We start from the raw sequence: 144,179 nt of genomic DNA, 5'->3' as shown, positions 1-144,179 counted from the left end.
GGGAGGTGAAAGGTGAGCAGGTAATTTTTCAGGGAGTGTGCTTTACCCCCTACGCCAACATTGCGCATCGAAGTTGCATATGTATTTCTCTAATTGTGCTCGATAAGCACAGAGTGAGCATCTTTGTACAATATACCACACAACATGGAATCAGTCTCCTTATAAATCCACTCATTTTATGGTTCTGGCAATAAGCTGCATGTGCTAACATTAATAACGTCACTACTAGCGCTAATGTACCGGTAGCCAGCTGGTAGATAACTGTACAGTATGTAAGCCTCACTCCCCTGGCCTCAGGAGGCACACTAGTGACTGACGCTAGAGGCTGTAAGAATTAGCCTCCTTGTTAGCACGCTCGCCTCCCGCACCGGAGACGCCAGTTTGAATCCTGTTCGGAGTGGGTTTAGCCGGACCGGTTACACTAACCTCTTGACCAGCTCGCAGCATATCTTCTTGCTGCTATTCAGCATTCTTGTCATTGTTAAAGTTAAAAAACATTTTAATTGTAGGCACACTCCGTAATAGCAATGCTTCCCTCTCCTCTCTTTTTCTCTTTATTTTGCTGCAGCCACTTCTGTTTTCCTCCATTTTCAACTAACCGTTCTTCTTATTCAATTATAACAAAACCCATTGGATGAGCCTGTCATAAAATCAATACATACTCTGTAAAATATAGATTAAATAAATCAAACAAAGGAAGTCACATGGGTTTGGAACGACATGATGATGATGGTGAGTAAATAATGACAGAATTTAAATTTTCTGATGAACAATTCCTTTAAAGGAATGAGTCAAAATGAATGTTTGTGGTAATCAACGTTATGCCACGTATGCTGCCGATTGAGCTTAACTGGTATTGAACCCGGAACGTTCCTTTAATGTTATGTGTATCTTTAAAATTAGAAAACGTGTCAGGAATTGGGAAAAGGACTCAGTCGCAGGGCATGGGATGAATAAGGGAACTTAATTATTAAACACAAAAAATAAAAACACAAATGAGCAAAAAAGCAAAACAAACAAACAGGAAACCAGCCGGCTGGAGTGCTGAACACGAGCAAAAACAACAAGACGAACCAGAAATAAACAGAGAAACAAGGCAGAAATATACTTTATACACACAAAAGGAAATAGAGAACAGGTGAAACACGAGGACGGCCAGAGAGAAAACGAGTGTGAAGAGCATATAGCACAGGGATGGGCAACTATTTTAAGTAGTGCATGGGGGGCCACATTGTGTTCCTTTTGAGATACAGTGTTCTGCATTGATTTGGTTTTTCGCAAAGCGGCGTGTTTACTTATTTTTTCTAAAACATTACAGGTTTACATGCTAAAAGGGTCATGATGCGGGTCTCCTCGATGGTATCAGCACACAACTGAATAACACAGGCGGCATGAATATGATAAATGATTACTGCATGAGTTACATTAACATACAGGTGCGAAGAGACTTCAACATTTCTAAATTGCGCAAATAATAAATACATATACATATTTGTCTCTGGCTTGCTTTTGCTCGCATGTCAATGATGCCGAGATCTACTGTTATATTTAATCACTGAGAAGGTTTTCCTGCAATGTAGCACCAAACATCACAAGCAGCCTCAAGAATGGACACAGAGTAGACGTACAACACTTTTCCTTGAGCAGAATATTGCACTATAGATCATTAAGTTTGTTCAACGGTGAAAGCGGGAGACAGAAATAGCGCACTGGCGTGCATGTTTGCCAGATTGAACAAAACAAGTATAACATTAGGCAGAATATTTCCAATTTGCGCAGGTATAAATCTCAAACTGGGGGTGTTTCATCTCTTATCTGGCAACCCTGAGTATGTTAAACGCTTGTGGAGGCACGTTAGGTCCCAGTGCAAGTTAGCTGAAATATCCAATGAAAAAAAACAAAATGCTTTTACGATAAATGAGCCGCGGGCCACATTAAACCATGTGGAGGGCCTGATCAGGCTCGCGGGCCGTATAATGTTATAGAACAACAAACCATGTGCTCAGACAAACACAGATCCAAACAAATACAACAATAAAACAAACTAAAACACAAAAACAACAAGTTTGTCAGGGGCAGAATTCTGACTATTTCTGTTAAAGAGACAGACTACACAAACACTTCTTGATCTCATCAAGGGACGGCTGGGAAAATCAGTTTGAGGGTTTTTCAAGCGCTTTTAAATAACGTGGCTCTTCTCTCGCTCGTTCTCTAGAGAGGGAAGGTCTTTCCGTTTCTATGTTGCAGAAGTGCTTGATATGTGACAGAGGATAAATTTAGACAACAGACCCAGTTATCATCTCAGACGAAACACATCATTCCCACAAGACAGGAAAAAGCCTGACAGCGAGCTTATATCAGGTGAACAGTGTTTATTTGGGGATATTTTGTTGGTAAGCAGTGATAGCTGATACTGTGAATCCCACTAAAACTGTGAAGAACATAACCAGGTCGTATTTTCCCCCAAAATACAAATAAAATTAGACATTATATTTTGCATATAGAAAATGAGCCTATTATAGCACCAATGGGATTTAAAGAGTTGTGAGTTGTCGTTCAAATAAAGGGCATTTGAACTCTTTTTAACCCTCCTATTATGTTCGGGTCACGTTTGACCCAGGAGAGGTAAATCAGGATTTTTAAATACCGCATATTATTCATATGGGAACCAAACTTTGTGACTATGTCAAGACTACCAAAATGAAAATAAGACTTTTGTTTCCTTCATTTTCTAATAAGGAATAATTTAAGAGATATAGCCATAATTAAAATAAAATCTTTTGCATTCCCGGGTTAATTTTGACGTGTTTAAATTCTCAAAAAATTGTCCCCATTGACTTCCATTGTAAGTGTCTCACTGTAGCCTCAATTTTTGCTTTTTATTTATTTTTTTAAAGAAAAGGAGGGACGAGTCGAAATGTATTTCTGTGGTAATCGACATTATGTCACAAATGCTGTCGATTGAGCTAAACTTGTATTGAACCTGAACATCCTTTAATAGGAGGATTACTAGAAACTGTCACTTTAAATATAAATGTTATTATATTTATATAAATTTAATGCAATGATATGCAAATGAAATTTCATTTAAACCATGATTCATTTAAATCATGTATATTTTAAATGTTAAAGAATTTCAAATATGTTTAACCTCGTGCGACCCAGCGTCCATATGCGTGGACGTTGTATTTTGGGTTTGCTATAAGCGCTGCATTATTTATAGGAATAAATAAATGACTGAATACTGTTCACAACACTTTAGACTGTCATTTAAGGGTTCAATTCTGCCGCACTGAGTCACAAAAACATGCCATCAATTTCCTTGAAGTGCTCCAACAGACTCAAAACAGCAAAAGTGCCTCTGGTAAGAAATCTCTTGAATGTTTTGGTTGTAAAGAGGAGCGTCTCTAGTTTCGTTTGGTATGCCGCATTAAAAAATCTGGTCATTTTTCGCACATCAGCGCCCTGACAAACATGATGTCCACATATGTGGAAACTCATACTGCATTTTTTCAAAAGTAAAAATTTATAAAAATGTATTTCTGGGTTATATAGCTTGTTTGCTGTACACCTTGTCACACAACAGCTTTTAGACATTGTTTTGTTTTTTGTTATAAGTCATAAATGACAAGGAGGCAGCCTCTCGCAATGCAAAGTCAATGGAGACGGTTGGAAGGCCACGCCCCCGGTGTGGGCGTGGCCTTAATACGCTCTGTCTCTATTACATATAAAAATAAAAAAATAATTTGTCTCGCCATACTGTAAATACTAATAGCTATCTCAAATTGTAAAAACAATTTTTTACTCCAATTAATCTTACATTTGTACTATTCTTACTAGTTTTAATGAAGTTACTGTTACTCTCTGAAACCTAAAATTGTCATTAATAAAAACATTGAAGTGGTCCTAATTAAACAGCCCTTGAAATGCATTTGGTAATCATAACTCAAATATATACATTCTTCAAACTTTAGCTTCGAGTAATACTAACTCAAAATGATCATGTTCAAAATGGCAGTTGTGTGGAATACCCATAAGCCCTTGCTCTTAAATAACTGATTTATGTTTGGTCAAAACAACGGAGCTTATGTAGAAAAATTATTGTTATTTAAAAAGATATATAGTTATATTTCTATCACTATTATTGTAGCTGGTTGATGTCATCATGAGGGTGATTATTGTTACCTCTGGTGAACTTGGAGCCTGTTCAATTTTAGCCATTCTTCTTTACTCAATTGTACTTTATAAAAGTGCAGATTTATGTGCACTCAGAAGTACCGATATGGCTAACCAAGATTTCAGTCCTAAATTCCCCTTTACTGTATAAGACGTGCTGATTGATACCCAGCTTTTAAATGCTTGTTGTTTTATCATATCACACCTAGTTTGGAAGACGGTGTCACAGAAGAAAAGACTAGATGTGGCAGGACGGAGGGCGGGGCCGGGTCGTGATTATACACACCCGGACCCATATCAGGCTAATTAAGCCTCCAAGAGGGATAAAGGGATAAAGATTGTGGACAGAGGTGTGACGAGAGAGAGATCGTTTACGGACATGTCCGTCATGTGTGTGTTTGTATTTTGTTTAAGTTAATCATTAAAACATTGTTTATATCACCAGGCCGGTTCTCGCCTCCTCTTTTCCATTGAACAGCTTTACACTGGTGCCGAAATCCGTGAAGGAGGAGGGATACGCCGTAGTAGAGTTCTCGCCACTACCGTCCACCCCAACGAAGCAGCCGCGGCCATCTGCAGATGGCCTTTATCCCTCTCAGAGGCTTAATTAGCCTGATAAGGGACCGTGTGTGTATAATCATGACCCGGCCCCACCCTCCGCCCTCCGTCCTGCCACACTAGACTTTGAGCATGTAAATAGATTTCGGAGACCGTAATGGACAATATATGATTTCATGCTTGGGACAACAATAAAAACACGCAGCTTTGATATATGTATTCTTAGTATTGAGTCAAGAGGTCAGAGTATGACGTTTCGGTCTTCTCGTCATATGAATTTCCAGGTTATAGTTCTCCAAACTTAAACTTTCGTCTGCAGAGTAATGCAGAGTTTCTCAATATTCTTATGCGAGATATAATTAAATGTGTTTTCTTTCTTTAGCTTTTGGCCTGAAATGTGACCTGGACATGTTTTCGTGAGATTCGGCCATACACTGTGGAAGAAGCACACATTGTTGTCTTGTTGCCACCCTGGTGTAATTTACAGGCAGAATGAGAGGCACTTTTGAAATGGTCTCGTGATACATTGACAAAATGGCTCAACATAATGGCTGCTGATTGCTGTGTGCCTGTCACCACCGCAGGGAACAAACACATTTCTCTTCCCATTGCAAGCGGTTTCAGGGGTTGAGGTATGAGGGGATTCAGGTGGAACTGTGATGTTATAAATACTGCTTTTATTAGAGAAAATCGAGAATAGCCTGAAGGCTTCAACATCGAGCTGTACGGAGAGGAGATGTTAGTTTCTTCAGATAACCTGATGGCAGAAAGTCAAATATGTAATTTTGAGCTGTTTTAATACGGTAGCATTCTAAGAAAAATTTGTCCTACTAGACTCAAATGAGAAACAATATTTGAAGGGGTTATATTAGGGCACATTTTGACCCTCAGAATGTGACAGGGCAGAGGGCGAGGCTGGTTCGTGATGCTACACACTCAGCCCCTAATCAGGCTAATCAAGCCTCCGAGAGGGATTAAGGCCGACTGGAAGCTGCAGTGCGAGAGAGAGAGATTTAAGGGCAGCTGTCCTACACATTTGTGTGTTTGTCTTTTCGTTTAAGTTCTTCATTAAAATATTATTTATATTTTCAAGCCAGTTCTCGCCTCCTCCTTTCCAACCGACCAACTGGAGCGGTTACAGCTGCCAGAGGCGGGGGAGACCCCTACCGTCCACCAAAAATACAGTGGTGCGTTCCATCTGCCAGGTGCCGGAGGACTGCCTCCATCCGCTAGAGGGTGGAGGAGTGGCCGAGGACCAAGCTATGGCATATCAGAGAACTGACTTGACAATATAAATAATATTTTAATTAAGAACTTAAACGAAACGGCGGGCCTCCAATTGGGCTAATCAGCCGGGAAGAGGGATAAGTGCAGCGGAATGCGACACTTTGGGAGAGAGAGAGAGCCACATTGAGCTACCATATGTGCGTTTATGTTTTTGTTCCTATTAAATAAATTCCTATTAAGCCTCCTCTCCCATTTTCACTTTGTAACATTGGTTTCGAAACCCGGGAAGGATGAGGGATGCGCTGTCGAGGAGTCCTCGCCACTACCAGCCAACCCAAAGGAGCAGCCATAGCCATCCGCCGGGGACGGAGGAGTTGCTGCCGATTGCCTGGACATGGAGGAATGGCTGCTGTCTGCAAGGTGATGAGGGGCTGGGCCTGGGCCTGGAAAGGGGGGGGGGTGTACATCATACCGGGGGTTCCTCGGCCTGAGGCAAAGGAGGGATGAGTGTGACTAGGAGGAGGGCGGGGCCGGGCCGTGACTATGCACGCCTGACCCCAATCGGGCTAATAAGCCAAGAAGAGAGATAAGTGCAGAGGAATGTGGCATTTCAGGAGAGAGAGAGCCACATGCAGCTGCTGTGAGTGGGTTTATGTTTTTGTGTCCTTTTGTTTAAGATCCTATTAAAATATTATTTTGATTGGTCAGCTGGTTTCCGCCTCCTCCTTTACACTTTTAACCTTGTTACAGTGGCATAATGTTGATTAACACAAAATTGTTTTGTGCAATATACTTGAAAATCTTCTCAGCAACTATATTCCAGATCTTTAATGTAGAGTTTTGTGCAAAATTCACTCAAGCTGTGGATATTTCCAACATTAAAATGTCCTGGAGATTAATCAACCACTTGTGAATATCTAGGGTGTGTGGTGGGAGCCAGTATTGCGCTAACAGTTTTTTTTTGCATATGTCAGACCAGCATGCCAAACCATTTTTTGCAGCTTCAGGAAAGCCATCAAGAATCATCATTCAGTAGTAATACAGAAGGGTTCATTGGTATAGAATAGTCAATCATTTTGATATTCCAAAATGTTTGAACCTTTTCACATTCCCCCATCATATTAAGAAAATATCCAAGCTGTTGGTCACACCATTTATCACAGAAGGTGCTAAATGAGGAGTCAATACGATGTCTTTTAAGCGTGGTCTAATATGTTCTGTGACAGAAGTTGTAATGAATCAGTTGGTGATTATAATTCCTGGATGAGGTAAAAATACTTCCCCAATCCATGATTCCCTCCTCTAGTTCAAGGTCTCTTTCCCATGTACGCAGTATGGCTAAGCATTTTGCTGTAGCCTCTAAGGCCTTCCTGTACATCCATGAGATTAGGTGTCTGGAAGGGGACAAGTCAAGCCAAGCAATAATCGGATGTGTAGGGAGCAGTTCCCCCAAGGCAGCCCGTAGGCCTTCATAGCCGACCTGAGGCGCAGATATAAAAAGACGGAAGAGGGTTCTGTTCCATACCGCTCACACATTTCTTGAAAGGTTAACATGCACTTAGGAACTTTCACTTTCACTTTCGTGTATAAATGCCCTTCTGCTTCCAGTCTCTGGGGAAAAAAGGTGCACTTCCCGAACAAATATTATTATTATACCAGATAGGTGTAAGGGTGTGCCAATTATGAGAGTGAGGAATGCATTTTTCCATCAGTTTAAAGTTAACTATCGTGTTGTAATGATTGGACCACAGGCTTGCATACATTGTTTGCTGTTCAACCCAGAGAACAATCTTGTAACCTGTATTTGCCTGCTAAGCTCTCTAAGAACTAAGAACATTGATTTGGGGAATTGATGTCTGAAGGTCAGAAATAAAAAGTAATATATCATCCGCATAGAGAGATATATGTTGTTTATGGGAGTTAACTGAAATCGAGCAAAGGTTTTCCTGTCTTATCAGTTAGTCTAAAGGCTCACGGACAGCACAAATAGCATTGGGGATAAAGGGCACCCTTGTCTTGTGCCTCTTTGAATATTAAAGTGTAGAGAATGCATACCATTAGTTACAACAGAAGCGGTGAAGTTTTTATATAGAACCTTTATCATGTTCACGAAGTCATTACCAAGGCCATATACATCCAAAACAGACCAGAGGTAACCCCACTCCAACAGGTTGAACACTTTCACCGCATCCAGGGAAAGAACAGTAGCTAGAGTGGGACCGGCCCAGAATTCTTGTATGACGTGCTGTAGTCTACGGATGTTATCTGACACTAATCTACCTGGCATAAAGCCGGTCTAGTCTGGAGGGACTAATTTATTTATATATCGCTGTAATCGCAAGGACAAAATTCTAGCATACATTTTAATATCTATATTTAACAAACTAATGGGTCTGTAATTCGTGAATTCCGGATGATCTTTCCCTTTTTGGTTATCAACGAGATCAGCGCTGTGTTCATCTGTGGATGAATGGCACCATCCTCTACTACTGAGTGAATGGCCATCAGGAAGACAGGACCAAGTTAATCAAAATATTTGAGAAATAACTTCTGGGATCCCGTCTAATCCTGATGCTTTGCCTTTCTTAGCACCTAGTAATGCCTCTTTAAGTTCCTCCAATGTAACTGGCTGCCCTAAACATTCGGCATCCCCACGACTAAGACTTGTACAACTGGCTTTTGTCGGATTAAGTTCAGATGAATAGAGTTAATTTCTTTGCTATCCCTAACCAGCCCTTTAGATGGGTGATTAATAATGTCAATGCAGGGTTTCGCATGACTTTGCTTCAATCTTAGGGCTAAAAGTTTGCTGGGTCTAGCACCACTGAAGTAATAGGTCTGTCTGGTTCTGTGTATCACAAATTCTGCTTTCCTTCTCATAAGATCATTCAGTTCTGCCTTATGAGTCTGATGCGTCTTAAATATTAGTGGCAAAGGCTATGGAGAAATCTTTAATAAATCCTTTCGTAGCTTCCCAGACAAATATAGGGTCTTCAACTGAACCAATATTAATCTAAACAAGTTCAGAAAAATTGGCTTTGAAGTCTTTGTGGAACTGGTCATTCTGTAGAAGGGAAATGTTAAAACACCACCGCAGAGATCTTTCAGCAAACAGGTTACATTCAAAACCTACCATCATTAGATTATGATCTGCAAGAATGGCTGGGAGTATCATTGGCTGATCAAAAGAATTCAGAAGATCCTTAGAGCACAATAGATAGTCTATTCTTGAATACGACAGATGCTGTGTTGAGAAAAAGGTGTAATCTCTACTTGAGGGGTACCCAGATCTCCAAACATCCAAATTCAATGCTTTTACAAAATCATTAAGAGCAGGGAAGGACTTAAGCTGAGAGTGTTTATTGGGTTTATCACAGCATTCATACCCCCAATAATGGGATAATCTATCAATGAGAGCAAGTGATTTGTTACAAAGTTAGCCACAAATATTGTCGGAGCATAGATTGATACGAATGCTATGTTCTTCCCCTTAATGTTTTTACAAAAATAGGCAAGCCTGCCTGATTGATCTTGACTTTCTCTGTCGATCTTGAGGATACAGCTACGAGAGATCAAAACAATGGTACCTTTTATGTTAGTATTATTAGTTGAAAAAGCCTCAATTTTATTCAATTTATTCTGTAACCTCTGAACATCCACTCTCTTTAAGTGGGTTTCCTGAATTAGAGCAATATCTATTGCTTTCCTACGCAAGTAGATCAAGAATTTGGCTCTCTTGTTTGGACTGTTAAGTCCTCTAATGTTAAGCGATATAATTTAGTATTTATCCATAGTGCTGCGACTTTTAATATACATTGCAAACCCAAAATAAATTTGCATGACCTGTAACAAAACCAAAACAACTTGAGAAATCGATGGAGATAACAAAGACAAATACCCCCTATCAGAGACCACAAAATCCCCCAACATTATAAGGGCCACAATCGTTCACAGGGATACCAACACCATCCACCCTGGATTCAAGTCCTCTGAAACCGATCACTATATACTTGCACATAATGAACAGAGTACTCACGCCTGACCCATTCATAGACTCGATTTACCCCTCCGTGGATTCTCAAAGAGATGGTGATGTAAAAAAGGACAATTTACGTCTGGCACCCGATGGATGGTTATTATGGTCTTCCTCCAGGAATTCTTCCACTTTTTTAACTGAATCAAAGGAGTGCTGAATGCCATCTGAAGCGACGCGAAGAATGGTGGGGTAAATGAGGAAATTTGGAATTCCCAACGTGTGTAACTCCTTTTAAATGCTACTGATGGCCTGGTGTCTGCAGCTGGTGAACCCACTGTAGTCAGCAAAAAACGCAGCAGGTGCTCCAGGTCACGAATAGGTTCTGTTTTCATCACTTCCCTGGCACCTTGAAGAATAGCCTGCCAGTCCTGGTAACGTAACACCCGAAAGATCAATGTGAGGATTCTGTGGGCTCGCTTGATCTCGATCGGTCCATTCTTCCTCCGCGGGTATCCAGATAGGGAGCATCCTTTGAAGGAAGCCTATTGGGTCATCCCTTCTCGGCCCTGCGGCAGTCCCGCCAAACGCACGTTATTGCGGCGAGACCTGTCCTCTAACTCCGCAATTTTCAAGGTGAGATTTTGCTGCTCTTTTGTGCACAAGTTTAGATCTTTCTTCATCTGCCGTGTCTCGCCCTGGATCTCGTCTACCTTTGATATCAAGTCTCGTACTGTGTTTGTTTGAGACTGCACTTCATGGCGGAGCTCGGTCAAAGAGGATTTAACACCCTCCATTGCCGTCCATATTGCATTCTGAACCGTAGGTTCAAGCGAGATCTGTTGCGTTGAAAGTGCCTCCATAATGGCATTGGTCAGATTAGCCTCAGTGCTTGCTAGCTTCATCTTTTCCTCTACCGAGGGGGTTGTGGATGGCGAAAAGTCCTGTTTTTTGTTTCTGTACATTATACTGACAATATACTAATTAAAAAAGAAAGGCTGTCTGTACTAATAAACCTATTATATAACAAAAGGAAGAGGATTTAGATGAAGCACTAGAATCCCTCGACCATCGCGTGCATGGGTCAAAAAAACAGTGAGGCACTTACAATGGAAGTCAATAGGGCCAATTTTTGAGGGCTTAATGGCAGAAATGTGAAGCATATAATTTTATAAAAGCACTTACATAAATTCTTCTATTAAAACTTGTGTATTACTTAAGCGGTAAAGTAGTTTAAATCATTGTTTTTATGTTCAATTTTGGGGTTTTAGGGTTTACGCTGTAACTGTACGTCATAATGGCAATGACGTTGTAAAATTGGATATAACTTTACACAGATAAGGTTAGTAAGTGATTTTATCACACTAAAATAAAGTTAACACACATATTGATTACATATTGTGGCTATACTTTTAATGTTAAAAAAATTGGCCGATTTCACTTTCATTGTAAGTGCCTCACTGTAACCCAGATTTTTGCCTTTTTTTTAAAGAAAAGGAGAGACGAGACTAAACAAATTTTTTGACAATCAACATTATGCCACAAATGCTGTCCATTGAACTTGTATTGAAGCTGGAATATTCCTTTAAAGCACCTGCTTCACAAACACTGAATTGGCTTTGCTGACGTGTACATATGGGTTGCAGCCCATTCTAACCACCTGACGTCTGCATGACAGGAAGTCCAGGATCCAGCTGCACAGCGAGCTGTTTAAGCCCAGAGCCCGGAGTTCACATCAAGCTTGGAGGGCACTATGATGTTGAATGCTGAGCTGTAGTCTACAAACAGCATTCTCACATACTGTATGTGTTCCTTTCTTCCAGATGGGAGAGAGCAGTGTGTATTCTAGATGCAATGGCATCATCAGTGGAGCGGTTGTTGCGGTACGCAAACTGCAATGGGTCCAGAGTGGTGGGCAGCACAGAGCAGATGTGATCTCTGATTAGCCTCAAAGCATTTGCTGATGATGTGGGTCAGAGCAACAGGACGCCAGTCATTTAAGCAAGTGATTTTGGATTGTTTTGGTACAGGTGAAAACCAACTCATTGTTTTGAGTGTTGTGCATCTGAACCGGATGTATCTGCTGTTTGTTCCCTCTATAGTGTGAGTTGAAGGTTACTACCGGTCAAAGCACAATGTACATCAATGTATCCACTCTGACAGCACTAGACATCCTGCAGTGATTAACTGCCACTGTAAGCCAGGCAGGTTGCAGTTAATGTCACCTAGATTATCACTCCCGTCCTACTGAACGTGGCTCACATAGGCTGTAAATCTCCTGCCAGGATGTCCCGTTCCATTAGCTGTATTTCATCACTCACTTAAGGTGAGAACTTTCACTTTTTTATCCTCATGCAGCAGTTGTAAATCTTGAGAAAGGAAGAGTGGGAAATGGAGAGAGAGTCTAGGGCTCACTGGTTCTTCTAATGGTCCATTATCATGGCTCATGTAATGTCTTTGTAGTCATATATGAACTTTAATTACTGGATATGATGACATAATGGGTACATTTAGAGGTAGGCTAAAGCAAAGGCACCATGATAATGTTTCTGTGGCCTCACCTAACTTTCTTAACAAAAGTCGTACTATAGCTACACTGTTTTTTTCTTCTTTAACTTTATGGCCCTATTTCCACCTGACTTTAAAATCACTTTGATCCAATTGCAATTGGACAGCACTATATAAAGGTGTTAACTGAGTCCCAAACATTTAGTGCGATTGTGAAAAACACAATCGGAGGTAGTCAGAAACGCATGTGGCCAAATCGCATTTATAGTAAACGCTGAAATATCCTGTAAAGGCAAAACAAGGGTTTACAAACAACCATGCGATTGAGAAATTCTGAAAATCTCAGCTTGAAAACATGAACACGTTCACAGTGAGATTACAATCATAGATTTGGAGACCATCAGTACATTTTCTGTGGCAACATTTATGCAAAATGACATTACATGGCTCATTACATGTATTGTGGCAGTTTAGAGGTGAAATGTCCACCGGGTGGCGCTAAAAGCGAGTTAAATGTTCTCCCAAACAGATGAGGATTTTAAGGTTAATGCTCTATCGAATTTAAAAGCAACAAAACCAACCTCCCTACCCTAAACCTAACCGATAATGCCATGAAAGCAAATGTGGGTTGAATAGAGCAATTGCTAAAGCAACCACGTTATTGTACGGTGCTTCTATAACACTTTCGGCTCACGTGTTGACTCGTGTGCTCTTCACATTTGTATTTAGTCATTTAGAAGACACTTTTATCCAAAGGGACTTTGAAATGAGGAACGTAATCAGCAATTTGTCACATAAAAGTCAACAAAATCTGCAGTATCACACTGCCAAGTCACATGCACACGTGAATAACTGTGAGTGTACCGCGGTACAAAGACGTTAATGTTCATGAGATGTTTGTGCCTCGTGTAACCTGTAACATTTTTTTCTTTTGACGACATTTAAATTTTGTCCATTTTATTATGTTGTATTCTTTCATTTATGTAAATATGACTCTAAAATTGCATATAAATTTAGTTGACAAAAATAGCATTTTAGTAGACAATAATATGCAAAATGACAAAAACATGTCATACTTATGGGTCATTGACAAACAAGGTTGTACAAGGTGTTCAAATGAGAAATCTTTTAACAATCTAGTTTAAAACACGTGTGTCATGTTCTCATACATTTCTGAAAAACCATTAGAGCATGCATCCATCCATCCATCCATCCATCCATCCATCCATCATCAACCACTTATCCTGTGTACAGGGTCGTGGGGGGCTGGAGCCTATCCCAGCTAACATTGAGCGAAAGGCGGGGGACACCCTGGACAGGTCGCCAGTCCATCGCAGGGCAACACATAGACAGACATACACTCACACTCACCTCCACATCCACATCCACGGCAATTTTTTTGGAGACACCAATTAACCTAGCCTGCATGTCTTTTGGATGGTGGGAGGAAGCCGGAGTACCCAGAGAGAACCCACACAGACACGGGGAGAACATGCAAACTCCACACAGAAAGGCCGGGGCAACCAGGGTTTGAACCCACGACCTTCTTGCTGTGAGGTGACAGTGCTAACCGCTGCACCACCATGCTGCCCTTCCATTAGAGCATTTTCTACCATAATATTTAAAACTTTAAAATTGTCATGTGGTGTAACCATCAAGTAAAATGTATAATAACAGCCGAGAAATTCACAACAAACTATGACTGGACTCAGGGGCGTGTCCAGGATTTTTTGCCAGGGGTGTCAAAGGGGTGGCGAGAGTCGAGTAAGGGTGGCATCCAGTAAGTTCGTCTTAACGTTGTTATGGACCGACATGAACGGGTTAAACTGTTGCGCACCGTCTCCGGGACACGAGCGGATCCAAGTTGGGGTGGCAAGTGAGGTGGCAAAGCTCATTTTTAGGGTGGGAGTTGCCACTCCGTGCCAACCATCTGGCCCCACCCCTGACTGGACAATTTCTATCAATTCTTTTAAAATTTGTTTTCTTTAAAATGAAATAAAAATGTCATTGTAGTATTATTTTATCTTGTCATGTTATTGTCAAACAGCTTTTTATTAAATCCGTTTATCATCATGATAAATCAAAAAAGCATTCATCAATGAACATTCTCGTCAGTAGTTTCGTTGACAAGATTAACATTGTTTCCAGGCTGATAAACAAGACTCTCTCTCTCTCTAGCTGTCTCTCTCTCTCTCTCTCTTTCTCTAGCTCTCTCTAGCTCTCTCTCTATCGCTCTCTCTCTCTCTCTCTCTCTAGCTCTCTCTCTCTCTCTCTCTAGCTCAGCTTCACGGGTAATCCTGCAGAGAGTTCAGCCTCTGTGTACATTGTCGGCTCCTCATTAATACTGCATTTTTCCATTTTTCAAAAGTCTCTGATTGTTCTTCACCCAAACCCTGACCCTATCCAGAGTGCTAAAACTGTGTTTAATTTAATATTTCTGTAACTTTTGTCTAGTTTTGAACAGCATGACTCTATCCTCTATCTCTGATGTTCTGCTGAGAGATTCTACTGTGCAGCTTTCACACCCTGAGATTCATCGATTTCCACCCTGCCCTTTAAAAGAGAATTTCACTTCAAAATCCTCTGGGTCCAGTTGTGGTCCTAGTGAGATTGGAGAACTGGAGTATTCGGTCATTTGAGAGGTTTTAGGGGCTGTTCACATCGAATGAGTACTTGAGCTAGAAAAAAGATGACACAGATTTTGTAGCAATTTAAACACTGAAGTTATTTTACAGTAAATTGACACTGCGTCTAAAAACAATTAAAAATAAATGCATATAATAAAATAAATAAATAGACTTCAGTCTAGTGCATGTTTACATTGGAAAACAATTGAAAATACAGCTGACGGACACACAAATTTGTTCGGTGTGAACTGAACTGTACTGAGCTTTACTCTTGTGCAATTCATTAATATACCACAATTTTGTATTTATTAATTTATTTCTTAATTTTTAAATATTTTTTTTATATTCAATGTCTGTTTATTTATATGCTAGTGTACTGAGAAAAGTTGGTAAAATTAACTTTAACTACATATATGCCTTTACATTTACAGTCTTTCTCTTCAGGACAAAAGGATCAAAAATATTGATGAAGTCATCTTGCACTCAGGGGCGTGGCCAATGAAAGGTTCTACTACTTGAATAGCAAGTAGTAAATCATGTTTCATAGCTGTGATGTAAACTAAAGGCTATTGGCTATTTCTTTTTTAAAGATAAAAACATCGGAAATAACAAACTCAACTCGTCTAGGCATTTCATGGGGTCTTTAAAACATGCCAGTTAATCAAGAACCACCTCTGGGATTTGTAGTTTTGTTCTGCTGAAAGCAACCTGGTCTCATATACTGTAAATATTTTTTCCAAAGTGATGTTTACATGTCTCATTGTACATATCGCAGCAGGTGAAATGTAGGTGGAGTTGTGGTGGTGGCGTAGTGGGCTAAAGCACATAACTGATAATCTGCCGTTTTACTCGTGATTTGTGTGAAGGTGAATAAAAGTAATGGTTGTCATAGTGCCTCTGGTGTTCATTTCACCAGGTAACTGTTGTACATTGAGCCACGAACAAATCATCGAAACTGTTGGAATTCTGTCATCATTTACTCACCCTCGAGCTTTTCCAAACCTGACTGACATTATGAAGACATTATGTCTTCTGGGAACACAAAAGGAAAAGTTAAGCAGAATATCTGAGCTGCTCTTTTCGACAGTATGATTGAACGGGTATGGATGCGTTTCGAGCCCCACAAGTGACCAAAAAGTAGCATAAAAGTACCCCGTATGACTTGTTTGCCCTTATGATAACTCTTGCTTGAGGAACAGACGATTTAAGTCCTAAATCGCATTCATTTAATGGTTCATTTAAACTCCTCGCGATGCTATCAGTTACGACCAGGGACTAAAAACGAAATGTTTTTCATTTCGGTTCATTCTGAGCAAAAACTGTATTTTTTTGTTCCGGTTCAGAAGATCCGCAGCCTCCTTTCCAAATGGTAACCGGTTAGAATGAAACAAAAGAACGGTTAATAATGTTCTTTTTAAAGTGACAGTACTCTGCGCTAAGAGGTGAGTGAAAAAACATTTGCAGTGTTGCCAGATCTTACAAGAAAAGAAACAAGCCCAAAATAAGCCTCTTGCCTCAAAATAAAATAGCAATTAGCAATTTATCTCAAGAGAAATTGAAACAAGCATACAGATTATTACCAGGTAAGTACAATTTTAATTAAAGATCTGCTTCTGAATCCCAGCAGCATCAAATCTAAATTAATGCATCACATCTTGTTAAAAAGGTCTTCATTCGGGGGCCTGGGTAGCTGAGCGAGTACAGACGCTGACTATCACACCTGGAGTCGCGAGTTAGAATCCAGGGCGTGCTGAGTGACTCCAGAAAGGTCTCCTTAGCAACCAAATTGGCCCGGTTGCTAGGGAGGGTAGAGTCACATGGGGTAACCTCCTAGAGGTCACGATATGTGGTTCTCGCTCTCGGTGGAGCGTGTGGTGAGATGTGCGCGGATGCCGCGGGGAATAGCGTGAAGCCTCCACACACGCTACATGTCCGTGGCTCAATGCGCTCAACAAGTCACGTGATAAGATGCGCAGATTGACGGTCTCAGATGCGGAGGCAACTGCCCCACGGATTGAGGAGAGTCACTACGCCATCACGAGGACTTCAAGCACATTGGGAATTGGGCGTTACAAATTGGGGAGATGGTTACGACACACGCGGCAACCAATGCTGTTTGGAATCACAGACGTCAAACTTGTTCAAATACAATATTCATACTCAGAGTTAAAGAAACTCTAAACAAGCACAGAAAAAACACAATAATGCAAGACTGATGCATGAGTCAAGATTAAACCTCAGGCTATAATTGTTGTCATAATTTAGCCTCGGGGGGAAACATATGGGACCATTGCTGGGACTGTCGCAATTCTGTAAACGAGTGGTGAAGCAGGTTTTCGTGGCTGCAGTACTCTTTGTTTTTGCTCTCGGCATGATTTAAGCCGACAGCAGTGAGCGTAGATTACCTGAGAGAGGTGTGAGGGACTCTTATAAAACACACCTAAAGTGTTTGAAAGATTCAAACTGACAAAAACATCCCAGTGTGTCATTTCAAAGCTCCAGCTGGAGGTGAGTGAGACCTGAGGGTGTTTGGACAAAGTTGTTGGTGTTGTGAGATGAGTTGCGTTCAAGAAAAAGATGCGCCAGACTCACAAGGCTTTTGTTTTTCACCAACTCCAACGCAGCATATCGGGGATAGTTTAAGCTATAACAAAAAAATATATTTTTCATATTTCAACCCTAGAAATCATTTTACAACACATCTAACACACCAACAGACTTTGAACCTGGACAAGCTACATAAAGTTACAAAAACAAATAAAAAAATAATAAAGAGAGAGAGAGATTTACATTTATGCATTTGGCAGACGCTTTTATCCAAAGTGACTTACAGTGCACTTATTACAGGGACAATCCCCCCGGAGCAACCTGGAGTTAAGTGTCTTACTCAAGGACACAATGGTGGTGGCTGTGGGGATTGAACCAGCAACCTTCTGATTACCAGTTATGTGCTTAGTCCACTACACCACCACCACTCCATGATAGATAGAGAGAGAGAGAGAGAGAGAGAGATTGATAGAGAGAGAGATTGATATATATATATATATAGAGAGAGACTGATGAGAGAGAGAGAGAGAGAGATGGAATAGAAGAGACATCTGATGATGTCACATTTTATTACTTTATACATATGTCACGTATACTGTATAATGATGCACTAAATGTGCGATACTGTAAATGTGCAGTTTCTCCAAGTTTAGCTAAATAAACAAAAACAAAAGAGCTTCATTTATGGATGAATCTCTCAAAGAACATATCCGGTCACAGATCTACGGAAGACCTGTACCGCAATGTAAAAAAAAAAACAAATTGTAAAAAAAAAAAAAAATGCTATTATTTCGAGATTAAAGTCGAAATGTTTCGAGAATAAAGTCGAAGCTTTTCGAGATTAAAGTCGAAATGTTTCGAGAATAAAGTCGAAGCTTTTCGAGATTAAAGTCGAAATGTTTCGAGAATAAAGTCGTAACATATATTCTTAGTGAAGTCAAACTGCTTCTGACATGGATCTAAACATAATAGTAGCTTTTTACTTTATGTGGCACGTTGACTCGTATGACAAGCTTAAACCGTCACGGCCTCTGCATTAATGGATGTGTTGATGGATTCTCACGTAATGTGATGTGGTTGAAAGTGTATTTCACCAATAATGACCCGAAAGTCATTGCAACATATTTCATTGAGACAGTAAAGAATAGAGATGGTTGTCCTAGAAGAATCTGTGCCGATCGTGGGACTGAAAACATTGCTATGGAGCAGATGCAAATCTTTCTTCGAAGAAATGCTACTGATGAATTTGCTTTTAACCGGAGTTTCTTATACGGTTCAAGCAATCATAATCAAAGAATCGAAAGCTTTTGGAGCATACTTCGGAAAGAGAATATTCAGAATATATGTTACGACTTTATTCTCGAAACATTTCGACTTTAATCTCGAAAAGCTTCGACTTTAATCTCGAAACATTTCGACTTTAATCTCGAAAAGCTTCGACTTTATTCTCGAAACATTTCGACTTTAATCTCGAAACATTTCGACTTTAATCTCGAAATAATAGCATTTATTTTTTTTTTTACAATTTTTTTTTTTTTTTACATTGCGGTACAGGTCTTCCGTACAGATCACCCCCAAAACCGAATAGATAAAAAATTATAATTATATTTTGCATAAAGAAAGTTTTTTTTTTTTTTTTTTGGCAATGTGACATTTTTTTCATGACAATTAAGCACATATCATTACTGTAATGCACCCAGATGTTTTAGATAATGCATAAATGTTTTAGTTGTGCAATTAGCATTATAATTAATGGTGAATCTAATTAAGTATAAGTATAATACAGAATAAAGTAAGTATTAAGTGTAATACAGTAATAAAAATCATCCTGTTTAAATCAGAATATATATACACACACACACACACACATATGGATTTTTTTTTAACTTTTACTCACCAAAGTGGCATTCATCTGATCAGTGTATGTGTGCCCATATGTGCAGCACACTTATAAATGTAAGGAACTTAATAGCAAGAGACGGTTTCACTTGGAGAAGGAAACAAGCCAATCATAATGTCTTATGTTGAGATGGAATTCAGTATATCAAAATATAAGGTTTGAACTCGATGCTTTCTGTGCTGATACAAGTTAATACAAGTCAATGAAGCGTGCTAATGAATGGCGTGGGTGTTTGTGCGGGCATGCTGCCAGCCTGTGTGCATATGGCTGATAATAAGTTTAATTGGTGTCATTATTGTACTATAGAGGTGCTCAGCATGAGACAGAGTTTTAGGAACATTGCACCGAGTTGCTATTCATTTCAGTACAATCTGACACAAGTCACCAAGTTACACAATCTATCAAGTGGCAACTCCAAGCAATAACATTTTGCAGACTGTGCACAGTATGTGTATTTTCCAATTAGGTTGCACCTACTCAGCAGAGGTGGCAGAAATATGTTTTTCTTACCTTGTCAGCATTTGCTCGTAGAAAACTGAACAGGTAGGTTGTGGAAATTAAGTGTCTTACATTTAACTTATGACAGGCAAAGACTGCCTGGAGTTACCTTGTGTTAAGTGTTTTGAAGGGTTCAATGGTAATATTTCATTTGTCAGCCCTTGTGGGGTCTGCACCGGCAAACATCCAGTGACTGTTTTTGATTCACGAGAAAGAACCGACTCAGAAGAGTGATTTGTTCCAGAATCAGACTGCACTGGTAGTATTTTCCTGCAGTAGATTCAAAAGAACTGGCTCTGTACTACGCTGGTCACAATGTATGTTTTGCTCTGTTGATTCAAAAGAATCGGCTCATTAGAATACTTCAATAGCGAACTGAATCTCACTGGTAGTGCTGTTTGTTTCACGCTGTAGATTCAGAAGAACCGACTCATTAGAATCATTCGTTCAGGAATCGGACTACACTGGTCGTGCTGTTTGTTTCACGCTGTAGATTCAAATGAATTGGCTCATATGAGTCATTAGTTCGGAATCGGACTACACTGGTCAAGCTGTATGTTTCGCACTGTAGATTCAAAAGAATCGACTCATATGAGTCATTCGTTCGGGAATCGGACAACACTGGTCAAGCTCTATGTTTCGCGCTGTAGATTCAAAAGAATCGACTCATATGAGTCATTCGTTCGGGAATCGGACAACACTGGTCAAGCTCTATGTTTCGCACTGTAGATTCAAAAGAATCGACTCATATGAGTAATTTTTTCGGTAATCGGACTACACTGGTCACACTGTAGATTCAAAAGAATCGACTCATATGAGTCATTCATTTGGGAATCTGACTACACTTGTCACTCTGTATGTTTCGCACTGTAATTTTAAAAGAATTGACTCATATGAGTCATTTGTTTGGGAATCTGACTACACTTGTCATTCTATGTTTCGCACTGTAGATTCAAATGAATCGACAAATATGAGTCATTCGTTTGGGAATCTGACTACACTGGTCGCGCTGTATGTTTCATGCTATAGATTCAAAAGAACTGACTCATTAGAGTCATTAGTTTGGGAATCGGATTACACCGGTCACACTGTATGTTTTGCACTGTAGATTCAAAAGAACCGACTCATATGAGTCATTGGTTTGGGAATCGGATTACACAGGTCACACTGTGTGTTTCATGCTATAGATTCAAAAGAACCGACTCATATGAGTAATTTGTTTGGGAATGTGACTACACTGGTCGTGTTGTATGTTTCACGCTGTAGATTCAAATGAATCGGCTCATTAGAGTCATTAGTTCGGAATCGGACTACACTGGTCGCGCTGTACGTTTCGCACTGTAGATTCAAAAGAATCGACTCATATGATTCATTCGTTCGGGAATTGGACTACACTGGCCACACTGTGTGTTTCAAGCAGTAGATTCATAGGTACCGGCTAATTAGAGTTTTTCGTTCGGGAATCGGAAAAACAGGTGTTGCTGAATTAAAAGTGAAACATTTTACTTTTTTTCTCACTTTAACCAACCATGCATAGGAAATTGTCTGATGCCTTAGTATGAAATATGCAGTGTTACTATGTTATTATATTTGGCTGATTTAATTTTAAGAAACAAAAAATTTAGAAAAAAATTGTGATAGTTTTGGCGGTAAAGATCTTAGCCCCCAGTCTCTTGAACAGGCAGAACCAGATGTCTAATGAATATTTTACTTATAACTATATGACATCAAACCATGTCTGGTATTTTTAGGTGAGTTGTTGTATGAGCAGCCCTCTGTGCTTTCCATATAGGTCGTGAGTTACACGGCTGAGGTGTAAACGTGTTAGCAAACAAGTGGGTGGTGGGTGAGATGAAATCAATGTGTTTATTTCTGCACTGTTGCACCAGGAAACATTGGCACATGGAGACGGTCTTCTGTGAAAACAGAGTAAGCTCTACCTTAAGAGGACAGCAGTAACTGTATTTGAACTCAGGGGCAGCACTGGTTCACTGAGGTTGTTGGGGCTCATGGCCATAAGCCTAAAGGGTTGACGTTTGAAACACTAACAAGCTAATAACATCCCTGCAACTGGAGAGTTTACAGTGAAAATGCCCCTACCGTTTTTTAAGAAGTCTTAAGGAGAAACATCCATGGTTCATCACGGCTAAGGGGGTTTTAGACGTTCCGCTTTGCTTGTGTTTAGAAAAATAAAACCTGATTTTTAACTTGTGACCACCTTGCAATACATGCAATAACTCTTGCAAAAACAGTGTTTACTCAATTAATAAATTACGTGTATTACACATTATAATATTGGCATTATAGAGAGCTTCTGGCTCCCCCAGATGAGACTGGTTCCTTCCATTCCTTCATTATTAATGAGCAATATGTAACATTAAGCATTTAAAATGGGCACTGCAGTCCAAATTCAAAAGATTGGAGAGAGTCGTCTCCCCAGCCCCCTCCTCCCCAGACTCGAAGCTCACGCGGGTTACCAGGTCGAGGACACGCAACAGGAACGAGCAAACTGACAATGGCAAGCGACGAGCCTTACACTGCAAGTTGATCAGCTAATTTATACGTTTGCAATGTTTTATTGTTTGCAAATTATAAACCAGCTCATGTGGATTTTTTATAACTCTGTCAATGTTAGCTAGATGTGGCCTATTTCTGGCTTCCATGGCTGCAGTGCGCTGTGTTTACTCGCTAACCCGGGGTGGCAAAATACTATTGGGAAACGGGCAGTGGGCGGGATCACACAGGCCAAAACACAAAAAGAAATTCTGGCCTGGAACAGACATTTCAAAGTAGAATATACTGGCTGTAGCATTGTTTTCGGAGAAGCCACTATTTCAACTTAGCATGTTTCCTAAATCTCTGATAACGTATTATGATCATTTTATGCTCTACAGTAAATATATTACATAGTGCGCCTTTAACTAACATCTTATGAAGTTTTGGGTTCCTTGCCACAGTCACCTTTGGCTTGTTCACTGTGGGCCTCAACACAAATGATTTTAAAAGCATGACTTTCAACACGTGTTTTGAAAAGCAATATACAAATACAAAATGACTTGACATGCATGACCCACCACAGGCCACAGTCCAAACTGGATTATAGACACTAATCTGATGGAAACGCTGGATTACACACCTCGAGAGCTCCACTGGAGGCTGATCAATCAATAAATCACAAATGAGACGTGTTTGCTCTCTGTATTCTCGCGCCGAGCTAATTGGATAATGTTTACATCAGTTAGTGAAGTGTGCCAGTACCAGCCCACACGTGTCCAGTGAGAGCATAGGCGTTCAGTTTTTAACCCTCTTGTGGTTGCTCGAGTATTCCCACCTTAAACGAAGGAACAGTGAAAGCTACAAATTCGAGTTAATGACACTGATATCCGATTACATTATTTTATTCTTTATTTTTATGAGGCTTTTAGGGGATTCAAAAGGTTTTAGGGGACTTTTACAAATAAACCTCACCTCCTGTACATGCAGAGCCGGCCCATAGGTGTGTGGGGCCCTTGGTTGCATCAAAAAATGGGGCCCCACCAGTGTAAATCTTGACATGCCATAAAAAGATCCAAATAATCAATTACTTTTCCAAGAGTTTAGGTTAAAAAAAAAACGTAATAATAATAATAATAAAACTAATAATTTTTGAAGAGTTTAAAGGCAGAATTGTGAAGCTTGTAATTTTATAAAAGCACTTACATTCATTCTTCTGTTAAAACTTGTGCTGTAAAGTTGTTTGAATCATTGTCTTTATGTTTGTTTTGTCGTCATGGCAATAAAGTTGTAAAACACACATTGGGCTCTATTTTCATGAGTGAGCAAAGCGCCACGCAATGCACTACGACCGCGCACAACGTCTTATCCAATTTTCATGAGAGAGCTAATTCTAAGTGCAATTTCTGTGCCAGCGCAAAGTGCAAGTGGGCATGGGTGAGAGTGTTTGAGCTATCTGTGGGTGTTTTGCACAGTTGTGGCCAAAGATATTGGCACCCTTGGTAATTATGAGCAAAGAAGTCTGCATTGTTTATTCTTTTGATCTTTAGTTAAAAAAAAATCCCAAAAATCTAACCTTTGATTGAAGTTAAACAATTAAAATTCAGGAAATATCTAATTATTAAATACATATTTTTCTCCAAAAAGCATTGGCCATAATTATTGGCACCCTTTTATTCAATATTTTTTGCAACCTCCCTTTGCCAAGATTTCAGCTCTTTAGTCTTCTCCTATAATGCCTAATGAGGTTGGAGAACACCTGGCAAGGATCTGAGATCATTCCTCCATACGGAATCTCTCCAGATCCTTCAAATGGACCATGTTGGTGGACTCTCCTCTTTAGTTCACCCCACAGGTTTTCTATGCCGTTCAGTTCAGGGAACTGGGATGGCCATGGCAGAACCTTGATTTTGTGGTCAGTGAACCATTTTTGTGTTTGTTTTGGATCATTGTCCTGCTGGAAGATCCAACCACGGCCCATTGTAAGCTTTCTGGCAGAGGCAGCCAGGTTTAGATTTTCTATCTGTTGGTATATGATAGAGTCCATGATGCCATGTATCTGAACAAGATGACCAGGACCTCTGGCAGAAAAACAGCCCCACAACATTAAAGATCCAGCACCATATTTAACCGTGGGCATTGGGTACTTCATCATTGAAGTTCCAGTAGTGTCTGGCAAACTGAAGACACTTGAGTTATTTGTTGGATGAGAGCAGTGGCTTTTTATCTTGAAACCCTCCCAAACAACTTGTGTTGATGTAGGTGATGTCTGATATTTTTTATGGGACTTTCTGACCCCAAGACCCAACAGATTTCTGCAATTCTCCAGCTATGATCCTTGGAGAATTTTCGGCCACTTGAACCATCCTCCTCACTGTGCGTGGAGACAATATAGACACACATCCTTTTCCAGGTCAATTCTTAACATCTCCAGTTGATTGGAACATGTTAATTATTGCTCTGATGGTGGAAATGGGTATTTTCAATGTTTTGGCAATTTTCTTTTAGCCACTTCCCATTTTGTGAAGCTCACAAATATACAAAAAGTATATATTACTCATAATAATTTTTAGGGGTGCCAGTAACTGTGGCCAACATGTTTTGGAGAAAATTAGTTATTTAATAATGAGATATTTCCCCTCTTTCAATAGTTTTACGTCAATTAAAGGTTCGATTTTTGTGAATTTTTTGAATGAAAGATCAAAAGGATAAACAATGCAGATTTTTTGCTCATATTTACCAAAGGTGCCAATATTTTTGGCCACAACTGTATGTAAATGAATTGGCTGGAATTGCAATTTGCTATTTTCCTAAGGAATTTGGTCGTTGCGCTAAGACGTTTTAATACCATGTCTTAACTCATTTACATTTGCAGTTTGGAGAGTTCACCAGCAGGTGGCAATAGAGTTCATGTCCAATCTCTTAAAATAAAGTGGAACAACAAATGATGTCCCTCTGTTGAAGCCGTTTGTTGAAACAAAGAATGAAGAGATTTGTGTTAAACTTTCTAGAGGTCATGGTTTAATTTTTCAATTATTATTATAATTTTTTAGTTATAATTATGTTTCTAGGTGTTATTATTATTATTGAATATTTACAATTGTATTTATGATCTAATTTGTACTGGTAATTTTCCACCTGTTGTTTTAGAGTGATTTTTAAGTCACTGTAAAAGGGGCCGGTGGAAGAAATATTTTTGATTACTTTTTCGTGTTTCAATAAATTAATAAAATTTTTCAAAATTGACCGTTAGAAATTAAATGCGTTCTGATACAATCACTGTTTATACAAGCCATGATTTGCACTTAATTTAATGGAGCATATGTCCAAATTCAGATGAGAATTCATTGCATACAGTCCATTTACATGACCAACTTCTTATGAATGTGCTCTCTTTGTTTAAATTGTTGGTGCTTGAGGGAATGGACTATGTAACAGGATGCAAACATTGTGTCAGGATACACACTAGGACAACAAGGTTAGAAGGATTCAGAATAACTTTTAATGAAGCTTTCGTAGGACAGTAGGGAAGCTCAGATGCATCAACGGGCGCTGTGAGTATAATACTGATGAATGACCGTCTTTTCTCTTGCAGATAACGGCAGGCTTGAGTGTGGTAAGTATCACAATCCAAAGGACGCGGAGTATGAACACCAGGGAGATGGAGGAGTCTCTAGACGAGGGAAAACAGGTAAGTAACACAAGGGTGTACTGAGGAAACAGACTGGAATAGTCTCAGGAACAATCGTCTGAAAAGCACAGAGAGCAGGTTAGTGGATATTTCCTCGTTCAAGGTTTGACAGAGACTGGAGGTGAGTTGTGCTCTTAAATAGTGCTGGTGATTGCTGGATTGCTGGATTGATGACAGGTGCAGGTGATTAGTATTCGGGTGAGTGTGATCTTTGTGTTGTGGATGTGAGTGAGCCTGATTGCCTCCTGACATTACCCCCCCTCCAGGGTCTGCGCCAGCGGACCGAGGACCCCAACGTCGTGGTGGTCTGCCTCGAGGTCGTGGGGCTGGTCGATGTGGATGTTTTTGGTGGAATTCAGTGAGAAGAGTCGGGTCCAGGATATCGTCTCGAGAAACCCAAGATCTTTCTTCTGGCCCGTAACCTTCCCAGTCGACAAGGTATTCTATACGACCACCCCGACGTCGGGAGTCCAGGATTTCGTGGACTGAGTAGATGGGGTCCTCTTCAATGGTAGGTAAGGGAGGGGTCTGGTCAGAATCAGGCTCTGTAGTGGGAGGAAAAACAGAAGGATAATGAGGTTTCAGGAGAGATACATGGAAAACTGGGTGAATCTTGAATCGAGGAGGTAGGTGAAGCTTATATGTGACTGGATTGACTTGATGGAGAATTTTAAAAGGTCCGATATATCGTGGGCTCAATTTACGACATGTTTGGCGTGAGACGGATGTCTCGAGTCGAGAGCCAGACAAGTTGACCAGGTTCAAACACAGGGGTGTCATTTCGACGTACATCTGCAAATCTTTTGTGTCTGTGTATGGCCCGTTGGAGATGATGATGGGCATCATTCCACACTCTTTCACTTTCTCGAAACCAGAAATCAACTGAAGGGACCTCGGAAGGCTCACCGGACCATGGAAACAGTGGTGGCTGGAAACCTAGGAAACATTGGAAAGGTGTTAGCCCTGTGGTGGTCTGATGCAAGGAGTTTTGGGCGTATTCTGCCCAGGCAAGGAATTGATTCCACGTGTCTTGATGATCTTGACAGAACGTGCGGAGGAAATGATTAATTTCTTGAACCTTCCTCTCAGTCTGCCCATTAGCCTGGGGATGATATCCCGATGTCAAGCTTATCGTCACTCCGAGAAGAGAAAAGAAAGCTTTCCAAACCCGAGAGATGAATTGAGGTCCTCGATCGGACACAATGTCCTCAGGGAGGCCAAAATGACGAAAAACCTGGTTGAAGAGGCTCTCGGCTGTCTCAAGAGCTGTAGGAAGGCCTGGTAAGGGGATCAGTTTACAGGCTTTGGAGAATCTGTCAACTATAATGAGAATGCAGGTGTTGCCTCCTGATGGAGGTAAATCAGTAATGAAATCAATACCCAGATGCGACCACGGCCGTTGAGGAATAGGTAGAGGTAATAGTTTCCCAGAAGGTAAGTGACGTGGAGTTTTAGATATAGCGCAAATTTGACACCCCTGGACGAAGCGTTGTACTTCCTTTCTCATGCCTGGCCACCAATATCGATGCTGTAGGAGAGTGTAAGTCTGTGTCGCTCCAGGATGACCCGTACCAACTGACGAATGAGCAGATTCGATGAGAGGTAGGCGATAACGGCAGGCTTGAGTGTGGTAAGTATCACAATCCAAAGGACGCGGAGTATGAACACCAGGGAGATGGAGGAGTCTCTAGACGAGGGAAAACAGGTAAGTAACACAAGGGTGTACTGAGGAAACAGACTGGAATAGTCTCAGGAACAATCGTCTGAAAAGCACAGAGAGCAGGTTAGTGGATATTTCCTCGTTGAAGGTTTGACAGAGACTGGAGGTGAGTTGTGCTCTTAAATAGTGCTGGTGATTGCTGGATTGCTGGATTGATGACAGGTGCAGTTGATTAGTATTCGGGTGAGTGTGATCTTTGTGTTGTGGATGTGAGTGAGCCTGATTGCCTCCTGACACATTGAATAATCGAAGTAGAACCTCAGAATGAAATGGTACTTGGTCCAGCTTTTTGAGCGCTGCACGGGTGATTTCGCCAAACCCACTTGCGCCTAGAAAATACCAAAACTTCACGTGCATGCTCATTGACTTTGTGCTCATGATTTAAGGCATTGCTTCGCACATAACGCTTGAGCTCTTAAAATATGGCACATATTGTTTACGTCTTGTGGCAGTACTTTTGTATAGTCGGTGAGTATTTTAACCTTTACAGATTGGCCCCATTGACTTCCATTGTAAGTGCCACACTGTAACCCAGAGTTTGTGCTTCTTTGAAAGATAACGAGGGAGAAAGAGTTGTGGTAATCAATATTATGTCACAAATGCTGTCGATTGAGCTTAACTTGTATTGAACCCGGAATATTCTCTTAATGAATCTTTCTAGGATTCTGAGGGGCGATTTTACTAAACAGTTGCGCAACTGATATTGAAGTGCAAAAATCTACTTCTTATTTACTTACCACCAACAATCCAGTTTAAGCAGGTGCAATCAGCTCTGAAATTGTAATTGTCATTAATTTCCAGCCAAACACACCTCCTTTCTATGTCAATTCATCTCATTTGGGAAAATGGCCCGACGCAATTTACATCGTGCTATTACCACCAGATGAAAGCGGGTGGTAAAATAATTGTTGTTTAAAAGAGATGTTTGTGTACAAGATGTGCGGTGTAGTCAAGCACATTCTGAAGAGATGATTTATGTGTCTGTACAGTCCCAGCAGAGTGTGTCAGATCACAGTGGTCTGATGCGCCCTACGCTATCGCTAAGAATCAGCCCACATGATCGGATCTGCACATGCAAATTGCTTTCAGCCAAGTGAGTAGATTTGGTTTGAACAATGGGGGGGTTGGGGGATAGGGGAGAGTTAACCCCCAAAAATCAAGACTACCAAGTACAAACCATCCACTCACTTCACACAATATGAAGGGGCAACTATATTAAGGAGACAGATTTTTTTTACTGAACATTTTAAATGTTTTCTTAGAACAAAGGTACTAGTTTTCATGAAAGTCAGGTTGGGGTATGTTGTCACATATGTTCTAATGTAAATGTCATAAAGTTCTACAATTGATCCATTACAGTATATGTTAGCCTGATTTTTTTGTGCATAATCTTTTCCATATTTGCCGTTTCACAAATAATTTTGTCACTCACAACTGTTTTAATTTGTACATTTTGCTGTAAAGCCTTTTATTAAACTTTTAAATAAAGAGTATATTTTAAAGAGAGGCGTAGATATTGTTTTAGTGGTTTTGATGTGTGTGTGTGTGTGTGTGTGTGTGTGTGGGGGTGTATTGGGCTGACGGGGGAATGTTCATGGTTCCATTGTGACAACTTGCCCCATGTTGTCACAAATGCAGAAACTGACTTTCAAAAATGAATGTTACTGGAGTGTGACAACTAGCCCCATATTGTGTTTAGCTATTCTTGGCTTTTGGTGTGATTGTTTAGCTTGTTACTCTTGCCAGTGATATTAGGTGTGCAAACTGTTTTGTGTTATTGATGAGCATACTGCAGAATTGTGCTTCCTGCTGGAGTGATAGAGAGCAATGTTATGACTATACAGAGAGAGAGAGAGAGAGAGAGAGAGAGAGAGTGAGAGAGAGTATTGATCATAAGCAGCTGGTTTACAGCTCAGCGGCTCAAAATAAAAAATGTGTTGTATTTTCAATCAATCCATCCTTTTCTTTAAAAAAAAAAGAAAAAGAAAAAGAAGAATAAGCAAAAATTAGTGAGGCACTTACAATGGAAGTCAATGGGGCCAATTTTTGAAGGGTTTAAAGGGCACCTATTATGGAATTTTGAAAATGACCTTTCATGCAGTGTGTAACATAGATTTAAGTGAACAAAAACATCCTGCAAAGTTTTATATATGAAAGTTCACCGTAAAAAAGTTATTGTCTCTCAAAAGTAGGAGTTGACTCTGAGTCAATGTAATGAATCGTTTATCCAATGAGTCATTTTCCTTTTCGTTGTGACGTCAAGACGAAACATTATCAAATTGGCCACGCCCACTCATTGCGTGCACAGACACCAGGGAAAACTTGAAAACATCATGTCGACAACAAGACGCTGTGTTCTGAAGTGCGTATCAAAAGCGACCTTTTTTTCACTGCCCAGGGACGAGCATGTGAAGAATCAGTGGCTAGAGTTTATATTTACAACTATACCACACAAGTATAGCCCGAACCTTGTGCTGTGTTCGCGTCATTTTAATGACGATTGCTTTACGAACATGAATGCTTTCAAGTGTGGATTCGCGAGCCGGTTGATACTGAAGGAAGGTTCAGTACCAAGTTTATTTGGATCAGCTCCCTCCTCCGAATCACAACCTGTAAGTATTATTAATAATTGTTGCTTTTATGTGTTTTTTAGCATGCTTAATAAGTATTTGTGTGTGTTGTGTACGTTACGCTCAGCGCAGCTTCTAGGTCTCCAATGTCAATTTTTTTAAAATATGTGAAATGTTTGTCGATGTTACTGGAGTTGTCATAAAGAATAGAGCAATAACTTGTAGTAATGCAGTGCTTTAACAATATGTTTATGCGTTGGGCTAACGCAAACAATAACTGATTGGGTGTTTACCACCGAACTTTGGGCTATGATCGCTAACATAAATCAACTCAAATTCCTTCTCTGATTTTGATTTTTTTACTACAAAGCGGTGATGGGCGTTCCGTTTCCGACAATCTCTGCACAGAGTATACCAATCACAACTGACTGGGTCATCTGACCAATCACCGCAGATTAGCGTCACGCAAAGGAGGGGTTTGGAAAAATGAGTCGTTGAACGAATCATTTGGGAGTCGGTGAGCAAATCAGGTAAACATAAATGCATATTATAAGACAACAAAAGTGTTTTTTGTCATTGCATGCATGTAAAACTGTTGTTGGGGACTCCCAAAACAATATTAGGAACATTTTAAATGCCATAATAGGAAATGTGAAGCTTATCATTTTATAAAAGCACACATTAATTCTTCATGTATTTTTTGAGCTGTAAAGTTGTTTAAATCGTAAGTTTTGCAGGATTACAGGGTTAACAGTGCTACGTCGTCACGGCAACGAAATTGTAAATGTGTTTATTAGGCGATTTTATCACACTAAAATCATGTGAGTGTCTGACTATAACATATTTTATCTTTTTTTTTTATTTTTTATAAAAGTCGAAATACTTTTTTTGTGGTAATCAACATTATGCCACGAATGTTGTGGATTGAGCTTAACTTGTGTTGAAACCAGAATATTGCATTCATTATATAGCAACAGGACATGCTTTTAGCCCTGATCTAAGTGGATCTTAATGTTGTTTGAAGTTCTGCATCTGGGTTTCCTCGAATCAAACACTTTTTGTACTTTATTCAGCTACTTAATATCAAGTGTCTTTGTGAGATTTAGCTATTTTTCTTCCTGCTAACATTGCACTACAAATCTTTGGTCTTGACTTCTAGCACAAAATCCTTTTATATTCATTTCTTGGGAACTGAATACAGCAGACAGCGGTAATTACCGCGAGGGCAGAAATAACCCCTGCCGTTTTCTTTCTGATACAGGTTATCAAATGCTAGTTAATGAGCACTCAGCTGTGGCTGTTTTTCAGCGTTCAGATTCAAAGGTGAAACTAAACAATGATTTCTGAACTTCCCTAGCATTTCATTGTATGTTTCTTGAAACAAGGTAATTACTCTGTTGGAGAATTAAACTGTGTTACTTTAGGGACGCGACCGCTACTGATCCTTTGAGTTTGGATTTTAAGTGCAGCTAACTCGCCCAGATTTTTTTGAAGCAGTGGAAAGAGAGCGAGCGGAAGTTGATTGGAATCCTTTGATGGTAATGACTCTGTGTTGTGACTCTTGGCATGAAAACATGGCATCTCCGTGATGGAGCAGATGTGATCAAAGATCTTGTGTGCTGGTTCGAGTCATCACAGACTGGGCTCTTTCTGTGCTGTTTGATATTTGAAACATGTCCCAAATTATATAAGGATTAACAAGTCAAGCTTGAAGCTAAATCAACCAACCTGCATATTCATGATGTCCACTTTAGGAGATGGTCACCAGCATATGTCGTGTTTTGGAGTTCTAACAAGGCTTTTTTTGAGCTTGTGTTATTATGTTAAGTGTAATACTTGGGTGTGGTGGTTTATACAAATCCTCAAAGTATCAGCAATAGTAATAATGATGCTTGCCTTAGCAAACACCTACTAAAAGGTAAAAAGGTCTGGATTTAATCGCAGCTTAAACTGGCCAAGAACCGCCCACTAAGACAGGAAGTGCCCACTCTGATTGACGTGTAAAGTGATCAAGAGTGGAGGTCCTGACTGGCATGGTGTCCTGGGCAAGATTTAACTTTAGCCTCCCCACACCACACAAATAAAGTGAATAGATCAAATAAAATGACATACTGTATGTATCATATACTGATGATTATCTATATATTTATTTTGTGATTTGACTAACTTGGCTTGTTCTGGCTTCCAGCAGACCTACTACGACTACATTGAAGCTATAAAAGGAAGAAAATATTTGTAATAATACGACTGTAAATGTAAGATGGTGTAGTTATGGTGAAATGAACCCCCTGAGACCAGAGCGTGACTGCTGTGTGCATTTTCCATTTACCTTTTGATTTGTAACTAGTAGCACCTGATAATTCAGAGAAAATGAACATAAAACGAGAGCAAATAATTTTCCTAAAAATTTATGTCCACTTATGTGGACAGTGGGACTAAGTTGTGAAATCTGTAATAATTCCAAGCTATAGAAAGTCAGATTTTTTCAATAAAATTGTTTATGTTTGCACAAGTGTTGGTTGGTTTTTGTGACGTTACAGACATGCTTAGAAAGCTGAAGGATGTACCCTTGCTCCCTATCTAGTGAATGACTTAACCTCAAGTGTGCTGTCTGTCTGCACTGGTCTCAGCACTCCATGTAAAGCCTCTGAAAGCAACATTTTTCATCTTTTGGATAAACCACATTGATTCTCAATGTGATAATGCACAGTAAATATCGGAATGCATTACTCATAGCAGAGTATGCAGTTCTGGTCGAAGACATCCACTTTAATATCTACTACATTTCTCAAATGAAACTCTGAAAGATTTGCTGTATGAACTCCATATTGCTGTCAATAACCTGGCAAACTTTGGCAAATCCAGTGATTATTTAATTCTCAAATCGCTCGTTTTATCAACACAGAACCTTGTGAACACGACTTCCTGTTTACTGACAGAAGTTCCATTAAAGATTGGCAATTACCAGATCGAGAAAGCGTTTTTTAAGTTTTGTGTGCTGTATGCATCAGACGGTTAGTGTACGGACTGTGGGCAGTCACCTAATAATTAAGAAATTATATTTTCTTTAAGAAAAGCAAAAATGTGGGTTACAGTGAGGCACTTACAATGGAAGTGAATGGGGCCAATCCGTAAACGTTCAAATACTCAAAACTATAGCCACATGAAGTAAACAATATGGGCCGTATTTTTAGAGAGCAGCACTATGCAATAAGTCATAGACGATAAGTCAGTGGGCATGGCCATGAAGGTTTGGTATTTTTTGGTGGTGTGGTGGTGGCGTAGTGGGCTAAAGCACATAACTGGTAATCAGAAGGTTGCTGGTTCGAACCCCACAGCCACCACCATTGTGTCCTGGGTTGCTACGGGGGGATTGTCCCTGTAGTAAGTGCACTGTAAGTCGCTTTGGATAAAAGCGTCTGCCAAATGCATAAATGTAAATGTATTTTCGTGCAAGCATGCGCAAAGTCTAGGCGCAAGTGGGTTTGGTGAAATTGCGTGCAAATCGCTAATGGGCTGGGTCAAGTGCGATTTAATTCTGAGGTTTTCCTCCGACACCGTCTGCATCCTATTATATAGTCCATTCCCTCAAGCACCAGCAGGGGCGGACTGGAAAGAGAAATCGGCCCGGGACTTTACATAGAGTCTGGCCCAAAAGTGCCCCCTTCAACATTTTTTTTTGTGGCCAGCCCTTCAGGAACAGTCCCGGTTCTCCCGATGGCCTGTCCTCCCCTGAGCACCAGCAATATAAACAAAGACAGCACATTCATAAATAGTCTGTAGTGTAAACGGACTGTATGCAGTGAATTACAAGAATAGAAATATGGACTTACGTTCTATTGTGCATGAACATGCATCCCTGGAATATTCCTTAAATCTTACCTCATTGACAAACAGTTTTTGTTGTTGTTGTTGTGGTTTTAATTATAAACCTCATTAAATTTCCTTAGGAACAATACTTAATATCATAAGTCATGTTGCTTGTTTTAAGGATGTTTGAGTGAGAAAAGTGCTCTCAGACTCTTTTGCCAAACAAGAACCTGTAAGGATTTTCAGTTGCATGTTGTTATCAAATATCAAGATAACCTTCTAGAAACTCTCTAGATAGAATCTGTGGTGGATCTAGCTCTAGTGTAATAGTAAAAAAACTAAACAAAACATTGGTAACTAACCCTTACCTTATCAGCCACACTGGATTAGCTAAAAAGGTTCAGACCAGGTGAAATATGAAGAGTTAAGTGAGATGTCTGGAGGTGCAAAAACACAGGATTAAATTACACAGATAATATGGACTTCCTGTTGCTCAACTTTAGTGTGACATATTTTGGAGGCACTACAATTTTCAAAAAGGAATTGATTAATAGTCATGGATGATTTATGGCCTCCTGTCCTGTCAAATGTGTGGTTGTGTGACACTGCTTGCTGTCATGATTAATTCATTTCATATAATACTTTCCAGGCCATGTTTCAATGTCATACTATTTTACACTAGACTTCTTCAGTCTGATTCTGGCTGAATATGACATTAGTGTGCACACTTGTGTGCTAATTCTTCACTACCGTGAACACACTTTTGGTTTTTACACTGTTGTAGATTCTCTTTGGACAAACTGATGGGGCACACGGCATACTTACATACATTACTGTAACCTTTGACACCACAACATCTTTGTTCTAAAACCTGGTGAGATTGCTAACTGGGAAGCTAACGTGCAGCCAATTGCTGGTATTTTATCTATTTATTTATTTAGTTTTATATAAGTTTCTTGTTACGCTGAGGAGTTTGACTATATTTAACAATTACACAAATGTGTGTTTTCAAACACCTAGTTTCAAACTGTTTTAAAGCTGAATTAGGTCGTTTCTGCTCCACCAACTCGAATGGCTAAAGTAAACATTGGTCTGCCGTAGGTCAAATTAAGTAATAGCCCCGCCCCCCGACTCACACCATTGGTTGAGTATTGTTTTTGGGGCGGGTCTAAGTGGGGAGTAATTATCATAGCGCTACGGAAAACACAATGTTTGCCATTTTCAAGAAAATTAACCTATGAATGGCTTACTTACGGTATATCTTTGCATATTAAACTGGGTTTAGAGAAAGTATTTTAACACTAAAAAAAGTTGCATACTTCAGATATAAACGATTTGTGTAAAATCTGCCCTTCAAAATGATACTCCAACGTCATCATATTTTTGTTTTTAGCTCTTAAGCAAGTGAACACAGTAAAACCACACTGGAATACATGAGAGTCACCTACAGTATATTATAATTGTAAATGTATTGTCTATTATTATGTAATGGATTTTAATTAAAGGCTAAATGACAATTTGGGTCATTTTCTTTTATGTGTTTTATGTAATTATATTTTGAAATGGGTTTTATATGTTTTATAATTGTATAATGTAAAATGGTATTTAATGTTTTAAATTAATTAATTAATTAATTAATTAATTTTATACAATTAATTGCTGTTTTCAGTTGTTTGGTATTTTGTTACCTTGTCCAATTTTGCTGTTGCGCTCGTTGTTTTGCCATTAGTAAGTGCTTAATTTATTTGAAATACAGAGATGTTGTGGAAGATTTCTCTATTTCTTTTTTTCTTCTTCTTTTTCAACTTTAGATATATTTGAAACGCTTTTCTCTGAAATATGAAACGGATTTCATTGTGACAACTTACCCCAAATTATATCACATTTTTCAACATGAGTTTAACTTACTTTTTTTTTCCTGGGCATTAATGGTGGAAATTTTCAATAGCTTCTTTTTTTTTTTTTTTTTTCAAAACTTTAAGGTTTGTGAGGTTAGAAATGGACTATCAGAGGAAAAACTGTGTGTTTGGTATTGAAGTGATTTGCATCTGCTGTCTTTATAACATACAGATGATTCACACAACACTGGCGCATTCTGCAGGAGGAAAGGAGAAGTGCAGTTTTCTCATCACCATGGCAACCTGGAAGAAGCCATTTGTCTGCAATCAATGACCTGTGATCACAGTCCTATATTTAGAATAACTCTTCATGAAGAACTGCAGCATTAGTTTGATTTCACCATGGCACTGACATTGTAGTTCACTGTTCTCTGCTCCATATTCTCTTTTAATTTTGAAAAATCTACTTTGTAAATCAGTCCCAGTTTTGTATATGTAGACTGATTTTATATGCATTCGCAGGTCAATTTTGACCTAGTAAAATTCATGCCTATAAATCACCTGATGCTTTTCATCTAAAACTGTATTGTAAGTCATTAATAGGTTCTTAACTGTTCATACATGTGAAAAGATTAATATTTTTGGCATGTTAATTGACAAATATAAAATACATTAATTAACATGTGTTTTTATTTAAATAATAAAATGCAGAAATTCTTTGATATTTCAAAATACACTGCGTGCCCAATTATTAGGCAAATTATATTAGTCAGGATTCATTTTATTGTTGAACAAGCACAATGCTCTCAGTCAATACAAAATGTTATTGAACCTCAAACCTGAATATTTAACCAAGAAAAAGTGAGTTTTGTCTTTCAGGGGGATATATAAGTGTGCACAATTATTAGGCAACTAAATTACAAAAATAATTTCTCCCAACTTAATTGTTTATACTCAATTTTTAGAGTAGGTGCAACAAATAAGTAACACAAAATGACAATTAAATAAAAATTTTGGCCTTTCAAAAATATTCAGTGACCAATATAGCCACCCTTCTTTTCAATAACTGCCATGAGCCATCCATCCATGGAGTCTGTCAGTTTCTTAATCAACTCATGATCAACGTTCCCTGAAGCAGCAACCACAGCTTCCCAAACGTTGTTCAAAGAGGTGTATTGTCTTCCTTCACGTTTGAGAAGGGCCCACAAGTTCTCAATAGGATTTAAGTCAGGTGAAGAAGGGGCCAAGTCATTATTTGGGCATCTTTGAGGCCCTTGCTGGCTAGCCAAACAGTGGAACACTTGGATGCATGTGATGGAGCATTGTCCCGCATAAAGATCATGGTCTTCTTGAATGCAGAGGACTTCATCCTGTACCACTGCTTGAAGAAAGTACTTTCCAGAAACTGCCAGTACGTTTGAGAGTTGAGTTCCAGTCCATCTTCCACTCGAATAGGTCCAACTACCTCGTCCTTAATGATAGCAACCCATACAGTATCCTTCCTCCACCTTGCTGGTACCTGACTCGAAGTGGTGTCCATTAGTGATCCAGACACGGTCCCGTCCATCTGGTCCATCAAGAGGCACTCTCATTTCATCTGTCCATAAAACCTTTGAAAAATCTGACTTAGGGTATTTCTTTGCCCAATCTTGACGCTTCAACTTGTCGTGTTTCAGCCCTCTTGACCTTGCCCATGTCTCTGGGTGGAGTCAATGACACCTGGGACAGAGAGGTGCGGCGACCTTTGTGTGCGACCTTTGTGTGTGCACATGTTAAGTTTGTACATTTGTACAGAGATTATTTCACCATTAAAGAACTGAATTATACCTAAAAATGACCAAAAAAATTACTTAAACAGCAACTGCGAGTGGGGTGGCCAATGGGGTGACCAGGCTTCGGTCCATGGTGGCCACAGCTACCCCTGGCCACCCCTAGCTCTGCCACTGAATGAAGCTCCCTAATAATCATGCACATCTTGATATAAGGTGTTAGTCACTTTCGCCACACCTTCCCTCATTACACAAATACATACCACCTGAAAATGATTGAATCCAATAAGCATTCAAGTTTATATGGTTGAAACTGTGCATGGAAACATTGAGTGGGCCATCCCACTCAATGCCACACCTCTCCGTCCCAGGCGGCGTCCTGTGTCCACTCCTATCTATTTTGTATCCACGTGCCTCTGACAATTATGTCCGAAGCCCCCACCCCCATCAGAAGATACGACAATGACGACCAACCCCCGTCGGATGACATGACAACGACGACGGTATGTCACTTTTTTTAATTATTTGTTATATCTCTGTAACGGGGTTCTGGAAAGGAGGCGGAGACATCCGGATCAACACTCAACAAGACTTAAATTATAAAATAACATCAAACTGGAACATAATAACAGCCGTTGACCATGAACACACACACACACACAGCTCGGTGTGTGTGTCTCTCTCTCTCGCTGTCATCCCCGGCTCCTCCTCTTTGCTCTCTCCCGCTGATTGGGCTACTTAGCGCCAGGCCTGCATCCTCACGGCCCCTGTGCCCCCACCACCCTATTCAGGCTGGAGAAAGCTCCAGACTGACTTACTCCCCAGCTGGGAGGAGTGGTCCTGCCAGCTGGTTTCCCCCACCTCCTGGGTTCCTAGGTAGGATGAGGGGAGGGAAAGGGATTGAGGAAAAGAGGGCAGGAGAGACAGAGAGAGGGGAGAGAGAGAGAGAGAGAACATATAAAACTCAGGTTTCCGACCAAGCCGTCATTCAGTCCTCGGGCAGCTGGGCAGCGGTCCTCTGCGACCTGCACTGGACCTCGCCTCCTGGCGGACGGCAGCAAGCTCCCCCGCCCCTGTTGGACGGTAGCAGCTCCTCCACCCTCTAGCGACCGGCAACGGCCTCTCCACTTCATGGCGGACAACAGCGAGCTCCCCCGCCCCCTGGCGGACAGCAGCGGCTCCTTCGTCTCCTGGTGGACGGCAGCAGGATCCTTCGGGTGAACCGCTCCAGTACCACCATATCATACCTCCTCAGAGTCACGATCCTCCGTCAGCATCGAGGGCTCTCTGACGCGTGTCTTCCTACATTCCCGGGTTTCGGCACCTGTGTAACAGAGTTCGTGAAAGGAGGCAGCGGGAACCAGATCAACACTCAACAAGACTTTAATTATAACATAACATCAAACTGGAACATAATAACAGATGTCGACCACGAACACACACACAGCTCCATGTGTCTCTCTCTCTCTCTCTCTCTCTCTGGCATCCCCGGCTCCTCCTCTCATCTCTCTCCCGCTGATTGGGCTACTCAGTGCTAGGCGTGCACCCTCACAGCCCAGCCACGCCCCCCTCCACGTCACAATCTCTTTAAGGTTTTATTTTAAAATACTATACCCTCCTATTACCCCAATGCAATCGGATTTTGCAATTTTGGAGAGTGTTTTGGTTTATTATATTTTGCCATATTGACCTCTGAAGCAGTAAATGTGATATAGTATTTCACAACGTGTTACTGACAACTCCAGGTTAATTTCAAAGATAATAAATGTTAGTTTGGCTAATATTTCAATTTCAGCAGAAACGAGTGCAGCATGTTTTCTATTGAATTATCACTGTTTCATGCTGCACAATATTTGCATTTGTGCTGATTTGCATTATTTATGAGGATCTGAACCCCTAGAGAGAATATGAGGGTGTTCAATTATAACAACGGAAAGCTCTGACAGTGTGTTACCATTGAATTAGAAAGAATAACTGCTCAAATGAACGAGAATTCAGTCTATTATTCATTCTTCAGTTTTGCTGCATGAAAACTTTTCATTTGCACAGTAGAAAACAAAATATTACAAAAGTATTTTATTTAGGCATTCATGCTGACTGAACACAATATGCAAGACACTGAACTAAATAACAAATAAAATAATAAAATTAAATGCATAATGTAAATCTGGGTTTGTCACACTAAGCATGTAGGTCAATGGTAATAATATCATTTATTTTAAGGGTTGTCAATAATATGTTACATGTTGTAAATTGTGTAAATTCCCTGTTAAAAAAAAGCTTCAATTTAAAGCTGCGATTTAACAGCAGGTGGCAGTATCTTAATGCAGCTGCCCTCACAAGTCAATACTGTGCTATACTGATATTAGCACTGACTGAATCAAATCAGAAAATGCAAAACACTTGATATACGTACATCATTTATATTGATACGCATCACAACATCAAAGCATTTATTCCAGTTTGAGCATTAAAAAAAAAAATAAAAAGTTTTTGTTTTTGTAAACATGTGTATTAAAGTTTCAGGGTAGCGGCTTGATTTTGTTGACAGTGTGCTCGAGCTATTTGTCAGAAGGTTTTTGCGTCACCAATTCAGGAAGCGTGCAATAACAGACCGGAACTGACTCCTGTTCTCTGGAATAGTGTTGTAAAGTTGAGCTCGGATGAAAGTGTCCACAGTGCATCAAAAGAAATCAACGTTTTATTATAAAATATAAAGCAAACACATAATTAAGTTTCATAATTAAACAGCAGTTTTTCCACATTAGAGTGTAAAATAAAAATAAAAATAAATAAGTAGGCTTATGAGTACTTACATTTCATTAAAAAAAGAGACTTTAGCCAATAATATATTTGAATATTGTATAATTTGCATTCAGAATGAATACTGTGAATATAATATATTATTCATAGTAATATTTAGCAATATAAAAATGTGAAAATAATTTTTATGTTGGTATAATACATGTGTATAATGTACAATTATTACAAATTTATATTATAAAAAAAGTTTATATAATTTATATATAATTATTATTATATTCATATTTTATTTAAACTATTATACTACATTTTATAATACAATAAATTCATTATGAAAATAATATGAAAACGTTACTAAAATTGTCAATAATATTAAATAATAGTAAAATTATTTTAAAAATGTATTTAAATTATTTCAAGAAATTTACGTAATAAACAATCACTATACTAATTTATATAATGTAAAAAATAAAACTGTTAACCACGCAAAAACACGCAGTCACGAACACTGCTAATATTACAATAATTAAATAAAATTGTATTTGTTATACTATTTTTATTTTTAAATATTAATGTTTTTTTGTAATATAGTTTTAGATTATGAAAATGTTTGCTATAAAAGGTCATTAAAATAGTCATAATAATATTGAATAATATTTTTGATTTAAAATATGACAATTTTATAACATATTTTGCAGATTAAGCAATTATTAAAAAAAAATTTATTACATTTAAATTATGATCACATTTTATTCCAACTATTATATTACATGATGTAATATATATATAAAAAAAAATATTTTTACGAATGTATAACTATAAAATACTATAATTATAAAATATCAATTCTTATAATACATTTGCATAATATAAAATGGTTATATACTATTACAGTATTTTTATATATATTTAACAATAATTGCCAAATAAAGCAGTGTGGGGATCAGAGTCCGTGTGAACGGGTCCCGGTGAGTGATGATGAGCAGGTGGATCGGCTTCGGTTGGTGCGGCACTGTCATGCGCACTGAGTGACTGCCGCTCATGGTGATGTCGCTGCTGCCTGAGTGTGTTCGATGATTTCATCTCACGCGCACACAAACGAACTCGCCTCTCCTGCACCGTTCCTCATTTTCATATTCCGCGCATCTATCTCCGGAGCACCGCGGCTGTGTTTTAAGGTATGTGCATTTCTCTCTAAACATCAATGAACGGATGACTCAAATCTGCTGAGCTGCCTGTGTAGACGGCGTGATGGGACACCCTGCGCGCGTGCAGCATGTCTGGGCATCAAAAGACGCGTTACGAGTCATCAGCATTTCGGGGCATCATCATAGACGGTTTCTAGTAAGCAGCATGTTTGGACATCAACATAGGCGCTTTCCAAGTCAGCAGCATTTTGGGGCATCTACATGGGCAGAGCTTAGTTAGCAAAAATGTTTGGCATCATCATAGACAGTCCTAGTCAGCATCTTAGGCATATGCATCTTTTGTGGGCATATAATATACTTTTTAAGTAAGCAACATTTCTAGGTGTCTTAAGATGCAAGTTTTGGCATCATAGGTATGTGCAACATTTTTAAGCATTAACATAGGCACATTCCAAATCAGCATCATTTGTGGACATCAACATTGGCAGTAGTGGGTTAGCAGCGCTTTTGGGCATCATAGTTGGCAGTTCCTTGTCAGCAGCATTTTTGGGCACCATAAGCATGTGCACCATCAGCATAGGTAATTCTGCATCTATAATCCCCCCCAGAAATGCTGCATGAATCTATTATACCCAAAAATGCTTGGTATGGGTATACAGTAGCAGCTTGTTGCATTGAGTCTCATGTAAGTAACATGCTGGAAACACAGCTGATGTGGGGCTTTATTTTAGGACACTACGATGTGTGTGTGGCTTTTGTTTACTGCTTGACTGACTGCATACACTCACAGCTGATGTTGATATAGTGAATGACAGTATTGGATTGAGGTGCTACTCTTAAATCGTTAATTAGTTATTTTTGCAAGTGCGATCTAAAGATGCAGAATGGAACGGACCAAAATAATGTTCATGCACAAAAGGGTTTTCAAGCGGGGGGGGGTCACCAGACTAGATCGTGCAGACTTAAATCCCAGGGCACCCCCGGGCAGTCAAGGGCCCCTGGGCACTTGCTCCATTGGCCCAGTCGGTAATCCGTCCCTGCATTTGCCCATTGCTCTGCATCCGCAGGGCGACGCAACACTAGCCTGATCTTTTTATTTATTTATTTTTATTTAGTTTGTGTTCATATAAATTGTAATATTGCACTACAATATTAATTATTAAACAACAGTAATGATACAGTAACAAAAACTTTAATTGCTAATCCAGAACACTCTCAGGAGGCTATTTCCAGTCATGCCAGTGCAGCTCCTCACCTACTTGAATGGTGGAACACCGAAATCTCAAACACAGTTGGTCAAGCTTACGATCAAAGAACATAAACAACAATAACATTTTATAATATTGGATTCTTGAATATTGTGCTTCTTTACCTCTTATTACGTTAAAACATGCAATTTTCCCGGCTTGTATAGCTAATGCGCATGCGCGGTCTCGATGATTGACAGGTGACGTCTGTATCTTAAAGGTGATTCGCTCTTTTACCTGTAAGGAGGGACTTTCTTTATACATCCGTTGACCGTTGGGTGCTAGAGCTTCCTGGTTGGATGTTCCAATTTCTCCCATTCATTTAAATAGAAGTGGACCATCTCTGCTAAATGGTCTCCGCTTTAGTCCGGCAGAGCCCTGCCCACATGCATAACAAATCTCTCCGTAATGACATAAATGACAGCTATACTGAAAGTGAAAATTGTATTATATACTGCATAAATGCAGTGAAATATATGAAACCTTGTTGATACTATTTTGCAGTCTAGGGGGTTCTTCAGCACCCTCAGCACCCCCCCGCGCCTGTGCTCTCAGTTCATGTGGAAGTTAAGATGTTGTCAGTTCATGTGGAAATTAACCACAGAATATGAGCTGTTTGCTCTTAATAATCTTGTTTGGAATCATAACAGTCTTCATTATGTGCCTTAATATTTCCCATAGGTTGAGTAGAATAAGTACCGACTTATGCAATAAGATGTGTTGATAACTCTTTGTTTTGAGTAATAGCTTTAGGGTTTTCAGGAAAAAACAATCAAAAGTAAAGGTATTTGAAACGGTCTGGGCAACATAGCTGAAACTGTGTCTTTTGATCATATTTGATACCTCAACATTTATGTATTTGCTCTAATGCTGCTTAAAACATATTTCTTTGCGTTTGATTTGAGTAATTTATGCAGATGTTGTTTTATATGGAAGCAAGATCCCACTTCAGAATAAAAAAATATAAAAAGTCATTCTGACCCAATCGCATTTTTGACTGTTGCTTTACAAATTACAATGTTTCGTTAAATATCTTGCAATTGTGACTCTCTGTCAGTTTGAAGTTTATATCTTGCAGTTGCGACCTTATTTCTTGACATTTTTTTTTAAATTTCTATCTCGCAATTGCGAGTTTATCTCTTGCATTTTTACGTGTATATCTCGCAGTTGCAAATATATTTTGCAACCTTATTTCTATTGTGATTTTATATCTCACAATTGCAACTTCTTGCTTGTAATTGCGACTTTCGTGCAATTTTAAGTTTATTTCTTGTGAGTTTATCTCTTGCAGTTTTAAGTATATGTCTTGTGATTTTACATTTCACAGTTATGGCCTTATTTCTTGCAATTTCACATTTACGTCTCACAATTGCAACTTTATATTTCGCAGTTTCGACTCGAGTTTATATCTTGCAATCGTGGCCTTATTTTTTTACAATTACGAGTTTATATCTTGCAGTTGCGACTTTAAATCTTGCAATTGTGACCTTATTTCTAGCGAGTTTATATCTCACAATTTTAAGTTTATCTTTTGCCGTTTTAAGTCTTTCAGTGGAGTGGTGGTGTAGTGCTCTAAACCACATAACTGGTAAACTGGTAATCAGAAGGACGCTGGTTCGATTGTCGGGGGATTGTCCCTGTAATAATGGCTCTGTAAGTCGCTTTGGATAAAAAGCGTCTGCCAAATGCATAAAATGTAAGTCTATATCTCGTAGTTGTGGCTTTATATCTTACCATTTCGAGTTCATATTTGTGAGACAATTAGTGACTAGCAATTTTGAGTTTGTATCTTGCAATTACGACAAATAAAGTCACAGTTGTGAGATATAAAGTCAAAACTTCCTTTATTTTCTTCATCCATGGCAGGATCTGGCTTCCATAGTTTTAGGAAAGCCACTAGCACATGATCTAGATTTCGTGTGTGTGTGTGTGTGTGTGTGTGTGTGTGTGTGTGTGTGTGTGTGTGTGTGTGTGTGTGTGTGTGTGTGTGTGTGTGTGTGTGTGTGTGTGTGTGTGTGTGCACTGCCTGTCTAACACACCTGTCTGTCTTCATTTAAGTGTAATGGCTCCATTAAACACAGCAGTGATGTTGGTTAAATGTAATGGAACCTTCTAGATGGACGTGGGCTTTGTTCTCAAGGCAGTGGTCACAATTGATTGACTAGTATCCAGACAATTTTTTTGCCAAATGCCCTGCTGGTATTTGCAGCTGATTGTTTAATTTAGCCTTAATTTTTAGCCTCTATGTTATTATGTACATGTTTACGTACAATTTATTAACTAACTTTTTTACATACAAGCTTACTGTTACTTCGAGTAGTGTGGTTAGTGTATTTGTTTCAAAAGATGTGAAAAAAAAATCACACAATGAAATAGACATTGTTTGTGCAGGCAAACCGTAAAGCTAATTGCTTAGAACAGGAATAGCTTTAAAGGCATGTTCACACATCTTAACTTTGTGTGAAGGTCAGGGAACAGTCTTTATACGAGCTTGACTGGTGTTTGCGTGGCATTTTTGATTCACTGATGTCTTGTGATAGATCTTCCATCCTTGTCTTGATATGGATGATCAGAGAGCGAGAAGGTGATTGTAGTTGACCTCTGCTGTCCTTTTGAATTTTATGGAGAAATGATCAAGGTATTTCCTCTGTAATTTGGGTATGAGACACCCGGGCCAATGCGCAGAGTTGTCTTAAGCTTATCGGTTGCATATTTTATTAATGCATTTCATGCATCAACAGCATCAAGAGTAATTGTCTCCAGCTGAAACCTGCTGATGCTGCATGTCATTTCATGTGCAATCGCTGTTCCAGCATCATGCTTACTGTCTAGTCCGGTCAACAGAAATGTCCAACTGTCGGTCTAGTGAACAGGCCAGTCATCATACTGTGATTGTCTGGAGTGAATGATCAGACAGAACAGAATCTATGTCGGAATAAAGCCGGTCCATAAAGACATCGATAACTGATTTTGACCAGGTTCATGTTTGGGGCAGATAAGAGTAAGCGGGAGCCGGCTTCCACAATCCAAGTCACTTTTTATTAACATAAATGCAACACGCTTTCTAACTTGATGAAACACAAAACTGCTTTCCATTATAAATGTTAACACATCAGTTTTCCAGCTCTATGCTCTTAAACACAGACATGCAGCCTCTTGTGAGTAACTCTCTCTCTCTCTCTCTATGGACTGGGTCACTTTTATCTCCCCCGTCTCTAACAGCGATCATAGAAATGTTAAATGGTAGCAATTCATCTCAGGTGGAACTCCTTACCACTTTCTCTACAGACAGGTGCTCGACCACGCTCCCACCTCCACATACCCCCACCACCCGCCAGGAGAACCATCTGGACTGCCCACTTTCCTCCACCTTTTCTGGAGAGGAAATCTACGACTGCCATCTGTGCCCCCAGTCTGTGGACCACCTCAAACTTAAACGGCTGGAGTGCCATATACCAACAGTTGATCCGGGCGTTGGCATCCTTCATGCGGTGGAGCCATTGGAGCAGGGCATGGTCTGAACAGAGGGTGAATTCTCATCTCAACAAATAGTAGTGGAGAATAAGGACCGCCCACTGACCAAACACTCCTCCTCTATGGTGCTGTATTTAGTCGGATGCTCTCTCTGAGAGAGACGAATGTACAGCACTGTGTGATCCTCCCCCTCCACCATCTGGGACAGTACAGCACCCAGCCCCCTGTCCAACACATCCGTCTTTAAAACAAAAGGGAGAGAGAAATCAAGGGACTGCAGAAGCGGCCCACCACAAAGTGCAGCTTTTACCTGTGTGAAAGCCTGGTGGCATGACTCTGTACACTGGACCGGGTCTGGAGCTCCCGTTATAGTGAGATCAGTCAGCAGGCTGGTGTTGTCTGAATAATTAGGCACAAACCTTTTATAATAGCCAGCCAGCCCCAGGAACTGTCTCACCTAGTTATTGGTCTTTGGTCTCTGGCAGGTCTCAATCACTGCGGTTTTATCAATTTGGGGTTACACCTGCCCATGCCCCAAGTGGAACCCCAGATACCGTACCTCCACCTGCCCAATTGCGCACTTCTTCGGGTTTGCTGTGAGCCCTGCTCATCGCAGTATCCCCAGACCGGCCTCCAGATGCAGCATGTGCCGCTGCCAATCATTACTGTAAATAAAGATATCATCCAAATAAGCATGTCCATAAGTCGCTGAAATGTAGCCAGGGCCCCAAACAACCCAAATGGAAGGGTCAAAAATTGGTTTAATCCAAAATGTGTGGAGAAGGCCGTTTTCTCACGGGACATCGGCATTAAGGGGATCTGCCAATAACCCTTTGTTTATATCCAGTGTCGAATAAAAGCAAGCCATGCCCAACTGATCGAGCAGTTCATCAATAGGCATTGGATAAGCGACAAATTTCGACACCGCGTTGACTTTCCTATAATCCACACAGAACCAGACCGAGCCATTGCACTTGGGCACCAAAACCACCGGGCTGGCCCAATCATCGTGGGATTCTCCCATATCAAGCATGGCCTTTGATTCTTCCTGTTCTACCTGTTTTTTGTGTTTGGTTAACCGGTAGGGCCGACTTCGTACCACTACCCCGGGGGTTGTCTCGATTTGGTGTTCTAGGAGGTTAATATGGCTGAGGAAAGGCGAGAACACATCAGAGAATTTATTTTGCAATCTGGCAACCTCTGTACATTGTGACATTGAGTGGTGGTCTCCACAAGGGTCCGGGGTGTACTGATTGGCTTTTTGAATCACCTCTTGACTGAGCTCCTCCCTCTCCTGAATTACCGTCGCCAAGGGTATGGGGACCACCTCTCTCCATGGATTTAGTAGGTTGAGGTGGTAAATTTGACGAGTCCACTTCCCCAACTCGCCGTGTGACCTCAAAGGCCCCTTACTACTTTGTGTAATTTTGAGCTCGATGTGGGCAGTAATACAAAGACTTTATCTCCTGGTGCAAATTCCCATAGCCGAGATCCCCTGTTATACAGCTGGGACTGACGTTCTTTTGCCTGTAGCAAATTCTCCTGTGATAGATGCCCCAGTGTGTGGAGTTTTGCTTTCAGGTCAAGAACGTATTGAATATAATTTTTGCTTTGTGAAAGACCCTCCTACCAATTTTCCTTCATGACATCTAACATGCCATGGGGCTTACGCCCATATAACAATTCAAACAGGGAAAAACCCATAGAGGCTTGTGGGACCTCTCCCTGAATCGATGTAATACCCAATAAGTCGTACAGTTCACGTAGTGTACATGACATGAAAGTAGTGCCCTGATCAGTGAGGATTTCTTTCGGAATCCCCACTCGGGAGATTATACTGAAGAGTGCCTCCACAACACTACGTGCTGAGATGTTGCGCAACGGCACTGCTTCGGGGTATCGTGTTGTGTAGTTCACCTGAACTAAGCGAGGGCCGTGTGATGACCATTCTAATGGCCCGACGAGGTCCATGCCAACTCTGTCGAAGGGAACCTCAATCAACGGAAGGCGGTGCAATGGCACTTTTGGAGTGGCCGGCGGATTCACCAGCTGACATATGGCATGTCGCACACCACCGGCTCTCATCCCGCGAACACCCGGCCAATAAAATGGGCAATGAGACGGCTTAGTGTTTTCCCCTGTTCTAAGTGACCTGCCATCGGACTATGATAAGCCACCTGGAAAGACATTTCCTGACTGCTCTTTGGTACTAAAAACTGGGTTGTATCTTCCTTTGTCTGAGCGTCCTGCGTCACTCAATACAACCAATAATGTATATTTGTATGGCTTTCTTAAGCTCAGTGTACCTCAGGAGGTTGTCGGCGTGGAGTTGTTGGGCCACGAGTTGGGCCTTCCTGGTCAGTGCCCATGGCCATTCCAGAGCTCGGGCCATGTGTTCAAAAAGCTCCAGAAAGGTCTCCGGATCATCTTGTGCCCCCATCTTTACAAGCTTTACATAGCGGTTTGCTGCTTCCGGGGTCACGGTGTGCACCCCCTGCTGGGGTACCAAGCTCCGTAAAACCCGTCGGTCCTCCTCTTGGCCTGGAAGGAGCGCCTCAACTTTCTTGCTTCTTTAACTTGGGTGTATGTGGTGAACTGAAGGTACAGACATACTGCAAGGATGCGTGTATAAGATCAAAGCTGCAATAAACAATCGTACATGCGCCATCTTTACTTTAGGTTACTCTTTTAGTGAGATGCATGCTTTCATGTTATAGAAAGATCACAATTTTCTGATTCCACTCAAAACGGGTGAATATTTGTGATTTTGCATATTGCATATCGTTTATATTGGGTATTTTGATCCATGTTTGCTTTTGAGAGCACTCATTTTGATGCGAGTGGGTTTGCCATAGTGTTTGTCACACATATGAGTGACATTTGTAAGAGGTTGCATTGATTGCAGACAGTGACTGATGCTCATGTAATTACTGTAGAGTGGTGACACCTGTTATTGTGTAGATCGCTGCAGTTGTTGAAAGTGCACATGATAATCTTTTAAACCCAGCATGCAAGAATGATTTTTTTTAAGACGAAGTGAAATGGTAGAATCATGCAACTTAACGGGGTAGTTCCGTCATCATTTACAGTAGTCATATGTGTTTGGAGCAACTTTATGGTTGAATTTTCATTTTTGGGTGAACTATCTCTTTGATTCAAACACATATACACTCACACAAGCCAAAGGAATGGACACAATGATGGATACTGTCTGTCTTCCAAGTAACATTTGGTCATAATGACCTCTAGTGTGTTATTTCTTCATCATTTTAGTCATCTATTGGTCATTCTCTGGAACAAAAGAGTATCGGAGAAGGTAAATCAAAAGTGATTTCATCATAACGTCTGGAGCCAGTGAGGGGATCTGGAGCCTTGTTCTGACACTGTATTGGTTGTTCAGGAATTATTCAGTAACCCTCTGGTCTGAGATCCAGTATCAGCACCTCAAAGAGTATGAGAGATCCCGCTCTACAGATAAAAAGAGTGAGAACAGACCTCCAGTGAAATACTAGACCGCCCAGGACTGTGAATTAGACTGCAAACAGATCAAACACACATGGCTGTCTCACGGTTTACTCATGAACGGTTAAGATGGCAGTAATTCTGTCTTTAAAACAGTCAGTTAGGTGGCCGTTGAAGCAACTCAGCGGATATGGCCAGATTGTCCCCCCAAAAATGTATATCCTTGTTGCTGTTCTGCTGCAGTTCATTATGCATTGCTGTCCAATTGCCATTAAGTTGTTGCAGGAATAACAAAATGGTTTAAATTTTTTTTTAGCATGCTCTGTAGTCTAACAACGCACGTCAATGTCATTTGAGATAGCCAATCAAATTGATGAAGGTGGGACTCAAATTTAAGAAGCTGAGAGGGAACGTTGTGGATTATTCCAGCGCCACGCAGCATGCACGCATCAGTGTCAGCAGTTCAGGTTAAGAGTGTTAGTTGCATGTAAGCTGTCAGTATATAACTTAACGTGCAATGTCAGTGCTCCAGACTGTGAACTACTCACTCATGCACGACCTGCAAATTTGACATCATTTTTTTTTTACTTCATGTTGAAAAACGAGGAGGGAGCGAGTCTGCCCGAGTTTGGTCCGTGAGTGATTAGTCAACTGCGTGGGTAACATCATCTACACTCGTGTGTCTCGCTTTCGTGGCATCACACTCAACGTCCGTAAAAGTCAACCATGGTGAAACGAACCATTGATGCATTTTTTCCATCTATGGCTCATCCTGTACCAGAGCCAGTCCCTTCAGAGCAGCGAATTGTAGAGGTCGATGAGATGGAGTCAGAAGAGGCCATGGCGAAAAAGGTCAGAACAAACTGTGTTTCAAACAGGAGTTTACATGGCTTAGATTTAGCAAAACACCAACTCTATGAACCGTATCTAATGAACTAGAAGTGGTCCACAACATGCGGGGGAAACCAAGTTTGCCGAGGCAACTTTCACCGTACAGTTTAAACACGACACCTTTAATGAAGCACAACAGCAGCTTAAAACATAAAATATGCCGAGAGAGATACACAAATGTAACGGCATCGCCACTTCCAGTAGCATTTCGCAGACAGGAAGCTACCATTCAGTCATCTGATGAGGCTGAAATGATAGTGAAATTCAACACGGCCTATTTCATGGCTAAGCAGGAACTACCATTCACCAAACTGAAGGGTCACATTGGGCGTAAAAGTTAATCCTACATACAGTAACGACACGGCATGTGCGCAATTCATCGGCGCTATTGCAGATTCACTCAAACAGAGACCCGTGAGGAGATTAAGGAGACCATGTATCTCTCATTCATGATCGAAGGTGATACGGATGTTTCAACTAAAGAATGTGAAATAGTATACGCAAGGATCCTGCAACAAGGGAAACAACGAATATTTAGATTGGCCACATGGAATTGGCAGCATGCACAGGCTCAAGGTATGTTAACTACAGTAGCTGATAAAGCAAATCATTCGACTCCAGTTTAGTACAGGCACAAATGGTTTACTATTCTTTGTTCTTGGAACATAAACATAGATATTATAAGCAGCTCTATTCCATAGAATTACAGTTTATAGTGAGCAGGAACTGTCGAGCATCAAAAAGGACAAATACTATAAAAAGTATTAAAATACTTTCCTTGCATCTTGAATACATGACAGTGCACACATCTTAATATAACAATTTTTTCACAAATATACATTTTTTGGGTCACAAAACTCAAGGTTTTTTTTTTTTTCAAGGTTACACGTGAACAAAATGTGCCATTTCATAAAAATGTCAAAATATCAGATTTTTTCTTTATTCTATATTTTTTTCACTCTTGAGTCTAAAGGGTTCTTCTCTGGGTCTTTTTTCTTTTTCTATTATTACTGATGCAATATTATTCTGCACTACATTTTCAAGAATTACAATTATTTGACTTTTTATTACTGTTTTTGGACAATTACACCACAGTCATTTTTTTACTTTATGCCCCAGAAGTCAAAATATCAAAATGACTTTAAACTCTGATGTTTATAATACGTTCATCATTGAAGTGTTGTATTTAAAGGAGACCTATTATGCCCCTTTTTACAAGATGTAATATAAGTCTCCGCTGTCCCCAGAATGTGTCTGTGAAGTTTCAGCTCAAAATACCCCACGGATCATTTATTACACAATGTTATAAATGCCTCTTTTTGGGTGGAATCAAAAACACGCTGATTGCGTGTGTGTCTCTTTAAATGCAAATGAGCTGCTGCTCCCCGCCCCCTTTCTGGAAGAGGGCTGTGCCTTTACAGCTCGTTCTTCGGTTACTACAGCAACAACAAATCAGAACCGATATGACTGACAGTGTAAATACCGGAGTTCAGACAGGGCTGGACTGGGAAGAGAAATCAGCACGGGATTTAACATGGCAACCGGCCCAAAACATGTCGGGGGGGTGTTCGCTGTCCTGTTCTGCATATCACGGTGTCATTTTGAGGTCTGTTCTGCTTAACGCGCATGTAAATTCCACACATTTCGCGGCCAACCCCCCGGCCTGCTCAGTTCTCCCGATGGCCAGTCCGCACCTGCGTCGGCCCACCGGGAAAATGCCCGGAATGCCAGATGTCCAGCCCTGCTCCTTAGATTGTTTGTTGCATTTATTCTTGGTGAGACTTCAATTGTATTCATTTCTGCTGTTCTTTTTAAGTGTTCGCTTGTTTTGTATTTTCTGAGTTGTTGATTTGAGTAGAATAAAGTGCTAAGCTGAGTTGTGTAGTTGAGTTGCTCTTATGGATCTGTGTTATGATTCATTGCATTCAGTTGTGTTGTTTTCAGTTGAGCTATGTAGAGTCCAGTTTTCAGTCCTCACAAATGCGTCGTCTGATTTCCGCAACATGCGAGTGGATACTCGTTTCTCTGAGTGGAGGGTTGACTTTTGGAAAGTCCTTGATAAAGCCAGTGGAGAGGCTCTGAGAAGCGTCTCTCTCTCTCTGTGGAGCTCATTTCCTTTTACAAGAATTCTACAAACATGACATTCAGCACTAACAGCCTCTTATAAGCCTCATACTGGCATTCTGACTGCGCCAAGGCCACTGGAGTCGCGCGGGATGTTCTCGCGGTATGGTAGGTTTCAAGTGGAAGGCCATGCAGTGAGATGGACAGAATAATAAACATTGCCGTTGTGTCGGTAGACGTGCGCCGGAGTCATGTAGATTGCTCCTCAAGCAGAAGTCTTGAGTTAAAGCTCTGTGGTGCATTTGAGAACTACGTTAGCACGTTTTATGTAGGCACTAATGAAGTAATGTCGAGAGCCATTTATATAAGCATGTCAAATGGATAGCATTGTTAAAAAATCTACTTATGAAGATAATTGTGTAGACGTTCAGTGTGTGCTAGATATGACGGTGTAATATGAAAGCAATTCAAGTTGAAGTGTGTCATTTTTAAGCTTTATTACTTCCCCTCTCTAAGCTTAACATGTTAGCATCCTACATAAAGGTCTAGGGTGCACTTTGTTTTTCACGTGCCATTACGGCTCCCGCACAGTTAAAAGTCATTGCTGTGTAGCATTGTCAGTGCAGAGCGCTTATGGCGAATGGGATCCAAGAGTTTAGTGCACTTTTAATGTTATTTTCAATGACCACTTCTAGTCCAGTAGATGCAGTTTATTACGGACCATAAACAATAACATGACCGCTAGCGGTTAGCTGCTAGCTCATTGTGCTACATAAAGCAGTTGTTGCATGGTGATTTTACACAAGTGTAACAGTTAAATTGGCCTGGTTGTTTTAGAAGCTTCCAGTAGCTGGTCAACTAATAAAATGAAGCTTTCAAACAGAGTATAAAGTAACTAAACGTACCATCCTCCATCGTGGACTCCAACAACAGCGTGGCACTCTCCCTCTCATTGCTCGCCAGTTTAGATAGCGTCCATTTGGTCCCACTTCCACTGTCTTCTGTTTGAACCACTCTGTCTGTTGTGGTCCTTTGATGGTTCTGTAGTCACTTAAGTTTTTTTTAACTTTTCCCTACACTGTGTGCGGCCAACAGCTGAGACACTTTCATTTTGCGTCATTTCGTTCATCTCTAACGAGAGGACCGTCTGCACCTCGTTTATTGACCATGGCGTGGTTTTGTGCACAGCCATTTCTTTTTTCACAATTCGAAAGTTGCGTGAACAAATGATACTGTTATCGCTGTTGCTAACTTTAAAACTAGCGGGTTGATGCCCTGTGTCGCAAATCCAGTGACGCCGGTAGTGACTTCTCTCTGACCAATCAGTGATCTGCAGGATTTTGACGTCTCAATTAGTATCGGCTCGCTTGGAACCTCGACCGAGGTGGTACTAAAAAAGTATCAGGTACCAGGTCCTATCCACAGTGGAAAACCCCCAAAAAGCGAGCAGAGTCGAGTCGAGCTGTCCCGCACAGTGGAAAAGCCCCATATAATCATTTTGTAGAATAGATGATTATTTTTGTGTCGGAGACCTCTCGGGCAGTGAATTATTTCTGAAAATCTGTGTGAATTACATGTAAAAGATATAGGCTTATGTATCGATAATCAATATTTGTTCTAATGCAAATATTGACTTTTTTTTGTTGTGCTTGGCAAAGTAAACCTGTGTTAAAATATTTGGGGTATTTAACCTGTTGATACGCAATTCCCCACGCGGTAGTGACGTCACTCTGCTTACATTTAATATATAATTTAACATCTATAAATGTAATTAATGTTTACAAATGAAACATCTTTTCAAAGGTCTAAGGGTTCAACATTGATATCCGATCTCTGTTTCACAATAGCAATCCTCCAGAAACAGTGATTTAGTTATTTGTGCCAGGAGTACAAATGAAAACATGCAATTTCAAAACTTTTATTATGAAAACACGATCGCCAGATGAATCCAGTTCAACACACTCGGGTCAATCGTCCATGACAAGCGTTCATTAAAAACATCCAATAGCACTTTTTGTCCATAAAAGTGATAAATCTGAGAAATATTGATATATTCTCCATTGTTTACATGAGATCTCGCCTGGAAGAATTACCCTTCGTCATCGTTCTTCAACAAACTGCAATCTGAGCAGCATTCATGTTGTAAAACTGTACATGATTTTATATATTAGAGGCTCATAAACAAAAAGAGCCCATCTCCAAAGTCTATTTTTAAAAATGGGGCATAGTTTTATTCATAATAGCCGATCAGTGCCGTCAGATTTACTGTCGTCTTGAAAGGCGGAGCCTTAATTTTACTCTGAACACTTCCAGAGATTTTACAGAGAAAAAAGCTGCAGGAACCTCATTTTCTGTTCGATCATCTTCAAATTTGAAGCGTAACTTCTTTAGACTCGTGACTTTGAGGTCGTTGTATTTCTGGGTTGTCTTGGCACTTTTATTATTTTAATTTTTTTAGATTATAAAAACATGTTCAGTACAAAATATTAATAAATAACAACATATATTAATTCTGAAATGATATATATTTGGGATATAAAGCCCAAAGTGTCTTCTTTCAAAAGATACTAAAACTGTGTCCGTACTCCAAAGAGTCCCGTAAATACAACCATTTAAGTTCAGGTGTGTCATTTTCATGGTTTGTGCTCAAAAAGGGGGCCTGTATCAAGAGGTTAAAATAATTAAAAAAAATTCCCCACACAGGCATGTCTGACACTAACTTGTGTGATGTTGCTTGTTGCTTGCTTGGATGTTAAACACAGAATTTTGTAGGCTAATATTTCGTTTTTTATATATTTTTGCTTGGAATTATGTGATTCATTTTATGAAGAATGTAATTATGAATGATGTAAAAGGACAAACGTGATCTTGTAACTTCTGGTCTAGGATCAGCTTCCCCACCTGCAGATTCAAACTTTAATAAGTAGTGAGAAGTGAAAGGCTGACTCTAGATCAGTGGCTGTGGACGAATTCATCTTGATCTACCGATAAACGGTAAAAGACGGTAAAATTGGTAAAAGGTCCCGCAGACCCCACTGCTTTGGCCGTCTCTGGACCCCCTGTGCAGTTTTGTAGAAACTATTTTGACTGTTTAGAATTTATTTTTTCTTCTTTTCTTCCATCAACTGTGAAATAAAATAAAAAAAAGTGCAACTTGTAAATGTATATCGTGTATGAAAAAGATTATCGTGATAACAATTTTGGCCATATCGCCCCCCCAGCCCTACAAGTGCCCCACGTGTCAATATGGCCCCCGTAAATTGGAGTGGTATAATGGTAAAGAGTGGTAATCTCATTTTCGATCCTACTGAGAGTTCAGTGACCCCACATCATAGTAAATAGACCAAACTAATTATATTTAAACACAACATCAATGCAATGCAATTTTTTTGCCACTGTCTTTAATTTAATGTTTTGCACTGTGCAAAGCAGAAACAAGACAAATATAGTGCAACAAGTTTAACGAAACAACGCATTCTCTTATAAGATGCGCACACCAAGTGCGCTCTAAGGATATATATACACTGACAGACATGATAATAAGAGAAAAAACACTTTAAAGCCATCTTATTGGTCACTTATAATTACGATGCATGCAACTTTTTAAACTCCGATACATGCATTAAAAAAGCACTTGTTGCACTGGACCATTCAAAGTGAACTAGTGAATTTAAAAATGTGCTTAAAAATTCTTAAAGCAAACGTTGACAATTTACAAGACCTGTAAATGCTGATTCTAACCTAAAGTCTTAATGTGTAAAATCTTAATTTGTCATGAGCCTGTTTGTTTATATATTTAAAAATTTAAATGTTAAAAATGTTACCCAGATTTGGTGATCTTTGGTGGTCTTCAAAAATTGCATGTCCGCAAATATTAAAACAGCAAATTATATTTGTGTACAGGGGACATTTAACGTATAATGCAGTTGCCCCCCTACAAGCACACATTGCTTTCGTTGATGTTCAAGGGGTTTGGGGCACTTTTAGCTGCTCAGACTTGGAGACCCACTTACCAACCAGTTAAACACCAACATGCCGATCTGTTAGACCAGCTAAGACCAGCAAACTAGTTTAGGCTGCTTAAGCTATTTTACAGGGTGAACCTCTGTATGTAAAAAATCTTTGTCAGACTTTTTTCCTGCTGAAAAAGATCTTAATAGACCAGCTTAAACTAACCAAGACCAGTATATACTACCTTAGGCTGGTCTAAGCCATTTTTTTTTTTAGCAGGGAGAGACTCTGTATGTCAAATATATTACACTTCTTAGCTGACAAAACCAGCTAAATCAGCTAAAGCTAGCTAGACCAGCAGACAACCTTAGGCTGGTTTAAAGCCATTTTTTTAGCAGGAAATACCTCTGTGTCAAATATCTTAGTGAGACTTCTTCTAAGCGGACAAAGACCAGCCTAAACCAGCTAAGAAAAGGAAATCACCTGAGGCTGGTTTGAACAGTTTTTTTTCAACAGGGAAAGCCTTAGTTTGTCAAATATCTTGGTGAGACTTCTAAGCGGACAAAGACCAGATAAACCAGCAAAGACCAGCAAACCACCTTATGCTGATTTAAACTGTTTTTCAGCAAGGAAAAAATGTCAAAAATCTTCTAAACTGTAAAAGATCCGCAAGACCAGCCTAAACAAGCTAAGACAAGGACTTCACCTGTGGCTGGTTTGAACTGTTTTTCAACAGGGAAAGCCTTAGCTAAAGCCAGCTAAGACCAGCAGACAACCATAGGCTGGTTTAAGCCATTTTTTTTTTTTTGCAGGAAAAACCTGTAAAATATCTTGAGACTTCTTCCAAGCGGATAAAGACCAGAAAAAAACAGCTGAAACCAGCAAAGACCAGATATACCAGCTGAGACCAGCAAACAGCCCTAGTCTGATTTAAGCCGTTTTTCAGCAAGGAAAGCCTCTGTATGTCAGAAATCTTAGCCAAGCATCTAAGCTAAAAAAGACCCTCAAGACCAGCCTAAACCAGCTAAGACAAGGACATCACTTGTGGCTGGTTTGAACCGTTTATTCAACAGGGAAATCCTTGGTTTGTCAAATATCTTGGTCTGATTTCCCTATTGAAAAAGACCAGCTGAAACCACTTAAGAGCAGCCATCCACCTTAGGCTGGTTTAGAGAGCTTCTGTGTTTCCAAACTCTCAGTGCTCAGACCTCCTGTGCCAGCGAGACTTGCGAATAACCTTAAAGCAGATAGTCACAGCGCGTTAGCTCCCTAAAATTGTAGAAGTGAGTGACCACTCATTCTTGCTCTTTCATCTCAGATGAAAGAACTCCCAGCAAACTGCATTTACTTAAAACAGTCAAAGGCTTTTCAAACACAGCGCTTTGAAGAGGAGCGTGAATTAAGAAGATGACGAAAAGTAACCACCACCGAGCAGCGATTTGAACTGTTTATTTAAACACATGTAAGGAGATGAGAGACTTTTAGAAATGTCAAATTTATGGAGCAAGACGATCTGCATAATTCGACTCGGGCTTATCAAAGACAATTTTAAAGCAGATGGTTAAACTAAGTTAGTTTAACCTGTGATATTACAGGGTAGTTAGTGGCGAATGTAAAGTTAAGAATCACTATTATTGCTCGTACTTTCAGCCTCAAATGTGTCCATGGTCACGGTTGTACATATTTAATGTTTATTGACAAGGAAAGAATAAGAAATGGTATTAGAGATGCCTGGCTTGGAGCGTGATGATGAAAAACTAAAAGCAGCTGTACTCGCCTTTTTATGATTCACAGTCCAGGCAGATGGAGGAAGTGAAATGAAAAGCTATTGCAGCTTTGCTCTTCCTGGCCAATAAACTCTTGCCCGTTATCCTGCAGCGATGGATCAGTGTGTTGAAATAACATCACAAGAGACTGACCTTGTGTTTGGCCTCCCGTTTTATCGCGCACTATCAGATCATGTGTATTTCCTCCTGCTATATAGGAGATTTCTCACAGACTTCTCCCAACGCTGTGATAGCACCCTGTGTCAAAACAGATTTTAAATGCTAAAACAGGATTAAACTTTGCCTCACAATTCAGGAGAGTCTTATCAGAAGTCTGGCAGAGCGAAGGACGATACTACAGCTGAGGTGTCTTAAGTTTGGGGTTGGACTATCTGTTTGTATGACCAATGAAAGACGGTGTGAGTCTATTTGGAAACTGAGAGTCTGTTTGGTGACGCTAGTGACCGAAATGACACACATCAGCTTTTTGACCAATGAATTTCAGTATTTCCTTTGGACTTTTTTCAGCAGCGGTGCTGTTGTGCATTCGTCCGCAAGCCTGCAATGGCAGACCAACCCACACCTATCATATCGCTTCTGAAGACATGGATTAAACCACTGGAGTCGGATGGATTACTTTCATTCTGCCTTTATGTGGTTTTTGGACCGTCAAAGTTCTGGCTACCATTCACTTGCATTGTATGGACCTACAGAGCTGAGATATTCTTCTTAAAATCTTCATTTGTGTTCAGCAGAGAAAAGAAAGGCATACACATCTGGGATGGCATGAGGATGAGTAAATGATGACAGGATTTACATATTGGGTGAGCTATCCCTTTAAACAACAACCAAAGAGCTACAGTATTTAGGCATTGTTGTAGGCTACAGATCATGTTGTTCTGTTGTCCTGTATTCCGCATTGTCATTCACATCTGCACACATCGCAATGGTTTCTGTAATATGTTTGCAGCAGGTTTCCATGGATAATAACCTTAAGTAGGGTTTACTCTGCCAAAAACTAGCCGTAAATAACTCATGAAGAAAATGTGAGTGGTGTTTGCCCATGCAAAACTCATAGGGTGTTCTTAGCCAAAACCCAAGTCTCTATGATATTCTGGTCTTTAGATATGGATGGGATCACTCCCTTCAGTCCGTATGGGGTGAGTTAGACGCAGACGTTTAATCCTGAAGGTTAGCGGCATGTTCAAATCACCAACACCGAAGTATGAGCCATGTTAGTGATGCTTGCCTTGTAAAAAAAAAACGTCAATAAAGGCTAAGAATAACCCAGCTGTTTTTAAAGGATATGATGGTATAGTTTCTATGGAGGTCATAAAAGATCGATATATCAATTATTGGTCAACACGTTATTTTATGGACACATTTTTGAGGAATGGGATGTATTCAAATTAGACGACATTTAAATTAGAAGCCTAATTTGCATGCTTTCCAACTCACTCAGTTGGCCTCTATTTAACAGTCTGGTGTAAGTGGGGTGATATACCATTTACGGAAGCCTGTCGAGATATCACACATGATGAGCTGAAGCGGCACAGGAGATGCCAGGCCAAAGGTACTACGTTTTTTTGTACTTAAAGAATTAACAAAGTCACGTTGAAGAGTTTGCAGGTTAAAAATGGCGACATTTATTATGCAATTTCTCTGTATGTAGCAGGAATATGTATTTCATTCAAGCTGTCTACATTGTGATGGCTATATGAAGGCTAGAGTAAATAATGTGTCCTTTTTAATAATGATTTGGATAAAATTTTATGGAAAACTATGCCAAATGCGCTCTGTGGCACTTCAGAATTTTGATACCTAGCGTTGGCGTTGTGTGTGTACCTTCGAATTTAGAGCACGCCATGTTGTCCGTCCTCCCTTAAATTTACCCTGCCGACCTGATCTAGATATCGTCATATAGTAGGTACGCTCCCAACGCCATGAATGTTCCTAAAGGTAGATAGCAACATTGTTGCCTTCTAAGATGGCTAATTTGGACCGATTCTAAGAATGGTTTCAGTTAGCATGCTCCCTTTAGAAGCTGCCTACTGTAAATCTAGACAGCAAAGTACCTCACTAGGGTTTTGAACAAAGCTTATGTCTGTGTGTGTGTGGGTCTGGCTTCTCAGATCTGGTCTTTAAGCTGAAGGTTTAGCTTCATCTGCTCTCAGATAATACACATCAACCCCAGAGAACCATCAGATGCCCATTCTGAGATAATGAACTAGCAGCACATCTGAGGTCATCAAGCACCTCACAGTCACACCAGTGTCTCTAGATAGTTTTACTTTTCATTACAGTATATTTAGAGAGGAATGTCACATTGTTTAAAAGCACACTTGTTTCCTAATCTTTTCTTTTATTTCTTCCTACATAGACAATCTCCAATTACATTTATCCTCTTTACTCCTATTGTATGCTCTTATATTTAATGAATGTTTTGGTGGGCATTTGCAACTTGAACTTTAAGCGTGAGATTTGGGTAATAACAAAAGCCACATACTGAAAATATGGAGATCTTTCTTAAAATGCCACCTTGTTAGAGTTAACGTTCGGTTACCTGTTTAGGTGGCGATAGCTAATACTTTCAAAATCCTGAAGGTGAGCCAAAGGGCAAAATGCAAAGATGTTTGACACCTGGGTAGAAAACAATGCTAAACAGACTCCAATTACTGGTGAAAGACAGATCTGTAGTGGGTGCTGTCTCTGGTGGGTAATGAAGCTCTCCACAGCTGCACACACATGCTAAATAAATACTGAGCGAAAGGATCTGATTGGCTCTCTTTAGCATTTCACTCTTTGCATATGAGAGAGAGAGAGAGAACACTGTCTCTAATCTTTTCACTAATGTTGTGTGTCCAGGCATAAATTGAACAGAAATCTGGTAAAATTGCAAGACTCGAAAATTCTGTCATCATTTACTCAACTTGTGAAATATTTTTCAGTTGCATGACAGTAGCTCAGCTATTTTCACAATAGTTTAGCATTTCCAGTCACAAGCTACATTTTCTGGCGAATAGAGCTGTAGTAGGGTCTTAACTTGGATACGATCTTTGGCGATTTTGAGCTATATGTTCTCTTTTCGTCTAACCGGGGAGGTTGACTTACCCGTGGTTGTTTCCCCATCCATCTGGGGTGGGGGGGTGGGAAGGAAAATATATTGGGGCAATGCCAGACATGGCCGTGTGCTGTAGTGTCACAAAACGCAACATTTGTCACAACAAACCGAAATCTAATGTATTATTTCGTGAAAATGTTCACTGACCTTTGATCTCCTGTGTGTGCGTACATGATAGGGCACAAGAGCAACAGTTTACACGCCCCCTTCGCGACATTGGAGCCTAAAAACAGGTCCGCCACAGCTGCGTACACAAACCAGAGAACAGAACTTACTAACTGACGGCAAACGACACGCGATAAAAGGTATATGTAAATTGTATGTTTTTGTCCTAACCAGCAGTGACGAGCGACAGTTCATTCTATTCATCGCTTGTTTTTTTGTTTTTGGCATCGTGCGGGTAACTCCATCAACTGTGAACTGGCACCGGTCAAACAAATAAGGCTGGGCATAGAAATGCATCAATTCTTCAACTACAAACTCTCCAGACATGTTTAAGTTCTGTTCTCTGTTTTGGGTGTAGTTGTGTGGTTGCTATCGCTGTGGTGGACCCATTTTGGATCAACGAAGCGAGTTTTAACTTAATTAATTAAAACTCGTGCTCTCGAGCCCTATCATGAACACGCACAGGAGATCAACGGTCAGTGAACCTTTTCACTAAATAATACATTAGATTTCAGTTTGTTTCTCACCAAATCTTATCGTATGCTTTCATATCAATCATGAGGAGTCTCATGGAATATTTTATTAGACTTCTGATTTTACTTTTGTGTCCTTTGGAAGCATGAAGATGTGGTCACCATAAACTGCCATTGTATGACATCGCTGAGCACTAATTTTCCTAAAATTCTTCCTTTTGTGTTAAGAAAAAGAAAGTAAGTCATATGGGGTTATAACAACACTGGGTGAGTAAACAATTTTCATTTTTGGTTGAACTATCCCTTTAAGGAATATCATCTGATTTTTATAGTATATTTCTAAATATTTTCTTCTTTTAAATAGCTTCAACGTAGTACGGTACTATTTGTTAGTAGCTTGTAGTGTAGCTAAATACTTTTTTAAAGAGTAGCTTGATTGTAGTTGAACTAGAGCTGTTGGAAATGTTTTTTAAAAAAATCTGGAAAAAGCAAACGATTCTGAATCGATTCGCATAAGAATCAGAATCGATTCAGAATCGATTCTGAATCGATTCGCATAAGAATCAGAATCGATTCTGAATCGATTCGCATAAGAATCAGAATCGATTGGCATCAGAATCGATTCGGAGTTCAGTTTAAATCACGACAGAGCAGTGGCGCAGATGTGGAAACAAAGACGCAAGTCAAGTGCACAAACACGACTGTTTGCAGACCAGCTGTATCAAACACAAGATTAATTGTGCCCGAATGAAACCACAAACCTGAAATTCTTTCACAAACCCACACACACATGGCACCAAGAGAGTTTATTCGTGATAAGAAGCCAACAAACAACATGAAAGACGAGCTTGCACCCATAATTGCACTGATTTGCACACAACGGGGGGAAACACAAAAGACAATAATGATGAGGCAGTGGTTCGGGAGATGTTGATGTTTTCATTTCATTATTTTGAAGAAACTGAAAAAGAAAGATATTGAAGGACAAGATGCATCATGATGCATCGAGAATTGTTTTATAATCGAATCGTGAGGCCAGTGAAGATTCACGCATGTGAGCACGTGCTCAATGCTCAGTTAACACCACAAACCGTATTCATGTTGTCCGAACTCAAATGGTTTAGGTAAACTTCCATTTTACAAATGCATATGGGTAGAACGCAATGAAATGTTCTACAATGATGTTGCTTTAGTTCATTTAAATGAGTGAATTGAACAAGTATGTGTGCATTATTCTCATCACTGACTGCACAGACCGGTTCAAGCAAGCGGCCTACATCTTTTTGTTTATCTAACATACACTGCAGATAATGAAATGAGACGCATACACAAACCACTGACTCACACAAGTGTCCAAAGAAAATAAACATGCATGCATGCGTGTGCCGTAGAGCATGATGTTATATGTGTAAATCACAATCACTTTGCTTTTCCAGACACACTAGTCAAAACTCTGCAGTCCGTAACTACATGCAGAATATTCTGGGGAAATCATCATGTATGTGACTCAGAGCTTCATGGACAGGAGGAAGTAATGGACTCCAGGAGACCGAGCGTGCTAACAGGGTCGTTATTTCCCGGCCGCGCTTCAGAGGAACTTCCATTTCAAATCGCTAAGCGTTGAAGACGTGGGCACTTGTGTCAAATTAAACGCAGTCTAGGTTCAGCTAAACATTTGCAAAAGCATTATAAAGCAGGTAAACACTTGTGACAGTGATTCTACTGGACCAGAATGAACGCTGCCATGTTAATGTAATGTTGCTTTAATGTTCTATCTCAACACAATTGGATGTCTGTCCTGTGAAGGATGAATATGATGAATACATTCTCAGCACGGTGTTTGTGAGAGGACGCATTTGATACATGGAGGTTAGCAGGTCTTAACGTTGCTCATTTATATATTAAAGTCTTAAAGGTACAGTAGCAAAAGTTCTTAAAGGAATAGTTCACCAAAAAAAAAATAAATGTTTTATGTCATCGATGTAGCCACCATATGTGATTTCAGAGCTTTATTAATGATAGAATTCAGAGATTTTTTTTTAAAGATGATTTGTATAAAAAAAATTTTATTCTATTTTAATTAAATTCTTCTATTTAATTTTTATTTATTTAATTAAACTTAAAATTTTAAAATGTATTTTTTTTATTTATTGTAATTTATTTTTATTTTTAAATGACTACATTTAATTCATTTTTCTTTTTATTTAATAATTCTATTTAATTGGATTTTTCTTCATTACATTTGACTATTATTTTTATTAGATTTGTTTTATTTGATTTATTCTATTTTCAGCTTATTTATTTTATTTTGAATATTTCTTTCGAATTTGAATGTGATTTTAATCTATTTTTATTCATGCGATAGATTTTCAGAGCTGTAAAAAAAAAAATGACTTAAATTTCGCTCTGTTCTTCGCACAAAGCGTATGGAATGGCTTTAGACGACTTGGAATACAGTGAATGAGCCGTATTGATTGACCTTCACTGTGGTTTTACGGTGCTTTTTATGAAGCTTCACAGTTCGGAGTCACAAATTACACAGATTTATAAAAAAATCTAAAAAGAGAGTTTGGGTCTGAAGCGACATTAGAGTGAGTACATAACATTTTTTGGTGAATTATTCCTTTGTAAACACAGAGAGTGAGTGGGAGTTGGTCATGAAAAGCAAAATAAAATGCTACAAATGTATAGAGCACGCTTTAAAGGATGTGTTTTAACATCCGCACGCTTGTAGAGGGCCTTGACTTCTAGTTATTTATGGATAAAGCGTTTATTAATCTTTTAATTTCTGTACATTATTTTTGCTGCCTAAACACAACTCTGCCTGTTTTTCACTGAATTTGAGTGCTACGCAGACGTTTCATCATAATTCCTCCAGAGAAATAAACATCTTAAAAACAAGCTGTTTAATAGCAATGTATAATAGTAAATAAAATAATGATGTAATGGCAAACGCAAAGATCACGTTAGTACTTCTATTTGCGTTCCTTTCCTGATAAACACACATTTTACTTGTATTTAGTCAAGTCATGTTTATTTGTATAGTGCTTTTCACAACACACATCATTTCAAAGCAGCTTTAACAGAAAATAAAACTGTAATATATTTAATGTCTTGGAGTCATAAGGAACACAAAACTCCATAATATGTTGGTTAATGGAGAAAATAACCTTGGGAGAAATCAGACTCACTGTGTGGGCCAGTTCCCCTCTGACTAACATCATGAATATAATGCCAATATTAATTATGTTTAGTGCAAGTCATGCTTTAAAATAGTAAATTAAGTAAGCATTAAGGTCCAGTGTTTAAAAATAAAATATATCTTTTTATGAACTAAGATTAATGACTAATATTTGTGAAATTCATCCTGTATTAACAGCAGAAGTTCACATAGATGCAATTGTCCTTGTTAGTTGACTGATGAAGGTGTTTGTTGTCCATGTATTCCATTTCAAGATCATAGTCCATCATTAGACAAAGGTGATGCAGACAGAGATCAATGCAGTTCAACCAGCAGGTCATTTCGGTGAGGTTCGGTGAGGTCTATCCTAAACCCAAGGTTCAGGCAGTGGTATATGTAGTATCATATGTCTTCCATTTGTAGTTGGCATCAGTTCATCCTCTGTAGTCAAAAGACTGAAGTGATGTCTGGCTAGCACCGGCTGTAGTTTGTCGTCATCTCTCAGAGACACATAGCAGCGGAGTCCGACACCAAGCAGGAACGGAGCTGGATCTGGCCGGCTCTGGTAACCTCAGGATAGGAGTCCCGAAGGTTGAGACAGGGAAACAAATAGAATAATATTAGCGTAGATGTCATTCAATTCTATGCAGATTTATAGATCATGATGATTGGTTCTCATTCCGGCAGATCTAACTAAAGCAGCCTAATTGTGAGTTGATGCATAAATCATGTGTACGTCTGCTGAATAGATGAGACTTTAGTCTAGACTTAAACCAGAATTTTGCGATCGTAATGAACGTGATGGAATATAGCGTGTCACAAGGTCACTAAAGTACTGTGGAGCTAGACCATTCAAAGCTTTGTATGTAGTTAACAGATTTTTTTAATTAATATGAAATTTAACAGGTAGCCAATGTAATGATGATACAGTTGGGCTAATATGATCATATTTCTTGGTTCTCGTCAGCACTCTGGCTGCTGCATTTTGAACCAATTTAAGTGTATTTATTGAACTTGCTGGACATCCTCCCAGTAATGTATTACAATAATCTAGTCTTGAGATCATGAACGCATGGATACATTTTTCAGCATCGGCAACAGACAGCATGTGTCGTAACTTAGCAATATTTCTGAGGTGGAGAATGCTGTTCCTCAATCATTGGAAATGTTATTTTCAAAGGACAGATTGGTATCAAATATAACACCCAAGTTCTTCGCTGTTGAAGATGATGTAACGGTACATCCATCTAGAGTCAAATTATATTTTATCTACTTATTTTTAGAGATTTTTTTGTCCAATCATTAGTAACTCTGCTTTGTCGGTATTGAGTAGAAGGACATTTCTGGTCATCCAATCTTTGAATTAATTGATACACACTGCTAATTTGGAGAATTGTGAATTTTCATTGAGTTTAGAAGAAATATACAGTTGTGTATTGTCTGCAACTCTGCATAACAGTGGAAACTTATTCCATGATTCCTGATAATATCTCCCAGTGGAAGCATGTATAAGGAGAAAAGGAGATGTCCTAAAACTGATCCCTGCGGCACTCCATACTTAACTTTTATTTGATTTGACAATTCCTCGTTTACACAGACAAAGTGGTAGCGGTCTTATAAATAGGACCTAAATCATGCTAATGCAAGTCCACTAATGCCATCACAATTCTTCAGCCTATTCAAGAGAATGTCATGATCTATGTTATCGAAGGCAGCACTAAGATCTAAAAGCACTAGAGGAGAAATGCAGCCGCGATCAGATGATAAGAGCAAGTCATTTGTAACTCTAAGTGCAGTCTTTGTACTGTGATGGGGCCTAAATCCTGACTGAAGTTGTTCATATATACCATTTTTCTGTAGAAATGAACGTAGTTGGGAGGACACTACCTTTTCTAGTATTTTCAACATAAATGGTAGATTTGAAATCAGTCTGTAATTAGCCAGTTCTCCAGGATCAAGTTGTGGCTTGGAGTCCGTCTCTCTTTAGCAGGTCAGGTCTACCCCAAAAACCTCTTCCAATTGTCTATAATCTCTGTGCTATTCTCCAGACACCACTCAGACATCCAGCCATTCAGTGACGCTAATCTACTATAAACCTCGTCACCATGATGAGCAGGAATGCGGCCAGAGCATATTACTGTCTGACATCATTTTTGTCCACACTAGATATAATGTTAAAGAGGTGTGATCTCTGACAGGCGAAGCCACACATCATTAGTGCCAACATGAATAACAATTTTGGAAAATGTACATTTAGCATTAGCCAGGACCTTGTAAATTTGATCTGATGTCAGATGCTCGAGCCCCCAAAATGCATTTAACAATGTTGGCTGGAGTCTCCATTTCAACGTTCTTTATATTAGAATCACAAATTATTAGGGCTCTTTCAACGTGATTCTCAGTGGGTGCATCACTCAGTGGGGATAATCGATTGGAAACCCTAACAGGAAAGGGAGAGTTGTGTCGCTTTGCTGCGGGGGCTCTTCACTCGGAACCAAAGTGCGTGTGTGTGTTTGTTGCTGTACTAACCACATCTGAAACCATATCTACTGTATGTCTACCATATCTTCACTTTCTCACTGACCTCCACTAGCATTCAGATCAGTGTCTCTAAGTCATTAACCTTCTCCGTCAGCCTGATGCTGTTTATCACATGTAAATCCGTCACTGCTGATGGAAGAAGCTATAGTAAATATGCAGCATGTAATGCAGGAAGCAATAACATGAGCAGATGCCATGACTTGCTGCAATTGTTTGTTGTTGTTGTTATGGTTGTTCTTGAGCGTCAATTGTTTGATATCAATGTGGTTCCTTATCAGCAGATGTTTGAGATTGATGCAATAATTGGTGGAGAAAAATGAATGCATGCTGTTGAGATGTGAGATGTAGACAAGTGGAAAAAAGTGGAAAAAGAAAAACAATGAGAGGAATAGGTGTTTGATATAATACGTACCGATGAAACCGTAAAAAAGCAGAAAAACCTGAAGCATGCTGTAAAATGGGAAAGGATAAAAAGATGAACGTATAAGAATAAGCAATGCTAAGCAGACTAGCAAGCTACAAACACGCGTGCAGCGTGCTGTCAGCAACCGGGGATATTTACTTGACAGTTATTCAGTGCTGTGTGAATGGTGTGCAGAATTGTAAATAAATGGATTCATGACTTATTAGGGCCCAAGCCTTGAAAAGGCAAGGCCCTATTGTTTTCGTTAGGATGACTATGATTATTATTTTTTTTACGACTATTGGGGCACTTTTGGGGCTCTTAACGTGCTCGAAAACTCTTGAAACTTTGCACACGGGTCAGAACCCGCGGCCATTAGGGCCGGGCTGAAGCTGGTACCGGGGCGTGGCAGGGGGGCTCGACGGCGCCCCCTGGAACAGGGTCCGAAAACTTGGTCCATAAATCAAACACGCTTGCATGTAATAATATGAAACTCGGTACACATATAGATCTCATCGTTTCATATATCCTCATACTTTTACTTTTTACCTCAGCCCAACAGGAAATCGTCTATTTAGGGTTGTTTGGAAAAGGCATGCAATGGAATTTGAAATACTCCTCCTAGAGAATTCCACCAATCGCCACGAAACTCGGTCAGCATGAAGTCAAGACATTGAGGATGAAAAATTGCCGGCGGATTTTTGATATCTCGAACGGTTTGGCCGTGGCGAGGAAACGAAATGATGGCGCGAAAAGAGAAACAGGAAGTGTGTTATAACTTCTGCATACATTAATTGATCTCGATGAAACTTCAGCAGTTTGTTCGCTGTAAGAGCCCGATCGCATGGATGTGACTATTGTGAGTCAAAGTTATAGCGCCACCAACTGGCAGAAGGAAGTGTGTCACTTTCAAAATGCTTTGAAATCACCCTCTTATTTTTACCCGATTTACTTAAAACTTTTGGTGTGTAATGTAAACACACGGCAGATGTAGACATGTGAAAGGATTATTGATATCTTGGATACTGTTGCAGCGGCAATGCTTCAAACTCGAATATTCTTTTTTGATGCTTTTAGACTCTTAGCATACTTGAAATTGCATGAAACTCGACAGACTCATCACATTTATTAGCCAGTAGACATGTGCAAAGTTTCAGAAACGGGCGTGGTGCAGGGGCTCAGTAGCGCCACCTTTTGACAAAAGTGAGGGGTTGGTTTTATACTTTAACCCACAGTCACAAAACTCAGTAATTATATTGTTCTCATCGAGCCGGACAACTTTCTAATTTACAGTCATTAGCTCAGACCAACAGAAAGTCAGATATTTTGGTTTGAATGTGGATTTTTGGAGAATTTTCTCTGCCTCTCCCACTGACCCTATGTCTCTCTGTTTCTGGGGGAGGGGCTGATTTTGCTGATGAGTGAAATGCTTTTATTTTTGTTTTTCAAGGTTTTGGGGCCCTTAACGTGCTCAAAAACTCTTGAAACTTTGCACACGGGTCGGAACCCGCGGCCATCAGGGCCGGGCCGAAGATGGTACCCGAGCGTGGCAGGGGGCTCGACAGCGCCCCTGGAATGGGATTCAAACACTTGTCCAGTATATCAAACATGCTTGCATGTAATAATATGAAACTCGGTACACTTGTAGATCACATCGGGCCGAACAACTTTCGTGCTCTAAGTTTTACGCCAGCCCAACAGGAAGTCGGCTATTATGGGTTGTTTGGAAACACATGCTCTGGAATTATATATATTTCTCCTAGAGAATGAATCCAATCGCCACCAAACTCGGTCGGCATGAAGTCAAGACATTGAGGATGCTACATTCGGACGGATATTTGATATCTCGAACGGTTTGGCCGTGGCGAGGAAATTGATTTAGGACTAAAAAGGACACATGAAGTGTGTTATAACTTAGTTAGTTCTATCTACAGTTACAAAACTCGGCGTGTATATTGTTCTCGTCGAGCTGAACAACTTTCTAATTTACAGTCATTAGCTCCGACCAACAGAAAGTCAGATATTGTGGTTTGAATGTGGATTTCTCTGAATTTTCTCTCTCTGACAGACAGACCTGCGATTCTGTGTGTGTGGAGGGAGGGAGGGAGGGAGGGGAGGGAGAGGGTTTTCTGTTGGGTGAGATTTGCATTAAGATATTGTTTTTCAAGGTTTCGGGACTTTTGGGGCCCTTAACGTGCTCAAAAACTCTTGAAACTTTGCACACGGGTCAGAACCCGCGGCCATCGGGGCCGGGCTGAAGCTGGTACCCGGGCGTGGCAGGGGGCTCGACAGCGCCCCCTTGAACGGGGTCTGAAAACTTGGTCCATATATCAAACATGCTTGCATGTAATAATATGAAACTTGGAACACTTGTAGATCTCATCGGGCCGAACAACTTTCGTGCTCTAAGTTTTACGCCAGCCCAACAGGAAGTCGGCTATTATGGGTTGTTTGGAAACACGTGCTCTGGAATTATATATATTCCTCCTAGAGAATGAATCCAATCGCCACCAAACTCGGTCGGCATGAAGTCAAGACATTGAGGATGCTACATTCCGGACGGATATTTGATATCTCGAACGGTTTGGCCGTGGCGAGGAAATTGATTTAGGACTAAAAAAGGACACATGAAGTGTGTTATAACTTAGTTAGTTCTATCTACAGTTACAAAACTCGGCGTGTATATTGTTCTCGTCGAGCCGAACAACTTTCGAATTTACAGTCATTAAATCCGACCAACAGAAAGTCAGATATTGTGGTTTGAATGTGGATTTCTTGGAATTTTTCTCTCTCTGACTGACAGTGACCGCTCCCATTCTATGTTTTTCTCTCTCTCTGTCTCTCTCTGACAACATGCCCCCTGCCAATTCTCTGTGTGTGGGGAGTGGAGGGGAGGGGGAGGGAGAGGGGATTTCTCTGTTGGGTGAGATTTGCATTAAGATATTGTTTTTCAAGGTTTCCGGGACTTTTGGGGCCCTAACGTACTCAAAAACTCTTGAAACTTTGCACACAGGTCAGAACCTGCGGCCATCAGGGCCGGGCTGAATCTGGTACCCAGGCGTGGCAGGGGGGCTCGACAGTGCCCCCTTGAACGGGGTCTGAACACTTGTCCATATATCAACATGCTTGCATGTAATAATATGAAACTCGGTACACTTCTATATCTCATCGGGCCGAACAACTTTCGTGCTCTAAGTTTTACGCCAGCCCAACAGGAAGTCGGCTATTATGGGTTGTTTGGAAACACATGCTCTGGAATTATATATATTCCTCCTAGAGAATTAATACAATCGCCACCAAACTCGGTCAGCATGAAGTCAAGACATTGAGGATGCTACATTGCCGACGGATTTTTGATATCTCTAACGTTTTGGCCGTGGCGAGGAAATTAATTTATGACTAAAAAAGGACACATGAAATGTGTTATAACTTAGTTCTATCTACAGTTACAAAACTCGGCGTGTATATAGTTCGCGTCAAGCTGAACAACTTTCTAATTTACAGTCATTAGCTCCGACCAACAGACAGTCAGATATTTTGGTTTGAATGTGGAACACATTGCAAATTAATCTTTGAAGCTCCAGAAAGCACATAAAGGCAGCATAAAAGCAATCCATACGACTCCATTGGTATAATTCCCGCAGTGTACTTGCTTGTTATATTAGCTACTACAAAATGTATAAATACATTTACTATCTTAACTTTAATGATGTACTTAACATAATGATAAATAATATTAAAATATTATATTGTATGCTATGTATTGTGAATACACCCAAGTTAAACATAAAAATGTACTTCCATTGCATATCATAGGAACACATAAGCGTAAATTATATTTACATTAATAAACCTGTACAAAGACCTCCAGATAAATACTGGCCTTCTGGATTAACACACTTAAGTGTGCAAAAGATATTGACCTATGACATCCTATGACATCAAAAATTATTCTACATTTGAATTACCTCATAGATGTGACTATTGTGGTTCACGGTCATAGACCCTGTCCCAAATGGCACACTTCATATGAATTTTCAGTCTTGTGTACTTATTTCATGTGTCCATTAACTCCATGAGACCGTAGGGTGTCTCATTTTTCATTTTAGGTATCAGAAGGGTGCTCACGCATACTTTGTGGTTGATATGTGCCCTCGATGCACACTTTTGCAGAGCCCACACTGATGCAAGCTCTACAGCACACATCTTCTTCTCGACAGTCAAAGCGAGGTTATGTTATTGCCCATCGTGCACAGCGACCCTAAAGGCACGGGGGTGGCGGTGCCACCGACTTGGGCCCGCCATCGCTGCTTGCAGCTATATTTCCAGGTTTGTTATTGTTGCAGTAAGGTGTTTTTTTTTTTTTTTGTGTGTCTTTAGCTGTCAGAGCTGTCGTTCTCTCTGTACCTATACAGTGAGAAGAAATGCTCTATTCGGTGACACTCACATCACTGGTGTGTGGGCGGATTATGAGAATGAGAATAAGAGATACAGATAGAGACAGACATATTGTCCATGCTACTCGTAAAACATTGTGGAGATTTCTGCGCTGCCATATGCTGTAATTAACTTAGGACACCAGCCAAATTTCTGAATTATTCACTTGATTATATCTAAAGTAGACGTGAATGTTATTAGTTAAAGCTAAGATATGTACAGGCTTCCCATAAGACAGAAATAGGTCAAATACTAGGTCTGACCTGGGCAATGTATATCGAATTATTTGATTTTGTTGGCAATATAAAACAAGCATTATTGTAAATATTGCAATGATTTTAATGTACTTTTTAGTTGTCCACTTTGTGCTAACGAGCGCATCATTAGACATATTTCATGATCCTTCAGAGCTGCACAATTAATCAAAATAACAATTGTTATATGGTCATAGCCCATGTGATTGAATGACCGGAAATGAAAGTGCTTGACCGGATTTGTAATGAGAAGCCTTTTTAGAGGTCTGCAACCCGACGGGTTTCGGGCCAGGTTCAGGTCAGTTTTTCAAGTAGGGGTTCGGTTTGGGTTTGTATGAATGAAAAAATAAACTGGCTTACCGAACTTGTTTCATGCTCTCACTCTCAGACATGCACGAACGGACGAGTTATGGTCCATTCATATCGAATGTGTTTTGACATTTGCACCACGTCTCACTTTTTCTTCAGCGTCTCATGCGGGACCCATACATTTTAAACACGAGGTCAAGTTAAAAAGCATGTTGAGACACCTGCACTCTGTTTCATTCTTTGCACTGTGTCCAGGGCTGGACTGGTAATCTGGCATACCGGTCATTTTCCCGGTGGGCCGACGTACTTTGTGGCCGATCAGGGGCGGAATGACCATCGGAAGAACTGAGCACATAAGGGCCGTGATAAGCTAAAATTAGCCACCGCATTATGCAGAACAGAGCACAAAATGGTGCTGTGATATGCAGAAAAGGACAGTGAACAACCCCCCCCTCTCTCAAATTTTGGGCCAGTTGCTTTGTAAAATCCCGGACCGATTTCTTTTCCAAGTCCAGCCATTGTTATTTCTAGATTTGAGCGCAGTTGTCACAAAGATTCAGCAATCTGAACAAGTTCAGGCTGTAGAGGGGACTGTTGTATTGTTTCATTTTATTCCAGATTGTTCTGCACCAAGTGAAGTTTCAGCAAATAAATGGTAAGGCAATTGTTTTTTCCCCTTCTCTAGTGTATTAAGGGGCTTCTGTATGTATTATACAGCATGTAATCTGTAGTGGAATACAGATGTAGTGGAGGGTTAGTGAAGTAACCCTCCCAAACCTATATTTGTATGTATGTAAATAATTACTTATTATAATTACTTTACATTTTGTATGCATTGGTGTACACTCACCTAAAGGATTATTAGGAACACCATACTAATACTGTGTTTGACCCCCTTTCGCCTTCAGAACTGCCTTAATTCTACGTGGCATTGATTCAACAAGGTGCTGAAAGCATTCTTTAGAAATGTTGGCCCATATTGATAGGATAGCATCTTGCAGTTGGTGGAGATTTGTGGGATGCACATCCAGGGCACGAAGCTCCCGTTCCACCACATCCCAAAGATGCTCTATTGGGTTGAGATCTGGTGACTGTGGGGGCCATTTTAGTACAGTGAACTCATTGTCATGTTCAAGAAACCAATTTGAAATGATTCAAGCTTTGTGACATGGTGCATTATCCTGCTGTAAGTAGCCATCAGAGGATGGGTACATGGTGTCCATAAAGGGATGGACATGGTCAGAAACAATACTCAGGTAGGCCGTGGCATTTAAACGATGCCCAATTGGCACTAAGGGGCCTAAAGTGTGCCAAGAAAACATCCCCCACACCATTACACCACCACCACCAGCCTGCACAGTGGTAACAAGGCATGATGGATCCATGTTCTCATTCTGTTTACGCCAAATTCTGACTCTACCATCTGAATGTCTCAACAGAAATCGAGACTCATCAGACCAGGCAACATTTTTCCAGTCTTCAACTGTCCAATTTTGGTGAGCTCTTGCAAATTGTAGCCTCTTTTTCCTATTTGTAGTGGAGATGAGTGGTACCCGGTGGGGTCTTCTGCTGTTGTAGCCCATCCGCCTCAAGGTTGTGCGTGTTGTGGCTTCACAAATGCTTTGCTGCATACCTCGGTTGTAACGAGTGGTTATTTCAGGCAAAGTTGCTCTTCTATCAGCTTGAATCAGTCGGCCCATTCTCCTCTGACCTCTAGCATCAACAAGGCATTTTCAGCCCACAGGACTGCCGCATACTGGATGTTTTTCCCTTTTCACACCATTCTTTGTAAACCCTAGAAATGGTTGTGCGTGAAAATCCCAGTAACTGAGCAGATTGTGAAATACTCAGACAGGCCCGTCTGGCACCAACAACCATGCCACGCTCAAAATTGCTTAAATCACCTTTCTTTCCCATTCTGACATTTCAGTTTGGAGTTCAGGAGATTGTCTTGACCAGGACCACACCCCTAAATGCATTGAAGGAACTGCCATGTGATTGGTTGATTAGATAATTGCATTAATGAGAAATTGAACAGGTGTTCCTAATAATCCTTTAGGTGAGTGTATATTGGTGCATATTAATGAGCACCGGCTAATTAAGTCACTCTTCCTTTTGTTATTTTAGTTTAAATAGTGGAAAACATGCCTTCATTATTTTTAGCAATATTTTTTTTTAACATTTTGAATGTTCTTGGGTTGCTGATTGGTTGAAAAAATGTGATCTCAGTGATTTCGACCGTGGCATGATTGTTGGTGCCAGATGGGCTGGTTTGAGTATTTCTGGGAATTTCATGCTCAATAGTCTCTAGAATTTACTCCGAATTGGGCCAAAAACAGAAAACATCCAGTGAGCGGCAGTTCTGTGGACGGAAAGGCCTTATTGATGAGAGAGGACAACAGAGAATGACCAGACTGGTTCAAACTGATAAAGTCTATAGTAACTCGGATAACCGCTCTGTACAATTGTAGTGAGAAGAATATAATCTCTGAATGCTGTCTTGAGATGTGGGTTGGCACTCTTGTGGTGGCAGGAGGGGGACCTACACAATATAAGGCAGGTGGTTTTAATGGTGTGTGTGTGTGTGTGTGTGTGTGTGTGTGTGTGTGTGTGTGTGTGTGTGTGTGACATATACACGTGCGCACACACACATACATACATACATGGAGAGAGAGAATATGCTGAAAAATATCAAGATATAATTTTTACAGAAATCTCACTGGCCCCTATTTTAAATCTCATTGTTTCTCTTACACAGAGATTAGATTAAATGGAGAGCAAATGGGGACTTTTCTTGAAGTCTCCCCTGGGGAAAAAAAAGACTTCATTTGCCTAAAATCACATTTCAATTCGAAATCAAATTGTGTTCTTCCGTGGGTAATTTACCAGTCGAGTAACAGTGGATTTCTCTCTCCAGATATCAGTGCCCTTCTGCATGCGTTTGATGTGGTTAGCTCTCCTCATTACAGTTTAGCAGGTCCCAGAAAGAGGGAGCACATGCGTGTCATATGACATTATATTGTTGGTAGAGTTTGCGCAGTTGGTCATTGCTGCAGTGAAGTCGTTGGCATTCTGCTGTGCTGTGTGTCACTCTCGCTGACTCGCGCTGCTTCTACGACTCTGATAAGAAACATCGGTATGCACGGTGTGTGCTGCGTAACCTTAGATACGACATCACCTTCACTAGCGAGAGTGAGTGAGAGAATTACAGCAGAAGAATTGTGTCTTCAAGGGTCTGTCGTGTAGAGTAGTGCAGGACTGAGTCTGTTTGAGCATTGTTAAGAATGCCCGCATCTAATGCAACGCTCAAATGAACTTTATGAATGTAAACGCAGTCTGTTTGTCTTAAGTTAATGTTTAAACCTGCCACTGTCTAACACGCCATTAATATTAATCAAGCAACAGAAAAAGAAAGATAACTACTTGGTGCTTTTAATGCATTTTCTGTTATTTTTGTACAGACTGTTTACTGAAAAGTTACTCAAACGTGAAGCAATGTTTACTTAATTGATAAACCCGTAAAGGCCACATGCTTAATGTTTATGTCAATATTTATGTTGATTTGTAAAGTAATAGTTCAGCCAAAAATTATAATTCTCTCACCATTAAAAATTTTTTACTCACGCTTATGCCGTGTTAAACTCTATGACTTTCGTTCCTCTGTGGAACACAAATGAAGATATTTTGATGGAGATATGAGGTGTTGATATCATACTATGCAAGTCAATGGGGTCCGACACCTTCAAGCTCCAAAAAGGACATACTGTAAAGGTGATCCATACGACTCGAGTGGATTAATCCATGTTTTCTGAAAAGATACAATCTCTTTGGGTGGGAAACCATCTGCAGTCCCCTTGGTGCGTGTTCAGCGATATGCCAATGCATCAAGCGCGAGGAAGTGTAATTAAGCTTCAAATCATGGCCATTTTCAAAGATTTATAGTGAAGGAGGAGTTACGTTATGGTCCGTTTCTCATCCAATACCGAACGAGTTACTTCAGAAGACATGGATTAAACTACTCGAGTCATATGGATCACCTTTACGGAAGGGATGCACCGATACCGGCAATCTCAGTATCGGCCGATATCGATCCGATAGTGTTGTTTTTTTGCATAATCGGTCTATAAAACTAGTTTAATCTTTGCCTTTTTTTTTTTGTTTGTTTTTTTACTACAATAATGTTTCAACTTGTATCAGGACTTTAAAGGTTTCAGATCTCTTTTTTGTTCAATTTAGTCGTAAGACATCAGTCCACTTTTCATTCACACAATAATTTTTTGGAACCCATTCAACTTAAATATTGTTATAAATTGTAAACAAATACTAACGATGACCATCATAATAATAAACAGTTATTAATTATTATTATTATTATTATTATTATTATTATTATTATTATTATAGACTTTTAATTTTAAACACAACACTAATATATTTAAATGTGCACCTTTTAAACCTTCACGCTTTTATTTTGACGTTCTGATCTCTCCAGGACGTCCTGTATGTGTCTGTTTGTGGGCAAGTTCACAGAAGTTTAATTCGCTTCTTATTCAAATTCTGGTGAAATATTCCTCCGGTGCTGTTCTAAATGTATATTATAAGTGAACCGAACTATTGAGCATCTACATCTGAGATGTTGTTCTTGAGTAGCGCTCAAATATTGCGCACTGCGTGAAGGATAAAAATAGCCGCGAGTGCATCACCAGCCGGTGCGTGAATTTGCGCAAACATTCACTAACACGCTGGCGCTGCGTATACTATATATTTACTTATTAAACAGCCTTTTGTGATTCACAGAGCTGTCGCACGTCTTCACGTGGCTTTGAATAAAATGCACGAGTCATATGAACGGCTTTAATGGTGTTTTAATGGCTCTTTTATGACATTTTTGGAGCTTGATCTGTAACGAACATGACTAACACACAGTATCAGATTTGGATCGGGCTCGTCGCGCCGATACCCGATCCGTCTAAAAGCTTCAGTATCAGAGCCGATACCGATCCAGGTCTCAGATCGGTGCATTCCAGTCCTTTTTGGAGCTTGAGCGGTCAAACCCCATTGACTAGCATTATATGGATATCAAAATATCTTTCTTTGTGTTCCACAAAAGAAAGTCAAACGAGTTTGAGAAGGCATAAGGCTGAGTAAATAATAAGAGAATGAGCATTTTGGGGTGAACTATTCATTTAAATAAAGAGTATGTTTAATTGGGGACAGAGTCATTTTTTCAACCACTTCACTGAAATGAATCATCAGAATGAACCGATTCACAAAAAAGAATCAGATGTTATTGGGACGTTCTGAAAGAGTGCGATTTGATTATTGCCAAAGGAACACTTTGTAATGTTGTTAAAGTGAAATTATGTAGCAGTTTGACATGCATTGATAAAACTAGCTTGTTACAGGAAAAGCTTTAAAATGTATATATAAGAGCTGAGCTTCTGTCATGCTACTATAAAATGTACTTGAGTTTGTAACGTAGATACTTTTTAGTTACACCCCAACCAGGGTTTCCGTTGTCCGGTAATTAAAAAAATTAAATGTCCGACAAAATTAAATCTCTACGGTCAAATTGTCCGATTAAAATTGCCTAATAATCCCGTCCCCCTAACACAATCTGAATTTGAGAATAAGCCTAAAATACACCGATCTCTTGCTATGTTATAAAGGAACAGGCTCTATCGTTTGAAAGTTATGAAACAACATCGCATGCTGCATTTCAAATAAAGCGCACGCCTAAAACGGCTGCAATATAGACCTAAACAACGAACGATTGAGTGAGACGTTTCAAATATGGCCAGGCCCAGGCAGACTAGCTTTAAAAGCTTTTTCAGAGGCCAGACGATGGTGAATCAGGAACATCTCATTATAGATAGATCAGTGCTTCTAATCCGCGCATTCGTGCAGTTTTTTTTCTCTATCATTAAAACTGAATAGCCTATGTTCATCAGTGCATGGTTACAGTCTATATCAAGCAGGGACACGTTTGTGTGGATTTTATTTTGTGATTTCACCGGAATTAATAGAGAGTCTCCGCAACGGCGATAGATTGAAACGCGCGTCCTAGTGAAGATTGCGCAACTCGCGCAGCGCGTCGTCCATGCAACTGATAGCAGCGGACACGAGCGCTCAGCTTGATTTCAAAAACAACAGATTTTAGCGCTAGATCTCTTATTTAATAACGGACTAAATGAATGATCTGCTAGTTAACTGGAGATGTTTTATTTATTTGTATTAGGTACATCCGTGCCTCAATGTTTCAAAAAGTGAATGTGTGTGAAACCACAGTAAAAAACAATTGGCGTTGATTGACGCCAATCGGACGTTCATGTTTTTTTTTCGTCTATTTGAAAGTTAAGCTAATAATAATAATTAGTTGCATTCTATACGGCCTGATTATGTCATTTTTTAAGTTACATAGACTGCCTCCAGTTTTCCTCAACTTGACTAATTAAGAGGCGATATATTTGACCGGCATATCATCAAAATGTCCGTAAAACGAAACCTCTGCCGGTCACTTTGACCGGCACCATTTTTTTCTAGCGGAAACTCTGACCCCAACAATGAAAAAGATCCAGCTCACATGAATACAAAGATTTAAGGCCACATAGAGGTAATCCATATGACTCGAGAGGTTTAATCCATGTCTTCTGAAGTGATAAAATACGGTTTTGGGTGAGAAACGGACCAATGTGTAACAAATCCATGATTTGAAGCTCAATTACACTTCCTGTACACGCGCGCCATGGAGACTGCAGATGGCCAGATTTATAGTGAAAAATTACAACAACAAAAAATTGTTCTGGATCTTGTATTTTGTCTTCATAAGACTTGGATAAAGCCACTCGTATTGTTGGACCCCATTGACTTGCATTGTATTGAAATAACACCTCAGCCGACCCGCTCTACCACGTGAGCCACAGCCGCCCCCGTTTATAAACACACCTGTGACTGCACATTCTACAAGCACCAAGTTGTTCTTGCTCGGCAACTGCAAACAGCCTATAGTAAAGATAATGAACTAATGGATAATGACTGCATGAGTGGGTGAACAGACTCTCAGTAAGTGGACGGCTGATTTCAAGTGTTCACTCAGTGCGTTTAGTTGATATTTCTTAATTATCCGAGCGAGTGTGTAGGCGACAACAGACTCTTCTGCTGCCTGGAAACCTACTGATTAAAAAAAGCAATTTTCTTCACTTTCCCCACCTGATGTCTAATTTTAGTCAACGTTACATTATCATTTTCGACCCTCTCTGACCCTTAGGGTGGCCATGTCCAGACTAATCCGCTTTTTTGGTTAAAACGCTGTCCCAGTGTGAATGAGTGGCGTTAGCGTAACAAAACGAAATCACAATGAAAATGTGTTATTGTGGATGGTTTTTGATAAACCTCATTACCATGTCCAACCTGGTAGTTCAATGCGTTCAGGTGATGTTTTGAAGCTGCTTAAAGAAACCTATTATTATGTAAACATTTTATGAACGTTTCCAAAACGTTTTATTTTTGAGTACTTATTTTATTCAAAACAGGGCTGGACTGGGAAGAGAAATTGGCCTGGGATTTTTTTACATAGCAACAGTCCCAAACGTTGTTCGCTGTCCTTTTCTGCATATCGCGGCGCCATTTTGCATAACGCGCGGCTCATTTTAGCTTATCGTGGCCCATTCGGCACGTTTCGCGGCCGACCCCACCGGCCAGCTCGGTTCTCCCGATGGCCAGTCCGCCCCTGATCGGCCCCAAAGTGCGGCGGCCCACCGGGAAAATGCCCGGTATGCCAGATTACCACTCCAGCCTTGATTCAAAACATTAACTTGCAGCTGAAATGAAACTTTTTCTCACATTTCATTCATCGTTAGTCATTTAAAATAAACACGTAAACAGCAGAGCATTTCATATTTTGTTTACATTTATTTTTATTTTGTAAGAAGCACAGGGTTGTGATGTCACAACAAGATTTCTAAACTGTCTTATTTTTGTTCAGTTTGGTTACATAGTACATAAAAAATAAATAAATAAATAAATGTATATCTTATTCCCTAGCCTTTTGTCCCGCATGGGTGCAGGATCCGCTTCTCATATATATTTGATTTGGCACAGTTTTACGCCGGATACCCTTCCTGACGCAACCCCCAGTGGCTTGGGGACTCTCACTCACACAGACGGGGCAATTTAGAGTCTCCAATTCACTTAACCCGCATGTTTTTGGACTTGTGAGCGAAATTGGAGGCGACAGTGCTACCCATTGAGCTATTGCGCCGCCATATATATATATATATATATAAAATGTTTTTAGTTTAAGAACAAGAAAAACGGGCTCTTTAAATACACCTTCATAATTTTTCTATGTCTTTTCCAAAAAAACAAATGAAAATCTTCAGCATTGCATCAAGCACTGTGTACGTGTGCGGTCGTGTCGAAACGTGTGAAGGTTCTGATATAAAAAGACATCATTAATCACTGGGGGTGCGTGCACGTCTGGCGGAGAAGTGTGCTGTGACACGTCACTGTCAATCAAACCTGTCACTCATGCGTCTGACGGATTCACAACAGCGTATCATTGGTGACATCGCACACGCCGCAAATGTATTCTGACCCTGACAAGCCTTTCTGCACAAACAGGAGAACACATGCAGCTGGATTGATTTGAATAAATTCCAGCCTGTATAAAATGATCAAGCGTCAAGTAGATGTAAATAGATGTAGGGCCTTTCTTTAACTATGTGGACTTTTAGAAAAATAAACTCTCTAAAAATACACTAACACTTTACTATGAGGTTGAGTTAGTTAATATTAGTAAACGCATTCGGTATCATGAATAAACAGCATTTATTAATCTTGGTTAATGTTAGTTTAATAAAGTACAATTGTTCATTTTTAGTTCATGTTAATTCCTAATGCATAAGCTAGTGTGAACATACTGTATTAAGGAGGGTGGTCCCACTTTATATTGGGTGTCGTTATCCACTATGTACTTAATCATTTGATGTGATGCACTTATTATGTATGTAAGTGTTGTTGCATTGTACTTACATTTAAAGTACCTGCATTTTAATTACATCTGTAGTTACACTGTTAACCTAACATTTAACCCTAACCTAACCCTCACCCTTAAACCTAACTCTAACCCCAACCCTAACCCTACCCGTACCTCAACCTCAGTAGCAGCAAACGTGAATCTTGTGAGAATTTTGCAGAACAACATTTAATAACACAGTAAATACCTTGTTTTGTATGTATTTTAATGTTAGTACATAGTAGTTAAAGACACCTTATATCAAGTGGGACCAGTAGGGTTCAACAGGGCTAAAGGCCCTGTGGGGTAAAAGGCTCCTTTTTGGTTTTATTTTCTCCCAAAATACTAAATGGCAACACAAACCACCACAACACTTTCCGAAACACCTGTTTGTCATTATACACTGCGAACACTGAAATGAACACCTTTATTTTGAGGCTAAATACTTATTTTTCACTTTTAGTTTTGTTCAAGGTCATTAAATCAAGCGTTTTTTAATGCCTGTAAGTGAAAGGATAGTTTCACTTTTTACACTTTTTTTTTTTTTTTTGTGGCTTGGTAAATCTGGATGTCATCTGCCTAGCCATGGTATGCAATATTGTTCTTTTTCATAATTTGTCCTAGTGGGAGCATATACAGGTTAAATGGGAGTGGTGCGAGAACTGAGCCTTGCGGGACACCACACATCATTGATGTCCAGTCAGATTCAAAGTTGTCCACATAGTAAACCCCTCTCTTCTAGATATGACCCGAATCTTAATTTTAATCAAAACAACCTTCCATTATTGCTTCTTTACTATTCAGTAAAAATATATTTTAAAAAAATTCATTTTGTGACCAGAAAAAAAGCAAATATTCCTTAAAGTGTGCCATTAGCTACCTTGTACCATTTATGATGAAATTAACATTAACTTAGATACTGAAAAAGTATTGTTCATTGATAGTTCATGTTAACTAATGCAGTTATCCACTAACTACACTTTTCACTCTAGTTTAGTGTTATGTTGGCTTGAGAAAGGTTTATTATTTTATAAAATCCCTAAAACCAAGGCCAACATTTCTCACTGTAACTCCTGGAGTTTCCAAGCCACGCCCATCTGCATATATATGCAAATAATATTTTCACAATATTTTATAAAACTAATATTGCAATATCCAATGACATCGTCAATTGCCTTGGGCAAGACACTGAACCCCAAGTTGCCCCCAATGGCAGGCTAGCACCTTGCATGGCAGCTCTGCCGTCATTGGCGTATGAATGTGTGAATGAGTCACAGTGTAAAGCGCTTTGAATATCGTTAAGGTTAAAAATGCGCTATATAAATTTACCATTTAAACTTGAAGCACCTAATGAGATGGTCTTCGGCAGCATTCTCATAGATGACACTATTCTTACAAACCGTTTTCAGACGACTGAAACTGAAGAGTGAGAACTCATGCACATGTTTCACGAGACACTCGCGCTGCGCGCATGTGAACAAACATCACTGGCGACTTTTTTGTCTGTTCTTTAAAATATAAAAAATATATGTAAAATAAGTGTGTTCCTTCAAGCGTGTCTTTGTGTTTAACTGAATTTATTGTCATGTGTTACTCCGAGACGTCTTACAGGATGCCCACCACTGTTGCTGGTAGATGAGCAAAATTACCTGTGCGTAAAATACCTGCATTTGGACGAGGAGCCTCCGAATACGGAGCTGGAATCAGCCTCTGCACATTTCACACCTGGGGGTACTGTTATATCTGGCAACTTTCCACATCCGTGGTTTTCGATTGTTTCATTGTCTGTCAATGAGTGTCAAAATCGGCATCGGGATATTTGTAAGACATCGTCGATATCCGATTCAGTCTGCTTTAGTCTGTTCGCCAGTTGCAAATGTTTTGTTTCTTCTTCAGCTGTCTCAACATCTTTAGTGACCTGCTGAAAGCAGACACTGTCTTTCTCAACCTCTACAGGGCTCCAGACACACAGTCTATATCCAGGCCCTTGCTAATGACTAGGTGAAGGATGTGCCCATAGCAGGGGACCCATGTGACCCATGTGAAGTCCTGCTGAAATGCTTTCTTTTTTGTGGAGGCATTATCAGTGGTGATACCAGCCATATTTGACATGTCCAGCTTCCATGTTTCGTGTAATATCTCCATCATGCCTCCCTCAAGCGGTCCGCCGTGTGCTCTGAGTTCAGTGAAAACACCAGCTCTGCATGTCCCAGGATTCTGATAAACATTGTAGAGTTACTGCCATGAATGTGGATTTGGCCTTGCTGGTCCATAGGACAGTGGTGCATGGAAAAAAATACTCAAACCAGCCCATCTGGCACCAACAGTCATCCGGGTGATTATCTAATCAGCCAATCGTGTGGCAGCAGTGCATAAAATCATGCAGATACGGGTCAGGAGCTTCCGTTAATGTTCACATCCACCATCAGAATGGGGAAAAATTTTTATCTAAGTGATTTGGACAGTGGCATGATTGCTGGTGTCAGACGTGCTGGTTTGAGTATTTCTGGGCAGTCACATGGGGGTCTCTAGAGGTTAAATATACAAAATACACACAATGAAATCATATTTTCACACTCTTTGCATAATTTGACAAGTGCAAAATGAAAAATAAAGTAGATAAAAAGTGATAGTTAGCATGCTTGTGTCTCATATTTCATAAAAGCATCAATACTTAGCATCCATATTCATATAACAGCACAGTTGTCCTCTATACAGGATGTCTTAAATGAACTTTATGGCCATACAAGAAGTTTGCTTCATAAGAGAATAATCGCTGAACCAGCACTTTTCACTCTAAAACTCGATATTGTTCTTAATTGGCATTTTCTTTTTTCCAATTTGTTCTGTGACCCGTTGTGTTGCGCTCATGGAGAAGCTTTCCAAAAAACTTCAGTAACATTTGGTGTGCTTTAAAGGGCTTTCTCTTTTCTTATTAGATGTGTCTGTGGAGATGTAATTGTGTTTATGGGTAATTCTGTTTGAGGTGGCTCTTTTTACGTTGAGTTGGCAAATTTGGGGGACAGAATAAATCGTGTTACAGCAACAGATGAGTTTCATTATGAGGTTCTGTAGGTTTTGTTGTGACTTTAACAGCCTGTGATGAAACAGCATCTGTTTCAAAGTTATAGTTTTTATAGTACATGAAAATGTTTTGAAGAAGAAATGATTACTTTGGATTTAAAGGTTGGATTTGCCAGTTTAGCGACAGTTTTGTTTAAGACACTTTCAGCAATTTTAACCATTAAAACATTACGAACAATATTCAATAATCTGCTAGCAACACAATAATAAAATGTATTCAAGATGCATCATTTGACACTTTTTTAAAATATTGAATCCAGTCTTGCATATCAGGTAGATTTGTCTTGATTTAGCGATGTTGAGATATTTAAGGATTTAAAATTTGATTGAATATTTGCAGTGCGGGTTCCAAAAATGACACTTAAAACTACCAATTATCTTCGGAAAACAAGCAGACACAAATGTATCAATCAAACGCGAGGTTTCGTGCATTGTATAGAGCAGAAACGCAGAGCTCTATCCTTTATCAGGAAGTGGAACGACACCTCGGAGACCTCCAGTCCTGCTCACGTCTGTGTAATGGAAATCCTTCATCTTAAGAAGTCAGCTCAGGTCCTGTGATCCTGGACCAAATCACCTGCCATCTGTCAGAAGATGAGCAGACCGCTCCTGAGGGAGATCTCATCTGTGTCTCGTCATGTTCACATAGACAGCACGAGGAAGAGAGAGAGAGAGAGAGAGATAGAGAGAGAGAGAGAGAGAGAGAGAGAGAGAGAGAGAGAGTGACATCACTCGTACACAGTCAAACCCTTCACTTGTGACACGATACAGTTCAGCGTCTGATGCATTTAAAGCCTCATAGGGAAGAAAAATGACATTAAATCTCTTTAGCGTCTCATCTGTTTCTCCTGGGCAGCAATGACAGTAAATTCTGCAGTGAGTTCCTAACAGATGGTATATTGCTTTTTCTTCTTCCGGAGAACAATTACTTTAAATTATTTTGTGAATAATACAAAATAAAAAGTAAAAGAAAATTGGGAAATTAAATGTTTTTCGTAGACAACGAGTTTAAACTCGGTTGTGAAATCATACAATGTATTAAAAAAAATAACTATTTCTTTGAAACAACAATTACATAAAATTATGTATAATGAATAATTAATTAAAAAAAAATATATGTGTATATTTTTATACATATATATATATATATATATATATATATAATTTTTTTTTAATCATTTATTGATATTTTAATATATATATATATATATATATATATATATATATATATATATATATATATATATATATATATATATAATCTGATGTTAAATATTTAAATAATAATGTTATATATAGAATGTTTTTCAGAGACTACAATGAGATTAACTTCCTTTTATAAGTTCCAAAAAATATATATATATTCTTCTAGACAATTAAATTAAATTAGGTAGTGACTAAGAAAAATTTTACAAAATTAAAGTTTATTCTAAACAACAATGAGATTTGATTCCATCGTGAGTTCCTAAAAATAGTAAAAATTGAAAGCAAAATAAAGTTTCTACTAGACAAGTAAATTGAATTATCTAGTGAATTAAAAAATATATAGCAAAAAATTTAGAAGTGAATTTGAGAAAAATAAATGTTTCTCCTAGACAGCAATTCAATTCTGTTTTGAGCTCCTAAAAAATTGTTAAAGTGAAAACATTTTTTTTTTTTTTTTTTTTTAAAGTAATATAAACTAAAAATGTACATTTCAAAAAGTTTGGCAAACCCACTTTGCATGGGGGCAAATACTTTTTCACAGCTCTGTATTTCAATTCATCAATTAAATCTGACCGCTGCTTCAGCTTTGATCATGCTTAAAAACACTATTACTTTAGGCTGGTCCAGCTAATGTGAAAGCGCACTCAGTTTCCTCCTTACATTTAAATATACCAGTGACCCGTCTCATCCTGCACTGTCTCTATTTCTTGTTAAAGTGTAATGTTGAAATGTCCAACTTCATGTTTGGGAAAACTGCAACAGAACCAGCCTGATATCGTACAAATTATTTGACTGTGGTGACATTTGTGCAATAGGACATGAGGTGGTTTATTACACGTATCGCAGCAGTTACAAGGTAATATTTCTACTGTATGGCGCTAAAGGGGCGTTACATTTTCTCCAAAACAGATGAGGCTTTTAAGGTTAATGCTGTTTTGCGTTTTAAATGAACAAACGCCATTTAAGGAGAATAAAAGTCATTGTTTTTGTTGGGCCTCTAGAGTTCATTTTGAACATAAAACATTATCTTGTTGATTATCTTGACGATGGTGGTACAGCTGAAAAACAGAATACTCTAAGGTCGGAAGTCGGAGATATCAAGGAATGTCCCGCATCTGACTTCCAAAATAACACAGCAGCATTCGTCATGTATATTCTCAACGACATAGATTTAGCGTGACTGTTTCCTCTGTTTCTTTGTGTTGTTTTAACTTGGTGTCTGATGGTAGTTTTGATCTGACAGAGTGCCGTCCGTGAAGCGTTAAAGGTCACCTGTCACCACGTCTCATTACTGCAGAGAACCGCAGAGCGACACACAACAGAGCGCTGCAGTCGTGGTTTACGTACCTTGCAGAGGTTTTAAAGGTCAAGTTTGTCCCCTGCAGTCCATTTCTGATAATTAAAAAAGAAAGCATGTCAAATTACTGCTCTCCACGGGTAACCTTTCACCATGGATGAGTTTGTGTTTTGATTTTAGACACTTGAGATCTCATTGGAGATCAATTGCTCTGTTGTTTTAACTCCACTAAACGTTAACCGTAGCAAAACAATAAAAAATGATATCCTGATATGTTTTTAATATATCTCTTATATATGTTTGACACCCAGATGCTTTTAGGGCAGAAATGGTAGATTGTCATCTCCTTTGGTGCTTGGATCCTGATGTGTTCCAGCTCTTCAGATACATTTCTGAAATCAAAACACTAAATAGAGTCAGGAGTTGGCAAACCTGGCATTAAATTAATGAAATGTGATTGGAGGTGTGGGTTAGAGCTACTCTGACTTATAAAAAGCACTCAATATTTTTTTGTTTGCTATTTACAAGCATGGACCATGCCTCCTAAAAAAGAAATCTCAGAAAGACCTACTATGAAGAATGGTTGCTTTGCATAAAGCTGGAAAGGGTTACAAAGTTATCTGGAAGAGTTTAGATATTCATCTGTACACAGTTAGACAAACTGTCTATAAATGGAGATGATTTAGTACTATAGATACTCTCACTAGAAGTGGCCGTCCAGCCAAGATGACTCAAAGGACAAACCGCAGAATGCTCAATGAGGTAAAAACGAACCCTAGAGTGACGGCTAAAGACTTGAAGGTATTATTTGAACTGGTTAACATCTCTGTTCATGAGTTTAATATATGGAAAACATTAAAAGGGTATGGTGTCCATGGCAGGACAACACAAAGGAACCCACTGCTTTCCAGCAAAAACATTGCTGTGCACCTGCATTTTGCCAAAGACCACTTTGACACTCCACAGCGCTACTGGGAACTACTGATGAAACAGTCCACAAATTGGACTTGAGGTTGAATTGTTTGGGTAGAGCATGCAGCACTACATTTGGTTTAAAAAGGGCACCAACATGAAAACATCCTCCCAACGGTGAAGTACGGTGGAGGGAGCATCATGATTTGGGGCTGCTTTGCTGCTTCAGGGCCTGGACCACTTGCCACATTCCCACGTTTATTAAAATAAATGTCAAAATAGATTTTTGAGATTCAAAAAATGCCCTATTATTAAGAATAATCGACATTTGTGGCTCTTCGGTAAGTGCACTACCTCTAATTTAGCCTATGGGTTCACATACTTTTTCCAACCTACTCTGTGAATGTATGATGTATTCAATACGTACATTAACAATACAATAATTTGTGTGTCATTAGTTAAAACAGATGGTAAATGGTGCGCACTTATATAGCGCCTTTTTAACCTTAACGGTATTCAAAGTGCTTTACACTGTGACTCATTCACCCATTCACACACCAATGACGGCAGAGCTGCCATGCAAGGTGCTAGCCTGCCATTGGGAGCAACTTGGGGTTCAGTGTGTTGCCCAAGGACACTTCGGCATGTGGAGTCACGTGGGCCGGGATTCGAACCACCAACCCTGCGATTAGTGGCCGACCCGCTCTACCAACTGATCCACAGCTGCCACTAATTGTGTTTGTTCAATATTGTAACTTGGATGAATGTCAAACCAGATTTTAAGACAAATGCATACATAAATGCAGGTCATTCCAAAGGGTTCACATCATTTTTACAAAAAGCTATACAAAAAGTTCAGTTTGCTGTGAACCAGAATAATACTTCTGGAGTTATATGCATTCTAACTTTGGAAAAACAACACAGAAAGGTGTTTGTTTTTTTCCCATTTTTGGTCTCACCCCATTGGCATTTAGTGCAACAAGGGGTGCTGAAGTCCACTGATTATAATAATAGACCTTCCTATGTCTGTGTAAAAATAGAATAATGATACTGACACAATTCTAAGGTTATTTTTTACCTGTAGTTTTGCTTCAAAATCATAGACAAAACATCATTTTGGCACCCTGAACAAAATAATTGAGTACTCCGTAAATATTGATCCATGGCATTTCATGTTTTGGCTTTCGCCATTTATTAGTTATATTAACAAAATAAAATAAAAAATTGCCAGGGAAGTTTCTGAAATTTGACATGGAATTCCTAGAGTTTATAACACTAGTCAGTTACAACTATGCAGACAGCAGCATCAGGAAAACAGGATTTTTCTTGCTGTATTGAAATAATAGTAGTCTTAAAGGTACAGTAGCAAAAATAGCCTGATTAATTGCAAGGCTCTGAGAGAGGATTTAAAATGGTCATGAAAGACTAAAGGCCGAAACTCTACACAAGTATGTGAATGCAGATGCAAGCACTGCGAACACACGGCCCGATTATACATGCTTAACATGCATTCCTGCATTATTGTGGTGGGTACAAACCTCAGTACTCAAGGGGGCGATAGGGACCCCGTTTCCACCTGTTATTACAATGCATTTCTGGAGATCCGATCACATGTGGAATACACCTGCTCACTTAAATGCATCTCCTGTGACCACTTGTGTTTGGATATGGAGGGGAGGGTCTCTGTTTCATGACGACATTCATCAATCACTGTCAGTGTGTTACTGCATGATATTAAAGTGCAACAAAGTCAGAAAAGAAACAATGGTGCGCTGTTTCTCCCAGATGCGGTGACCGATGTAGCGCTAACCACACGTGATCGGATCACCCAAAACACATCTTGATACCAGGTGGAAACGGGTTCAGAGTTACCTTCAAACATCTGTGCCGTTAAACTGAATGGGACATTTTTCCGGAGTGGTGGTGTCGTAGTGGGCTAAAGCACATAACTGGTAATCAGAAGGTTGCTGGTTCGATCCCCACAGCCACCACCATTGTGTCCTTGAGTAAGGCACTTAACTCCAGGTTGTTCCAGGGTGATTGTCCTTGTAATAAGTGCACTGTAAGACACTTTGGATTGAAGCGTCTGCGTATGCCTAAATGTAAATGTAAATTTAGGCAAGTTGTTATAAATAAACTGGCTTTAACTTTAACTCAACATTGAAGCGGGCAGTTAATGCAAATCTCACTATAGCGCTCCTTGTGGCAACAATGAGAATTCAACGCATACTTGCGTTTGGTTATGAATTGCACTCTGACAAATTTTACAACGCAACGGCACGTGAAATCGAGCTTGTGTTTGCAAGATGCGTCTACAATTCCCATATTTGAGTAAAGCATGTTTCGGCCTTAAAATCTTGGTGCAAGAAACCTTTGCTAACATTATTAGTGGACTCTTGGAAACTGATTGTTACATTCCCCCACAGATTTAGTGTTCTTGTTTTGATGTGGCTCAGATCAGTTCTGGCAGATCCCTGAACCCCTGTCCTGGTTTGATTAACTCTGCCCAACGATTCCCAATGGAAACCTGTCCTAGTTTGTCAATTCCCACTGCTGGCCGGTCGTAGCCACACACACACACACACACACAGAGTTGCGTGACAAATCAAAGCCACAATTTATTTTCTATTGTAAACTACTGACCTTTTGACCTTAACTATAATTAAATGTGAGGTCACATATGCATTATTCAGCAGTTGTTTGGAAGTTTATTGCTGGGCAGAGACAGCTGTGTGTTGTACATCATTACGGTTTGAGCGGGTCATTTGGGTTGACCTTTCGTGTGAATGATTGACGGATAAATGACAGTTGAACTGTGTCATAAAGATGATTAAGTTTGGAGTATGAAAGGTCAGAGGAGGAGTTACAGAAGAAGCAAAGCAGGTTGGGGAGGAATTCTTCATGATCTGAGTCTTCCCTGGCTGAAATTATTTTAATATTTGTATTATCTTCAGGTGTGAGTGGTTCAGGCTTCACTAGCAATACATTTGTAAAAAACAAATTCATTTTAGAGTACCTAAAATTATAATAATTAATGTGTTGTTTTTTTACAGTATTGTAGTTGTAAGAAACATTTTGATCATTGAAAAATAAGGTTGTCCAGATAAAATGAGAAATCTTTTAAAAAATCTAGTTTAAAACATGTGCGTCAAGTTCATAGACATGTAATCGTTGTGTCCATGTTGGTTTCATACATTTTTGAATTTTTTAACATTGTTATTTGTATAGTGCTTTTCACAACATGCATCGTTTCAAAGCAGCTTTACAGAAGATCATGCATTAACAAAAAACGAAACCGTAATATCTATAATGTCTTACAGTGATCGTTGTGTAGTTTGATCAAATATGATGGTAAATTGTTTATAATAATTAAATAATAATTGTATTTATAACCCAAGTGAGCAAGCTCAAGGCGATTGTGGCTAGGAACACAAAACTCTGTTAATGGAGAAAATAACCTTGGGAGAAACCAGACTCACTGTGGGGACCAGTTCCCCTCTGACTAACATCATGAATATAACGCCAATATTAGTTATTTATGTGCAGTGCAGGTAATGGTTTAAGATTAGTATACGAAGTGTTAAGGTCTAAAAGATTTATTATGAACTGTAAGATTTATGACTAATGTCTTTTGAAGTTCATGCTGGATTAACTGCAGAAGTTCACATAGATGCAATTGTCCTTTGTTAGTTGGCTGATGAAGACTTTTGTTAGCAATTAAATGATAGTCTATGTATTCCATTTCAAGAGTGCAGTCCATCAATAAACAAAGGTGATGCAGACAGAGATCAATGAGGTGCATCACAGTTCAACCAGCAGGTAATTTCGGTGAGGTTTGGTAGGGTATATCCTAAACCCAAGGTTCAGGCAGTGATGTGTGAAGTATCTGATGTCTTACAGTTGGAGCTGGCTTCAGTTCATCCTCTGAAGTCCATCGTAAAAGACTGAAGTGATGTCTGGATAGCACCGGCTACATTTAGTCATCATCACTCAGAGACACATAGCAGTGGAGTCCGACACCAAGCAGGAACGGAGCTGGATCTTGCTGGCTCTGGTAACCTCAGGATATTAATACAGAGGTTGAGACAGGGAAACAAGTAGAATAATATTAGCGTAGATGTCATTCAATTCTATGCTGAGTTGTAGATCATGATAGATTTTTCTGGTTCTGGCTCACATAACTAAAGCAGCCTAATTGTGAGTTGAAGGATATATCAGGTGTATGCCTTGCTAAATAGATGAGTCTTTAGTCTAGACTTAAACTGAGTGAGTTTGTCTGCATCCCAAACAGAGTTAGGGAGACTATTCCATAGTTTAGGAGCCAAATATGAAAAGGATCAACCTCCATGTGTGGATTTTGATATTCTTGGAACTATTAACAAGCCAGAATGTTGTGATCGTAACATGATGGAATATAGTGTGGTAGAAGGTCACTTAAGTACTGTGGAGCTAGACCATTTAAAGCTTTGTATGTAGTTAACAGAATTCTTACATTAATATGAAATTTAACAGGTAGCCAATGTAATGATGATAAAAATGGGGCTAATATGATCATATTTCTTAGTTCTAGTCAGCACTCTGGCAGTTGTATTTTTAACCAATTGAACATTAATGTATTACAATAATCTAGTCATGAGGTCATGATCTCATGATTGAGTTTTTTGGCATGTGTCATAACTTAGCAATATTACTGAGGTGGAAGAATCCTGTTCTACAAACATTGGAAATTTGATTTTCAAAGGACAGATTAGTACCAAATATAACACCCAAGTTCTACGCTGTTGAAGATGATGTAACAGGTACATCCATCAAGAGTCAAATTATATTTTAGCGGCTTATTTTAAGAGGTTTTTGGTCCAATATTTAATACCTCTGTTTTGTCATAATTGAGTAGAAGGACATTTCTGGCCATCCAATCATTGATTTCATTGATACACTCTGCTAATATGGAGAATTGTGAATTTTCATGGGGTATAGAAGAAATATAAATTTGGGTATCATTGGCATAACAGTGGAAATTTGTTCCATAATTCCTGATAATATCTCCCAGTGGAAGCATGTATAAAGAGAAAAGCAGAAGCCCTAAAACTGATCCCTGTGGCACTCCATACTTAACTTTTGTTTTGTTTTGACAATTCCAAAACATACAAAGTGGTAGCGGTCTGATAAATTGGACCAAAATCATCCTAATGCAAGTCCACTAATGCATCATAATTCTCCAGTCTATTCAAGAGAATGTTGTGATCTATCACGTCGACTGCAGCACTAACATCTAAAAGCACTAGAGGAGGAATGCAGCTGTGATCATATGATAATTGCAAGTCATTTGTAACTCTAATTGCAGTCTCTGTACTGTGGTGGGGCCTAAATCCTGACTGAAATTTTCCATATATACCATTTATCTGTAGAAATGAACAGTTAGGAGGACACTACCTTTTTCTAGTATTTTCTACATAAATGGTAGATTTGAAATCGGTCTGTAATTAGCCAATTCTCATGGATCAAGTTGTGGCTTCTTAATAAGTCATTAAATAACTGCCATTTTAAAGTTTCTTGGGACATGTACTAAGAATAGCGAGGAGTTAATAATATTAAGAGGAGGTTCTGAGATTACAGGGAATACCTCTTTTAAGAGCTTAGTTGGTATTGGATCTAACATACATGTTGTGGCTTTTGATTTTATTTATTTTTTAAATACATTTTGTAAGCACTTCATGACCTATGACAGTGAAGGATTGAAGTTGCTTGTGAGGAAAATTATTAAATTATGTTTTCTGAGGTGCTGTGACAGATTATTGCATAGTTCCAAATTTATATCTGATTAAATTTTATCAGTAAAGAAATTCATGAAGTCATTACAATTGTGCTGTGACAGAATATCTGGATCAGTCGATGCTTTATTCCTAACCAATTTATCCACAGTACTGAATAAACACCTGAGATTTTTCTGGTTATTTTCTATGAGTTTGCTAAAATATCGGTATGACCGTAGTATAAAATGAAAGGAACAGTGGATGGCTCCTTTCCTCCGTAGTGCTAGGGTCTTCTCCTTGGGCAAGGGAGAACAACCCTCAATCCCCCTTGCTAGGCTCACAGCTATAAAGGTTTTTCCACCACTCTTTAAGAACCCAGAGTTTAATAGATCCCTTTTTACCTCTTTAATATTCTAATAAATTGGAAGAGAGACGACTCGTTTGTCATGAGTTGCGACCTGTGTCAGTAGAGGAAGAGAACCTGGTCCCTGAGAAATGCAGTTTGCTGCGAACTCCGTTATATCAACGTGGTATTTTGGCACCTACTTGACCTAGGCAGGAGGTTGGAATGGCTCGATCCAATCAATCGGCTGGTCAAGACTTGCCCTGTGACTGCTTTATGTAGGATAATTGAACATCAAATATTTCTCAGACTCCCAGTAGGCATTGGCTTAGGACCAATCAAGTAAATTGAGCGTCTTGTTGCTCAGTTTGCTTGAGTGTATCATCCCTGGATCCCTGATGCATAATCTGCTGGAGATCTGTGGTGATTTGCATCCCTCTCTTTTGGGCTCCAAGGTGGGTGGGGAGCAGAGATGATGAAACCGAAAACCTTAAACATGGCTACAAAACACAAGTTTTTTGGCTTGGACAATGATAATATTTAAGAAAACAAAGGTGCCTCAATATCGAATAATGATGACTGGCCAACATGTATCATCATTGAAGCTGCTACTCCAGACTTTATAATCAGCAAGCTGTGCAAAAGGGTATTGCAGGAATTGCATGTACAGAAAAAGTGAAAAAGCTTTGATCTGGTCAAATTCTTGTGTAGTGCAGTAAAAAGGCCAATGCTGAAAACCTACTACATGCCAGCATGTTAGCTGGAGTACAGATAAAGACCTTCCCTCATCCAACTCCCTCATGAATTATAGTAAAGGAGTAATCCACACTAAAGAGCTGGACGACATGGATGAAGAAGAAATAATGCATGAGCTCAAGACTCAAGGAGTAACAAATGTTAAAAGAATAATAATTAAGAGAGAAGAGCAAACAATCAGAACTAGTATGTACATCCTCACTATTAATAAACTGCTATTTCCATTGAAGTGTTCCTGTGGACCTATTTGTACCCAACCCTCTGTGGTGTTTCAACTGTCAAAGGTATGGACACAGATCCAATGGCTGCAACAACAAACATATCTGTTGGGAGGAGGGCCACGACAAAGAGGGTTGTGAAAATTTTGTAACTGCCTAGGTGACCACCCAGCTGCATCAAAACAGTGTCTCATGTGGATCAAGAAATACAGAACATCAGATGTACTAAGAGAATCCGTTATCTTGAAGCAAAGAAAATTGTGGCTGCGGTCCCTGTTTACTCAGAATAAAACCTTTGCCTCTGATGCAAAAAAAAGCTGTGAGAACAATAGATTGCCAGACAGATATTACCTGGATGCACAAAGATAAACCCCAAACTATAAATTATATTAACGCTCCCCCAAAGATGAAGAATACAGGAACTCTGAGTGAAACTCTTTTAAATGACATTCAGAGCTCAATAACAGAGAAACAAAAAGCAAATAAAAACAATAGAAAGACAAGCTCTTCACAATCAAAAGCACCCCAGGACAAAACTTCAAAGACCAGGCAAACTAGAGATGTTGAAATGAAAAAGAATGAACATCATAGTAGAAGTCTGTCCCCTAAAGGCAGAATCAGGCTAACTGTCCCTATTCTTCGTAACGGGTAATGTTTAAATGCAACCACCAATCCTATAGCCATATGTCTGCAGGAAATACAATTACCATAATTTACATTTATGCATTTGGCAAACGCTTTTATCCAAAGCGACTTACAGTACACTTATTACAGGGACAATCCCCCCGGAGCAACCTGGCAAGTGCCTTGCTCAAGGCATAATGGTGGTGTTCGTGGGGATCGAACCAGCGACCTTCTGATTAACGGTTATGTGCTTTAGCCCACTACGCCACCACCATCAGATTGTACTAAAAATTAAAACATTTGTAATACCTTCGGTCCCAATGACAAGCGGGCTTCCAGTGGTACAGCCATTTTAATAAGAAATGATGTGATCCATAGTCATATAAATAATAAAAACAACCTACAGGTGATAGCAGTATGACTGACTCTGCAGAAAACACTCACAGCCGTTTCTATCTACGTTCCTCCAAACTCAAACTTGACACACACAGACCTAGATCACCTTGTTGCTCAGCTCCTACCCCCCTTTATTCTCATGGGTGATTTTAATAGTCACAAATTTCTTTGGGGCAGAAATCAGTGCTATTCAAAAGGTAAGCTTATACGCTTATAGCTAATGATACAGTCCCAAGAACATCTGTTAAATATGAAACTTCCATGGTTTGATGACAGGGCGGAGGGCGGGGCCGGGTGGTGATTCCACACACCCTGTCCCTTATCAGGCTGATCAAGCCTCCGAGAGATATAAAGGCCGACTGCGGAGATGGTGCGGGAGAGTGAGATCGTTTACGGGCATGTCCGTCCTGTATTTGTTTGTGTCTTTTGTTTTAAGTTTTTCATTAAAATGTTATTTATATTGTCAAGCCGGTTCTCGCCGCCTCCTTTCCCATCTAAATCCCTTTACACGATAAAAGGTCGCTGAAAGTCTTTTCTTTAGACAACCATCAACTGAAAATCGTATCAAACTCGAGATGAGTATAGCCCGAGCAAGAAATACAACGTAATTTAAAATTTGGCAAAATGACACTTATAATTCAAATTCAAAAGTCTATAATTCAAATTTACACAATTCAACTTGTTTTGTCATATTTCTGGCTCCATAACCTGACAGCTTTTAGTGCCTGTCTGTAGCTACAGACACTATCCTTCCATGCACTGTGAAATACCTCTAATTTTGTGTTCTTACACTTGCGCTCCATTTTCCAAGATGCTCTCTTGAAAGCATGTGTGTGATCATTGTACCATGTTGCAGGGCTTTTTTATTGAATTGTCTTTAATTGAAGTGGAGCGACACTATCAAGAGTGCTAGAGATGACTGTATTTATATTTTCTGTTATTACATCAAGTTCTTCTAGACTTTTTGGCTTACTGCGTATGTGAGACAATTCTGGAAGATTATTAGTGAAGCTATCTTTAGTGGTCAAAAGAATACTTCTACTTGAAGGATAGCATGGTGTACATTGAGTGAGTGATTAGCTGATCGCAGCAAATAAGAGACGAGGTGATGATCTGAGATGTCATTTCTCTGTGGTAGAGTTTCTATAGTATCAACATCAACTCCATATGACCAAATTAAATCTAGTGTATGTTTATGGCATTTAGTTGGTCCTGAAACATTTTGTCTGACTCCAAAAGAGTTGAGAATATTGATGTGTCATTGGGATTAGCATTTATCGATATTCCAACTCTCTTGGTGTGTGAACACTTATAGCATTTTATAAAAAGAAATAAATCAATTATTTACTTTAAAACGGTCAAGTGGTGCAACCATCAAGAAAAAGGTACTAAAATAAATAGTAAACACTAAATGCATGTTGTGAGTGTATGCAATTGAATTGCTAATTTAAACGTTTTTATACTTTTCAAGGTATTTTTAAATAATATGAATATTTTTGAATCATGAATAGAAAGTTTTCTCAGGGTTACTCCATTTGACCTTACACTATTTTTTTTTTTTTTTTTGTCACATGACAACAGAATGGCTATCTGCATCTTGTTTTAAGTTACATTTATTCATTTATCCAATGCAACTTTCAAATGAGGAGAACAATAGAAGCGACTCATCCAACAAAAGGGGCAACAGTATAAGTGCTGTAATACAAGTCATAGCTTAGAGCAGTACACATAGCAAGGAAAGTTTTTTTTAAAGAACATGAAGGTAGTGCATTAGTATGAATGGGTTAGGTGTTCATGAAATTTTTTTTGAAAGAGGCTAAAGACAGCCGCTTGGGTGGAATTAGGCAGGTCATTCCACCAGTGGGGAACAATCAAGGTAAAGGCACCATGAGGTTCACCTGCAGAACGTAAGCTTCTGGAGGGATATAAATCTGCAGTAGTGAGTTAAGATAGTGGGGTGCGGAGCTAGTGGTTGTTCTGTAAGCAAGCATCAAAGCCTTGAACTTAACATGAGCAACAATTGGCAGCCACTGCAATTTGAAGAAGGCATGACTTGCACTCACTTGGGGTCATTAAATACCATTCTCGCTGCCATTCTGGAACCATTCTGGATCAGTTGCAGAGGTTTGACAGTACATGCTGGAAGGCCTGCCAGAAGGACATTGCAATAGTCCAGCCTGGATAAAACAATAGCTTGGATGAGGAGTTGTGTAGCATGTGTGCATGTAATGTGGTACAAGGCAAATCTGCATGATCAGGCAGTCATTGCGATGTGGTCTGTGAAGTTCAACTGATCATCTATCACAACTCCAAGATTTCTGGCTGTCCTGGATGGTGTAATCGTTGACGAGTCTAGCTGAATGGTGAAGTTGTGATGAATTGCTGGTCTTGCTGGAAACACAAGCAGCTCTGTCTTAGCAAGTTTGAGTTGGAGGTGGTGATCTTTTATCCAACACAAAATGTCTGCTAATCAGGCAGAGATCTGGGCTGCTACAATTGGATCATCAGGCTGGAATGAGTGGTAGAGTTGTATGACATCATCATAGCAGTGATAGGAAAAGCCATGTGCCTGTATGCTGGATCTTAGGGATGACATGTATATGGAGAAGAGGAGCGGTCCAAGCACTGAACCCTGAGGCACCCCGGTAGCTAGTGGGTGAGTCTTAGACACCTCTCCCCTCCGAGACACCCTGAAAGACATACCTGTGAGGTAAGACTTGAACCAGTGTAGCGCAGTTCCTGTGATGCCCTTTGTTGTGAGGGTTGACAGGAGAATCTGGTGGTTTTCTGTCCATAAATCACCAGACAGATCCAGCAGAATGAGTACGGATGATTTGGATGCTGCTCTCGCCAGTCTTGGAGCTTCGGTAACTGACAGCAGGGCAGTCTCTGTATAGTGTCTGCTTTTGAAGCTAGACTGGTTGCTGTCTAGCAGGTTGTTCTGTGTAAGAATAGATAAGACTTGGTTGAGCATGACTCGTTCAAGTGTTTTAGCGATGAATGGGAGGAGAGATACTGGTCTGTAGTTTTCTAAAAGTTTAGGGTTGGTTTCAGGGTTTAGGGTCAGCAAAGGTTTCACCCGAGACTGCTTAAATGCAGTGGGAAAAGTACCAATGAGAAGAGATGCATTAATGCTGTGTAATGAGTGCAGGTAAAATTGAAGGAGAAATGGCTTGAAGGAGGTGGGATGGGATTGGATCAAGAGGGCAGGTAGTAGGAGGGCTGGAAAGGAGAAATTTGAAGACTTCCACTTCCAAAAGGGGAGAGAAAGAAGGAAGAGTGAGTGTGTCTGATGTAATGTCTGTTTGTGAGTTTGTAGTGTGGAGAATTGGCCACAATGGTTATTTTATCTATGTACAATTTGGCAAAGTCATCAGCTGCTAGAGATGATGCAAAGGAGGTGGCAGAGGTGGGCAAAGGAGAGAGGAAATGTTTTTGAAAAGTGTGCGAGTATCAGAAGAATTGTAAATAAAAATTGTGATTTAGTATGATATTATAATTGTTTTTTTTAAAAGAAATAATAATATATTATTATTAATAATACCCCACGTCCCAATGTAAAACTAATCCCTGTGCGAATAGGGCTAGAAGGTCAGGAGTGGTGGGACCAGTAGTCCCAGAACCGGGAGTGCCGTGGGGTAATAAAATATTATTCTAAATTAATTTGGGTACATTTTATCACATGACAAACATCATCTTTAGGTTGATTGTCAAGGTGTCTTCACTCATTTTTGCCAAATGAGCTGTTCAATTATTACATAGATTTATAGGCTACCAAAGAAGGCTAAATTGCCATGGGTTCCCTTGGAAATTTCCTATGGATTTTTAGAATGCCAGTTTTACATTTACAAGATATTAAAGACATCTGGTTAAAAATTACATGAAGATACTATCACTTTTGTCTCCACAGTCATACCTCAAACATGAATTTGAAAGCTGCTTAATTTTAAATCATACGTTGCTAACGAGTAGCAAAAGTTTTCCATTTCGTACATACCATTTTAAAAAGCACAGATGTTTATTTACTCATACTGTAAATTCTGCATCTACATCTGTAATATACAGTGGCAATAAAAAGTATGTAAACCCTTTGGAATTACCTGCATTTATATATAAATTTGTCTTCAAATCTGGTTTGATCGTCATCTAACTTAAAATAACACAATCTGTTTGAACTAATAACGCACAAATGATTGTATTGTTCTTGTACATATTAAATAAATATTTGAAACATTCACAGTATATGTTGGAAAAAGTATGTTAACCCCTAATCTAATGTCGTCAACAAAAGCTAATTAAAGTCAGGTGTTGGCAAAACTGGCATCCAATTAATTAAACGAGATTGGAAGTGTGCGTTCACACATTTTTTTATTTGCTATGCACAAGAAGCATCTGCTGACGTGGACCATGCCTTGCAAAAAAAGTTAAATCAGAATTATTGCTTGGTATAAAGCTGGAAAGAGTTACAAAGTTATCTCAAAGAGCCTAGATATTCATGTCCACAGTTAGATGAGTTGTCTATAAATGGAGATGATTTAGTACTATAGGTACTCTCATTAGAAGTGGCCGTCCGGCCAAGATGACTCAAAGGACACACCGCAGAATGCTCAATGAGGAAAAAACGAACCCTAAAGTGACAGATAAAGACTTGAAGGAATCATTGGAACTGGTTAACATCTCTGTTCATGAGTCTACTATATGGCAAACATTAAACAGGCATAGTGTCCATGGCAGGACATCATGATGGAAGCCGCTGCTTTCCAATAAAAACGTTGCTGCACGCCTAAAGTTGGCCAAATACAACCTTAACAGATTTAAAATAGAAGTTGGGTAATGCAGCAGGACAATGACCTTAAACATCAAAGTAAATCCACTACAGAATGGCTTCAAAATAAGAAAGTCCAACATTTGCAGTGTCCCAGTCAGAGCCCAGAACTTAACCCAATAGAGATGCTGTGGAATGACCCTGAGAGCCGTTCACACCAGACATCCAAAGAGTATGGCTGAGCTGAAGCAGTTCTGTGAGGAAGAATGGTTCAAATTTCCTTCTGAATGTTGTGCAGGTCTAATCTGCCTCTAATGCTTGGTTGAGGTTATTGCTGCCAAAGGAGGATCAGCCTGTTATTAAATCCAAGGGTTCACTTACTTTTTCCACAGCACTGTGAATGTTTAATGGAATGTGTTCAATAAAGACGTTAAAGATTATAATCGTGTGTGTTGTTAGCTTAAGCACATTGTGTTTGTCTATACGTGTGACTTTGATGAAGATGAGATCACATTTAATGACCGATTAATGCAGAAAACCAGCTAATTCCAAAGGGTTCACATACTTTTTATTGCCACTATAGTTGCACTTCTGGTTCACAGGACATCCGTCAAACCATAAAAACCTGCAGCTAAGAGTTGGTCAGATTCCAAAGTTTTGCTTTGAAGTGAGTTGTTTTTAATTAATTTAGATTAAAGGGTTAAATGACTAAAAGTAAAGTTATCAAGTATTCTATCAGCCCAGAAACTTCATATTGGTGCATCTCTACTTCCTGTTTCCTGCAAATTACTGTCAGTATGAAGTTACCTTAATTCGAGCATTATTGATTTGTTGTGGCATGTCATGTTGCTTGCGGTGTAGACACATGGTCTCTCTCTTTTCCTGCTTTCTGGAGGGAAACTGATGATACAGGGTTTTCTGGGGTCGTTCCAGTGCACGCGTCTTGTCAGTTGGCAGGGTATATATGTAAACGTCCGCTAGACATGGCAATTGAAAGTGTTGAGACGTGACTCAGAGTGTCGTGCGTTTGCATGCGGTGAGGAGAGAAACACTTTAAGAGTCTCTTCGTGTCCATCCTGAGATTGTGCTGTCATATTGATCAATCCTCGAGGGTGCTGAGGCAGGGGTGTGTCGTATGGACTGTGTCTGAGCAACAACACTGTTGTGTGTTTTTGTTGTATTTGGACATATACACTTCATCGGCACACTGTTTTCTAGAACAGTTTCCCTCAGCTAGGCTTGCCACCCATCCAGGATCATCCAGGGTTTTCAACATGTTCCTGACGTGTTCACACATATGAACCATTGTTCATAAGAACACTATGCAAGGAGGAGAATCAAACTCCTATGAATCACTAAAAGTTAATTTTAGTGAACTGGTTTGTTAGGATGATTAAGATTTTTCGCTTTTGTGTGAACAATCGTTTAAAGTTTAGTCTACTTATTATAATGCTTTAATGTTCTGGAAAACATGTCCAAAAACGGAAAGTCCTAACTTTTACTGTAAGATCTCTTAGGTTTGTAATGCCCCAACAACAAAAACAACAAAAAACAAGAAAGAAAAAGCCTATTTTTAAGCCTATTTCATAACAAATTTCCATCAAATAGAATTTTGTGATCTTAATCAAACATATATTAGTAAAACAAAATATCTAAAAAAATAATAATAATAATTTAGTTAAAGATTACTCTGTGTAAATGCATACAATATGTGTGTGTGTGTTATGTTTATTTGATTACCTTTGATTTTAAATGTACGATTTTTTTTTATTTATTTATACATAACTTTATACTTTATACATACATATTTATACATTTTAATATGCTCAGTTTGTGAATCATAAACTCGAACTGCTTCAAGCCAAAATAGGTAAATGTTAAACCTGTACACATTTTATTATTATTTACACATTTCAATTTAATAACAAAATTCCATCAAATTTAATTGAGTAATCTTTAACAAAATAAAATATATTTTTTTATTTTATATATTTTTGTTATGAAATTGAAATGTATATCTTAAAAATAGACTAAAATATTTTTGGTGTATTTGTTATTGATTGATTGGTTTATAAACTGTATATTATATATATATAGTATTGACGAGATTTGATATATATATATATATATATATATATATATATATATATATATATATCTCAACAGTGCAAATGGGTTGTAGGTTGCCAGATTGTGGTCATAAATGATTTGTGATGTGTCGATTATGTGAGTAGGATGCGTTTCATTCAAGATCTGGCAGCTGGACCACCTTGGAATAATATATTGATTTGATTATTCATATAACGTGGTTTGGGCCATACAAATTACGGGAGTTTTTTTTGGGAGAAATAACAAAACGGGAGACTCCCGGGAAAAACGGGAGTGTTGACAGGTATGGTTACAAGCCGTTCCCGAAGCAGTGCTCAGTTTTACAACTGATATTTGGACATCTAACGTAAGTTGAGCGTATCGGACACTTCAGTTTTTCAGATCTTTGGAATTGTTTTGTTAGACGAGTAATAAAGAGAAAAAGGTCCATTTATAAAAATAGTGGAAAATGACATTTGTTATATAAAGCAACTTATTTGCAGTTAATTGTTATTTCTACCTCTTTCCAGTCACAGAGCACTTTATTTTGAGGGTTGTTTAAGTGAGAGAAGATCCTGTAACTTAGTGCAGTTTGGGGGAAATTGTAATGTTTAATAATGTATTTTATTATGAAAATAAAATGTTGCATTTTAGTAGATTTTGTTTGTATATGCGGTCAATAATAGTTCTTAGAAAGAAAATCGGTATCGGCAGGTCACACTTGCAAGAAATCGGAATCGGCCAAGAAAATTGCAATCGGTGCATCTCTAATATCTATATATAATTTTTTAATATTTAAAGATAACCATGTATAATTATTTCATCATTATATATTGAATTATTGTTATATGAAGGGCTTTCTCTGCAAAAACGTTTATATGCCCAAAAATCAATTCACCCAACAATGATGAGTTGATTTACTCTAAATACCAGTTTGAGTTTTTTTGTTTCATGCTCTCAGTAGTCAATAATTCACCACATAAACACATTGCGGCTGACATAAACCACGTTTATCCTTGTTGCAAGTGAACTCGTTTTTAATGTTGTTGAGTATTTTCTTTTACCTTGGGTTTTTAGGATGAGAGCATGTCTCACGACATGTCCCATCCTTTTTGTGTGGCTCGTTGGACGTTGAGAGCAATTGTTTTATAACATTTCTCTCTCTCTTTTCCCACAGGACAGTAATGCATTCAGAAAGCCTAACCTCAGGAATGAGACACCAGTGAGACCTACAAAGCCAGAAACACTTTAATCATCAAGTCTTCATATCATAGAGACAAAATGGAGGATCTATCGTCTTGACCGGTCAACATGCATGAATGTCCATAATGTGTTGATCTACCGATGTAGACGCAACCAAGACATTTCTTCTTTCGCATACTTCACCCTGATTGGCTGTTGTGACGAGAGTTTGGCAGCAGTATGCGTTCATGGCCGGGCTCGTGGCGCTGGATTGCGCTCGTTCTGCTGGCTTGGGGGACGTTGCTCTTTTATATTGGGGGTCACCTGGTGAAGGACAGCGAACACGCACCGCGTTCAAGCCGTGAGTTGGCGAAGATCCTCACCAAGCTGGAGAGACTCAAACAGCAAAATGAAGATCTACGGCGCATGGCCCAGTCACTACAGTAAGTGCTTGACATAGTGACCATCAGGGACGTTTTTAGGCGTGGGTGAACTAGGCGGTCGCCTGGCCTACCACCAGCTTGGAGGGCGCCAATGAGGAGGCGCCATCCCCATCCACCCCCCTAAGTTGGCAATAGGGTTCTCGCCTAGGGTGCTGGTCAACATGGTTTAGGAAGACAATTAAAGGAATATTCCAGGTTCAATACAAGTTCAGCTCAATCAACAGCATTTGTAGAGTAATATTGATTACCACAAAAATGTCTTTTGACTCGTCCCTCCTAGCATACATTTGGGTTACATTGAGGCACTTACAATGGAAGTGATAGGGCCCAAATACAATAACTTGTATTTAACCCAGAATATTCCTTTAAAACTCTCTCTGTATATAAGTACATACTGTTGAAAGATGTATATTGTATCACAAGTACAGCAGCTCTTCTAAGGATTTCAGAGAACTCTTTACCAACATACTGACCGTGAACTATGACTAAAGCTACATTTGGTCATATGTCTTTGTCAAACTAAAAGGAGGGACAACTATTTCATATATAAATCTTGATCTGATCAGTATCTTCTGTGTTTTAATTCCAAAAAGATCTGCCGATGTGCCTCTTTTTGTCTTTGAGATCCTTAATTGGGTCTTGATCTCCCATTGATTCACTCCAAACCTGTAGGTCCACAATATCAATCTCAAGATCTCTGATAGATCCAGCCGTGTCCTTGGTGGAACTGGTGGTGTATTGATTAGAAAAAGGTTGTTTAGTTGTGTTTGCTAAGGTAAGCATCACTGTAGCTATTTTGCTCCTTAGCCTAGTTTCCATCCAACTTTCACGCTAGTTTGTTATCGACAAAGTGAAAATTGCTAAAATTGCCGCCTTCTGCCCATTTCCATTCAAATGGCCTTTTATCGATAAAAAGTGTGTGCGTGAAATCTGCCCTGAAGCCGTTTCCATACAGAAATGTGTTTATCGCCAATTCGCCTCCCAGATGTCACTCATTTATTTCCTCTGAAGTTTGGGTCAAATGGGGAGGGTATTGAGACCGTTCAATAAAATTAGCCAGTTTACTGTCATTTTAATTAACAAATAAAAGCAGTCAGAAGAGGAGGAATTGCAATCAATAGGGAGCAGTTGCTCTTCTGATAGGACTGTTATATTGGTCCTGATGTTGCGCCTATAGCAGGTTGGCACCGGTTCCCGAAAGCATATCGTCATGGCCGTGTTCAAGCTGGCAATCTGCACCAAGTAGTGGCGGAAACTTTCTGTCTCAGTATCAGGAGCCTCAAGCGATGTGTATATGATGTGTGCACAGATATTAAAGAAACATTGATGCGGTGTAATATCAGGGTTTACATATGATACATTCCTGATATTCAATATTTTTAACAATCATCGCCATGACAACTGCATTATGTCCCGCATATTTCTCGACCAACTGAACTTGATTTCTTGATTGACTTGGTTAGATTTAACGTATTTAAACGTTTTAAAATGTTCAAAAGCTCGTTTTCTGAACGTGAACTCAGCATTGGACAAATAGTTCAGATAGTTTATAGTCATTCAGACGACTTTATCTACAGAACAGGATAAAGCTCATTTAAGTTTGTGGTCATTTATTTGATTTAATACAGAGAATTTTGCCGGCATTTATTATTTATTATCAATAATTTAATAGACTTGGGCTGTAAGTGTTCCCAAAAACAAAAGCGCGCTGAAGCTTTTCTCCTAGTATTGTGTATTCTTAATTTAAAACATCTTTGTTCACAGGAATTATGTTTTATGTTTTGTGGGCTAATTCAGTGACGTCTATTATTTTGAATGGTGTGGAAAAAAACTTTAATAAATAAACAGAATAAACCATTCATATGTTTTTCGTGCACTTGTCAATGTGCATGATACGAGATGTTTGTGTTGCACTCCTGGAAGTGTCACGTTTGCAGATCGGCTCTATATGCCATAAAGATCAATCCATAATCAATAAATTGGCTTTCAGTACTGTCGTCACGGTAACACAGGCTAACGATTGGGGCAAACTCTGTCATGTGACACTACATTTTTGCATTAATGCCAATTTTATCGCCAAAACCCGTTTTTCGCAACATTTGATGTATTGACATTATTGAGTTAAACGGAAAAATATGTCAACATTAGTGACATTTGAGCGATTATGCGCATTTCAATCAGCTTTATTTTGATGCGCTACATTTTTCGCCAAAAATCCTTAAATGGAAATGTAGTTTGTGTTAGGCTGAACAAACCCATAACTGGTGGGAAAAAACCCATAGACTTACATTTAATGGATGGACCTGAACCATATCTAGATATCCAAAATATCATCCATACTTGGGGGGTGGACTCTCTTGACCTGGGCCAGTAAACAACTACCTACCAACAGCATAGCAATGGCCTGGCAACCACCCAGTACACGCTTGCACTTTGGCGGCACGTTGTGCATGAGCAAGTACCAGTTTTTTTTTTTTTGAAATGCAAAAGTCTAGTTATAATTTAATGTCCAACCGCTGGCGTAATGATGTGAAACAAATGTTGCACGACCTCCATTTCTCCCAAAAATAACAAAACATTTCCATAAATGAGCATCTTCAAGAGAAGCACTGTTTAAATGCCAGAAGGCAGAAATTTATAAATGCATATGCCATATATCATCATAAAAAGATGAGAAAAATTTACTGTATGGTTCCATTAACATTGGAATTGATGCTTATAGCAATAAAATGAAGAGAAATTGAATAGTCCCAGAAAATTGCCCGGGTGTACTGCTGTGAATCATTACATAGGTTTCTACACGCATCATGACATTTATTTGTCTCGGCGAAGCGCAGCGGACTACAACCTCAGGCTAGGTGAAGATCTGTGTGCATTCTGTCAATATATGCAATATATAGCATTAAAATCTCTAGCGAGCATTGACAGAAAATCTGTAAAAAATTAGCACATTGCTACGTGGTAGCTTACTGGACTTCGTTAACCCGTAACTCCATGGGAATTTAACCAAACACTCATTCCTATTCAGGTCTTAAGTGTCCCGGCACTTATATCTACCAAAAGTGGATTTACAAAATGTCATTTCTACACAATTAGAGAATAATAGAATAGAATATATTTTAATGTTTTATTTTTCATAAATCAAAGAGATAATGCAGTAAATCTAGAACAGGATTTATTCCTTTCACACTGACATGTTATGACATATACCACATTAGCTACACATTAGCTACACATATGTATTGTCTCACATATTGAGTCTAAATAAATGCACAACTTCCATAACTTACATATAACAGCCAAACGACAATAATCAAATCATACTGTTCATGTGTTAAACTTGCTATAGTTTACTTCAATGTTATTTCTTTGTCAAATAGCAACGTCAAATGTAATAAACCAAGAAATAGATATAATATGATAGTAAACTTCTATAGATGTGAAAATAATCTGAATTTATGGAAGTGCAAAATAAACACACATACAAGGGTCTCTAATGACCCTATACACTTGCAGCAATGACAGCTTTGCAGATCCTTGATATTCTAGCCATCAGTTTGTCCAGATACTCAGGTGACCTTTCACCCCACACTTCCTGTAGCACTTGCCATAGAGTGCCGAAGTTATGACGTCACTTTGTAGGACAATTCTGAGGTTAGCGGCGCATGGGTTCCCTCGATTGAAAAGCTATGCATTTTCCCCATAGACTTTTGGAAAATCGCAAAAAATAAGATCTGTGTTCAACAAAGAGTTGTGACCCTTACACGTTTTGTCTATCAAGATAATATTTACAAGTTAATCCAAAATTTATACATTTTGAAGCCTAAATAAAGCCGTCAGATATAAAATGCTAACGGTAGGCTATAAACGGACTACAGTACACCATGGTCGCGGATCAACGTCATCATCAAGCTTCCTCAAACTTTATTTAAAAAACACGCTCGCTCATTATGATTGCGCTGTGTATGAACACTTATCCACTTTTTCATGAGAAATATTGCCCATTCGTTTTTTTTCCAAAAATGTTAGAAACTACTTTTGTTTATGCGTGCTTCTCTGAGATTTTTTTTAAAATCTTTTGTTAATGTTTTATTTATTCGTTTATTATTTTGTTAGTTTATATTAACCTTAATATTATTTTCTTTGTGATTTAAGATTATTATGCCTGATTATTGTGCCCCAAATAAACTTTAAAGATTATCTTTCACAGTATTATGTTTGATTGTATGTTTGCATACCATTTGCTAATTCAGCCAGAAAAAACCCATGATTTTACCATCTCATAAGCACTAACGTTAGCTATGGCAGTATCAATTTCCAATCTTATGTCCTTTTTCTTAGACGATAGAAAAACCATAGATCGAGGAGAGAACCACTATAAATCTGGACATGTAGAACAGTGCAGATTAGATGCTGGTTTCATCTCGGGACAAATCAAAACACCATTGTCGAACTACAGTCTCTCCCCAGAAATAAAGAACTGGTAATCAGTTACCTTAATATCACAGAATCCTGTGTACAAAAATATTTGGAAAATCTACAATTTGAAAAGACTAAATATATAACGTTATGTATATTAACTGAAAGGTAAACTTCTAAGAACGTGAGGCTGAAACGCGGGCTAGTGAGAGATTTCCTGTTTGTCATGATGGCGTCTAAAGTCCCCGCCAAAGGATGTAGTCCCTTTTAGCAACTTGTTAGCAATCAGCGTTTTTAAGACACGATAAAGTTTTAAAAAACCACAAGCAGGTTATAACTGGTGTGTTTTATTTCATAGATCAAAACGTGAAAATATTTAGAGGCTTTGTTAACCACAGACCTTATTTCAGGCGATGTAGCAAAAACCCATTCAAAAAACCCATAGACTTTAGGGCGAGGGAACCGGAAGTGCTAAAATGCTAACTCACTTCCGCGTTTTGGCCTACAAAGTGACGTCATAACTTCGGCACTCTATAGATGTGTCTGTCTTGTCGGGCTCTTCTCACACACCTTACAGTCTAGCTGATCCCACAAAAGCTCAATGGGGTTTAGATCCGTAACACTCTTTTCCAATTATCTGTTGTCCAATGTCTGTGTTTCTTTGCCTACTCAAACCTTTTCTTTCTGTTTTTCTGTTTCAAAAGTGGCTTTTTCTTTGCAGTTCTTCCCATAAGCGTCTTCTCTTTACTGTTGTACATGAAACTGGTGTTGAGCGGGTAGAATTCAATGAAGCTGTCAGCGGAGGACATGTGAGGCGTCTATTTCTCAAACTAGAGACTCTGATGTACTTATACTCTTGTTTAGTTGCACATCTGGTCTTCCACATCTCTTTCTGTCCTTGTTAGAGCCAGTTGTGCTTTGTCTTTGAAGACTGTAGTTACACCTTTGTATGAAATCTTCAGTTTATTGGCAATTTCAAGCATTGTATAGGCTTCATTCCTCAAAACAATGATTGACTGACGACCTGACGACCTTGACGACCTTAATATTGACCTTAAGACATGCCAGTCTATTGCATACTGTGGCAAGGCAAACACAACGACAATGTTACGCTTCATTTAATGAACCAAATATCTTTCAACGGTGTTTGACATAATGACAAGTTCTCAAGAAAATAGTAAGTCTGATCACTTGGAAAAGTAAAAGCACACCTTGTCAGCAAATAGCATGATAGTGATTTCACCCCATAGCTTATTTTTAATTGGTCAAACTGATGTTGTTACAACTCACCCACAATGAGATTCTGCATTATAAAGTGTGTTATAAAATCAATCACTTTAGGTTCAATTTCTGTTGGGATGCTGCCTATGTAGACAGTAGACGATAAAGAAAATTTGTCTTGGAACAGAGTCACAATTGGTTCCACAAAACCCTGCTAAAAAACATCTTAAAGGGATAGTTCCCCCAAAAATTAAATCTCAGATGTGTATGACTTTCTTCTGTTCAACACAACAAAGATTTTTAGAAGAATATCTCATCTCTGTAGGTCCAGACAATGCAAGTGAATGGTGACCAGAACTTTAAAGCTCCCAAATCATATAAAGGCAGAATAAAAGTAATCCATAAGACTCCAGTGGTTAATCAGAAGGTTGCTGGTTCGAACCCCACAGTCACCACCATTGTGTCCTTGAGCAAGGCACTTAACTCCAGGTTGCTCCGGGGGGATTGTCCCTGTAATAAGTGCACTGTAAGTCACTTTGGATAAAAGCATCCGCCAAATGCATACAAATGTAAATGCATTCAGCAGAAGAAAGTCTCACACATCTGGGATGGTATGAGGGTGAGTAAATGATGAGAGGATTTAAATTTTTTGGGTGAACTATCCCTTTAAACCAGTAGGGATGCGCCAATAAGTGTCTGAGCTGAGACTGATAATTCGCTAAAGTTGATAGGTAATTGAAAACGAGTCAATTGAAACTAAATAAAAGTCATTTAAAAGCTTGGAATCTGGATTTGACAACTAAGCACACAATGCATCGTGCACTCCTATAAACCATCCTAAGCTGGTTTGTTGGTCTTATATGGTCTTGGATCTTAGCACTGAAATGTGCTCCAAACCCTATAAAACCAGCTGTTTGTTTTCAGTAGGGGAGAGAAGCAGAAAGTGTAAAGGAGTAATATCATTATCATTATCTGTGTGATCTTCATTCTTCATCTCATCTTGATTAATCTTGCGACTCATGTCATTTCCGGCTGCGACTGACAGTAATTCACTCTCTGTGATGTCGTTTGGCCGCATGAATCAGACTGTATTTCTCTCCATCAGCACATCTTCAGTTCTTCGTCTCTGAAGCTTGTGTCATGCTCTCGTTTGATGGGACTGAACCGATTGTTTCTGCGCTCTAATAACATGTTTCATTTATTCCTTTAATTCAAACTCCTCTGGTACTTCTCATTTCCATATGTTTTTATGTGTGTGTATATATATATATATATATATAAATATATAGTTTCTATTTGTGGATACATTTTTGCCTGTGAAGCCGAACCATTCCTTCTCTTTAAAGTGTTCAGTGTTTGAGTCTCTTGTGTTGCTGGTACCAGACCGGAGCTCATAGGGCCATCGTGTAATAGAAGGGCTTCATTCTTCACAGCGTACAGCAATAGATTTTATTTGTTCGTCGTCTGCACACAGGGGTGGATAACTGACCGGGCTAGTGCCCAGGGGCTCTTGACTGCCCGGGGGGCCCCTGGGCTTTATGGTTGCGTGATCCAGTTTGGCGATTTTTTTTATTTTTTTTTCCCCACTCGAAAACCCATCAACAATGAATATGAACTCAAAACGTAATCCTCAATGCAATAAAAGCATTTATTGAAACCAAGCTGCAAAAACGCCTCGTTCTCTACTTCCGTGACTACCCTACGTCAATAAGGGTACATTAATTAATGAACGCCTCAACAGATCAAATTATAAACACCTACTTCACATCATCGCACACTTGGCCCCGCCCACTGGGGCTTCAGTTTGTAAACTGAGAAAGAAGAACAAACAAGGTCTACTATAGCCAAAGTATTCCTGAACACCAAAGGGGACCCACCTGGACTATTTCAATTATTTTTGTATTTAAACATGCACAGACAGACGTCTTTGACTGCTTGATATATATGTTGGGCCGCTTTTAAAAGACGAATCCTCCAACTCTCCCACCCCCCACAAAAAACTTTTGGTCACCCAAGGGTTCGCTGTCCTTTTCTGCATTTCGCGGCGCCATTTTGTGGTCCGTTCTGCATAACTCGGTGGTTCATTTTAGCTTATTGCGGCCCATTCGGCACGTTTCGCAGCCGACCCACCGGTCCACTCAGCTATCCCGATGGCCAGTCTGCCCCTGATTGACCCCAAAGTGTGTCGGCCCACCGGGAAAATGGCTGGTATGCCAAATTACCAGTCCAGTCCTGCTTGACTCTGCATCTTTTAAAAGCGGCCTGAGATATGTATTAAGTGGTAAAAGACATCTGTGGTAATCTGGCATTTTCCCGGTGGGCTGACGCACTTTGGGGCCGATCAGGGTCGGAGAACCGTGCGGGCCGGCGGGTCGTCCGCGAAACGTGCTGAATGGGCCACGATAAGCTAAAATGAACCGCCGCGTTATACAAAACGGACCACAAATCGGCACCGCGATATGCAGAAAAGGACAGTGAACCCTCCAACACCCCCACCCCAACAACTTTTGCCCCCCCGCAGTTGCCATTTTAAAATCCTGGGCTGATTTTTCTTCCCAGTCCAGGAGAAGCCATTCTCTGTAATTCAGCTGCTGCCTCTTGCCTGTTAATTTGTCCATATGTGCTATTTTTAATTGTTGGTGTATGAAAATATGCACTGGATGGATGTCTTTGACCATTTAGATGCATTTCCAGCAATGTGCATTTGAGTGCAGCATCATTGATTATGATGGATTCTATCGCTTTTGACGCAACGCTGCTCTTGCGTCCGGTGTAGACAGGGTGTGAGTGTTAACAGTTGTGGTTGAGATGAAGTTATATACAGTATATATAGTAATATATTCAGATGCAATGTGTTGGATGTGCGTTATGTGTAACCCCTGAAATGTAGTTTTATAATGATGTGGAGCTTGTACTTTCTCTTCAGATTGAGTTTAAAAAATGGCTGAATTTGAGAGGCTGCACGATGTTAGCCAATCAGAACAAGTGGGCGTTTACGTTGAAGTTTTAAGGAGGCGCTTATGCCAAAACCGAGCATTTTTAGACAGAGGGCCAGAGACAGGGTGGGAAATCATCATCATATATTACAAAATTTTGAAAGTTTTAATGCAAAAAAAACGTTACTAGCATTTTCAGTGGACCTCAGGGAAGAGAATAAATCTATAAAAAGAATCAATTGTATGACCCCTTTAAATGTAACATAGCTTTAAAGAGATAGCTCACTCAAAAACAAAAGTTCTGTCATCATTCACTCATCCTCATGTTATCCCAAACCTGTATTCTCTCTTCTGTGGAATTCAAAGGGAGAAGTTTGACAGAACGATTTCACTTTCATTGCACGGAAAATGTGCAGCGTCAACAGTCTTCACATTTTCTCCTTATGCGTTCCTACATGTTTGAAAATAAAACGGGTGAATAAATTATTCATTTTAAAAAAGTAAAAGCCTCACATTATTTTGGATGGGTTTCTTTTGCACTTCTGTGGAAACATTTTTGCAGTTGTTTTTTTTTTTTTATTAATTACAGTAATGCTCCCTCCTCCACTCTTGCAAATTGTTCCAGCATGCTCTATTGATTCCTCCACGCTTATCTTTTGTTTCTTTGAATATGCACCCTAATGCATATGCATGTCAAACTGTATTAATATTAATGACTCATTTCCATAATAATATGTAATATAAATAACGATCTGCTCAGTGGTTTGAAGAATATTGACGAGTTTACCTCCATGAAAACAAATGGAAATATTCAGGAAACATTCCGTTATGAAATTAAAGGATAATATTTTATATTAAATGAGCAGTTGTTATGTTTCATGCAGGGTTTCCCAAATGCTCATTAGTATGTTATCCATTATGGAAATGGTGATCTAAATTGATCTAAATTGGCTGAAAAGAAACGAACACATAATTCAAACTGTAATTAGCAATTAAGGCCTCGGACGAATTTAAGCAGCAAATTTACATGCATAAAACGCCATGCTACCACAACAGACAATTATCATTATGTTTTTTTTACAGCCAATTCATAACCAGACTCCAGTGAATCAGCATTTGGAGCCTTTAGTTTTCAGCATCACTTTATTTTATTTTTTTTTCTTCTTTTTTTTTATGCAGCTCTGGCGGTATGATTGCTCTTTTTACAGATGTCGTTAGAAGACGAACAGGCTTTAAAAGTTGTCAAAATCAACAGTAGCAAAATAGTGTTTTTGAACGACTGATCTGCTTTAACATAAACATTCTCAGCTTCCTGCTTCCCAAATATGGGTGGCCCTGTGAACACGCAAAATGACTTGCTGGCTTTGGGTAAACAGTCCTCATTTTTGGCATGCTATTCCATAACAAAGTAGCTGAACGCACCTCTCATGTGCAGACGAATTAGGTTAGCAAACCATGTGTATATCAGTGTGTTTTGTTGTGTTGTGCAGGATTCCAGAAGGACAGTCTGATGGGCCAATATCATCCGGAAGACTGCGATCTCTTGAGGAACAGCTGAGCCGAGCCAAACTGAAGATCCACAGTTTCCAAAGACTGTCTGCAGAAGGTAAGAAATGTACTCACCATTGTGTGTGTGTGTGTGTGTGTGTGTGTGTGTGTGTGTGTGTGTGTGTGTGTGTGTGTATATGGGAGCGGTAGTGTAGCGGTTAGCGCGCTGCGAACCTGGCGAGGTTCGATTCCCGCTCATGGCCAACACCAGTGACGATTATCTGAACCGGTCCCGGGCCTCCCCTAGGTCGACTCAGCCTAAAATGAGTACCTGGTGAGGTGTGTAAACATCACCACTGGGGAGATAAAGGCGGTCGGGCGTGGTGCTCCCACCCACCCCCTCACGGCCTTCATAGGTGCTTCCTAACAGCACTTGCCCCGACAGTCTGTTAAGGCTAAATGGGGGGTCTTTGTGTGTGTGTATATATATTTTTCATTTATTTTATGAAAAATAAAAATCAAGGGAAATATCACTTATTATTGGCCGTCATCGAGACCAACTAAACTAAACGCAGTCTCTAAGCAGTCGCAGTAGTCAAAGATGTCTATCTAGTGCATGTTGATATAGAAATACAATTCCAAAACAGTGCAGGAGGACACAAAATGAATTATCAGTTTAATAAGGTATCATAATTATGCTGACTGTCTCTTTTGAAACGGCCTTCAATTCAGAAGCACCAGTGATGCTTTATCCTCATGCGACCCCGCATACACACACGTTGACGTTGTATTTTGGCTTCGCTATACACAACGTGTAATTTAAATTCATTTAAACCGACTGATCTCAGTTCAGGAGACTCTGAGCTGTCAGTAAAGGGTTAAACTTTTGATGCACAGAGTCATGTGACAAAACAACATGCAGCCGACCACAGCGGAGTTCATCTTTGGGGGAAACGCCAACAAAACTACATCTGGTCAGAAACCTCATTAAGATTTTACATTAAAACCTGTTTGAGTCAAAATATTAGAGTCTCTAGTTTCATCCGATATGACATTTTTAAACATTTGAGCCATTTATTGCGTAAACTCCATGCTAATAAAAACAATGTACACTAATGTGTACATAAGCACAATTTTTCAATAGAGAATCAATGGATGCATTCAAAATGCTGCCTTCAGAGGCTTTATATGGAGTTAGGATGAAAATAAGGTGCATTTCAAACTGTTCTGAGACCAGTGCAGACAGACAGCACACTGGAGGTTAAGTAATGGACTAAATAGGGAGCAAGGGAGCATCCTATAGCTCTCTATAATTGTTTTGAGACCAGTGAAGACAGACAGCACACTGGAGGTTAAGTAGTGCACTAAATAGGGAGCAAGGGAGCATCCTATAGCTCTCCTATAACTGTTCTGAGACCAGTGCAGACAGACAGCACACTAGAGGTTAAGTCGTGCACTAAATAGGGAGCAAGGTGAGCAGTGCATCCTATAGCTCTCTATGCAGTTAAGTGCATTCACTCCTAAAATCTGATCAAAAGTTCAGTTTCAGATGATGTTTGGATCACTCGACATGTTTGACACACATGTGACGATGATAATCAGTACATAGGTTCACCATTTATAATGGATCATTGTATTTGAACATGGTTGGCCGTGATTGGATGATGCTGGACATTACTTTGAATCAGAATTAATTATGCTAATTTCTGATGCAATGTCTGTAACATCTCAAAAACATGAATAATCACTCTTGGAAATATAATAAACTATTTGATGTTAAAAAAATCTCACTTTCTATAGCTTGGTATCCTTTAAAATGGCACAACTTAGTCTCGCTATCCACATGTGGACATCAGTTTTTAGGAAAATTATTTGCTGTCTAATTTATTTATTTTGTGCATGTTTATGAACTGCTACTAGTTACAAATGTCATGAAGGGAAATGGAAAATGCACACAGCAGTCACACTCGGGTCTCAGGAGGTTATAATGCTGTCTATATAGGGGCCACGCTAAGTTTTTAAATAGACCAGATTTGTCCTCTCATTAGGAGTGACCTGTATGAGACCGGCAGCATGTTTCTCTTTCATAGATGTTTGAACATGATGTGATGCATCATGAGGGGAGAGAGAGTCTACAAAAGTGTGTGTGTGTGTGTGTGTGTGTGTGTGTGTGTGTGTGTGTGTGTGTGTGTGTGTGTGTGTCCTCTTGCCCTGGATGGAATGACGCTGCTAGTTATTTTTGGCAGATCCTGCAGTAAAGGAAATTTAACCGAGCATGTACTCTACCCATGATTACGGACACACAAAGACATGAATACACGAGTTGTGTGCTGTTCAGAATTGAATTTAGAACGCCAACAAGGTTGAACTACAATTGACTGAAATTATCATAATACATTACATTTTTCTATATAACGTAGCATATGTTGTGTGTACTGTATCTGTTATCATACACATAATGTATGGGCTATTTCAAGACATTTATAAGAAAAACAAATTTCACTATATTTGATAAATGAATTTGGATTTTATAGATCATGTAGGCAGAACACTTCATTTGCTGGAATTGGGCTTGATTCGATAAGTGGTCGTAAAAAATAAATAAATAAATCGACACCTTTCAATCAGACACAATGCAGAAATTACAAGGTGAGACTCTAAAACATACTCTGTGCAAAACGTACACAAACACACCCACTCACACACACAAACACACACCCACACACAGCCACACTCACACAAACACACACACAAACACACACCCACTCACACACACAAACACACACCCACTCACACACACAAACACACGCCCACAAACACACACCCACACACACAAACACACACACAAACACACACCCACTCACACACACACAAACACACCCACTCACATACACACACCCACACAAACACACACACATCCACAAAAACATACCCACACACACACACACACAAACAAACACTCACACACCCACTCACACAAACACACACCCACACAAACAAACACACACCCACCCACTCACACACACAAACACACACCCACCCACTCACACACACACACACACACACACACACATCCTTATAAGTCTTCTGAAATGGTCAGAGATACATTTCGAAATGTATTTATTATATATTTTTTATTTAAAACCTGCTGCTCTCTGATTGGAATGTCTCTTTGGCACTTTTGAGCAATGTGAACTGAATGGTCCAGTGGGTAACGCCTTGAAATACAAGTCAAAAGATTGTGAATTTGAGTCCAGGAAAGAGCTGTTTTAACTGTGTACTTCTGTTGATCTCTGAGTCTTCATATTGTGCTTCTGCTACAGACCATTTACCATTAACTTTAGTTAACATGTTAGGGATTATTATCTCGCTAGCGGAAGGATGACACTTGAATTTCTCGATCTCTCTTTCTCAGTGGGTCCGGGACGAGAACAGGAAGAACTGAGGAGAAAGGTGGAGAATGGTGTGAGAGAGCTGTGGTATTTTATTCGCAGTGAGATACAGAAGCTGAGTCACATTAAGCCGACAGAACAACAGAAACATTCTGACACGCTGCTGCAGGACCTGGGACATCAACAGAGGTCAGATACATTCAATACTGCTCACTGGTTGCCCTTTCAGAGCTTAAGAGACTCATTTTGTTCCAAACCCAAGATGTTTAGCAGAATGCCAGTCCACAAACATTGAAGTACACACTGTTTGAAAAGTATAGCCACATTGCGTAAGCATTATACTTTTTATGATGATTTTAATATGATAAAACCATGGCATGGCATCATTACAGCATTTTACGAGATTACAGGGTTTACGGGATTTACGTTGCCATGACAACAAGTTATATTGGATATAACTTTACACAGATGCGGTTAGTAAGTGATATTATCACACTAAAATCATGTTAACACACATATTGTTTATGTCTTGTGGATGTACTTTTGAAACAGTGAGTATCTTAATGTTTACAGATTGGCCCCCATTCACTTCCATTGTAAGTGTCTCACTGTATCCGCCATTTTCCCATTATTATGGTTTTTTTTAACAAGGGACGAGTCGAAATGTGCCAATTGAGCTTAACTTGTATAAAACCCAAAATATTCCCTTCTATTTTGTCATGTAACTCACATAAAGCTACACCTGTCTGTCTGTCGGTCTCTCTCTGGCAGTGATTTTATAGTTAGTTGTAAATGAGCTGGTATTTCAATGTTCTGAGCATCCTGTCCAATCTGACATTTCCCTGAATATTCAACTAAAGCATGGGTCAAGTGCCACTCATGCATGAAACAGAAAAGTTTGGTTTCTGTCTGTCTTTTCATTTGCTCTTCTCACCTGTGTGTCCCTGTGTTTTAAGGACCATCATGAAAGACCTGTACCAGTTGAGTCAGGCTGATGGAGCTGGTGACTGGAGAGAGAAAGAGGCCAGAGATGTTTCCAGCCTGGTACAGAACAGGATCTCCTACCTACAGGTACAAACATCATCTTAATCCCAAGAGTTTTTGAGACCGAATGCCAGTGGGATACAGTTGCCAAAAGTGTTCATGAAACAGGAGAGGAGAACCATTCATTTACCATGTGCATATTGGTATTATCCAGGCTAAATCCATTCAGTGTCAACTCAACCAGAGGTCATAATTTACGTAATTGTTTTTATGTGAATAAATAAATGTAAATTGCTAGTGTCAACATTATTTGTACAGTATTTCAGATTTTGTTGGTAAGAAGAAACTAGCTTCATATATGTGACCCACATTAGGTTTTCGACCATTAAAAATAAATTAAGAAACTTTTAGCAATTTACGCATAATGCTACATTGAGAGCCCCATATCTTTGGGATGCAACCATATAGGGCCTTAAAAATTAACATACCAAAAGAAAAGTTTGTTCTGAACCAGAATTTAAAAGGATATTAAGATATATTTAATACTTCTGGAGTTATAGACATTCAAGTTTTGGAAAAACAGCACAGAAACGTGTTTTTTCCCATTTTTGGACTCGCACCATTGGCACATAATGCAAAAAGAGGTGCTGAAGTCAACTGATTTGAGGAATAGACCTACCTATCTCTGTGTAAAACTAAAATTATGATGCTCACACCTTTCTAAGGTTATTTATTTTACATGTAGTTTTGCTCCAAAATCATTGGCGGAAATTGTCATTTTGACCCATCTCTAAATATTAATCCATGCTATTTAATATTTTGACTTTGACCATGATTTAGGTTTATATTTCTTCAGAAGAAGTATTAAAAAAAATACAAAATTTGGTTGATTTGAAATTTCTTATTCTGCTGCACAAAGGCAAAACTGAGAAACTACTCATTAGGCCACAATCGATTGATTTATGACTCAAACTGGGTCGTTTAGACTGGTTTGAAGAGTCACGTGGCAGGAGAGTCTGCCTCAACTATGCTCAGATTCAGAGAAATGAGAGTCACTACAAAATCCACATTAAGAGTAATTTCAAAGCCATTTTTCTTAACCTCAGTGTCATCTAGTTATGCGTTTGCCTTTCTTAGGGTAGTGTTGTATATGTATTGATCATTCTGGTACATTGGACTAAAGATGTTGAGAGACTTTCCTTGGGAAACGTTCATGATAATGAGAATTATAAGCCCTCCAACACTTATTATAAGCCCTCCAACACTTGAAGAAAGGGAAGGTTTTTCTCTTTTACTAACTCCAAAACGTCTTTGTTGGTCTTTCTGTCTCTCGTTCTCTCTCAAGACAAAATTTGGAGAACTTGGCAAATATTACAATTCTAGAGACTCGGCTGACTGCAGCGAGTAATTGCTTCTCAGTCTGGCATTTGAGTGAGCGTCTCTCTTACAAACAACTGTTAGAAGCATTGAGTGGGTTCTAGGAAATAAAAAGATCAACAGTTTTGCTGACGTCCGTCGGGTTCGGCGTTCGTAAACAAAAGAATTAGCCAGATTAGCGCAAACGTCTGTTTGTATTTGGTTAGAGAGAGAGATCAATGGCAGACTTGCATCAATACGATGATAAACGATGTTTAGAGAAAAAAATCAGCAAGCATCTAGTTAAACATCATCTCAGATTCGTCTTTTTTCACCCCTTTTCCTTTACTCCACTCTTCATACTGAAATCTATGACTTCATCTCCATCTAAACGTTAGTGATGCTGTTAGTAAGTTTCATTTTTCCTTACAAACCACCTCTAATGGAAATCAAAGTGTAACATCAAGTGAAGTCATTTTATTGATTTATTCTACGTTTTCATCATGACTTCTAAGTTGCATCAGTGAGATGAAATCTTTTGAATCTTGGCTTTGATGCTTCAGTCATGTATAATTATTCTCTGCGATGAAGCTCAAGTTTGTCAAATCAACCCAACAGGAACTTCATCAAGGATCCCACTTTATATCCCAAGGATCCCACTGGAGTGGTGGTAGCGGCGTAGTGGGCTAAAGCACATAACTTGTAATCAGAAGGTTGCTGGTTCAATCCCCACAGCCACCACCATGGTGTCCTTGAGCAAGGCACTTAATTCCAGGTTGCTCCGGGGGGATTGTCCCTGTAATAAGTGCACTGTAAGTCGCTTTGGATAAAAGCATCTGCCAAATGCATAAATGTAAATGTAATATAATGAGACTATAACCTAGCAGCTAATTAGTGCTATGCTACTGTATGCTAAAAAAAAAATAAAAAGAGTTTTGGACATGGTGTCATGATACAATACAATGCTACCCAAGGTGCAAAGGCCAATTTGTAAGCCAGCCTATGATGGTTTTCTGGTCTAAGCTGGTTTAAGCTAATTTAGCTAGTCACCCAACAAGGCCAAACTGGAAATTCAGCTGGTTTATCTGGTCGGCTAGATGGTCTTAAAGCCTGACCCTTTTGACAAGAGCCAAAACCTCTTGAAAACCATCAAACTAGACCTGCTTGACCAGTCCAAACCAGCTTGGTGGCCAGCTGATACCAGCAAGGGACTACCTTGGACTTCTATGAAAATATAACCATCCATGAATGGTAATCATTCAGTACCAAGGTAAACTTCAAAGTCCACAGTATTACCGTCTGATACCATCATTGTACGACTGTTTTGTAAAAGCACACTGCTGCTGTTTTATGCCAAGGCAGCATTTTGTGGGCTTTAGGAAGCGAAAATGTTTTGAGTGCTCCAGACATCTGCTAGCATAGCAAACTTTGTGCTGACAGTATTGCATTTTAATTAAGAGTCAAATTTATACGGCCTTTGGTCAAAAAAACTAAAACATGAAGAGGCGGAAAGGCAGTTTGATTACTGTAAATATTTTCTGTAATGACGCAATAAAAACGGAAATATAATGCTAAAGTTTTGCTAAGCAGAATTGCAGTTTAAATATATTCGGTTGTCTGTATCATATTGTTTCTTTTATTCTTCTGCTGGATAAAAGCCCAGAATTGGTTCACAATTTCTTTCAGTCTCTTTGTCTTTTGTCTCTCTCTCTCTCTCTCTCTCTCTCTCTCTCTCTCTCTCTCTGTTCTCTGTCTTGGGTCTCGTTCTGTGCGGTTGTGTTTACATGCAGTCAGTGTGATATTGTAATGAACTCAGACAGCTCTCACTTGAGACTTTGAAATCATCAAAAAATGAATGCTTGAGCTGAAAAATACTCTCTGCGTCTTTGAGAGGAGATTGTGGGGAAAAGTCTTCTGATGTTCAGCAGTACGTTGCGTTTATGTATGTTTGCTAATATTGCAGTGTTATGAGAAGAGTAAAAATATGTACATCAATACATAAATTCAAAGTTCAATGTACATGCGACAGTAACAGAGGGCAATACAGATTTCACATACTATATACACTCACCTAAAGGATTATTAGGAACACCTGTTCAATTTCTCATTAATGCAATTATCTAGTCAACCAATCACATGGCAGTTGCTTCAATGCATTTAGGGGTGTGGTCCTGGTCAAGACAATCTCCTGAACTCCAAACTGAATGTCAGAATGGGAAAGGTGATTTAAGCAATTTTGAGCGTGGCATGGTTGTTGGTGCCAGACGGGCCGGTCTGAGTATTTCACAGTCTGCTCAGTTACTGGGATTTTCACGCACAACCATTTCTAGGGTTTACAAAGAATGGTGTGAAAAGGGAAAAACATCCAGTATGTGGCAGTCCTGTGGGCGAAAATGCCTTGTTGATGCTAGAGGTCAGAGGAGAATGGGCCGACTGATTCAAGCTGATAGAAGAGCAACTTTGCCTGAAATAACCACTCGTTACAACCGAGGTATGCAGCAAAGCATTTGTGAAGCCACAACACGCACAACCTTGAGGCGGATGGGCTACAACAGCAGAAGACCCCACCGGGTACCACTCATCTCCACTACAAATAGGAAAAAGAGGCTACAATTTGCAAGAGCTCACCAAAATTGGACAGTTGAAGACTGGAAAAATGTTGCCTGGTCTGATGAGTCTCGATTTCTGTTGAGACATTCAGATGGTAGAGTCAGAATTTGGCGTAAACAGAATGAGAACATGGATCCATCATGCCTTGTTACCACTGTGCAGGCTGGTGGTGGTGGTGTAATGGTGTGGAGGATGTTTTCTTGGCACACTTTAGGCCCCTTAGTGCCAATTGGGCATCGTTTAAATGCCACGGCCTACCTGAGCATTGTTTCTGACCATGTCCGTCCCTTTATGGCCACCATGTACCCATCCTCTGATGGCTACTTCCAGCAGGATAATGCACCATGTCACAAAGCTCGAATCATTTCAAATTGGTTTCTTGAACATGACAATGAGTTCACTGTACTAAAATGGCCCCCACAGTCACCAGATCTCAACCCAATAGAGCATCTTTGGGATGTGGTGGAACGGGAGCTTCGGGCCTGGATGTGCATCCCACAAATCTCCATCAACTGCAAGATGCTATCCTATCAATATGGGCCAACATTTCTAAAGAATGCTTTCAGCACCTTGTTGAATCAATGCCACGTAGAATTAAGGCAGTTCTGAAGGTGAAAGGGGGTCAAACACAGTATTGGTATGGTGTTCCTAATAATCCTTTAGGTGAGTGTATATAAGTACCATATTCCTACATCACAGTATTTACAAGGTACTCCAATGAACATCACAGAATATCAGGAGATTCTTCCCCATCTTATATCACTTTCATTCATAATTAGGGGTGTTTGCTAAGACAAGCAATCTTTATACATTATACAATTACGATTGTATAATGTATAAAGATATGCATGTTTAACACTGTGGACTTCTAGAAACTAAAGTCTCATTTTCACTCTCATACAAGACATGAAAATTCCCACCACAGTGTCATTTCCAGCACATGTGGCGGAACACGGACGATCGCCTCACGCTCGCTCTTTCTCCCCCATTCCCTGGGGTCAGGGGAGGGAAACAAACAAATATGGCACCTACATGCCGTAAAGGCGACCGTGGCAAATTAACAAAACATTTAAAAAGAGAGGGAAAAGGCCAACATGCAGCGGGAGAGAGAGAGGAAAAAGATTTACTTGCCAGTTCTCCGATACACTGTAGTCTGGTCCTCGGTCACTCCTTCACCATCTAGTGGACGACAGCCGCGCCTCCCCGGGTGGATCGGAGGCAGTCCTCCGGCCCCTGTGCAGACAGAATGCCCCGCCGCATTTTTGGTGGACAGTAGGGGTCTCCCCCGCCCCTGGCAGTGAAAACAGCTCCAGGCAGTTGGTTGGGTGCCCCCCTTGCCCTCGCGGTCGGCGGCCATTCTTCTGCTTCCAGGCGGCCGGGGCTGCTCCATCCACTGGCAGATGGTGCGGCTGCTCCTTTGGGGTGGATGGTAGCGGCGAGAACCGGCTTGACAATATAAATAATATTTTAATGAAGAACTGAACCAAAAGACAAACACACGCACAGGTGTCGGACAGCTGCCCGTAACACTCTCTCTGTTGCACTGCCGTCTCCAGTCGGCCCAGGTGTCGCTGTCCTTTTCTGTATATTGTTGCCCCCTTTTGGCATATCGCGGCGCCGTTTTGTGGCCCGTTCTGCATAACGTGGTGGACCATTTCAGCATTAGGCCCCATTTCGCTGTCGGCCCACCGGGAAAAGTCCCGGTTCTCCCGATGACCTGTCCGCCCTTGCTTTTGATAAATCTTTGTTTGGGGCAAAATTGTTTGGTGTGGTGGAAACGACCTTCATATAAAAAATTTAAGTTTAAATCTGTTAGTTTTAGTAAAAAGAAAATCAACCCCTGGGACATGAAAGTGCCCGAAGTTCAGGAATCATTCATAAGCAAATGCTACTACTTTGTAGTTTTATAAATTAGTATAATTACTATTGTACAGCAAATATGTTGTGTTTCTCCTCTGTGTCCATTAGAACCCGCAGGACTGCAGTAAAGCACGTAAGCTGGTGTGTAACATCAATAAGGGTTGTGGATACGGCTGTCAGCTTCATCACGTGGTGTATTGCTTCATGATCGCTTACGGCACACAGAGAGTTCTCATTCTGGAGTCGCATAACTGGCGTTACGCTCCTAAAGGCTGGGAGACGGTATTCCGACCCGTCAGTGACACCTGTACGGACCGATCCGGAGCCACAACTGGACACTGGTCAGGTGAGCGAACGTGGATTTGAAGATCTCTTGAGTGTCTCAAAGCAAATGTTGTCTGTCTGAAAATCTCTTTATGAAGTCGTTCAACCAAACTGACTCTTTGCTTGCTGATATATATTTTTGGGGTTGATTTGACCTAAATGTATGAACCGTATTATTGTATTTTAATTAAATTTGGTAAAGCTTTACATTAAGGTAGTAATTGTAAACATTAGTTAACCCTTTTAGCTCTGAGGATGTTTTTAAAGATTTCCTGTTTCAGTGGCATACCCAAAATTAAAGGCTTATAACTCGACTAAAAACAGTGTTTGGTATCATTTTAAATAACACATTTTACTTTTTTTTTTTTATGATATTGATTGATAAATTCTGAACAACTTTAGCCAAAAATGAACAATCATTTCACCTGTAGCAGTCAAATTTTCAAAAGCAAAAGATGAGAAGGTGTCCAAAGACATCTCCAAACAAATAAAATATAATAATTATACTTAAGAACTAATTGCACATGCAAACATAACAATGACGAAAGGTTTGCATAGCATGCAGACATGATATTAATAATGAGATTTCACAGTATGAGTTTCATTCTGTGCCATTTGAGTCATCATTGAGTCTGTGTCATGTACTTGACGCCATCTTCTGGTGGCCATGTGATTGATCAAATATGGAGGACTATCACCACTGGTTGGAGCAATCTGATCCCAATCAAATTGGTTTAGCGTTCGATGATGCTACAGCATTTCTGATGACATCATCCGGTCCCGGAAATCGAACGTGTTTGTAGCCAGATAGCCAGATGCCGTGTGCACATTATGCTTCGTGTGGATTATCTAATGACCTATCCATCTAATATCTTTGTGTGTGGGCTCGTTTTAAAGATAATCGCCTCATCTAAGTAATCAAATGTGCTATTTTATGTTCTTTTTAATTTTCATTAAGTTATAAGCAAAAATGTGGCATGTAAGCAACACCTGTTTACATTTAACATGTATGTTAAAGACTTAGCTATTACTCACTATATTTTTGTCTGTGTGTAAAAAATAGGCTGGTTGTATTTTACTCTTTGAGAGCTTTCCAACAACATATGACACATGGCTATTTCATGAGATTGAGGTTTTTACTGATTACTATAATATGTACGGTGAACATTAGTATTATTATTATTATTAAATTATCAAAACGGAACACTTCTGAATTGTCTAAATTTTAAAGCACTCAGTTTTGGTCATAATGCGTACATGCATTGGAAATTGGATATTCTAAGCTTAAAATAGTGATTACCTATATTGTGTTGGTCAAAATTTTCGTTTTAATCTATTTTTAAATGAACTGGTAACACTTTACAATAATGTTGTATTCATTAACATTAATACATTAAAATGAATAAAAATTAATTTCTACATGTACTAATATATATTTTACATTAAATGGTTAATATGATGACATCAGTAAATGCAGTATGAACTAACATAAACTAATAATGATCAATTGTATTGTAAAGGGATTAATGGAGGTGGCGAGAACCGGCTTGACAATATAAATAATAGTTTAATAAGCAGCTTAAACGAAAAGACAAACACACAAAGGTGTCGGACAGCTGTCCGTAAATCTCTCTCTCTCTCTGTCCCAGTCTCCAGTCGGCCTTTATCCCTCTCTGAGGCTTTATTAGCCTGATTAGGGGCCGGGTGTGCAGAATTACGATCTCGTTCTCTTAGGCCGGGGAGCCCCCGACATGACGTTACCCCGCCCCCCGATCGTGCCAAATTAACAAAACGGGAAAGGCCAACACGGAGTGGCAGTAGGAGAGAGAGAGAGAGTGAGAGAAAAAAATCAAAAAACACTTACACGCCAGTTCTCTGATACGCCGTAGCTTGGTCCTCGGACACTACTCCATCCTCTAATGGACGACACCTGGACTCCATCCTCTAATGGACGATCTGAGGCAGACCTCCGGCCCCTGGCGGACGGAACGCCCTGCCGTGTTTTTAGTGGACGGTAGGGGTCTCCCCCACCCCTGGCAGCGGTAACCTCTCCAGGCAGTTGGTTGGGAGCCCCTCCTCCCCTCGGACAGCTGCCCGTAACACACTCTCTCTGTCCCACTGCAGTCTCCAATCGGCCTTTATCCCTCTCTGAGGCTTGATTAGCCTGATTAGGGGACGGTTGTGCAGAATCACGACCCGGCCCCTCCCACAAGTATATTCATAAATTGCCATTAACAAAGAGTAATAAATGCTGTAAAAAAAAAAAAGGTAGTTCACAATACCTAATGCATTTATTACAAGTTCTTTCTTCCCAATTTTTTTTCAATCCTTTTTATAGCTTATGAACTTATGAATTTTTTTAATTGGATGTAAAGCACTATGAAAATTACAGTTTATGTACTTTCTGCTAAATAGACAAAGTGTGATGATCTCATACAAGACAGATACTTAAGAGCAATCAGGACAAGGGAAACTGTTCTCTCCGCTTTGTGTCCTAATTATTCCAGCCGAGGATCTGGTGTGGGAATAGCTTATCTGAGGATTCTCGCCAAAACCCACAGCAGCCTCAAGAAAAAGGAAAAAACCGAGCCGCGAGTACTCTTACATAAGCCTGGGAAACGACTTGGGAGTTTTTTATTAAATATTTCATGCCTTACCTAATTAAAATTTCAAGCATACTCTCGAGCACACACGCACTTGCTCATAGATCGACCGTAATTCATCGTTGTTGTTGATTGTGTAATTGTTCGGTACGGTTTTAATGAGCTAGCTGTCTGTTGGTTTGCGGTTGGGACTTCAACGTTTAGTTGAACTGGTTTAATGGGTGTAATTAGAAGACCTACTTGTGTTTAACAAACTATGTTTCTATGCAGCATGTTCTGGATTGGCTAATCTGTGGTTTGTGTTGCGATTTTCTTTATTCTAATAATGCTTTGACTGTAGTCACAGAATGAAACGGTGCAAACGGGACCAAAAAATGTACTTATTTACTCACGCTCATGTCGTTCCAAAACCATATGGCTTCCTTTATTTCACGGAACACATTAGGAAATGTTTTGAAGAATATTCATGCTGCTCTTTTCCATATTATTTCATTTTCCAAAAAGGATGATAAAAACTCGTTCCACGGAAGAAAGGAAATCAAGTAGATGATGACAGGATTTTCAGGGCTTAATAAGGATAGCCCGCTGCGCTGACCCGGGGCCAGTGTTATGTTTTTGATCAATCTTACTGTACCCTCGTTAACCTTTACATGTGTTTTGATGCCTTGAAAACTGAACAGCTGAATTTGGCTGTTGAATAAGTATCTTGCAGCTGAATTTGGCTGTTGAATAAGTATCTTGGCTGTTGAATAAGCATCTTGCACGGGGGCGGAACGTGGCCGGGTCTCCCCCCAACCTTGGTGAACGACTTTGGGGGCATTCTCATTAAGAATCGCCACCACACACACAGCGCCATCTACAAGCTGTTTCGGTAGCAGACAGGACCTCTGGACAATAATTAACACCATGATAATGATACTAATAAAATTGACCTTTCCGGCAATTTTTATGATTTAAAACGGACCTTTCCGTCATCATTTACTCTCCCTCATCGTTCAAAATCAGTATTGCTTTTTTCATCTGTGAAACACAAGATTGAGGCATGAGAGGATCGTGTTTGTGGCTGTCCAAGCTCTGAAAGCACACATCAAAGCACCTTCAAGTCATCCATAACACTCATGCCTTAGATTTCAGTTCTTCTGAAGTCCTATAATGGGTTGTGTGAGGAAAAGACAGAAACTTAAGAGTTAATTCACCTCGTCATTCATCTGAAACTGGTGCACACGCAAGAATGACCTCGTTTACATGAGAGCACCTGACATCAACGCTTTGGGCTGTCAAGAGCTGCACGTGCAAGATGTGCTGTGGTCCAAACTTTGTAAATAGGTAATTCTGGTTCTGTTCACTGAAAAAAAATCCTCTTTAACATTCCATCACAATATACAGATCTGAACTGTAGGGGGCGCTCTAACACATTTTAACCCTCATTGATGTGCTCGTCCATAGACATTCAGTCTAATTTTCAGTTCAAGCACCACCCTCGTTATTTCATCGAATATTTCGGCCTCTGAGTGGACTAGAAGCTCAATCTAGGTGTCATTAGAAAGCTGAGATCCTCCCATTTGTGATGACATTTTATCATTAATAGTTGGAAACATATGATGAATTGTACATTCTTTTCCTTCGGGGTGGCATATTTTGCTCTGGACATCTGAGATATAACATTGGATTATTCAGCCAAGCATGCTTGCAGACAATGTCTCATTGTTAAGAAAACTCCCTATGGGGGAGTTTTTGGCTATTTGGGGCTAACAGCAGCAGTCATCGGAGCATAAAAGAGACGTTTCTATTTGATGACTTCATGAAATCATATTTCACTTTGTCATTCTTTTGAAAATCTTTCGAACTGTGGTATTAGGGCAACAATATTATCTGTACAGTCACATTTCTGAGAATGAGCACTTTCATTTGATATATGACTTGCCCATTTAGATGCTATGTGAAGGACTTTTGTCTTCATGAAAATATTTGTACCCCATTACCTCTAGAGAACGCTAATTTTCAATGTTTTGAGGCTTTATTTTGTTATTTTAAGTATTATAAATGCAGAAGTGATGGTTATCTCTGAGAAGTGCAGATTCTAAGCTTTCAAATGATATATCATATGCCTGACGTATGTATACGGAGACTTTAACGCTTTAAGCGGAAACTTTTTTGCGATATAGCGCCCCCTTTGGCAGGACCATAGAGTTTAAGGACAATATAATGTGATGCACCTGGCTAACCAAAGATGAGGTTTTTTTGAAGAAAAAACACACACACACACACATGCATACAAAAAAAAAATCTGTATGTTTTACACCATATCCCTTCATTTTCCAGCAAAAGTGTGTTTAATAATTTATTTCTGTCCATTATAGTTGTGTATTATTGCAAAAATAAAAAACCTATCCATTTTTGTAAAAAAATAAATATAAATCATTTTGATTGAAAAATCTTAATAAAAATTTTTTTTATGGCACATACTGTATATAAAAATATAAACTAAAATAAAATAAAATAACATTTTATTTATTTATTATTATTATTATTATGGTGGAGCAGTAAAACTGGCGGGGCAATTAAAAATGAACTACTTGGCCGAGCAGACAATTTTTTTCAGAAAGTTTCATTTTTGGGTGACCTATCCCTTCAAAAAGTGTTTATCTAACAAAATAACATCACTGCCTCCTGTCTCTCTCATTCTTTATTTCGATCTGTATCTTTCTGTCTCTTCTCTGGTGGTTGTTTGTGAGAGATTCAGGGAAAGTGACCTATTTAATCGAACATGTCCAGACTTCTGCAATGAGACCGGTGCCAGTCATTCAACGCACCAGGGAGAGTGTGTGGTTTGTGTGTTGGGATGTTTGAATGTGTGAGCAATAAAACAGGTCACCTTGACTTGACTTCTGTGAATCAAAGTCACCCTGGTTTCCTCTTATCTTTCTCTCTCTCTGTGTGCTTTTTTTCACAGGGGTGAATTTGTATTCAACGTCACCCTATAATCTATGTAACCATTTTAAAACTGTCAGTAGTGCAGCCTACTTAGATAGTAGAGTACTGTTTACTTAGGCAGCTCACTAGGTTGTGGAACAGAGCGAGTGTGCTGAATAATTGATTTGTGGTTGCAGATTGATGCTTGTCATGAACATTCAGCATGTGCTTCTCAACAGGTGAAGCTCACGATCATGACGTTCAGGTGGTGGAGTTGCCCATCGTGGACAGTCTACACCCACGACCGCCGTACCTCCCTCTCGCTATCCCAGAAGACCTAGCGCCCCGTTTGCAGCGTCTTCATGGTGACCCGTCCGTCTGGTGGGTGTCACAGTTTGTCAAGTATCTGGTCCGCCCGCAGGCATGGCTGGAGCAGGAGATCCAGGAAACGGCCGTCAAACTGGGCTTTAAACACCCCATTATTGGGTCAGTACACAATATTGTGCTAATCAGTTTCACATTTTTCGATTTCAAAGAACTGAAATGAAGCACTTGGAATGCATTTATCAACCATGCTTAATATGAGTGTTGAGTTTCATTATAGTTGACAAAGTTAAGTATATTTTGGTTCCTGTTCCTTTAAGAGACCCCCATCATCCCTAACATTTGGTTGTAATGTACTTTTAGCAAAACGTGTTTGTGGCAAACAAGCTTGTTCAACTTTTATTCATTGGTGTCATTAAGACATTAAGCCCACCTTAAACATGGGTAGATTTGATCCAGTATTGGTTCTTGTGAGTTTGGGGGAGGGGTGAGGTGAGAGAGCGCATGTTTGAGATGTGAATCCGAAAGAGACACTCGTGAGCGCATGAGCGTGTGAGTAAATCACGATAATCCCGACAGGATTCATTTGTTTACTCTCTGTGAAATAGCTCAAGGACGGGACGGAAACAAACGTCAACTTAAGGGGTAAGTTTTTAATTCTTAAGTTTTTTTATAATACAACAGAGACAGTCTTCCTTGGTTCTCCCCCATGCTCCGTCGCTCCTGCCCTCTTATGCCGCTCTTCTCACGTTACTGAAATTAGACACAGGTGTTAGTTATCATTTAGCTCAGGTGTGAGCGCCCTTACCGCTTTTCTCTCCCGGACGGGCGCTTGACCACGCCCCCACTGCCACACTCTCATTTAATTGCTATCGGTGTGTGTTAGTAATAGTTTCGTCCGGCATCTCGCTGAGCATTTTTGTTTTGTGAAAGGGTGTTTTTTTTATTTGTCCATCCATCTTCAAACGCTTATCCGAAGTCGGGTCGCGGGGGCAGCAGCTCCAGCAGGGGGCCCCAAACTTCCCTATCCCGAGCCACATTAACCAGCTCTGACTGGGGGACCCCGAGGCGTTCCCAGGCCAGTGTGGAGATGTAATCTCTCCACCTAATTCTGGGTCTTCCCCGAGGCCTCCTCCCAGCTGGACGTGCCTGAAACACCTCCCTAGGGAGGCGGCCAGTGGGCATCCTTACCAGATGCCCAAACCACCTCAATTGACTCCTTTCGACTCCTTACTCCGAGCTCCTCACGGATGACTGAGCTCCTCACCCTATCTCTAAGGAGAAGCCCGCCACCCTTCTGAGGAAGCCCATTTCGGCAACTTGTACTCGCGACCTAGTACTTTCGGTCATGACCCAGCCTTCATGACTATAGGTGAGGGTAGGAATGAAAATTGACCAGTAGATCGAGAGCTTTGCCTTTCAGCTCAGCTCTCTTTTCGTGACAATGGTGCGATAGAGCGAGTGCAATACCGCCCCCACTGCCCCGATTCTCCGGCCAACCTTCCGCTCCATTGTCCCCTCACTCTTGAACAAGACCCCGAGGTACTTGAACTCCTTCACTTGGGGCAATACCTCCTTCCCTACCCGGAGTACGCACTCCATCGGTTTCCTGCTGTTTTATTTGTGTCTGTTCTAAATGGAAAGACATTAAATCTCAGCTCATTATTGTCACTAAATTCAGGGACGAATTACCGACTGGGCCAATGGGGCCCTTGAATGCCCAGGGGCCCCCCCCCACCCCCGCTTGAAAACCCTTCTGGGCATGAACAACGACCCCCCTCCCCCCGCTAAGCAACTTTTGGGTGGAGGGAGGGGGATTTTCCCTTGGAGATAAATGGCCCCAGGGCCTTTGCAAGTCATAATCCGTCCCCGACATCTTGTGTGTGAGCGCCAGATAAGTTAGTTCTGAATAGAAGCATAAATCAGACAAGTATTGCTTATACATAACTGCAGTATGGACTATAGACACTTGCTGAAGGAACCAAATATACCAAACGTATATTCCCATATTCATCTGTGGTCAGTGAAACGGTGTTGAAACTAGATTTGGGATGTTACTAGTATGCAATAGACTTGAGTGCTGCTTTGAGCACTATGCTGGAATAAAAGGAAGTGCCCTTAAATGTTTTAAATCATATCTAATATCTAATTTAATAGACGTATTAAAGTTAACCTTGGTGAACATTCATCTTTCGTGTGGTGTGCCCCAGGGTTCTATCTTAGGTCCCATTCTTTTTTCATTATATATGCTTCCATTGGGCTCTATCTTTAGGAAGCATGGGCTGTTGTTCCATTGCTATGCTGATGACACTGAAATCTTTCTGCCCTTAAAAAAAGAGTTTGATGGCTTGGAACCACTTATGATATGTTTATCTGATGTGAAGGCTTGGTTGTCCTTTAATGTTCTTAATTTTAATGAGAGTAAAACTGAAATAATAGTGTTTGATCTGTCGGACATAACAGCACATAACTGGTAATCAGAAGGTTGCTGGTTCGATCCCCACAGCCACCACCATTGTGTCCTTGAGCAAGGCACTTGCCAGGTTGCTCCGGGGGGATTGTCTCTGTAATAAGTGCACTGTAAGTCGCTTTGGATAAAAGCATCTGCCAAATGCATAATTGTACAAAAAACAAGTCTTAAAATGTCTAGATAATGCACTAAATATATGCACTTTTTTCGTAAGTAAATTATGTTTTTGGGTTGTTTGTTTAGATTGTTTACTGGAAGGGGTTAGGAAGTGTTGTTTACTTGTCTCATTGTGTGTCTTTGTGTGTGCTGGTCTATCTGTCCTCGGGGCAGCCGCGTCTGTGTGGGTGTAACACTGATAAAACAGTGCGAGATAAAGATGACAAATGTTAATAAGAATGAACTCGACTCACAGCCATGATTAAATTAATTAGATAAATGAGTTTTGAATGATTGCAGCTCCACTGGAGACTCTATTGTCTCATGACAACACTGTGAAATTAAATAACCCAAATAATATAATAAAGTAAATGTACAATGAAGCAAAAATATCAGTTCAAAAGGGAGCAATAGAGAGAAAAACTCCTGTGTTCAGTTCATAAGTTCATTTGATATCTGCTGTTGCGGCTCCTGTCTCTAACATATGAAGTAATCCTGTATTCTGTTTCTCTGTGTTGCAGCGTCCACGTCAGACGAACGGATAAAGTCGGGACAGAAGCCGCGTTTCACCCCATAGAGGAGTACATGGCGCATGTGGAGGAACAGTTCGAGTACATATCTCAGCGAGTCCATGTGGATAAAAAACGAGTATATCTGGCCACCGACGACCCCTCGCTGTTAGAGGAAGCTAAAACCAAGTGAGTAATTACAGTTCATTCATGTCTTGTTGAATGTGTTTATTGCACTATATTTGAATATTGTAAATTATTATTATTTTTGTAATAGAATTATAGACACCATGTTGGCAATTTTTTGTTTGGTCTGGCTTTTGTTTTAGTTTTTTGCCTTTTGTTTTATGTTTTGTGTTGTGTTTTTTACTTTGTTTTTATTTAGCTTTGTTTTTATCTGTTTATGTTTGTTTGTGTTTTTGTTTTATTTTGTTTTTGTTTTGTTTTGGTACTTTGTTTTAATGTTTTGTTTTTATTTGTTTGTTTTGGTTTTGGTTTTTATTAGTTTTTGCTATTTTTGTTTGTTTTATTTTATTTGTTTGTTTTTTATTTACTTTTGTTTTGTTTGTTTTGCCATTTCTGTTTTTATGTTTTGTTTTATTTGTTTGGATTGGGTTTGTTTTTTTATTTACTTTATTTTTATTTTGTTTTTGCTATTTTTTTTGTTTGTTTTGTTTTCATGTTTTTCTTTGTTTGTTTTTATTTTGCTTGGTTTTGATCTGTTTTATGTTTGTTTTTGTTTTGGTTGTTGTTTGTTTTATTTTGTTTTGTGTTTTGCTTTTATTTTGATTTATTTTGCTTTGTTTTGATTTAATTTATTTTGTTTTTATTTACTTTTTGATCAGGTTTTTTTTACCATTTTTGTTTTTATGTTTTGGTTTATTTTTATTTGTTTTTTGTTTTTATTTATTTATTTTTTGCCATTTTTGTTTTTATGTTTTGTTTTATTTTTATTTCTTTGGTTTGGGTTTAGTTTTAGTTTTTTGCATTTTGTGTTTGTTTTTTTTTTAGCTTGCTTTTTTGTTTTGTGTTTTTTTATGTTTGTTTTTTTGTTTGTTTTTGTTTTACTTTGTTTTTATTTTGCTTGGTTTTGATCTGTTTTATGTTTGTTTTTGTTTTGTTTGTATTTTGTTTTGTTTTGTTTTGTGTTTTGCTTTTATTTTGTTTTGTGTTTTGCTTTTATTTTGATTTGTTTTGCTTTGTTTTGATTTAATTTATTTTGTTTTATTTACTTTTTGATTAGGTTTTTTTGCCATTTTTGTTTTTATGTTTTGGTTTATTTTTATTTGTTTTTTGTTATTTATTTATTTTTTGCCATTTTTGTTTTTATGTTTTGTTTTATTTTTATTTCTTTGGTTTGGGTTTAGTTTTAGTTTTTTGCCTTTTGTGTTTGTTTGTTTTTTTTAGCTTGCTTTTGATTTTGTTTTATGTTTTGTGTTTTTAATTTTATTTTTTTGTTTGTTTTTTGTTTTACTTTGTTTTTATTTTGCTTGGTTTTGATCTGTTTTATGTTTGTTTGTGTTTTTGTTTTGGTTGTTTGTTTAAAAAAATTGTTGTGTTTTGTTTTTGTTTTTTATTTACTTTTTATTTTTTTTATTTGTATTTTCTATTTTTGTTTGTATGTTTTGTTTTATTTACTTTACTTTTGTTTTGTTTTATTTTTCTTTGTTTGGTTTGGAGTTTTGGGGGGTTTGGTTTGCTTGGTTTTTATCTGTTTTGATGTTTATTTATTTATTTATGTTTTGCTTTGTTTTGTGTTTTTTTTTTTTTTGTTTTTGCTTTATTTTATTGACATTTATAATTTTTAGGCTGCTCCAGAAAATTATTACATTTTAAGTTATTTATTACATTATTATATCTCGATACTTGTTAGTGTAAATCAAGTGTCTTTTGTTTATGGTCACATCTTTAATTGGTTGCATCTAATATATAGTACACACTTAAATGTTATTGTTTAATGTTCTGTGTATCTCAGGTACACTGACTATGAGTTCATCAGCGATAACTCCATCTCTTGGTCAGCGAGTTTACACAACCGTTACACAGAAAATTCTCTCCGAGGCGTCATACTTGACATCCACTTCCTGTCCCAGACTGACTTCCTGGTTTGCACGTTTTCATCACAGGTACGAGGCGCTGTACGAGAACATCTGTCTTTGATAAAGATACAGGTCCATAAACAGATTATTTTTTTCTTTGAATATCAAGCTGTCTTTTCAAATTCTGCTTATTAATGGATAATTCACCCAAGCATGAAAATTCTGTAATTTCCTTTCTGTCATTTTCCTGCTATTTCTTTCCCCCTGTCAGGTGTGCCGTGTGGCTTATGAAATCATGCAGACTCTTCACCCGGACGCCTCGTCTTTCTTCCGTTCTTTGGATGATATCTACTACTTCGGTGGACAGAATGCACACAACCAAATCGCCATCTACCCGCACGAGCCTCGCACAGCCGACGACATCCCACTGGAGCCCGGAGACCTCATCGGTGTCGCTGGAAACCACTGGGACGGATACTCCAAAGGGGTCAACCGCAAACTGGCCCGCACCGGCCTCTACCCATCCTACAAAGTCAAAGAGAAGATCGAGACTGTGAAGTACCCCACTTATTCTGAAGCGGATAAACTGCTGAGCTTATAGAAAATAAACGAGAGAAATGATCGATTCACGAACAGCTGAACTCACCAAGGATTGCCAGATAAGAGGTTTGAGACAAATGCTCAAGGATAGACACACATGGAGTGTGTGAGAATGTGTAATCGTGTGTATGTGTGTATTTACAGGTCGGACGCTCCTTTTAGTGTAATCTGACTAAAGTTTGTGTAAATTGACGGCTATGAAACTCAAGAGTCACAATGGAGCTGTTGCCTAGAAACGGCGTCGACGCTCAGATCAGCAGCAACAAATGAACTATAAATATTTTTTAAGTGTTTTTTAAAATATTTTCTTGCGTCCTCCTGCTTGAGTATCTTCCTTTGTCGGGGAGAATCTCACACAACCTGTCAAGAGCATGTCCAGGTCATATTTCACCTCAAAACAAAAAATAGCAAATAAATAAATTCAAAAACAATTATATTTTGCATAAAGACAATAAAGTCTATTTTTAGAGCCATTAATATTTTTTGCACCGTGCCATTTTGTTTTGTAATAAATAAACGTTACATTTTTAATTATTTTAATGATCATTAGTGCAAAACAATCTCGTACTCATTACAGTAATACAACAAATAATGATGCAGTATTTAAAGCGTAAAATATTTTATACGTCATTTGATTTGTTGAATTTGATTTATGCTGATTTTATTAAACATTATGTCTTACTGTAGTAATGCAAATCTAACTAAGAATCAACTTTGAGAATAGTTCATTCATATAAAATTATAGGGATGTCCCGACGAGGTACGAGTACCAATACTACATGTTTTTTTAATTTCTCTGAAATCAAAAGTTTTTTCAATTTGAATATGAAAATGGTGTTTAAATGGATGAATTAATCAAAACTTTCACGAATGGAAAATATAATAATTACGTTTTCTAAATAATAGTGTATTAAGTGCTTTTATACCTCACGATCCAAAATGCCTCCCCAATTCTGAAAAATTTGGGACAGTATAAAAAATGACAATAAAATAGTAAATTCTATTCACCCTTTGCTATATTGAAAGCACCACAACTACACATTATATGATGATTTACCTTGTGAATTTCATTGTTTTTTTAATGTACAGTCATTTCAAATGATGATTGCAACACGCTCCAAATGAGTTTCACCCCTGTGAAACATCACCAGTTCATCTAATAACACTTATTAAGCATTTGTACACTGAAGAGACACGTTTAAGTTTAGAAAGTGGAATTGTCCCCCATTCGTCCATTATGAAGGTCTTCAGCTGCACGATTGTTCGGGGTCTTCATTGCCGATGATGCGCTTCATAATGTGCCACACATTCTCAACTGGCGACTGGTCAGGACTGCAGGTATGCCAATCCAGCACCCGCACTCTCAGTTGTCCTGATGGAAAATGCCGGGACGTCCCTGGAAAAGACGGTGCTGGATGACAGTACATGTTGCTCCAAAATGTGTACATTTACAATCTCCCCGAAGCAACCTGGAGTTAAGTGCCTTGCTCAAGGACACAATGGTGGTGGCTGTGGGGTTCGAACCAACGACCTTCTGATTAACAGCCCTGTGCTTTAGCCACTACGCCACCACCACTCCGTACATATCTGTCTGCGTTAATGGTGCCATCAGTGATGTGCATGTTACCCATGCCCTGGGCACTGACACACCCCTGGCCCATACAGACACTGGCTTTTGGGCCTGATGCTGAAAACAGCTTCCTCTTTGGCCCGGAGAACACGACGGATTTGAATTGTGGACTCGTTGGACCAAAAAACACAGTTCCACTGTTCTACTTTCCATCTAAGTTGAGACAGAGTCCAGAGAAGTCTGCAGCGCTTCTGGACAGTGATGATGTACGGCTTCTCCTTTACACAGTAAAGTCTTAACTAGCATCTGTGGATGCAGCGGCGAATGCTGTTGACTAATAAAGGTTTCTAAAGTAATCTAAAGCCCATGTTCATGATGTCCATTACAGATGAGTGATGTTTTTTAAGACAGTGACGTCTGAGGGATCAGAAGTGGTTTTCATCTTGCCCTTTACGCACTGAGATTTGATCACATTCCTTGAATCTTTGAACTATATGGTGCACTATAGAGGGTGAAAGTCCCCAAATCCTTCCAAATTGTCTTTGGGGAACATTGTTCTCAAAGTGCTGAATTATTTGCTGAAGCATCTATTGGCAAATTGACAAGTCTCGAATGATCCTTGTGAAGGTCGAGGCTGTTTTTGGAGGCTCCTTATATACTATGACACAATTTGCTCACCTGTTTAACGTCTCCTGTTTATTGTAACTCATTAAATAGTTTTTAGTCTTATAATGCCCCTGTATCAACTTTTGTGGAGCGTGTTGCAATCATCCAATTTATTATTATTATTTTACACACATTTTGCATATATAGTGCATTTTTCTTTTTTCTTTTTTTGCATATCCCAGCTAAACTGGGTATCGGAACATCCCTAAAAAAATTTAAATAATGTAAATATGGTGGGAAAATGTGTTAAACTGTTTTGAAATTAATGCTACAATGCAATTAAAAATAATGGCTTCATTTTCTTAATGCAAAAAAAAAAAAAAAATGTTAACAAAGTTGATTTTGGGATGAAAAATGAGCCAGACATTTCACCTGACTATTGTTCTCCTCTCATTGTGTTTATTTGTTTGTCATGTCACTTGTGTTCATACCTGCCTAATTTCACTCTTATCATGCCGTGCTCTTAAATTCGTTCTCAGTTTTAAGTCTTTGTGCACGTGGTCGATTATGAGCGTTTTCACACAAACGGTTTGTGTTTTATTTAAGGTGCATCCAAGATGATGCCTGAAATGAAGGGAAAAAGTTTTGCCAAACATACATTTTCAACTTTCATTTTTCAAAGTGAAATTGAACAAATGTACAACCAAATTTCCCAGCAGAATCCAATACTGACATTTTACAAATAAAAAGTCAACATGAAATCAAAATTGACCTTATTTATTTTCATAATTCACTGTTTTTGTTTGATAATGAGGATTAATCAGTGCACAAAGAACAAAATGTTTACCTTTATAATATTTCATCAAAATATTCTGAAACGACGTATGTTTTCGGCTGACATCACGTACACGTGCAGCTATCGTGTAGTGTTAACTACTCATTAACATATTTATTTAGCCAATAATTTAAGCACTAATGTTGCTGGTAAAATCAGCTTCCAGCATACCCACTCATAAATAATGCAATGGAAATAAAATGGGTTTTAAATGCCATTTCATGTTGACTTGAATGTAGAAATTGAACTTGTTGTTAAACTTTATTTGTAAGAAGAAAAATCCTGTTCATAATCATGAGACTTTGTCTGCGATACGTTTTTCATATTTTTTGTTTTAGGGTGTTGTCTTTATAAACCCACTGATCAATTAAAGTGGAGAAATCTGATTGGTTGTTGTGTTACTGGGTCTGCTGGCTTTTACAAGGAGTTCATCAATGGATCCTTTCATCCAAATGCACCCCACATCCCTCAAAGGAAATATCATGATCAAAGTTCAGGTTTAATGTGGCCTGCATAATGTCCATCCCTCATACCAGCGACCGGTGCTCACCAGAAAACCTGCTGCCAAGCAAATAAATAAAGGTTGAATTCAATTTCAGATCCATGCACAGCATTTCTGGCATAATGTCAATTACCACAGGATATCATTTTGACTCCTTTCTAGTATCATGTGAAAACTACTGGGTTTACATACGGAGGGGAGCAAGTTTAAATTATTTTCTTTGTTAATCAGTGTAATACGGTTAAAGGATGGGCAAGGAGGAGGCGAGAACCGGCTTGTCAACATATAGAATATTTAATGAAAACTTAAACCAAAAACATAAACATGACGGACATGTCCGTAATTCTCTCTCTCTCAAACCATCGTCACCGGCCGCCTTTTATCCCTCGCGCGCCTCATCAGGCCGATTGGGGACCGGGCCCGCGATATTCCGACCAGGCCCCGCCCCCCTCCGCTCCACAATCAGCAATGCTCCAGAGATGCTAGCTTGTATTGACTTGGAATAGCGCACAACGCAGTCTGGTTCCGGAAGTAAAAATCCTAATCATTTTCTCCATAAGCGAATTGATGTTTAACAATAACTTAAATAAACCTTTAAAGAGAAACTCCGAGATAGTTCATCGATGGTATATCCTTCAGACAGTGCTACTTAAACTTCAGAGTTAAAGAGTTAATAATGGAGTTCTTGGTGAAGAACTACACTACCCATGAATCCTGCAAAGAAAGATCCACCAATCACAGAACCGCAGGCAAACAAAGTGCACCAAAAGAGCTCTGCGGTGACGCCCACTCTCTTAACGCACTATGAATGATGCAATCGAGTCGCTCTCCCTACACTCAAATATAGTGATTCTATACTTGAAATCAACTTTTTATTCGATTGCGTAATTCGCATACGTAAATGTAGTTCTTTCCCTCATGAAAGACGTTTTTTTAATTTTGTTCAATTTTTAAATCCGTTTTGCTTCAAATCAAGGTTTGTAATGTTGTGATTCACCTCGGAGCTGGTTGACGTGGTTAATGGCTCACAACTCTTTTATGAAGAACTGTGAAGTAAAATAAAAAATGATGGGCACTATTGCGCTCTATAGTCCTTTAATTGGGGATTTTTACAAGTCTTAATAAATACAGCCAGCTCTTACTACAGTGCGTGCATAGATAAAAATAGACAGACAGGTTTTGACACTTTCACTGGAGAGCACTTCAATTAAAAGCCACTTTATTCTGTTGCGATTCCCCGTGACTTGTTCCGAAGAGACATTAGTTTAGTTAATTAATTTGTGAATCGGCCACAAGTCCCTCGTGGCAAGTGTGCAGATCCTAAACTGTCGCACCTTCCCTTTATTTAGAGGCTGAGTTTTTTCACCATTGTGAGAGACAGGAAGTCAATATGGGTTTGGAACATCATGAAGGTGAGTAAATGATGACAGAATTTTAACTTTAAGTAGTACTAGCGCTTTGAACTCTAAATATAATAATGCCAGTGTTCATATCTAATGAAACTACATTTCAAATGTTATTGCTGCCTGAGTGGACTGTCCATTCAGGATGAAGTTACTCACGTCAGCTATATTTAAAACTGTGTTTTTATTATGTTAAAATGCTTTCTGATATCCCAGCATAATATGCGCCAACAACTACAATTAAGCCTCTGTTGTTTTAGTAACCCATCCAGCCCGACACTGCAACATTGTCTCAACCAATGGCATCAGTTTGGGGCGGAGCTATGTGTTTGTCCATCCAATGGCAAATGTGAGGTGTGTCCAGGAAACCTGTTTGAAACAGTCAATAATAGAGCCAACAGTGCCTACCCACTTTTTCAGGACATAAAGACAAAAGGTGCAAGTTTGTGTACTTACTGTTTTTCATGAGGGCACAAACTACAATCCCATGAAGCATTGCAAGTTGTCACTGAATAAAACGATGGAAATATATAAAATGTATGATTTTAGGTTGATTATAAGTATACAGTGGAAACTATATATTTTACGTTTATTGCAAAATATTCCGATAGGTACAAATATATAAGTAGTTTAAGGGTGAAGGAGATGGGCTCGATAACGTCATTCACAGTGCGACATGGGAGCGAACGGTCGCTCGAGACACGCTTTCGTTGGCCGTGGTTCTCTGATTGGTGGGTCTTTCTCTGCTGGACCATGGGTAATGTAGTTGTTTACCATGAATCAAACACCATTATTAAACCATTTGGAATAATGCAGATGGAAGGCTTCAACAGAAGCATGTAACATCGATGAACAACCTCGCAGCTCACGGTAGGTTTGTCTTTAAAGGTTTATAAGTTATAGTTGAAAATCAGTTCGTCTATGGGATAAATTAATGGGATTTTTACTTCCAGAATCAGTTGTGCTCTAATGTGCAATTCCATTTGATGCCACTAGTGGTGCTGTGAATTTTGCTTGTTACTGTAACTACCTTGTATTTACAGTAACATCAGATCAAGAGCATCATCAGAGCAAGCCAGCTCTGATGATCATTAGCAGGCAACTGTGGTCCGCGGGACATATCCTGTGATTTAGAGCTGTAGTCAGTAGTGTAGTATAGTGCATACACAGGCATATGCCATATGCCCACCTATCTTTCTAAGGATTTTGTGTATGCCCACCTAAAATAAGTGATTATACGAATGGCAACCAGTACAACGAGTAGGGTTTTGATCTGGAACTTTTTCAATCTACAGCCGTGGCCAAAAGTATTGCTGTGACATAAATTTTGTATTTTAGGCAAATTTGTCTGCTTCAGTTGTTGTGGGGTTGATTCACATTGTTTCTAGATTATTGTGCGGAGTGATCAGATGCATTTTAAA

General features: G+C 39.3%; 1 protein-coding gene across 1 annotated transcript; it reads left to right on the top strand.

Moving 5' to 3' along the window:
- Positions 1 to 41,764: 41,764 nt before the first annotated feature.
- On the top strand, positions 41,765 to 138,332 carry LOC127621626 (alpha-(1,6)-fucosyltransferase-like). Its single transcript, XM_052095303.1, has 10 exons — positions 41,765 to 41,846; positions 105,191 to 105,638; positions 115,705 to 115,820; positions 119,118 to 119,283; positions 120,051 to 120,165; positions 126,013 to 126,250; positions 131,984 to 132,230; positions 135,216 to 135,392; positions 137,179 to 137,329; positions 137,514 to 138,332. Exons 2-10 carry the CDS (start codon positions 105,436 to 105,438, stop codon positions 137,841 to 137,843), a joined length of 1,743 nt encoding a protein of 580 aa, XP_051951263.1. The 5' UTR covers positions 41,765 to 41,846; positions 105,191 to 105,435; the 3' UTR covers positions 137,844 to 138,332.
- Positions 138,333 to 144,179: the final 5,847 nt, after the last annotated feature.

This window comes from Xyrauchen texanus, chromosome 28, assembly GCF_025860055.1.
Source record: "Xyrauchen texanus isolate HMW12.3.18 chromosome 28, RBS_HiC_50CHRs, whole genome shotgun sequence".
NCBI classification, from domain to species: Eukaryota; Metazoa; Chordata; class Actinopteri; order Cypriniformes; family Catostomidae; genus Xyrauchen; species Xyrauchen texanus.
Note: the sequence above shows the minus strand (reverse complement) of the source record. Positions and strands in the feature narration are given on the sequence as shown.

Coding starts and splice junctions, on each gene's coding strand:
- LOC127621626 (XM_052095303.1), top strand. CDS start 105,436: ATGCGTTCATGGCCGGGCTCGTGGCGCTGGATTGCGCTCGTTCTGCTG. Junction 119,284..120,050: donor GACCTGGGACATCAACAGAG/GTCAGATACATT, acceptor CTGTGTTTTAAG/GACCATCATGAAAGACCTGT. Junction 132,231..135,215: donor TTTAAACACCCCATTATTGG/GTCAGTACACAA, acceptor TCTGTGTTGCAG/CGTCCACGTCAGACGAACGG.